The sequence below is a fragment of the Equus quagga genome, chromosome 6 (genome assembly GCF_021613505.1).
Source record: "Equus quagga isolate Etosha38 chromosome 6, UCLA_HA_Equagga_1.0, whole genome shotgun sequence".
Lineage (NCBI taxonomy): Eukaryota > Metazoa > Chordata > Mammalia > Perissodactyla > Equidae > Equus > Equus quagga.
The window spans coordinates 101,205,432-101,337,378 of NC_060272.1; the positions used below are offsets into that span (position 1 = coordinate 101,205,432).

Here is a 131,947-nt window from a genome sequence, read left to right on the forward strand (position 1 = left end):
CACATGACCATTTTGTATATGAATATCTGGTTACATGTGGATATTTTCATACCTAGAGTTTTGCCATTTAATCCGAGCTCGGCATCAATTTAATTGGAATTTTTCAAGGGCTGGTATCTTTTTTATGGAAATGTTCCAAAGTACTTTTTAAGGAAGTTTCAAAACCATAAATAAGCTTAGAATTGACTGGGAGTTTGGTATCAACCCAAAGCCATCAGTTGCAGGCATACTATGAATATTTTTCTTACATATAGAGCTATAAAAAAGATACAGTAGACTAAAATAGAGAGCAAATAAACCATATAAAGAGTTCTATAGTATATGCTGTTTATATACATATATATGAATTTACACAGAGAGACATGTTTATATATAGTATCTAAACAGACATATAGCACTTTCTTAAGAGGCTTGGACTTTTCTATCACATTAAGGTGTAACCAGGACTTTTTAATATCCAAGGAGATCCATTGAAAGAGTTCATTATATTATATTTTGACAGATGTTGAAATTATGATTTTTAAAGTCTCTATGACCTTAACTTTTCCTCATACCAAACTAGAGTTGCCAAAATGACTAGCTACCTGCCCTTGGCCTCTCTTTTTGTCTGGAAGCACTCAATCTCAAGACATCTCATTTAGTCTAGTTTCTCCTGCACAAAGGGATCACAGCAAGTGCAATATGAATAGACATGCAATTCTAAACCAGATGGGATTACAGACTCCAGAATATAGGCATGTGCTTCTAGATCAGAATCTGGATTTGAAGTGGGGTAAAGAAATCTTGACCTTCAAATCTTCGGATTCCTATTTGGATCACTGATTTAAAAGAGATTAAAATCTTTAACAAAAATGACTTAATGTTCTTGGCCCAAAATACAACCTGGTTCTTTTGTTTAGTAGTAGCTGTGAACTCCAATTTTCTCATTCTATGAAGTGAAGTAACTGGGTGGACAAAACCTCTAGTCCTTAAATATTTCAAAAAAAAAAAAAATGCCCTGCTGAACAAGCTTTTGGGATGTAGAAATAGTGATGAGGCCACAAATAAAGAATTAAAGAATTCTCTTTTCACTCCTTGGTATTTAGGTGAATCAGAAACAAGCAACCAAGAGTCCCTCATATGTAATTGCTCTAGAAACACTTACCTTTTTATTGAGCGCCGCATTGGCTATTTCCCCCTCAGCCAACATGCATTTGGTGTGAGAATAAATCATTTGCCCTTAAACTTCCTTGAGTCATGAATTTCTATAAGAATCGGATTAAAGCTCTGAGCCCTCTCCCCAGAAAAACATGTACACACATGCATAGCTGCAATATAACTTTAAAGAGTTCGTGTCCCCTGGTTCCGTATTGATTGATAGTGAGAAAGGGGAACATGTTTGTTCATAATCAACACTGTTGTAATAGGCACTTTACATTTTGAGACCATTTCTCTGTGATTCTCAGGAAGGCCAAGTCTCAGCACCAGAGTTTGAACCAAGATTTTGTTATTTTCGTCCCTTAGATTAGATTTTGCTAGTTTGATGGATTTACATCCTGACATTTTGATGATTTTGAGTATAGAGCACACTCTCAAGGCCGGGAGGCTCTCTGAGGTAGTCTGTAGATGAATCCAAGAAGGAGGTGAAACCAAGTTCTCTGACCACAGAGCAGGACATCACAGCACCTCCAGGGCCTCATTCTGGACCAGATTGAAACTGGGGGAAAAAAATTATGAGCATGAGTGTTTCTATTCATCATGATTTCTTGAGAGAAGAGAACAGGACCTGGGAAACAAAGTACTTAACAGTCCTGACCTTGTGACTACCTGGTTCTTTTGTTGTGCGTGAAAATGAAGCTCTTCACATCTTTTGTGAAGTGTGTGAACTGTCTAAGCCAAATTTAAATGACTTTAAACACAAACTGTGTAACTTTCATGAGCCATTTCTTTCCTGTGCACATACATGTGTGTTATGTTTCAATCCATTTCTTTCCATTTCTAATTCTCTGCACACCGATGTGGCATCGATTCTGTGGCCTTGTCCAGTCAGCTTGTGTTCAGCTCATTTATTGCACCATGTCCCTGATGGAGGGGACATTAATTACCTGTCTCTGTGAATTAAGCAGCTCATGAGCGGCAAGTTATTGAGGAGCGTAAATAAAGTCATAGCGAGCTCAAGGAAGTAATGGCTTTGGTTTAATCATCTGCATCTGAGGTGCCAATTTTTATATACTACTCTATGTAATGATTTGTTCTAAATTGCCTGGCCCTTTTGAAAAAGAGTGAAGGATGTTTTATGAAAATGACCATGGAAATTTCCTGATTAACCAACATACTTTATATTTATAGTTAGACACTCCCTCCTTGACGGATTTGAATGAGCAGCTGGAAAGCTTGGGTATAATTGTCATGGCTGGTTGGTGTATTGTTCTAAGCCAAAAGGTGTATTAGCATCAGAATGCAGCACTTTACAGAAGTGGATTTTTTTTAAGTCTAAGCTTCCAGGTATAGGATATTATTTAGCACTTTGAAAGTTCCCCCTTTAAAATATACATGTAAGAATAATCAAATGGGAAAAACGTACTTGTAAAAACACAAAATGTGTTTCTTCTGAATGTTTCAAATGTTGTCTACAGGATGGTTTCTATAGATAATATTATGGTAGATAACTGGATAGTACATCGATTCCACTTTCTGAGGCTCTTCAGTCTAATCTTCCTGAATGTTTGGGCTGCTTAACTTCTTTAATGATAATAAATATTATCCAGTCATCCATCACGCTATCTCTCTAGGCTGCACCATTCAATGTGTTGGGCAACACTGTATTATCAAACACACATAAACATATATGTAACCGTATTTAACCCAGCGTAGTTGTAGCATGTGGTTGTGTTAATGAACGTTACAGGACAGCTTTATAATTACTTACAAATCTGTAACATTCAATAAAGAAGCACATGTTGCAAGGATTAATTATGTTCCCAATTCCATGTTATTTAGCATCCTCGTGAAATGGGCACTTTTGTTCCTGATCTGCTCGGTGTTTTCACACTCCTGCAGAACACTGTAAAATATTTGTATAAGCTGATGTCCATCCTCTAACCAGCCTGTGAGCTGTGGTGGGCAAGTTGTGAATTTGGGAAAGACGAACTGGCATGTTATGCAAAAGACTATATGACAAATGAACTTAAAATAATATTTTAAACTCCAGTTGAATTAGCTGTTTGTTTACATCTGCTGACCCCATGTGGAAGCAGTGTACAGTATTTTATAAATATGTTCATTTAGTAACTCTAATATGTTTGTTTCTAGATAAAGTGATGTTAGTGTGTAGGTGGTTATATACTTGTTCTAGATGTTGCATTATAACTCACTATTCTTTAACAATAGCAATGTGACTTAACTGAAGTAATCTTTCTCCGAATCCAGTCTTAATTTCGTGGCAACAAAATGCATGCACTGCTTTATGCGTTTCTTTTGACTTTTTAAAGGCACTTGACATTGTCCTATTGCCTGCTGTGACACTTAAACCAGTTAGGAACTCACTCACCTTGATGGACTTCTTATACTGTTTGGGAATTATGTTCAGTTTTTTTAAAAATTAAAAACAAAAAAGTAACCAAGGTTTTTTTTTTACTTCTTTTTAAGCTCTGAACAAATAACATGAAGTAAAGTATTAACCACAGGGCATGTAGCTATGGGACCCAGAGATGGCTAGCCAACACCACTTGGGTTTACCAAGGTCTAGGTGTTGGTGCATCTGTGATATATGAAACACACGTTTCTGATTCTTTAGGGCCAATGGATACAAATTGCTAAACCAGAGACGAGAGTGAGAAGTCCATTTGTGACAGTACAGAAATGCACAGATTATTATGAATGAGTGGTCCAATGATATGACATGTGACCACCCTCCTACCTTGTGGCTTACGAGTGAGTCTGGCCTGGGGGAGGGCAAGAGATGGGTGACTGGGTGTCTGATTGAGCACTGGGTGACTCTGAAGGGTTTGCCCTTTAAAGAAATCACCATTTCATTATTAGAAGCCATTCAACAACTGAAAAGAGAGGAGCCAATTTGCACAGTCTTTTAAATGACTGCTCCTCAAATGAGTGGAGAAAACGTTTCTCTCAGCCTGCAATGGCCTAAGCTGTCTCTTCCTTTTACAAGTCAAACCTTCTTTGTCAGATTGGAGTCAACCAAAGGAGGGGTGGTTCTGATTTAAGGAAAACACGATTTTTTTCTTTTCTTTTTTAATTCATTTGAGAAGGTAGTGGTGTTACCTCTTCTCTGATGAATTCCTTGCACTGCTCACTGCTAGTGAAATCAAGACACAACAATTTCTACACAGCATCTGAGAGAGGATTCAGTGGTCAAGTAATCCAGAGGGCAATAAGAGTGAGGTGAATTTTCCCTCCCCTGACTTAGTCTACTGGCTTCCTTAACCCTTCAAGCCATTGCCTATTTGCACAATGTTTGTGTGCTGGAAAGTGAAAAGGATATGTATGACCAGAAGACCATAGGCTTTCTGAAGAGCGTCAATGCTAACCTTGACCCAGGCCTTCCTCTAGAACAGGCAGGCCACTGAGAGCCGTGGGACACAGAGAGAAGTTCAGCCTCAGGCCTGGATGTGCATGTGGCCTTCTTCACCCCCTTGACTTTCTTCCTTTCTCTTAGCCCAGCACAAGATGCTTTTTTGCCAGGCCAACAGACCCTGGCTCCCAATACCTCAGTACCCCATGGACCCTGGCCCAGTAAGCTGAAACAGTGGTTACTTGGAAAAAGCCCTAATCTTCCCACTAACTTAGCCTCCTCCCCTTAACTCTACCCCATGCTCCTGACTTGGCTGGTATTTGCATCAGATTCATCCAATTCTTTGCCTGTCTGAATCCCAAAAGAGTCCCCCACATCAGACCCAGCCATCTGCATCCAGATTGTGGGGTTGTAAACTCAAATTTGTGGAGGGGCGGGATCCAGAACACAAACGTGTCAGTTGGACTGGTGAAAGACGACAGGAAGAGGCAAGGTTTGTAGGGCATGAGAGAACACACATCCCGCTACTAAGACATTCACATTCAGATTTGCAAACACTGTCCTAGCCAAACAGATGTGTCTGCCAGCAGCAGTCAGTCCCAACAGCAACAGTTGGGGACCTGATTTAGAGCCAATCAGGATCATATTCTTGATTCCGACTTAGTGATTGTATACAAGAAATACACTGAAAACTGAGGGAGGGGGAAAGGAACTCACCCTATTCAGGGTTATTGCTGTTCTCTCGAATGATATATGCATGTGTATTTGCTAGCCGCATCATTCTGGACCCAAACGCAGGATCTTTGTGAGGGTGATTCACAAGAAGAGTACCATAGCATTGTATCAAGGCTTATCTGCTTTCTGTCACTACAGCGTCTGACTTGAGTTTATATTGCTGCTCCTGCTGTGCAAAACAGTGTGTGCAGTGTACTGTACTCAGCCATTTCATAATATAGAACTTAGACTCTCATTTGTAAACATTCTAACCATAGTTTATAATGGGGGAAATTATTCAAATATCATTTTTAAATGAATTCCTATACATAACAACAATTTTGAAATTGGGTTCGTTAAATATGTATACATCTTTTTCTTCTTTGTGTATGGATAGACACTGGTTTGCATATCTATTGACATTATAAATATATATAAATCCTTAGAGGAATTGTTCTTTTTTAAAGGTCTATTATTGGATTCATGATGCACTTCGAGCTTGTTTGTTTAGATATATAATTCGAAGCAGAAGCTGGCAGATACCACGGGAAAAACTTTCTGAAATTTCTGTAACAAATGTTTTGCAATAAAAAAAAAAAAAAACACCTCAGTAGTTCAAAACATGACTTGGACTTCCTGGTGCATTTATTTGCTGCCATTTGATCTCCACTATCCTTGTGCCAAGGACTGTTGGGGTACACAGAGATAAGTGCCTAGGGCCCCATAAATTACTTGTAGGGTAGAGGTTGCAAACTGGTGGCCTAGAGGTCATATTTAGTGAGCAGAGAAGGGGTGTTGGTGGCCAGCACAGTGTTTTTAAAAATTTAAAACATTTAAAAATGGATAGATTTCACATCTAATTCCATATTTCTGGCTTCTTTTGAAAAATCTGAAGATTTGGTAATATAAGACTTATTTTCTCTTTCCCACATGACAATAATCACCTGAATCATCGCATCTTGGCTGCCCCTTTAGAAGGAGTGTGTGCTCTCCAATACACCACAGTCCCCACCACTCCCTTTTGTCTCTTACATATGGCTCCCTTCACTCATTAACATTACCTAGAAGGCCCCTATATGCACTGGAGTGTTGGACCCATACATTAAAGGATGTAAAAACAGCAGTGGCAGCTCTAGAATTTCTAAGTACAAAAGGCTTAAGAGTAGCGATTTGGCTGGATGAGAGAGACATAGGGAACTTGTCTTCACACTAAAGGTATAGTTTCCATGATCCATCTTAAAGTATATTATTGTGATTTTTAATTGGATTGGCTTTGAGAGAGCTGAGAGATGGGTGAAAGGGGCTCAAGCCCACCACAGTTAAATAACTCTGGTTGCACTCCTGCCAAAAAGAATAAGCAATGGTCCTTGACCTTACAAATATTTTAATTTCAAATAGCAGTGGGAAGAGAAATTACAAAATAAATAAATATGCAATCCTTTATTCAAAAAAATATTTGCCGAGCACCAACTGTGTGCCCAGTGGTGTGCCAAGGTAAATAAAGTAGGCAAAATCTCTGCCTCCATGGAGTTTTAAATCTATCTGTAATGAAATGCAATCATATACAGTCTTGTAATTGCCATTTAGTTGCCTAAGGAATAGAGCATGAAAATTAAGTCTAGAGACTCAGAGGAGTCACAATGCTCTGTGGCTCAGGGCAAGGAAGTCTCTGTGGAAGAGGCTACTCTGGCATGTGCCCTGAAGAACAGAGAGGGCTTAGCTAGTCAGACAAGGAGAAGACACTCCAGGTAAAGGGAACATTAATTTGATAAGCACTCAAATGTTACAGTGGTTCATCCTGATTAAAACTTCCAGGCAGCCCAGCTTCATGGGTTGCATCTCTAGCATGGGCCCCAGTCTTGAGAATGAGGCTTTGCTCCAATTAGCACCTTTATCTTTACCTTTCCCATTGGCTCTGTCTAGTCAATTTTTTGAAAATGGAATGACTGGCATAGTTTTCTGCTAGCAGCTTGTCCATGTTCATCAATATGCACATTTATGTAACACAGAGTATTCAACCACATGCCTTCCAATTTCCTGGAAAATCAGATCAACCATCATTTGCTGCCAAAATCTCAGATTTAAACCAACATAGGGCTTCCTTGAAGGAAGTATGGATGGAGATAAAAGAAGACTAAATTCTCTAGAAATAATTTATCACTACTTACTTGTTTACATTACCCTATTCTTTAAAAGTGAGAAAATGGCTTACCATATAAAGGCCTGGGTTACCACACCCGTCTCAGTGGAAAGTTCTCAGTAATTATTTCTTTCCTACCCTTCCTCATCTCTGGTTATTAACTGGCCTCTGCCCAAACATTCAGTACACTACTTTCTTATAGTTTGAGCCATTTCCTGGAAGCCTTGGGCTTTATCACAGTCATTATCTGAGAATATATCATCAGGATAGACACTAAGATATAACATAGTCACCCTAGCAAGGCCTTCACTCAAAGTCATGAACTGTTGCCTCAGTATTCTTTGTCTCAAGCATTTGAAAAATTTAAAAATATTTTAATTAAAAAAAGCACCCATTTTTTTTTTTTAAGACTGGTGTATTACTTTGCTAGGGCTGCCTTAACAAAATACCACAAACTGAGGGGCTTAAACAACTGAAATTTATTGTCTCACCGTTGTGGAGGCTGGAATCTGAGATCAAGGTGTTGGCAGGGTTGGTTTCTTCTGAGGGCTGTGAGAAAGAATCTGTTCCATGCCTCTCTCTGGCTTTTGGTGATTTTCTGGAAATCTTTGACATTCCTTGGCTTATAGAAGCATCGCTCCAATCTCTGCCTTCATCTTCCCATGATGTTCTCCCTGTGTGCTCTCCGTATCCAAAGTTCCTGTTTTTGTAAGGACACCAGTATGGAGCCACCCTACTCTGGTATGACTTCATCTTAACGAACTATATCTGCAATGACCCTGTTCCCAAATAAGATCATATTCTGAGGTACAAGGAGCTAGGATTTCAACACAGGAATTTTAGGAGGACAAAATTCAACCCCTAACATGGGGTGAATTTGTGAGTAGGAGTCTGGTGGTCATTTATCCTTTTAATATCTTTTAATGTAAAGAAATTAGAATTCAAGATTCAATTGGAAACAAATATCTGTTGATCAATAGGAAAAAAATATATAAACTGTGCCAAACTGTAGAGCCATTGAAAATAATTGTCTTTGTATATTACATGGAAAGATGTCATTGGTTTATTATTAAGACTTTTTAAAAGCAAATACAGAGTAGCATATATAGTCTAATCTCAATTTTTGTAAAAACTAAACCAGGTATATAGATATGGATATATTTGTATATGAATAATAAAAAGACTGGAAGAATACCACAAAAAGGGAGAGAAAGGAGTAAATGTTTTGCAACAGAAATTTTTCTTTTCAAAAATTCAAACGTTGTTTAAGAATAATCTAAAATGGCCTAAGTAAAGTTGGTTCAAGTATCAATAGATGTCAACCAAGAGGGTTTTCTTTGCCTCCCTTCTGTTCAGAGACCTGTTCTAGGCATCATCACAATGATCACAAGTCCTGTAAAGTCAAGTCGTTTCTCCCAGGGAATGATAAAGTTGGAAGAAAAGAAAAGAAAAGCGGTCGAAGTGGCTTAACTACTAATGTGGTGAAGTTGTAATTTTAGGCATAAATACAATCGATGCCTTTTGAACAGTGACTTTGTTCCTCTGGAAGAACTGAAAATTTTATTAAAAAGGCAGGACTGTCATGACTAAAAAGATAATTACATGTTGAAGTTATTTAATTAGAGCTGTTGAAAAAATGAGGCTGAGCAGCCCAAGTTTAGCTCATCAACACTACAAGTATTCAAGTAGAAGCAAAATGGCCGCCAGGAAGGCAATGTGTGGATTTCCCACTTTAGATAGGAAATTGTATTATATAATCTACTCTGAGACTCTACATAGAACAGACTAGACATGTTCTTAGAATTAAAAGGAAAGAATGAACATCTGTGGCCCAAGAGGGCTAAAGGAATAGACAGGACTGAAGAAGATGGGAGGTGAGAGTCAGGCATTTCCAAGGCTGGAGTCCCTGGTTAAACAACAGTGTAGCCATGAGAATAATGAAGATATGCTTGGGGAACAGTACGAAACCAACTGATCAGGGCAGAGGGCTTACATTGGAGATTTGTGGGAAAGTACAACAATCCCTTATATTCACTTAATCTTCTCAACACATCTATGAAATCGGTGTAATTATTCGTGGGTCCCAGATGGGGAAAAGATGCTTCATCGTTTTATACATAAACGCCAGGTTTATATTTGCACTTTATTCTGTGATAAGAAGAAAGTGACTGAAGAATTTTGGGCAAAAATGTGACATGTAAAACTATGGCATGGCAGAAGATGGGGAGGTGCAGTGGAATTAATTGCAGGATTCCAGGCAAAAGGTGATAAAACCCCATGGATGAAAAGACGCTTTGGAGAAATTTCACAACTCAACCCAATTCAAGAACTATTTCATGGATACTCACTATTTGAAAAACACTTGACCAAGTACAAGCACATTCTATTTGAAATGTCACCTTCTTACTTAATTCCCTGGTGAACAACTAATAATCCTTCATAGAGGACTATTTTTTAGTGTATGTTGAGCATCCTTTGTGATGCCTCCTTGCTAGCAGGCATTTTGTACAATATGGAAGAGCTGTACCCTTTGCCTACAGTCACAATTTTGCCTACATCTTTGGCGAAGGGTGACATTGACCCAAAAGTGCCAATAGGAGCTTCTTCCTTGGGAATTTGGAATAGAAGTAGGGGAGGGGGCAATCTCTGGATAGTGAAACCATAATTGACAGATTCAGGAATTGTTGACAGTCATGTTCCTATGTATGGCTGTGTTGCAGAGGAAGTCAATCTGCTGAGGAAGAAAGAAAAAGGGAATATAGACATAGTGACAGGAGCAGATATAGGAAATGGAAAAATTCTAGACTCTGCCTGGGACATGACTACAGTCCTACCTTTGGGATCTAAAAACATATTAGTATCCTTAAAAGACATTCCCCCTGTAGTAGGCTAAATAATGGCCTCTCAAAGATGTCCACATGCTAATCCCCAGAGCTATGAGTTTCACCTTATACGGCAAAAGAGACTTTGCAGATGTGATTAAGCCAAGGATCTGGAGATGGGGAGATGTTCTTGGATTATCTAGGCAGGCCTGATGTAATCCCAAGTGTCCTTACAAGAGTGAGGCAGGAGGGTCAGCATCAGAGACTATGCTGTGTGGCAACAGAAGCAGAGGCTAAAGAGACACGCTCTGAAGATGAAGGAGGGGGCCACAAGCCAAGAAATGCAGGAGGCTTCTAGAAGCTGGAAAAGACAAGGAATAGATTCCTCCCCTAGAGTCTCCAGAAGGTACCAAACCTGCTGGCATTGTGATTTTAGCTCCTCAAAACTTACTTTTTACTTCTGATCTCCAGAACAATAAGAGAATAAATTTGTGTTGTTTTAAGCCATTGGGTTTGGGGTGATTTATTACAGCAGCAATAGGGAACTAATACACCTCCCCCACACACATCTTTTTTTTAAATCAAGTTGATATCTTTTATGTGCAACCACAAGAATCTAAGTGCCATACCTTCTTAATACTAAGATGCCATTGACTGTAAGACACACTGCCAAATTAATACCAGATTTGGGGTGGGAGAGAAACATGCCACATTCATCAAAAAACACATCCTGGCTTCAGAACACACACACAAAAAAAAGTGTGCTTAGAATTAATGAAATAAGGCAATATCTTCTTCAAGTCACAACTCGACCATCTCTGCCTCTGTGCAGCATTCTCTAACTCACCACAATAAACTCTCCTTTCTGGACCATGCCTCAAGCCTTGCCTGTTTCCTCTATCATAGCAATTGTCACCCTATGTGATACTGGTAAGTTTACTTGTTTGTCTTCCCAGCTACACATGAGCACCTTGGCACAGTTCCTGGTGCCTAGCTTGGCACCTTCACATGGAATGAAGGAGGAAATACATGAATAGACAGTTCCTGACCTCAGCGAGCTCCCAGTCTAGTAGAAATAGATATGTCACTATATAAATCAGAGTTTTCAAAGCACCATAAATAAATTATAGAACAAAGAGTGCTAGAGTACAGAGTGTGCTTTTTATTTGCTTTTTATTTTTTGTGAGAAAGATTGTCACTGAGTTAACATCTGTTGCCAATCTTCCTCTATTTTATATGGGATGCTGCCACAGTGTGGCTTGACAAGCCACGCTAGGACTGAACCTGGGATCCAAACCTGTGAACCCCAGGCCACCAAAGCAGAGCATGCAAACTTAACCACTATGCAACTAGGCCAGCCCTCAGACTGTGATTTTTAAATATGTGTTCAAATTTGCAATAACTGGAGCACAGGGTTGAAGAAAAGTTGGGGAGGGCTTCTCAGAAGAGATGACATTTGAGCTCAAATAGCTCAACCTTGAAGGATGAGTAGAATTTCAAAGGCACAAAAGAGGGAGGAGGGGAAGGATTCTAGGCAAAAAGTATAGCATGACCAAGAAAAGTCACAACAGCATGAAGATACAACAGAGCACTGGAAAACAGGTAAGTAATTCATAGCAACTAGAGCATACGCCAACGTGTCACAAGTGGAAAGAGTTGAGCCCAGAAAATTTGATCTAGGTGAGAGCTGAAAATGACCCCAAAGGGGATATGATAGTGGAAGTCAAAATGGGAAGTAGATGGGACTTGCCAGTGGGTTAAAAGGGCCATGGAATGGGCTAACTATAGCAGGAAGAATCAATTAGGGCACACAAAACAGAGCATAGGAACAAGTCAATGGAAACAGGAAAGTTGAAGATGTTGATTCTCAACTGTGGAACCTAGAAATATTCTGGTGGGATGCGATCGTATATTGCAATTGCAATCCAATCAACGTTTATTGAATACATGAATGAACACACAAATGAATTACAAAACAAATGAGTGACAAATTGAATGAATGAACAAATGAATGATGGTTCTTTGCCCAAGCAGTGACAAGTACAAATAAGGTTGAGGTAGAAGATAGATGGGGCCTTTTACACCTGTTGGATCTGGGCCAAAAAGTGTTTTAGAGACCATGAGCATAGATGCTTCACCCACCAAGGTATTTTTCCCCAATTGTGATGTACCCGAATATGCCCTTAGTCAGCTCCCAATCTAACAGAAGCATATAACATCCAACAGATGTCCCCTAAGAGATATTTAGAACTTGGCAAGAAAGTCAGTGCGGTCATGGAAAGATGCTACTTATAGGGAGCTCCATTGTAGGCCCCTGGGTCACTGGACGCTTATGAAGAGCTGACAGCAAGAGAAGGTGGCAGAAGGGATATTGGAGGCAGACGACAGCATCCCACACAACCCAGAGCCACTCACAACTGGGAGCAGAGGCAGCCTCAGGACCCACCAGACCATTGCATCCAGCACCCAGATGCCGGAAGCCTTTCAAAAATTACTGAAATGGCATTGTTCTTAGTTACAATTATTTTACAACCTCCCCACACATCCCTATCATTCTCAATGTTTAATTTAAAGGATCTTTTTGTCTTGTCTTACTTATTTGGTAAGCACAGCAATGCTTCATCAGATAGAGTGCTTTCTCTGTTTCAGAAAGAAAACTGAGCCCTCTTTTTGTGTCAGCTCTGCCAAAGGGACTCACATTTTTTTAAGCAGGGTTGGAGGGGCCAGGTGGCAAAAGAAGTGGGTGGAGGGATGGAATTTGTTGACATAGGTATTCCTCAATGGTATTTTTTTCCCAGGGTTCAAATGTAATCCACACAAAAGAACCTACTGGTCTCGCCCATGTCACTGACTTCTCGAGACTGCTGGGGCTGCTCCTAAATTATGCTGCCTTCTTAGGGATTTCAACCAGACTTGTCTCTGCTATTCGGGTCTTTGAGGCTGACAGCAAAAGCTCCCTAGTGGCTCTATTTCATTCAAGCAGTTTTATTGGGCCATTAGCTCAGTCTGCGGCAGCAGAAAACCAGGTCAGTTCTGTAAAGTATACAGACATTCCAAAAATTTCAATAGCTGCTTTTTTCTCTAATTTGTTCTCTCAGTTTCTCTATCTGTTATGTGGGGTTTAGAGTTTGGACAGATGAGTGGCTCTTCAATTTCTTTAGTTATAATCATTTAGCTTCTACTGGAAGCCAGGTACACTTTCTAGGGGAAAAAAAGCTTGGATTTGGGAGACCGTTTAAAGGGGTTCATGGAATCCCTGAAACCCATCCTCAGTCACTAAAGGAAGACTCTCTGAACCCCAGGTTAAGAACCAAATGTCTCTCCAGCCCTAAAGCTCTGAGACTCCACGCAGGCTGGCAAAGCATAAAGCTCCCACAGTCATTTTGAAACATCTGTCTGCAGAAGAAATCAGGCTGACAGCTGGATGAGGCATGATGTAAGCAGCAGGCGCTCACCAGTCCTCCTCCACAGCTGCTGAACAAATGCACTGAAGTCGAGACAGGAAGATCTTGAATTAAGTCAACCCATCCGCCATGAAGGCAATGCAGTCTGTGTATGCAAACAGTCTGAATTTGTATGATTATTTCCTCTTGTCCTGCTCATGCTCCTTTGTCCCCTCCGGAAGTTCGGTCTAAAGGCTTGATCAGATGCAGGTTAAACACATTTGGCAAGAACACTTTACAAGTATCTTACCTACTTTTGCATCATATGAGGAGCCACAGAATGCTAGGTATTTCCACCAGGAATAGTGGGGCTCACTTTGATCACCAGATCTCTCCGGTGTAAAGATACATTTACAATTCGTAAGCAACCTGTGGGGTGATACGTAGGTAGCAGGCGAATGTGCTGTTCCCTCAACAACATTACACCTAATGGTTTTCGTATCCATTGATACAGCCCTTGACTGAATCAATTATTACATTGGGAATTGCAAAATGCATCCTCCATCCCTTCCAGAATTACTCAATCCAAAGGGTCATTCTTACTTTCGCCTTCAAGTGAGGTGAGAATTAGGTTTGATCAGTCTGCCACTGCCATGAGTTCTTGTCACACAGTGTCACTGTTGAAGACCGGCCCTCCACAGTCCAAATCATTCTGGCCCACCTTGAGATCATACTGCTTTGATGTGGATTCCTGACAGCTGCTGCATCTGCTGGGGAGGCCAATACCTGTCCAGCAGTGCTAAGCACAGCGATGGGTGCCCTCTCCTTAAGATCCCAGTTCATTCTCTGGTTCACATACACAGACTCATCTCAGTACATCAGCCTGCCCCAGGAGTGCTACCTCACAATTGATTCCAGGATCTTTCACCTCATGGAACCCAGGAGAGAATTAACTCCATTCCTTTCCCAAGACCCACATTAGGGAGCAGGTGGTTATTCCTTTATGACTCTGAAGAGTGGGTCTGATGATGCTTGCTTTTCCCACGTACTCTTCTAAAGGAAGTCACGCTCATGACTCAAAGATAAAGTGTCCTTCCAAGAGTGTCTCCCCAAGTGATCCTAAAGTATTTACATCCCTTCTTCTAGGAGTGTTACTTTCAATGATTCCAAAGTTAGTTGGCACCTCTAGACAGAGAAAAACAGATTTAATCTCTGATGGAGCCTCCTATATGCTCTCTATCCATAAAGTACCTGTGATTGATCTTATATTTACATAATGTACTTATATTCATATGCTTTTATACCGATGAATGTACTTTCTTCATAAGGTTATTTATGCAGCTTGTGACTATACGTTAAGCCAGTCAATCAATTAGTTAACCTTTCCCCAAACCTTGTAATTTTTAGCCAGACTAGAGGACAGAACTGAAAAGCATATGGTACATAAAGGAGTACTTCGAGGCAACTCTAAAGGGTGAATAGTTCTGGTTAAACTCGGTGTACTGAACTTGTCCACACGGACTACAGATATCGCTATCCTCATGAGGCTACCACTCCTTAGGCATCTGTTATTATAAGACACTTTATATACATTATGTCTAATCTTCAAGACAGTTCTGCAAGGTAGATTTCATTACCTCCAACCTTTGGATAAGAAAATTGAGGCTCAGTATAGTTCAAAGCTATTTCCAAGATCACACACCTAGTAAGTGCTGTAGCCCAAATTCACACCCAGACCTCTCAGACTCCCCCGCCTCTCAGAGTGTATGCAAATCACGCGTTTGGAGTTCCGTAGCTCTTGCAGCTCTGGGCTGCCAGAGAGTAGCTCTTCACTGAAACTCATTTGATGAAACAAACTAACCAATGAATCCTGACGTCTTCTCAGATCTATGCCTACCATATTTGCCTGTAGAAACTATTGGAAAATAATGTTTAATTCTAGTCAGGGTCTACTTTATCTTTTCCAAATATTTTTGTGCCTAGAAAATAGTTTTAAAAACCTAAATAAGGCACTTTTTGTGGTCATTTTAAAGTCAATAAGTAAAACACGAGAGGGAGGATTGGGAATCATAAATATCCATTTCCTGAGCTTGCTGTTAAGCTAAGTTGAAATGCTTAAATGTTTCCCACTTCCGCATCACAAAAGAATGGCCACAACATCCCATTACTTACTATTTTGACGACACGTAATCCATCTCATCTAGCTCACCTGTTGGAGAACAAATGGCCTCACTAAGCAAGCCAGAAGATGATAAATGGGGAGTGAAGTCTTTGCTGGCTGTGGTTCATCCATTATGTCTCCCAGGAAGTGGGACCCAGGGGAGCAGGTATGAATGAGGAGGCATTCCATGTACCCACCAGGAAGGAAAAGGCCACCAACATGGCGTCTCCAGTCCGGCTCAGCTTCAGGATAGAGAATCACCAAATCGCTTCCCCTCCTATTCAGCATCTAAGTGCTGGCACCTCACTCCCCTGAGGCAGCCCTCCCTGTCACCAAGAGGCACCCTAAAAAGACAAGGATTTCATGTTGTGTCTTTCAGTTCTCTACTTGCCCACTTTTAGAAAACAGCAGAAGGCCGATATTTATTGCGTGTTGGCTATAAGCCAGCCAGTTTGATATATGTTTTCTCTCTGAACAGCTACAGCAGCCCTATAAAGTGGGCATTATTAGCCCCTTTTACAGAGAGATTATATCTCTTGCTCAAGGACATACAAATATCAGGTGACAGAGTTGAGAAATAATCCCAGGTCTGTGTGGCTGGAAAGTCTGATAACTCTTGATCCTCCTTCCAAGTAGGTCTCCCCTCTTAGGAGAGGACACATGTCAACAGGATAGGCACCAAACACTGTGTTAGACCTCTAGAGATTTTGAGCTGAAAAGAACCTTACTGAGCTATCTACTGTCAAGGCTCTTTGCCTCTCTGATCTGCTGTGATGACATACTCCCTGGGCTAAGCCATTCTGTGCTAGCAGTAGTCCCACTCAAGAAAGCACATCAGAACTCAAATGAGTAGAGTGGCCTTATGATAGGAGATAATGCAAAATCTACCTTAATTTTTTATTAAGCAAATATTTACAAACTCTGCAATTTTATCTTTAATTACTGCTATATGTATTATTATCTATTATGCTGTCACAATACTGGGTTGAGAATCCTGATTTAGTCCAACCAACAGCCAAGGAAAGTAAAGCCCAGTGAAGATAAGCGATTTGCCCAGGTCACATCACATCTAAGTGTGTCTTCTGGACCAGGTCTTGCTTCCTACCACTACACCGTAACATCCAACTATCAGGCCTGGACAAGGAGCAAGTCTTGTTCTTAGTACTTCCTGGCTCCAGTCTCTGTGCCCTCTCCTCCTCCTGAAGAACTTCATGCTATGTTTTCGCTTCTAAGGCTGCATCCTCCATGGGCAGAGACTCCCTTTCTCCCCAGCCCACTCCACACCCAGTGCCTCTCTTAACTAGCTATCTCAGAGAAAAAGGAATTCAGCTCACGCTCAGATAAAGAGGGCTGGGCACCAGGCTAGCTGTGCCGCAGAAGAGTGATTCTCAAATAGTTTGATCTCGGGATGCTTTCCACTCTTCAAAATTACTGACGACTTCAAAGAAAGACCTCCAAAGCAAACAAACAAGCAAAAACATTAGAAGAATGGCATTGTTTTATGTTTGCAAACCTCTTTAGTGTCTGGCTTAATAGGAGACAGCTGGATGATTCTTAAACCTGCTTCTGCATTTGATTCATTGTGAAATCCCATGTCATGTGGCCTCTGGAAAACTCCACCATGCATTCATGAGAGAATGAGAGTAAAAGAGGCAAATGCTGTGCTAGTATCACTATGAAAATAGATCTGAATTTTCAGATTCATTGCAAGGGTCTCCAGGACCCCCAGGTGTCCCAGGATCATACATCGAAAATCACCGTATGGAGCAATGAACTTGGAGTTAGAGGAGCTCCAATCCTGGTGACCACTTACCAGCTACGTGACCTTGGGCACGAATTCACGCGTAAGACAGAGCCTGGCACAGACTGTAAACATTTTTTTAAAAAGCTTTTTTAAAGCTTCTCCCAAAGATGTTTATATAAAAGGAGATAATGCCTAGGGATAGTGCCTGAATATGAAAGAATGACTCTCTCATGGTGGGCTACCGAGCAGGTGAGGAAGTAGAGATGGAAAGTAAATTCTGAAAACTTTTGGTGGTGGTGGATATTGTTGTCTCATCCTTTCTCGACATCCCTGGATTCACGTCATGCACGTGCTCTCTTTATGGGGAAATTCCATCTGTGGTTACAGGTGTTCTGCTTAGTCCAGCAACGTCTACTATAGCTGAGCCTTTCAATGCGCACTGACTCGTCTGAATCCGCTCCGCCTATGGTGTTGAACAGGAAGCCTTCTGAGAGGTTGCCATGTAGAAAGGAGTCCTTTTGACTGAGTGACCTATTTGAACCTGCTGTAGGGTCTCTCTTTCTCCTCATCCCGCCTGGGAGAGCCTTCCCCCTCCCACCCCCATGCCAAAGGCATGGATGGGGTCTGGGACTCATTCCAATCTATTTTCTCACTAGATAATGAGCAGGAATTCTTAATTAGACTTAGTTCTTTGGGAATTGTTGCTGTGAGTGTTACACATAATAGAGTGTGGACTGCATTCAGAATTGTGAAAATCGTTTTTGACTGCCTCGTGCACTCTACTATTCCTACTTAGCCATCTTTCCCGGCCATGTAGGACCAAGAATGAGTACTAAGGCCATATTCCTGCCACTGAGGCAGCAGGGTTTTAAGGACTTTCTGACTGTAATTTTAATTGAAACACCCTGCCTAACCCCTACATAAAACAAAGACCTGAGGAAGGATGCTGGGCCCCTAGCAGCCTTGACTTGCAAGTCCTCCAAGTTCCAATTTGAATATATTTGGAAACACAGGACTGAAATGTTTGGAGGGAAGAAAGGGTGTCAGGGAGAGAAATACAAATACCATTGTCTGGCCCTAAACTAGGCATTACCAATCTGATAATCAGGCAGGTAACACAGAGGCCCTGTTAGGTGCAGACCGTGGTTGGCAGGAGAGCACACACTCCACCTAAAGGGAGCAGCTCCACCAGGTAACCGCTACCTACCATTGCTGTACAGTGAGCCCAGTGGTGCCAAATCTTCTGATCTTTCAAGAGAATCAAGAAATCTGGATTTTTTTTTAATGCAAAATCCCCCAATACCTAAATGTTTACACATTTTTGAATAACGCATTTTTTCGTATTTTTCTATAAAAATTCAACAAAAAAATTTTCTATAACAATTCCAACAAAAACATCTGGGGGCTCCCAGTTTGTGTCCTGTGACCCAATAGCTCACTTCAGGTGGCGGAAGACTGTTTCTCCCAAGCCGAAAGCCTGTGGCTCCTGCCTAGCGCTGCCTAGGGCTCAGTCTTTCTTTGTTTTTCTCTTCTACGATGATGAAAATTTGCACTTTGCACTGTCACAGAACATGTGGCACTGTAACTGATATTTCACACTTGCAAGGAGCTGGTTTCGTGTACTTTTGACAGATCCGACATGTTTACACAAGAGTATTCTTCCATCTGGAAAAATTGCAGAGATCACCAAATAATTATGGCCTTGGGGTTCTCTCTTACTCCAACTACCACGCTGCCCCCTCCCTGGTCCCCCTGGGTGCATTGTTACTCAGCATGGTCAATACTTTTTTCTTGGTATCCTTTGGCAAGAATGAGTTAAAGTGGAAATATCAATCAATCAATCAATCGTAAATCCTAGGGAAAAGTTGAAAGGTAAGGCAGAACACTAAGCAGAAAAAGACACTATAAAAACACTTCAATTTACAAAGCACAGCTCTGTTCCTGCCACAGAAAGCGCATAGAAAAAAGACTTTTGTTCTTGTTTTAATACTGTTACTCTCTATTTATGTAGTTATACATAAGGTACAGTACCGTTTTATAGATTTTAAGTTTACATAAATGATGTTACTGTATTCATTCTGCAATCTGGTTTTTATTTAATATTATGTTTTTGATATCAATGTTGTTATATATTGATCTAATTCATTCCTTTTCATTACTGTATAGTATTCTATCACTTAAATATAGCACAATTTAATTTAGCTGTTCTTTTTTTGATGAACACTTAGGGTTTTTTTAATTCCCACTTTTTTTTTTCTGAGGAAGATTAGCCCTGAGCTAACATCTGCTGCCAATCTTCCTCTTTTTGCTGAGGAAGACTGGCCCTGAGCTAACATCCGTGCCCACCTTCCTCTACCTTCTATGTGGGACATGTACCACCACATGGCTTGCCAAGTGGTGCCATGGCCACACCTGGGATCTGAACCAGTGAACCCCGGGCCACCAAACTGGAACGTGTGCATTTAACTGCTGCGCCACCCGGCAGGCCCCTAATTCCCACTATTATGAGTGATATTGTACGCCTTCAAGATTAAGAGTTTCTCTAGAAAGAGAATTGCTGGGCTATGGCAAACACACTTTTATCTTTTCTAGATTTGGCAAATTGCCTTTCAAAGTGGTTTCAACAATAGATATTTCCACCAACAGTGTATGAGAAGTTCTTCTAAAAGGGTCTTATTTTTCCCTGTGTGATCCTGAAGACTGTTAAGATCTGGTTAGTGCATGAACACAGTTAAAAATACGCCCTTTGAGGAATGCAGAACATCTCTATATGCTACTCAGGAGTGATCTTCAAGACAGATTGTTAAGTACAAAAAAAGCAAGGAGGGAAAAAGGTATGTATGGTACAAGATCATTTATCTAAGAAGCAGGGAAATACAGGTAGATATATGCATACTTGTTTATATTTTTTAAATAGAATAATACATTACACTTTTTTTTATTAAAGTTACCTCTAGATAGACGAAGAAATAGGTAGAAGGAACAGGGAAAGGGCTGGACTTCTTTGAATATACTTACTTTTGTAGATTTAACTTTGGAAGTATTTAATATTTTGCATAATTATAACAAAGTTAATTTAATACAAAAACAATCCTAAAAGTCAGAAGCAAAATAAAGCAAACAAACCTGTGTGTCCAGTTGGTGGCAAAACCACACAAAGATGAACTATTTCAAATCACTTTATGATATAGAACTGCCAAAAGAATTTTTTTAACTATTTTTAGTAATTATATTATTGGTTGTGGTTGTTGGTACTGTTATTTTGAGACTGGTGTGTGTGTATGTGGAATAAAGCAATTTAATAGTTACAATGTATCATTGGAAATCACAATTTTTAACATGGGAGAGAACAGATACAGACATAAGGCTGATAAACTTAAATTAAAATGCTGTAGAACTGAATTTAAGTTCAAAGTTTCCTTTCGAATGCTTGATGTATTTTATCTTTAAAAAAAATAAATAAAAATTCTGTAGCTCTGTCTCCTAAAAACTCTTAGAGGGGCTGGCCCAGTGGCACAGCAGTTAAGTGTGCACGTTCCGCTTCAGTGGCCCAGAGTTCGCAGGTTTGGATCCTGGGTGCGGACATGGCACCGCTCGGCATGGCATGCTGTGGTAGGCGTTCCACATATAAAGCAGAGGAAGATGGGCATGGATGTTAGCTCAAGGTCAGTCTTCCTCAGCAAAAAGAGGAGGATTGGCAGCAGATGTTAGCTCAGGGCTAATCTTCCTCAAAAAAAAAAAGAAAAAACACTTAGAAACAATGACCAAACTAGTATCAAAGAGCTCCTCTGGCACCTGGATAATGGTGTCTAAATCTCATTTTCCACTAAAAGGAACCATGTCAACTTAGAGAGAGGGCTGGTGCTAGGTCAGAAGCCAAAAAAGTACAAGATGAACATGGAACATCTTGCCATACTTGAAAGCAAGGAAGCTGCCAAAGATTACTAGGATCATACAAAGTCTTAGAAACCAACCTGTTCTTCAAAAATGGGAAGATTTGGCCATCAATGAAGATAAAAACTGCAGTAGATTGAAAACACAGCCAAAGGGTTTATATCTATATATTCATAGTGAATATGAAGTTTTTTAAACATCATCATTAATTACTTTTGGAGGATGCTAGAGAACCAACTCATTATCTTGAAAACTAATAAATAGAAGGACAGAATCAAGCATTTATTCTGCTTTCCAAGGGAACTGTATGTCAAGGCAATGAACCAGTTGACATGAGAAAGTTTCTCTTCATAGATGTGTTTCAGTAAATAAATAAAGAATGATAAAATCAGAATACTACTAGTTTGTGACCCAAATGAATGAATGTATCCAGACAATGAATATCAATGGCTGCTCCCAATCGTAAAGGAGAGATAACGAGACAAAAATACACCAACTCAGAAGTCTGAGGAAAAAAACAGAAGAAGAATGTAACCAAACCTCTAACACTAACTACCAATTTGTGTGTACCACAAAGGACAGAGAAACACATTAAATGGTACAAGGTGTGATTCAGAGTCAGGAGTACTTCAGGTACCAGGCTGCTCTTGGAGAGATGCTGCTGTCGAACTACTAAACCTCTAAAGTCCTACAGATGGCTGAATAACGCATTCATTTTCAGTGAAGCTGAACCATGGAACTGCTCAGGATGCTCCACCTCTTCTTGACTTCCACAATCACAGCCTTAAACTAAACCCCATTAACCGAAGTTCCTGATCGTGTCTAGTCTTCCCTAAGAAGGCCCTGGTACACACATACTTTCCACCATGTTCCATGACCACCCACTAAATTTGGATAATACCATGAGCCTGTCTTAAATGGGAGACAGAGAAGAAGAGACGAAGTCTAAAGGGGTTTGATGCCTTCAAGATGAAAGATGCTCTGAAATGTCCATTTCCATCATTTCCAAATATTGGACAACATTCAGACCACTAGAAAACATAAATTATAATTCATGGAACTTTATTCTGTATATAAAAATGGAAGCTTAGAGAACATCTCCAGAAACTGTTACCAGGCAGAGGGCTGTGATTTTTCTACAGGGAGGGGATTTCTGATATATTGTGAACATAGCATTAAAGAGATGGAACGATTTCTTAAAAGAAGGACTAAAAAAAGCAGAACAGCTCCCCTGCTTTTCATGGTGTCTCAATCTTTTCCATATTTAGAGAGCAAGAGTCAAAAATATCAAAACTCCTGGGAAATTCTCAGTAAAAGAAGTTATTTTTGCCCAGCATAATTTAGTTCCATTTGTGGCCTTATCGTGCAAGGCTCAGGGTCCCTTAGGCTTGAAAGAGAGAGAGACTGGAAGCAAGGATGATCCATGATTGTCGATCAATGGTCCAAAGATTGCTTTATCATTTGGCCTTTTTCTAGCATATTCACATGAAGTTAAGGAAAGGAGATCAAAAAGAACATGCACATGGTCTTAAATAACGAACAATCCTTAGATGAAGAATACTAGGCTGTGATTTCACCATCTTCTAGTACATCAGTGATGATAGAGAGAGATTGTACATCATCTATGACCACATAGCAAAGGAAGCAAATTTATCATAAGCAATACCAGGCAATGGGCGGGACATTGATTTTAATTGCTCTTAATTTACACTGCAATCCAGACAAAACGCAAGACTATAGAGAAAGTAATGATTTTTTTAAACCAGAAATCCTGAGAGCATGGTGTCCACGAGGACAGAGAACGGGGTTCGGCTTGAGCCATTCTCAAAAGCTAAAAGGAGACACTTTTCCCTCTTCCCAAATAGCTATCTATATGTACTCTCCTGCAGTGTCGGCCCGTGTTAAAATCTTGGACCTAGAGCAAGATTTGCAGTTACTGTGAGTGCAGGATTCCAAATATCGCTAAGAAAGGAGTTCAGTGCAGTATAGCTGAAGCAACCAGATTTTTTATAAGGTAAAATATTTGCTCTAGGTGTTTTGTGTACGCTATTTTTAGTCCATTAGTAATGGCTGATTTAAAAGTCAGCACCAGCCAAACTGGAATGAACCTTGGGAATAAAAATTACCCCTAAATGACATATCTGCTTGCTATGGACTAAATTGTGTCCACACACGCGCGCGCACACACACACACACACGCACACACAAAATTCATGTGTTCAAGCCCTAACCTCTAGTGTGACTGTATTTGGAAATAGGGCTTTGTGGAGGTAACTAAGGTTAAATGAGGTCATAAAGGTGAGGCCCTAATCTCATAGGACTGTGGCGTTATGAGAAAAGGAGATCTCTCTCTCTCTCCACACACATACACTGAAGAGAGGCCACGTGAAGACAGCAAGAAGGTGGCCTGTGTGCAAGCCAGGAAGAGGGCTCTCACCAGCAACCGAACTGGCCAACCCTTGAGCGGGGACTTCCAGCCTCCAGAGCTGTGAGAAATGCATTTCTGCTCTTTAAGCCACCCAGTCTATGGTATTTTCTGATGGCAGCCTGAGCAGACCAATACATTGCTACTTTTAAAATTGCCGCACAGACGCTACAGACAAAATCCATCACGTTTGATGATCTCAGGTTTCTAAATCTAGTATACAATCATACAATTCAGGAATCTTTGAGTTTAACAGAATTCCAAAAAATGTCTGGTCCTGGGATATCTTGCGTCATGTCACTGGTGATGTATGTCTGGGGTCCTGTGTTGAGGACTCTGGCTATGGTTGAGCTCAATGGGAAAAGACAGCTTAGCTCAATTAGGGCTGCTACCGCCACCTCTGGGATCTTGGAGTATGTTGCAGGGAGGGACAGGAGGGAGAGGATGTGGCATGTACCACAGATTGTCACTCCTGCTCAGGTCCAATATCCCATTTGGAGGCAAAAGACCCAGATTGACCTCTAAACTCTTCCACTAGCTAGTCTGGGCCAATAACATTGGAAAGCAAAAATAAGTCACCTAAAATATATGAGCCTGAGTTTATTCATCAGCAGTCAAGTCAGAATAGTAATTAATGATACCTGCTGGAGCTCTCAGAGAGGCCAGCTGACAAGATCAAACAAGATAATGTTTATGCAAAGGCTTTGTAAACCTAAAACACTACACAAATATCAGTTTAATTTAATTAATTAAAAGAAATAATAAATCATCTCATATAGATGGCTACTTATCTTTCACCCAAGTGTAACCTCTCCTGGCTGCCATCCACACCTGGGCATTTCAACATGATTAGGAAATAAAATCAGATGAAGAACCACTTTCAAGCATTGTGGGGTTTTTTTTTAAGGGGAGAATATTTTGGAAAGTTTCCGTTTATTAATTATATGCATTTACGTATTCCCTCTTATCTCCCAAGCGTTTGCAGCAGCATACAAATCGTATAAAAGTACATACAATAATTAAAAATAGAAGCAAAGGGAAAGGGCACAAAACTGTCAGACAAGATGGAAATTTTGGATCTGAGCTTCCTGGCAACCAAGGAAAAAACAAAACAACACAGTTATATAATTTTCATTTTCAGGAAGGAAAAATAGTTTTACTTAAGAATTGTAATCAAAAGAAACTTCATCGTGCTGAAGATTGCCAATGTGTTTCCATCAAGTCTTCCATTTGCCCCTGTAAATGTGGACCCAGCAGACAAAGACTCTCAAGAGAACTCTAAATATGAGAGTCAGCGTTCCTGAGAGTGAGGATGTACCGTGACTCTGACACGACATCAATTCCAGAAGCTTAGGGCTGTGCTCATGAGGCAGCATGTAGCCCTGTTAAGAACGTGGAACTGAGAATCTAAACCTGCTTTGTCTCCCCATCTGTTGGCTGTGTGGCCATGGACAAATATTTTAATTCTCTGAGTCCTGGTTCTCTCTCCTATGAGAAGGAATAATGATATCTACTTTGGAGAACAGGGATAAGGAAAAAACACAACCTATTTGGCAGACACTTCATCTGTAGAGAACTAATATCATGTTTGTTATTATGTACCCTCACGTTTTACTGTCTGTGAACATATCTAACACAGGAATGCCCAGAGTGTATTCAGCGCATGCTCATCTCACACGTTCCCTCCTGGAGACTTAACATGTCCACGGGCTTAGTGCAGGCCTGAGAAGTCCTGCAAATAAAATGCTCTGTTTAGTTTGTTTTAACTCAGTATTTCTACGCTCACTTACTACAGACTCCACTTTTTTGGCATGAGCTCTATTCCATGATCCACCCTTTGGGAACATTAAACTAATGCAATGTTCTCAGTTGGGGGTGATTTTGCCCCCCAGGGGACACATGGTAATATCTGAACACACTACTGGTTGTCACAGCCGGGGTCGGGCAGGAGTCTGGATGCTTCTGTCATTTAGTGGGTAGAGGCCAGGGATGGGGCTCAACATCCTACAATCCATAGGACAGCCTCCTACTCCACAACAAGGAAGTGCCTGACTCAAAATGCCAATAATGCCAAGGTTAAGAAACCCTAAACTAACCCCTTCTTAAAATATTTGTATTTCCAACCTGCATATTGTTACAGGGTTAACAGGCCCAGAGATATATTATCTTCTGTGAGCCATAATATCTTTTTCTCTCTCCAATCCTATTAGTTGACCTAATTTGTATATCTACAGTTTTCCAGGACTTCACGAACAATCCATGGGGCCCAGCCCTCAGCTTTGCCACTCTGATTAAATCTCCTATCAGGGATGTGCATTCTAGGCCACCGTCATAATCACACAGCTGTACTGCGTGTCAGCACCGTCCCCACCAACTTCCCTGCTCCTCTCAGGACTGCCCATCCCTGAATCTTCTCCGAAACAGTAAGTCCTTCTTGAAGTGCAGTGGCCAGATCCACATCCAAAATGCCAGACACCAGGGACCCTTGCTGTGAGCTGGATGCCCCCTAAAAGAGGCCACCAATACACATCCCAGGCCACAATCAAGAGGCAGAAAATGTCACCTCATAATTATGGTTTGGGGAAAGTTTTTCTACACGTAATGCATACAAATGTCAGCTACAATGTGCCCAAAATACAACTTTCTCTCCTTTTCTGTGATTAAACTTAAGTTCCCTTTTCAGCTCCCATTTTGCTCAATTGCAAAATTAAATCTTGGTAAATTCAGAATCCCTGTAGATTCTTATCCTCAAGGCTCCCAAGATGTCAGGGGAAAGGGTCACGGGGTCCCCCGTGTCATCATCTACCATGCTGGTATCCCGGAGGGGTCCCCACCCTCACTGTCCTCTGCCATGTTGTTCTGGTCCCTCCTCATGTCCACCGTCTTCCTATGCCTCATCCATGCCACTCACAGAAGCACGGGATCCTGTCTGCCGTTCTCACACTACCCTGGGTTTCAAGAAACTCAGAGAGTTTGTCTGAGCGCCTTCATATTCCACACCATGCTGGGCACTTTCTTGGGCTTACCCCAGGAAAGAGAGGCACACATCCCTTCTGGTCTCAGTTTCCCAATCTGACCTGGGGCACCATCGTTCCTCACCCAGCCTTGGCGCAGGGACATGCAGGGCTCAGGAATCCTTCCCAAAGGCCCACTTCTCCCCAGCGTTTCCCCTCCCCGCTCCGACTTCCTCTCTAGGATAGCTACGCCCCGACTTTGCCTGTTTTCATTCTTTTTCCTACTCATCATACATCCTCTATGCCCTGAGTTCCCTTAGGAGCCGTGCTTTTGAAACTCCAAAACTTAAGCTTTTGAACCTCAAAAGCTTTTCTTTTTGCCTCGAATTACCATCTCTACCAGGAGTTTTCAACAGTCTGTTTAGAGTCTCAGTTTTCTCTCTGCATTTTTGCCGAGTCATTCATTCACCGAGAGAATAAAAGCAGAGTATCTTTAGCCTGAATTCAGGGAAGGACTAGGGGTACAAGAAAATGAGGACAAACACTTTGTTAAATCTCAAAATAGAATTATCCCACAATCATGAGCCCCCTGCCACTTGTGGATCCACTTCAGTGGCCCGTCCACGGCTTCTTGTAGCCAATCTTGCCAGGGTTTACAGCTTCACTCCCTGGAAGAGCTGGGTGTAGGAATAACAGACTTCAACTCACTTGCCAAATTCAATTGAATGGTGGTGGCCGCCTGGAGCAGTGTTGAAAAGGTTTTTTGAGGCCTCAGCTGGGCTTGTTGAGCAAAAGTGGATTAGTCACACCTGCCATGGGTGAGGGAGGAGAGATGTGATAGCATACGTGCCTAGAACCAGCATCGCCAGCTTATTGTTATCGGCAAACTTGGAGAGTCATCTAGAACCTCCCTTTTCTAGATCATAGAAGTAAATACTGTTAGAGGGCTTGAAGGAAAGCCTGTGAAAAGTGGGAACCCCAAGAATAAAGGATACCTGGCTAAAAAGTAGGATCATCCCAGGACCAACACTCCAAGCGGCACCCCCCCCGCCCCCGGAGCCGGGAATGGGACATGGGCAGGTCATAGGGTCCCCAGCATACTGTCCCTCTCTTCTCCCCAGCTCTCAGGTCTGCCCCCAGGGAAGGGTGGCAGAGCTTATGGGGTTCTACTCCCTGGAGTAAGCACAGAAACTCTGCAGAAATTAACTATTTATTCCCTGGGCAATGGGAGCCACTGATGGTTTTTGAGTGGAGAAATGACAAGATAAGAGATGGCCTTGAGCAAAATGGATCCAGCAGCCACACATAGAATGCACTGGAGGGGACATTTGAGGCAAGGAGCTTCTTGGAGAGCTGCTTCAGTAGCCCCGGAGAGAAGTCTTCCTGAATGGGAATGAGGGCAAAGATAATACAGAGAGAAGCGAAAAGGACAGCGGGCCACCCTTACCTGAATGCCAGCCAAGTGGCAGGCCCTACCACAGCCTGAGGGTCACGGACTTTCTTGACAATATCTGGTGCCTGCAGCCTCTGCCTTCACTTTTAGTGGGGCAAGGGATTTGTAAAAGTCAGAGTGCCTAGAAACAGGATGCTCCCAGCCTGGCCTGATTCAGGGGGCCCTAAAAGGAAAAGGAATACACGCAGCCCCTGCAGGGTCTGGGGCAGCAGGCACTGGGCATGCCCACTTCCAGGTGCCTGCATGGCTGAGGGAAACTTCTGGTCTCAGGGTGGTTCTAGGCCATCCTGAGAAAGGTCAGGCTGCCCTGGGGATGTGGCCATAGCTCTGTCCCTCTGGGCATTTCTCCAGCGCTCCGAATAATTCCTCCAAGGCACGAGTCAGCCCCTCCCACTGAAAGAGACTCAACTAGAAAGACAAAAACAAAGCCAGCACGGCAGAGAGGAGACTGCCAGGGAGGAACACACTCTGGGCGGGGGCTGCTTCTGACCCATGAAGGCAGGCAGCTTGAGGATAACTCGCGGGCAGATGGTAGGTCCTGGTGCGGGAGCAGAGAAAGGATGGAATAGTGAGAGCCACTCAGCAGGGTTTCCTCCCTTCGGAAGATGAGAGCAATCCTGTTCTTCTCACTTAAGGTTTGGGGGTCTCTAAATCTAATTCCCCTCCCCCTCCCCATCTCCCCCACACTGACTTGCCTTTTTTCTCTCTGTTTCTGTCTCATCTATCCTCCCCAATCTGCCTTTCTTGCTCCCTCCCTCCTCTCCCTTTTTCTCACCCCTCTACCTAAACCTGATCACAACAGAGTGTACTTTTGGGTCTACGCGAAAGAACCCCAAGCAGAAAATTTATGAGCCCCAATCCCAATGTGACCAGGGAAGATGGCTGAGCTAGGCAGAGTCACCTCCTTCACATATTCCTAACACCCCACTCACCAATCAGGAGAAGATTTGGGTTCTGTGGCCTTGGCTAATCCCCTTCAGCGTAGCTCTGCCAGTTTCCCTTCCTGAGGTCACAGGGGTGAGGGGACGGGCGGGTCAGCCTCCATGCAGGCTGCAGTGTTCATTCAGCAACTCAGGCTGCCCTGGCACAGAAGGACACCTGTGAGGGGGTCACTAGCCACACGAGGCAGCAGGAGAGGTGCCTGAGGGCACAGCCCAGGCTGCAGAGCACAGAGAGGCTGGGTGCCCAGGAAAGCTGAGAGGAGACGATGGGAAAGAGCTGCACAGGCCAGAGAAGAGAAAGCAGAGAAAGCACACCCCAGGTGGGAAGGGAAGAGTGAAGGACTCCAACCCAAACGGAACAAGGCCATTGTGGGGGCAGCGAGTGAGCAGGCCAGCCTGAAAGGAACAGAGACTTCGTGCTGGGGACGCTAAGAGAGAAAGCTCGAAAGCCAAGTTGGACCCATTGGTAGAGGGCCTTGAATGCCAAGTCAAGAGTTTGGAATTTATCCATTCATAACAGAGAGACTTGGGAAGTTGTTGAGTGAGGGAGGAACATTAATCAAAAAGGTGTGTAAGATATCAAATAGGACCTTTCTTGTTGCTGCAGATTTGGCCCTCAGGCCCAAAGCTGAAAACACAGCAGCTAAATAACACAGATTATAAAGAACACGGTGGGGCGGCGGGGGGGGGGGGAATGGGGCCAAATGCCACACTTCCCCATGTCTTGGAAGCCCTTGTGGTTCCACTATCATCACCCTGACCTCAAGCACTGGAAGGACTTCTGCTGGGGCGGGTGGGAATCGGGAGAGATTGGGGGGGTACAGTGGCTTCTCCTCCTCCGTGCACAGGGACGAGCCTTCTTCCCCTTCCCACCCCCCACCCCCCACGGGTGTGAGGGAGGGATTCCCACAGAGAGTCACCCACAGAGACTGAGGCCTTGAAAGAAGGAGAGGCGGGCAGTCCATTCCCTGCTTAGGCGGCAGGGTGCTACTCTCCCTCTGAGCCAGAAAAAGGAAATCAGAGTGACAGCAGGTGGCAAAAGCAGGCAACTGTGGGGCACCTGCACCGCCACCATTTGGTACACAACATTCTGTGAGCTGCTCATGGGTCATGAGGACACCTCGAAAAGTAGCTGTGCTTAAAGACACAGAAGGTCGCATATTGTGTGGTTCCATTTATATGAAATACCCAGAATAGGCAAATTCATAGTCAGAAAGCAGATTTGTGGTTGTCAGCGGCTGGAAGGAGGAGGGAAATAGGGAGTAACTACTTGATGGATATGCGGCTTCCTTTTGGGGTGATAAAAATGTTCTGGAACCAGATAGTAGTGATGGTACAACACTGTGAATATAATAAATACCACCAAATTATATACTTCAAAATGATTGAATTCGTAAATTTCACATTAAGTGTATTTGACTGCAACAATTTTCTTGAAGAAATAGCAGCTGGGCTTCAGCTGTCTTGTCAGTCATCCTCCCAGGGGCTGCCTGCGAGGAGCCAAGATTCAGAAGCAAGAAGTCATAGAGTGTACACTTCCAGTATGTGAGGCCGGTGGGACAGTGGTCTTCCGACTGGGGTCTGATCTCCCTTGCCAGAGAACTAGACCATGCTGAATCTTCTGAGGGACTCATGCATGTGGTCATCACAGTTCCCAAATCATCTGATCACCCCAGTCATCAGTACTGTTCCCAAATATTTCAGAGCACCTGCTCCGCGCACATGGTAAGATGGTACTTCCTGGCCTATTTTCGGTTGGGTGGGGTCACGCGACTAGTTCTAGCCAATGAAACGCAAGTATAAGTCACTGCTGGCTGCACCATTTCAGTCCTGATGCAAGATCTTCTGCAAGCTCCTGTCGCCCGGTAGAGTCTGACAATGTTGGAGTTAGGGGTTGTGTCATCAGCCTGAGTCCCTGAGTGATCTGGTGAACAGAGCTGCTGATCTGCCGTGGACATGTAGCACGAAAGAAAAGGAAGCCTTTACTGATCGAAGTTATTTAAATTTGGGGGTGGTTTGTTATCATATCATAACCTAGCCCATCCTGGAAGCTCAGCATTTGGACTCTTGACCCACAGACAGCCTCAGTGGCACCTTAGTGTTGGCCAGAGACACTAGCAGACAAGAAGACAACACTCTCTCAGAAGCTAGTTATGAAAAGAGAGATTTGTCCCTTTCCCTTTTCCTCTTCCTCCCTCCAACACACAGGAGCTGCCGGGCTCGGGGATCAGGAAGTGAAAGAGTGCACCATGCCTTCCTCCCCAGGTCCCTGTCCTTGAGGGGAGGAGAAGAGATGAGAATTAAATCAGAGATGAGACTAAAATTCTAACTTGACTGGACTAAGTTGTAATAAATTGGAATGACCAGGATGCAGTGAGAGCTCCCGAAGTGATAGGAAAGGGAGAGGCTACAGAACTTGACAGAAAGCAGTGATCGGGGCCCCGGGACCAGTCAGGGTCCCAGCAGGAAGCAGATGGCACCCTCAAATGCAGGTCCTTTAGGAGAGTTTAATAGGACAGGACAGTTTTCAAAGTGGTGGGCAGGGTAAGGCCAGCAGCAGTAGAGAGCTGCTAGCAATCCGAGCTCTGAAAGGGAGCAAGTAGCTGTAGCGGTAGGGAGGGCCGCCTGACCACCTGACAGGGGCTGTGGTCTCTGCAAGGGAAACACAGCCACTGCCGATCCTCTGCCCTTCTGGGAGGCAGCCTAGGAGATAAATACCCCGACCTCATCTTCCTCCTGCCTCTGGTTTCCTACCAGTACTTCCTAAGTGGCTGAACCCAACAGGAAGCTAGGGGCAAAGGAGCCCTTCGATACTTCCATGAAGGTCCGTCTCCCAGGGCTCAGAGTGATGGAGAAGGATGGAGGATTAATCAAGAGGGACAAATGGAGGGTATCCAGAAGCTCCCTCTCCTGAGTGAGACTGCTCCATAAATTGGTTCTAAGTGTTTGAAGAAGATTATTTTTTTGTGGGTGATATTCCAGATGGGGCAGGATGAAGGGGAAATAAGCGGACCACTTAAGAAACAACTGTGGTAGTTCTTGTCAGAGAATGAGTAGAAAGATAGAAAGAAAGGAGGATGGAATTATATCTAGGAGACTAAAGGAGAGAGGACGGTAAAGAGGAAGAAGTAACCTGGGCACAAGTAGCTAAGGAGAAGAAAGCCTAGGAGTTTTCCTGAGTGTCCCTGGTGACCATCCAGGAGATTCCTCTAGAACAGAAGTGAGGATGAAGGCTGCATCAGTTAGCATCCCAGCAGGAAATAGATGGACACTCAAAAGAATTTAATGAACGGACTAGATAAGGTGTGGACAGGATTAAGGCAGCGAGAAACACCTAGAGATGATGAGGCACCCGGTGACTGACGGTCACAGGAAGCTGTTTCCATCCCTCTGCCTGAAGGGGCAAGAGAGGGAGTAATGACACTGGAGACACAGAGGAACCCCTTCCACCAGGAGCTGGGTGAGGCTGAGGCTGCGATGGAGGGTGAGACGTAGCCAACATCTCATCTCACAGCCCTTGCATCTTCCACTCTCCTGCTGTGCCTCCCATTGGGTGAACCTACCAGAAACCCGAGGGCAAGGGAGCCCAGGAGGGGCAGAGAAGGGCAGAGAATGGATCTGTGGGGAGAGAGGGACAGATGGAGAAATCCCTAACTTGGAGGAAGGAGGAAGTAGATGAGCAAGGAGACAGGGAGGAAATGGCAGCTAAGGCGGCAGGCTATTTTCTGGGTAAAGAAGAAGAGGGAAGAGGTAAGAACAGCAGTGTCAAGCGGAGGTGCTTTCTAGGAAAAAGAGATCTGAGCATGCTTTAAACTGAGACCCAGTTCCCCTAAACCACACCACTGGCATCACGGAGACCAGTTAATCCTGCCTCACATTGTGTAGAAAAGTCACTGTCATTTCAGGTGCCCCGGAAGATACCAAGGATGAAGTGAGAGGGGCAACATGGTCACAGCTCAACAACATTGCACACTCCTATTGGCTCTAACTATCCATCTGTTGCACGAGAAGGATAATCTATTAAGAATAGGAAGGCTTCCAGGCTCAGCAACACGAAGCTACTGCATTGAATCCCTGGCTTTCTGGAGGCTGGCTGGATCGTGTTCAAATAATTTCTTTCCAGATTTGCTGTTGCCAGGAGAACAGCAAATAGTGGTGGTCCATCTAGGTGAAGCTACCTGTGCTTTTCATCCCTTCTTACTGGGCATTTCAGAGAACTCAGCCTCTGATTTTCCAGGAACAGCCAACTGTGGTCAACTGACACGCTGCATTCATTGTAAAGGGTTAGCTGCCCTCTGCTGCTTCGCTCCTCAGGATGAGTAAAAAGGAAGGATTCTCCTCCTTGCAGTTGGAACAGTACGCGGTGAGCATCTGAAAAGCCAGCAGAACCTGGATCGCTAATGGGTAGTTAACTAAAAGAGACAGCACAGGCTGCTGCCTTCAGGATGAAGGGAAAATGCTCAGAAAGGGGGAAAGTGATAAATGGTCTTAGAGGGTTAGATGAATTTTGACAGAAAAATGAGGAGTCAAGCTTCCAGAGTTCAACCTGCTCAATGGTTCATCACCAAAGTCAGGGCCACTGAGTACAGCTGTGCGGGTTGTGCACTGCACAGAACAACCCCTCACCCCTGCCTGCCCACCCTCACTGCTAAAGGGGCAGTGATAGTTGAAATCCAGCATCCTTTCCACTCACCAAGCCATGCAACCTAGCATGTAGGTGTGTCTACACAGAGGAAGGGGTGACTGTTTCTTCGCACGAAGATGCTATTCTCTTGCCAAGCCATGTTCCCTGGGAACTGCACCACCCAAAGGTGGAGGGGGGAGTCTATTTCTGATTCTCACAGAGATGCTATATATGCTTACAGCAACCCTTGCCAAATTCTTTCTAGTTGCTAATGATGCATTTACTCTTCGTGTCTGGCCTGAAAGAGCTTTGCATCATAATCAGAGCATGAGTGGGAGAAATTCAGAAAAGACAATAATAGTAACAAAACAACAACAATCCCTCATTTTGGTTTAGCCCTTAATATTTTAAAACGTACTTTCCTATGCAGGATCTCATTCAAGCCTCAGAACAACACCGGGATCCAATTAAATAAAAGTCTTCTGTCCCATTAACAATTATGGAGCTGAGACTGAGAGAGCCAGGACTGAAATCTCAGCTTTCTGATTTCAAATTCTCTGCTCTTTGCACAATATAAACCAAAAAAATCTACACATTTAGAAAAGCTTCTAGGTATCGAGTTGGACAGCCGGGACCTATTCGCCGGTCTCCTGGGTAACAACAGTGATTTTCCTCTGGGGATCTGCTGCCATTCTCAGTCTACATCCTTCAGTTCAGGGCGAGACACGCACCTCAGGCCTCCTGGCCATTCAGAGCACTGCCATCGTGATTGGTTCAGGAACGGGCTTGTGACCCAATCAGAGCTGATGAGAGGCAAGAAGAGATTTGCATAGGGGTTCTGGTGCAAGATGGTGGATTAGGAAGATACTGAACTCACCTCCTCCCACAGACACACCAAAGGCAGGTATATATGGAACAATTTCCTCTGGAAAAAACCTAAAAACTGGCAGAGTGACCCCTTCACATCAGGCTAAGAAGGGAGAAGCCACATCAAAGCATATAGGACAAAGCCGAGACGCAATCTCGCCATAAACCTGACACCTGCAGAGCGACCCACAATCAGGAGGGAGCTCAAAACCCAGAGCTTCAGCTTGAGGAGTGAAGGGTTGTACCCAACATCAGATACCACATCTTTTAAGACATTTGCATCACCTGAGACAGGAGAGAGGCCCACCTCTTTCCCATTGGTCTTGAGCAGGGTAGAAAGTGTCTGGAGTTGTCGGCTGCCATCTTGCCCTCCTGTGGAATGTGAGAATAAATAAAGCCAATGTGGTTAATAGGACAGCTAAGAAGTGACTAGAGGCAGGATCCTAATGACATCATTTGAGCCTGTAGATTGGGTCACACACCCAAGTACTTTTTATTTACTTAAACCAATATAGTCCTTTTATTATTTAGGCATCTTGCATTGCATCATCTGTCACTTATAACTAAAATATCTTGGCTAGTTCAGGTAGTTTCCTTCTCTTCTGTCTCATTAGCCCTACACGAATACAGGCAATGCAATTCACAGCACTGGGGACCAGCACAAGATTCAATCGCCAGAGACTGACCCACGGAAATTCCCTCAGTGCCATCTATGGCTACTCAGCAGCCTAGAAAAGTTGGAAACGTTCCCTTTGCCCTGATGCCCAGGTGTATAGCCTAGCCTGCTGGCAATTGTGAGGCAATTGTATGGTATAATGAGAAGTACATTTCACTTAGTGGAGATGGAGCTGTGTTCTAATTGGGCCTGGACACCTGCATCAGATAGACCCCTAAGCATGAAAGGATGGCTCCCAATGGTGATAGAGGCTACATGCAGGAAAGAGAAAGAGTCTTCTCCCCCAAGCATGGGACACAAGTCCCCTCCTTCAGTAGGGACTGGGCCACCATAGGTCATATACTCACTATTGGCTTAATAGCAGTTGCCAGGAGAATGCCATGCATTAATTGGCTTGGATTAACCAGGATCTACCCTGGAGCTGGAAATGGTGTCACATTGGGTATCCCTGAGTCACACTGGAGAAGGATAGATCCCAAAACTGGAATTATGTTGAGAGGAATAAACTAGGGCCTAGATGTTGGGTAAGATCAAGAATGTCATTATAGCAACTACTTGACCTTGTGACGCCGGACATTTCCCTCTAACTCTTTGAGTCTCAGTGTCCTCATTTGCAAATTGAAGAGGACAGAATCGAGGATATCAACACTCCCTTTCTACTCTAACTTGCTATGACTCTATTCAACTCCCAACACAAAACGGGAAACCCATGTAGATAGTACGGGGAGGAAGGGGAAATGGATGATGGTGATAATTGCTCATGTTCATTGATTTCAAAGTTACTTCACCTTAGGGGAGAGGTCTTCATAAGACACAGATATGTCCCACTTTAAGAAAACCCAAACTGAGCCAGCCCTGATGGCCTAGTGGTTAAATTTCAGCTCACTCCACTTTGGCAGCCTGAGTTCAGTTCCCAGATGTGGAACCACACCACCCGCCTGTCAGTAGCCATGCTGTGGCAGTGGCTCACATAGAAGAAGTAGAAGGACCTATAACCAGAAGATACAAGTATGTACTGGGGCTTTAGGGAGAGAGAAAAAAAGAGAGAGGAAGATTGGCAACAGGTGTTAGCTCAGACTGAATCTTTCCCAGCCAAGAAAAAAAACAAAAACAAAAAAAAGGAGATAAGTTGAGATTAAACACCATTAAAAAAAAAAGAGGAAGACGGAAAACCCAAACTCAGATCCACAAAACATATACACTTAGGTGGGACTACACACTCTACATTTCCTTTACAAAAGGATTTACAATAGTTCTCTTCTCTGTTTTCTATTTATTTCTAGATATTGAGATGCTAAGATGTCTTAAATTTGAAGAAATTGCTTTTGCAATCTTTTGGTGTTTCTTGGTTTTTTGTTTGAAGAATTCTGCAGTTTCTCCACACTTGAAAGGGCATTACATGCTGTCTTGTAGAATGAGGATGGGAAGGAACTAAGGAGACTTTCAAAGAAAGTGTGGAGAAAACGTTTAGCATGGTGCAGCCCAGTTCAGCATAAACTGGTTTAGCATCCTGTATGTTTTAGTAGCTTCCCTTATCCTTCCTGGTCTCTGTTAAGGACATTTATGTCCAAACAACAGCTTTCTCCTTTCCCTGTGATATTTCTTCTTTTTTGGAACGCTCTAAAGAAACAAGAATGAGGGAGCAGCAAAGCAGGAATATCCACTGGTTCCACAGCCAAAATTTCATCCAAAAATCCAGCAGCTTCTCAAAGCATGAGGACAAATCAGCCTTACTCAAATCTAACTCTCAGCACCTCCTTCTCCTATGACGAAATTCCACTCTCCTCTTGGTTCCCTCTTACGTCTGACCTTGAATACTCTCTACCTTGTCCCTCTCTTAATACCACTCGCTGGGCGTAAGCAGGCCCATTGTGCACCAGGAACTCTGTCAACACCTGTATTCATCCAGGACACTCCTTTCTTCCCTTCTGCCTCTAGACCCACCCCACAGACCCTGACCCCGGCCCAGCCCGCTTGGCTCAGAGGTAGCTAGACTGCTCAAAACCACATAGTATAGCAGGCAAGGTTCTTTTCAGCTCAGAACTCCTTCCCAAGCCATCTTCCCCACCTGGCATGCCAACTCCTTAAAGCTTAGGAAACTCCCAAAGAACAAACTAACAAGTTGTCTACTGCCTCTGAGCATAGAGAACTCTTCTTCCTCTAGCAAAGCAACCTAAGAGGAGAGAGTCAATCTGTATGACAATGAGAATAAAAGTAAGTTGCTGAAATGGAATGATTTACTAAAACAAACAAAAAATCTGATTTTAAACAGGTTCCCATCCCTTCACAGTTTTAGAGTTCATAAAACAATGATCCATGGGTTTAGTTCCCAAATGTGCTTTTTGGCACTCAGTGTTTTTAAAATTGAGAAATTCTGCATAAAAATTCTAACGTATGTCTTCTCCTAAAAAAAAAGTTCTGGGGGCCCTCCCGGTGGCCCAGTGGTTAAGTTCACACGCTCTATTTTGGCGCCCCAGGGTTTTGCCAGTTCAGATCCTGGGCACGGATCTAGCACTGCTGATCAAGCCATGCTGAGGCACCATCCCACATGCCACAACTAGAAGGACCGACAACTAAAAATATACAACTATGTACTGGGAGGCTTTGGGGAGAAGAAGGAAAAATGAAAAGTAAAAAAACAAATAAAAATAAAATCTTTAAAAGAAAAAGTTCTGGCAACATTAGGTGCAGACTTATTTGGCAACAATCAGCCAGAGCTGGGCCAGTGTCCTCCCTTGAGACAGGACACCTGCCTCACCCCACACCTACAGCTCTTTGCTGTCCTGTATCCTGCTACCTCCTCCAGCACTTACCTGCCTGACCCCACCTGGACTACCCCTCCCACCCACCTTGGGGCGTGTGAGGCTGCAAATCCTGGTTCACAAAGCACTGGCCACCCCTCCCCTCCCCCCCCCCAACTACAGCTTATTCTCATTTAGGCTCCACAACAATCCTGTGGAACAGGCAAGGTGAAGACTTTTACTCTCCTCGATTACAATCAAAACACAAACAAAAGATTTTTCCAAATTTCTTTATTAGAAAGTCATATTCTGTGGTATATAAAAAGTAAATTCTGGGTAATGATAACCTTCATAAACAAAGGCTGGGTTTAGCCTTTTTTTTCTTCTGGCCCTCGTCAGATCACACAACTACAGCACATTATGAATATCTGGGAAAACTTTTCAATCCTGATGCCGAGATGCACCCCAGACCACATAATTCAGACTCTCTAGGCCCCAGGCATCAACGATCTTTAAAATCTCCAGGAGATTACAGTGTGCCCCCGAGGGAGAGAGCCACTGACCAGGAGAACCATTGCCTTGGAGTCGCCCTAAAACCAACGGCTACCCAACCTCAGGGAAGGAAGGGAGGTGAGTTAAATGTTCCCCATCTTGACAATAGGAAAATAAAACTGTTACTGGATCTTTAAAGTCTAATGATTCCTGGGATATTTGGGTGAGGGAAGGTGTTGTTCTGCCTCAAAAAGGATTCTGAGCTTTAATAGGAACTAGCTGAATGAAAAGTCCTGCTCCTCACAGGTTCTAATGAAATCATACTCTCTTGTAAGATCGCCCATTGCCCACCCATCTCGCATGCAGACGAGCGGCCAGTCTTACTTCTGAAAGCGCCTCTAACAGGAGCTGTTTATAGGACTCCTTAGCAGAAGGTCACTGACATTTTTCTAGTATGATTTACTACAGAGGGATTTAACTAAAAGAGGTCAGAAGGGGCACCCAAAATGTTCCAAATATTCACCAGCCAAAAGGGCTTAAGTAAGAGGGACACCTTCAGATGCAGAAGATCCAACTTGGGCCTGAGCCAAGGGTGTGTCCATGTGGCCTTAGCCCGAGACTAAACGCAGGCACAGGAAGCCAGCTGTGGCAGCCTAGGGACATTTAAGGTGAGGCAGTGATTTAGTTCAAGGCATAACCTGTCCTGTTAAAAGCATTTTGAAGTCTTCCCCAGCTTCTGACTTTTGGAACTGCAATATTGCAAGAATCAGAGGCTAAATGTTGGAGGAAAGGAAACTATTCCTACCAACACCACTACCACAGCTCAGGAATACTTGGTGGTTCTTTGACCCGGGAGTAGAGATGAGCACTGTCTTGGGAACCAAGAATTTGTTCTCTATTTGTTCGATCATATCTCTAAATAACATCAAGGCTGCAAACCATTATTAATCACTAAAATATTTATTAAGCAACCTCTGGCTTAGGTCTGTGCAAGAAAACTAAAAAAATTTGATCTCTAATTCTAGTCGGTACTATTAATATATGCCAATTGATTGAAGGATTGATTGATTTATAGGAATTTATCAGAGAAAAGATAAAATACATATACAGTAGCCACCACCCTCCCATAGCCCTTATTAAAATGATTACTCTAAGTTTTCCTTTCTCTATTGTCACTTTGTCACCACCACTTACAGTTTATAAGCCCACTATAGGCTTATGGGACATTACCATCACTCTGGCTCAATATGAGGATCCTGTTTAATTTTGAGATATGCTTATCATATCAAATGATAGAGGAATAATTTTTATCATTTGCAGAGAGGCAAAACCAACTATTTGCACCACAGGACCCATAGGAGCCAGCACAGAAGCTTCAGGTATACACTGAGCAGTTGGAGGATGCCAGCTCCAGGCAAGGAGCTGTGGGAAAAGGCTGTGCTCCTGTCACCAGAGCTATGCGAAACCCGTTGACTCACTGTAATCTGACGCTCAACCCAACCTGAGCTGGGAATCAGTCGAGGCTAGTTAGGGTCGGGGAAGGAGTTTCAGGCCAGATGCCAGAGGACTGTTCTTTGATCTGTTATTCACTTGCAGAGGCTCATAGAGCATGGATGATGAAGGATGCACTGCAATATTTAGAACTCTTTTAGTTGCAGGTTACAGAATCTCAACAGAGAACGACCTAAGCAAATAGAGAATTTATTGACTTCAGGGATCTAAATGCTCAAAAGATGTTATCCAGAATCAGTTGCTTTCCAACCCTCAACTCTGATTTCCTTCATGTTGGCTTCATCTTCAGACAGGCCTTCTCCAGTGGAGGCAATAATAATTTCCAGAAGATCCTAGCTCACGTTCCACCGGCTTGGCATCCCCAGATAGTTCTAGCAAGAACCTAGGGCTGACTGCCATTGGCCTAGCCAGAATCATGTACCCATCTCTGAACCTATATCTGTGACCAGGGGAATGCAGGTCTCTCACTGGCCAGGCCTCTGTCACACGCCCACTCCATTCAAGGTGGGGAGGTCAGCCCTGCTCATACAACATGAACTAGTACATCGGAGGATGACCCCTCAAAATTCAGGCGTTTTCTAGAAGGTGAACAGAAGCTGGGTGTTAAAAGCAATAGCCCTAGGGCCGGCACCGTGGCCAAATAGTTAAGTTTGCACGCTCTGCTTTGGTGGCCCAGGGTTTCACCGGTTCAGATCCTGGACACAGACATGGCACCGCTCATCAGGCCATGCTGAGGGGGTGTCCCACATAACACAACCAGAAGGACCTACAACTAGAATACACAACTATGTACTGGAGGGATTTGGGGAGAAGAAGAAGAAGAAAAAAAAGAGGAAGGTTAGCAACAGATGTTAGCTCAGCTGTCAATCTTTAAAAGAAAAAAAAAAAGAACAATAGCCCTCCACCACACTGTTCTGGCCCTGTTTGTGGATCCTGGAGTGATAACACCTCTTCTGCTTTCATTGTCATTGAACTTCCCGTGTCTGCAACTTAACAGGCAATTCAATAAATAGTTTCAAAATGAATGAATGAATCTGGTTGAGGGTATAAACATGAACCATTTAAATACTCTACAGTATTTGGTGATATTCCTAAAGGGATGATACAAAAGCAGATTTGCAAAGATAAAGGAAGAGATCAGAGGAAGCTATCAGGGTAGAGGCAAGCCCTGAACTGGGTCTGAAGGATGAGTAGGTATAGAGAGGGGGCGGGGGATGGGTGCATTCCAGGCAGGGACACAACATGGGCGAAGGCGCTGAGATCAGACAAGCCCCATGCTTGCAGGGACAGACAGAAAACTTGCCAGGCTGAGCTTCATGTGGGGAAATAGTGGGACAGGAATGGGGAAGGGAGGGTGGGGCCAACTGCGAGTCTGGAATGGCCATCTGAAGAGCAGACGGTGGGTGGGGCGGGAAGGGGGAGTTGGCATTGAGGGAGAGAGGAAGAGTTCAGTTGGGGACAGGAAAAGTCAGATATGTCAGCAGGAAGCACGAACTAGGGGAGTGATGAGGACAGTGCTGCTTTGGAAAGATAAGCCTAGTGGACATGTGGAGGGTGGATGGATTGTCAGGGGTGAAGATGGAAGCAGAGGTGGTCCAGACGCTGTTGCCAGGTAATGGTGATGAGGAGCAGCACTGTACCCCTTCACACTGCCTGCTCCAGCCCAGCCTCAAAAGCACATTCCTCAACCCACCCCACTGCCGCCTTACTTTTCCCTCTCCTTTCTCTTTTCCTGCCTCTACTTCCTGAACACGTCAGATATTTGGTTATATTCATGAAACTTTTAAATGCACCAAGGGTCCACTGGGAGAAGGAACAGAGCACCATGAGAAAAGACCAGTCCTTGCTAAGAGATACACAGCAACTGATAGGGATGGCAGGGGCCCAGCCAGACCCAGAAGATACAGCTTATTGTCACAATTCCGCAAGCCGAGTGACTGAGTTTGAATCTCAGCTTCCCCATTTACTGGCTGTATGATCTTGGGCAAGTTCTCTCTCTTGGCCTCAGCATTTCTCATCTGTAAAATGGAGGAAATAATTACACTTCCCTTACAGGCTTATTATGGAATTGTGTTAATAATGTATGTAAAGTGCCTGACTTAATAGGTATCATTGTTGTTATTATTATTATTATTTGCATTTGGGAGCAATATAACCAACCCTGCTGGTGGAACTCACCTAGACTTCCTCTCAACGCTAAAAATTCTTCTGTGCAAGAGAGGCCTTTGGAGCTGGAATTACGTTCTTCTCCATGGGTCCTCAGGCTGAGCTGAGACTCACAAGCTCTAGCCTCTCCTGGAAGATGCCAACTCCTAGACGGACAGTGGACTTGCAGAAAACACAGTCCCTTAATCCCGGCTCCTGCAAGCAGTCACACATTAGTGGTTGTGATATCAACATATGGGGCCCCAACTAGCATTTTTTTAATGAAATAGAATAAAATAGAAAATAGCATTAATTGCAGAAGGTACAGGTAGATATTGTTTCATCGAAGCCTTTTATTTTAGTTACATAATTATATATGTATGTGTAAAATATATTTCTCACTGTGGGTCATGGTCAACCATCAAAAGAGTTTGGGAAACACTACCTTAAAGGACATGCAGGAGAAAACTACCTATTTCTTGAATTCTCAGACAGACACCAAACAGGTTGCATTCAGGTGAGTCATTGTTCTGTATTAAAGAAGAATCAGATGCTCAGATACGGGAACGGAGGACCAGATCTAACTAATGGCGCCTCATATTATTAGGAATTTATATTACTTCTCAGACACCCTTCTTCTGGTGTTCATTAACATAAGCACTTCCCAAGGTCTAACCTGGCCCTCTCTTCCTGCAGGTCTGTACATGACCTGTGTGGCTCTCTTCCTAGGGCTTTCTTTGGTTCCTCTATGTGGCTGAATCCTGAATTACTTCTTTAGCTCTTGGCTCCAGATGTGTAATTCCAAATGATGGCTGGAATTCTCTCCATAGATATCGCACGTATCCCTCAAGTCCAACCTGTCTGAAACTCAATACCTCATCTTCCCTTTATTAAAAGAAGAATAAAAAGCTCTTCTTCCTGCGTTCCTTCTTTGGGCCCCTGTCTTAGTCCATTCAAGCTGCTGTCACAAAATATCACAGATTGAGTAGCTTACAAACAATAAAGATATATTTCTCACAGTTCTGGAGGCTGGAAGTCCAAGATCATGGCACCAGCATGGTTGGCTGAGGGCCCTCTTCTGGATCAAAGACTTCTCGTTGTATCTTCACATGGCAGAAGGGGCTAGGGATCTCTCTGGAGCCTCTCTTACAAGCAAGGCACTGGTCTCACCCATGGGAGCTCCACCTCATGACTTAAGCCCCTCCCAAAGGTCCTACCTCCTAATACCATTATCTTTGGAAGTTAGGATTTCTCTATATGAATTGGGAGGGAGACACGTTCAGACCAGAGCAATCTTCTCCCCATAACCCAGATGAGAAAACTCAGTTATCATCAAGTCTTCTTTCTCCCTCCAGCATCAGCAAGTTCTATCATTTCTACCTCCACAATGCCCTATCCGTCCAACCTACTTTTCCCTCCCACTCATGCTGTTGTAGATGATTTGTGAAGTCTTCTTACCAGACTCTCTCTTTCCAGTCTGTTGTCAGTCAGTTTCAGTTTCCACTCTCTGGCCTTTCTCACGGATCCTTCCTGTGGTCATCAGCTACCTTATAAAATCATAGGTTGAATCATGTCATTCATTTGTATATTCTGATTCTTAAAAACATGCAGTAATTCCCCAAGAACAACCAAATAAAATATAAATATGTAAGCATGGGATTTAAGGCCCAAGCCAGGAATGAAAAATGATTTTATCTCAAATGCCAACTCCAAATGATTAGTGGTGGCTTCTTGGGGAATTGTGTTGAGAAGGATTCTGAGGCTTCATACAAAATTAGCAAGAAAGGTTAAAACGGGCACAAGTGGGAGATGTGGACATCCTGATTTAGGCTCAATCTATTATTTTGCTTCTTCCCACATACTCTAGCATCAACTGCTCGGCCACAAGAACTACTCTTTATTACCCAAATATACTACACGCTTCTATTAACAAAGACCATCAATTTTCATGATTCCTTTTGCTGTCTAGACTGACCTTGCCTCAACTTCCACCTATTAGAATCCTCATCTTGTTCCTGTGACACTCTGCCTTCACAGTTTATTACTTGTAGCTCCGTTAAACATGTATCAACTTCCTTTATACAGTAAGTATTACATATGTATATGCATACTATGTGTGTATATGGGCAGTATGTGTACGTATGTATATGTGTGTGTGTGTATTTCTGCTTCTCCCACTGGACAACAAACTCTTTGAAGTCAGTGAACACATTCTACTCATCTCCAAACTCCTAGATCCCATCCAGTAACTCAAACCTAGCAAGTATTCAAAGGAAGTTTATGGAATGAAGGAACTAATTAACCAATATTCTGATGGCACGTTGACTTAAAAAGAAAAAAGGCCGCAGGGAATCTTGAGAAACTAGAATCATCTCAGAAGTAAAGTTACTCTTGTAGGAATCTCCCAGTTGCCAGCTATGAGCAAGAGCCACGAGGCAGCAGCCCCCAAACTATGAGGTAGGTGATGGAGCTGCAAATTCAAGAGGAGACTCTCTTTCGTCGGTACAGCGGTATAGCACTCAACTCGTATAAATGACTCTGCAAGTACACAAGACAAGCTTTATGCCCCTTTCACCAATCACGTTTTAGAAAACATGACTTGTCCAGTACGATAGGCATACCCATGCTTAGGAGACTCAAATCCAGCGCTCACACTTCAGATTCCCAGCTCCGCTCCCACAAAGTTGTGCTCTTCCTGCTTCACTAGCGAGTTTTTGGTAAGTTTTTGTATAAAGAAAGGAATCCACTGCTATTAAAAATAACAAGAAGTCGGAAAACTGCTGCCTATCCAATAGGGGTCTTGCCTCAGATTCTCTAAGCAGCCCCCGCTAAACATTTATCCGTGTATCCCCGAACTGGAGACTCGAGCCGAAGACTAGACAATGGTTTTCAAAGATAAATTTGAAACCACTTTACCAAGCATTGGCAGCTTCTCATGTTGGTGATGCATATGAAGGCCAAAGACCCAAAGCCCTCATTATGAAATCTCAAGCCATATGGCAAATTGGGGAACACTATTTGTAATGTTGTGACAGCCTGAACAACTGGGAGAGAAGTCACAGGCACTGGGGACCTTTTCTTTTCCTTATAGGGAAACAGCTTTTGTTGTCCCTGTCCCTTGAATGCCTAGGAGAAAAAAAAAAAAGGAAATTGAGGAGTGACAGTGACCGACTTGTTAATTTCCAAAGTCAAAGCCAGAGCCCTGAGTTAGAGAAAAGACATCACAGGCATTCCATTTTTCCAAGAACTGTAATGCTTGGGATTTTTAATTTGGAGCAGTGAAAAGCAAACGATCTGCGCCAAAATCAGAGAGAACACAATGATTTCAACCATTTGGGGGTTATCTTCCCTATCTTTTCCCCTCTGTGTCTGTATGGTTCCCCAAACAAAGTGGGTTGGAAAAGTTCAAGCTCAGTTCACAGAAGAGAACATTCTGTACTCTGCACAACAGGCCGGGCTGCTCTCTGTAAAATAAAATCAACAGCATGATCTCAGCCACCGCGGCGGCAGGCACCGAGCCGCCAACCCACGGCCCCAGCCTTTGAATAGACCGGCTGTCAAAGGCGCCCTACGGACAGTACACGCCGAAGGTGCAGCGGCACGCGCATGCGCCACACACACACACACACACACACACACACACACACACACACACACACGAACGAAAGGCCACAGAAATGACTTTCTGTCCAATTGTGACTTCTTCTCCCCAGAGGGTCAAGGAAGTGTTTTGGCTATTTCTCTTTGGAAAGTAATCACAGCTGAAACATTTCCAAGGAAACAACCCCCTGCGTGTGCACTTCTGCTCCGGCATTGATGGGAGCTTTTCAATCTGTTTGGATGTTACTGTAATCAAATGACAGCCTTAACACTGACCGTGCCGCTGCCTCCCTCCTAAGGGAGGGGGGCGGGCAGGGGGAAGGAAAGAGAGTTGGTTATTGCACTCACTCCCCCACTCCCGAAGCTTTTCAATTTTCTTCTGGATCCACTCTTTTCTTCTTTTGTCTAGAATTTAGCGTGCAATTCAGTAAATATTTATTGAGTGCACATTTGAGTGCCAGGAACTGTCCATAGAATAACACCTGTAGCAAGGTTTTTCTAGTGAAGTGAAAACCTGGCCTTGATGCCAGGCAGAAGAAGAAAAGAAGGAAGCCTTGTGTGGCCACGAGGAAGGGAGGGAGGAAGGGAGGAGGGGAGGGGAGGGCGCTCTCCAGGGAGGGTTGCGAGACTGAGGTACTAGAAGGCCTTGAACACGGGCGGGTGTTCTTAAGGATGACAAAGCAGACATCTGGAATGGGGCTGTCGCCCCAGTGCTCTTTCCGTGCTGAATTCACGCCTATTTGCTAGAGGAAGAAATGACGAAAAGAACGGACAGCTGCCCTACCGTTGTTTCACGAGGCAGAGACAGCAGGGGTGAGGGGCGGTGTGGAGGAACCGGAAGCGGAAAAGCACTGGCTTCCGTGCACCCAAGGGGCTCGGAATTCGGGTTTACTGTCTCCGTGACCTCGGGTGAGATGCTCAGACTCTGCCCATGAGTCTCCGTGCCCTCCGCTATTCACTGGAGAGAGGACTACGTCTTGCTAGAACTATTGACTATGGTAGAATTTAAGGAAATAATATATGCCTTTGCTTGGCATAGAGGAGATATAACCAATAACCGTTGTTGTTATTACTGTAAGTACTGTTCCAAGAAAGCTGTTAACTGGGGTGTCAGTTCCCAATGTGTCCTCTCAAATGTTGCCTTCCCACGTGTTTTCACCGTGTACTGACTTAGCACGTGTCTGTTGAGCACCTGCATGCAGCATTGAGCTCTGTGTGAGGCCCTGCACCAGGCAGTGGGGCAGCAAACGCCTCATCCTCAAGAAGCTCCTCACCTTTCCAGGGAGGGCGGTTTACATAGCCCTGAAGCTTCATGAGGGCCGCCTCACAGCCTACCTGCTTTCACGTTCAGGCTCGTTTCTTCCAGGTCCCAGACTATCTCTGTGGCTGTCACAAGCCATCCCACAGAGAAGAAAACTGCTGGGAAGCAGAGATTCGTGGAGAACAGCCCTGATGCAAGACATTTGTCGGCACTGCTCTTCCAGAATGTAAACACCCTTTCTCACTTCAGGACCGGAGCTCCTGCCAAGACTTTGAAAAACAAGTTACACAAGCACCTTGGGGTGGTTAGACATGTCACATCACGGTTGCGCTCCATGGGGAGGGGAAGGGGGGAGGTGGCCTCAAGGACTCAGTCAGGGACAATTGTAAACCTGTAAACACACAGTTCACTGGGCCAGGAGTCCAAGAAAACATAAGCCCTCGGGCCCCACACCAAGACCCAGTCTGTGGAAGGAGTCAGTCATTGAAGATAATCTCACAGACTTCTCTGCGACCATCACTGATACAATCCCAGGATTCAAGAGAAGAACCCCCCGCCATTAGAGCCAGGGCACAGGCCAAGGTGGGGCTTCCTTGGAACTGGTCACCATGACATCTTAAATTCTTTCTTCCCCATAGAGATCACCTCCCTGACTATACACACCTTACCAAGGGCCCTATTTTAAATTTGGGGCAGCAGACAGTCTGTCTCAAGAACCCTTTTCCCCCATTGCAGTCCTTTGCCAAGGGCTCCTGTCAACTGTGACCATTTGCATATGGAATTTCTCAGAAGGCCAGAGTGTGCATGGGGTAGGGAAAGCAAAATCCTAAGGATCTGAGGTAGGCCAAGCTAAAGAAATCCAGGGACTAGGCGAGCAGCCAAGGTCTCAGAGGGTGTAAATGAAGGGAAGTAGTTCCCAGAGAATTAAGCAAGAGTTCGTACCAACCCACACGCAGTTGGTGGGAGGAGAGCCTAAGAGAATGACGTTTGTTGACCATTCATTATGTGCCAAGGGCTTTCCATACATTCTCTTGTTTAATCCCCACAATAATCCTTCCTAGTAAGTAGTGATGTTCTCCCAGCCTCAAAGACCTTAAATAACCAGCCCAAGGTCATGCAGCCAAGTACCTGGTAAAGCTTCCACTTGAACCAGGTCTATCCAGCTGGAGAGCCCAGGTTCCTTGCATTATACTCTTCTGCCTCCCTGTATGCAATGATCTTATTGGAATACTACTGAAATCATCACGTACATTTATTTTGGTCTTTTAGAGGCTAAGTCTCAAGTTGAAGTCCTGACACCAAGTACCACTCTCTAGTCTCATATATTTTACCTTATCACAGTATGTGTAATCAATCAGCAGTAGTTCTCGAACATCCGTGAGGCATTGTGCTATGTTCTCTGGGGGACAGAAAGGTGAGTTATACCTGAGTGCTGCCTTCAGGGAACTTAGAGTCTGTCTGGATAGGATTGGTTGTGCTGCAGCAACACACATTTATTTACTTATGTTATTAATTGTTCAAATAATCTCTGAATCTAAATGGCATAACATAACAAAGGTTTACTTCTTGCTCATACCAAATGCCCATGTGAATCGCTGGGTCCTCATTCACAGACCCAGGCTGATGAACAATCCACCAGATGCCTCAAACACTGCCAGTTGCCATGTCAGAGGGAAAGACAGCATGATCCATCACTCTTCCTCTGAAAGCTTCTTTCCCAAAGGGGCTTATGTCAATTCTGTTCACATGTCATTAGCCAGAGTCAATTAGACAGCCACACATAGCTTCAAGGGGTTAGACAAGTACAAACTTACCACAAGTCTAGAAATGAGGAAAACACCTAAAATTTTGGTGAACAGACCTAATGATGACCACATTTTGGAAAGAGGATGACCTCAAGGCCTCATACCCCGAATTTCACAATAATATAAGGCTGAATGATTAAGTGCCATCAGAGTGGATCTGTTCAAGGCTTATGTCCTAAGGACATGAGAGAGAGCATTACGCCTGGACTGCAGACCTCCATGAAGTCTGCTGAGGAAGCAAAGACCCGCACTGAGCCTTGAAGACTGGGAAGGGTTAGGACGGACCTACGAAACCAGAACAGTTGCGTCTACCTTGGCCTCCAATAGGGTGATGGTAAACCACCGCCAACCATCCTCATGAATGACATAGATTATTCCAGGCCTGGAGAGACAACCCGAATGAGCACCTGAGGGCAAGAACATGCCCAGTGGGCTGGAGTGGAGAGGGCCCATCATGGCGGGGAAGAGTGCTAGAGTCAGGGAGAAATGGCAGATGACCAAAGCATGAGTTGACGAGGTAAGGAAGATCTTCAAACAGAAGAAAACTGTGATTAGAGTGGGGCTTTGGGGATTTTAACCTTGGCTATATTTTTTCATTTATTTCTTCTTCCATTTCACAATATTTTAAATATTTTGCAGAAGAGATGCAAAAGTGTATAGGGCTTGATTCCTACCCTCAAGTTGCTCCAGTCTTTAGTGGAAGGAGAAGAAATGTGGAGATTTTGTGACCCTTGCCTTTTAAAGGGGAGTGATCTCACAGAGATACTTTGTTTGATGAATAGGACCTAAAACTTCAAGGACACAAGTTAATGAAGGAGAAAGGGCTGAAAGGGCTGGATTGTGAGCTGGGATTGTGGCCGTGTTGAGGGATCCAAGGGTGAAAGGAGGTTAGAGGAGAGCAGAGAATGGAAGAGACAGAGGAGAGAAGGCAGCTGGCAAAAGGAGAACAGGCTTTTGGAATGATGGAGATTTTTAGTGGGGATTTTTATGAAGTTTGGCCACATGGTGTTCAGTGTAAGCCCTCCACTTTTCTCCCTTGTGAACATTTCAGTAAAAGCTACATTACTTAAAATGCTTTGGGAAGAGGCTTGAGAAGTCACAAAGGGCAACTGGGTAGCAATGAAGTGTTGATTGTGGCCTCAGAGGGAGTACAGGATATGAGCAGAGACTTGCCAAGAGAGGCCAGTGATGTTTGTGTTAAATAGACATGTGCAATCACATTTGTACAGGATGAAGTGGCAGGTCTGGGAGTGAGAGAGTTTGTCAAGAAAAGCTTCATAAAGCAGATTAAAGGTGATCCTGGTACCAAGTGTTGAAAGATCAGAAAATGTCCCTGGCCCACGTGGATTAATGGAAAGGGTTCCAGTCCGGGCATAAACAGCAGCAGGTGCAAAGACACTGGGGCATGGAACAGCCTGATTTATTTGCGTTACTCCAAGCAAACGCTGATGGACAGGATTATGAGGGATAAAGTCAGGAGGAGCAAGTGTAGTAATCCAACCCAGTAATCAGGGCTTGTGGCAATCAGGGCATGTGTTCACCTTCAGAATTATTTACTCAGCATTTACTGACTCTCAAATACTTTCTAGCTTTTATATTGTTACAAAAATATCTTGTTGTGATTTGGCAAAAACCTGAGAAACTCATGATTTTCTATTTTCTTACCTATTGGCAAAAAGAACGGTGGATCCAGAGATTAACTTTTCTAAGGATGTCCTGACTTATTTATATTCACTGCTCGCCTACAAGCCTGCCAATATTTACCTTGCTGCTAAGCACCACCTCTCCATGTGCAGGGGAGAGAATGTGCCAAAATCCTTCAGGTCTTGTGTCCCGGGAGGTGAAGGATTGCCTCAGACAGCAGCACACAGAAGCAGAAAGGTGGTGACTATTAAAACACACTTCTTGATTTACAGTCAACTGTCAGGTCGGAAAATTTGTCTCCGCTGATCAGAGCGGAAAGTACCCTGAGGGTGGGGTGAGAGTGTGTGCGTGTGCCCCAGTATATTTTAACTCTCCACCTGGGAAATCTCTAAATCAGCATTTATTTCAATAATCTCATATATTCATACAACACCTTTCTCCACCAATGCTTCCGAAGCAGTTTGTAAATTTTATAGAGTTGAGGAATAATCATTGTCGGAATAGAAGAAAATGGATGCTTATCAGCTTCTTAACGAGAACTTGGAACTAAGTGTCCTTTTATTAAGAAGTACAGGGATCCACAAATGTGTATTTAATTCAGAATGTGTGTGTACTTAAATGATATTATTCGAATTTTCTCCTAATAATCAATCCAATTCTACCCAGCCTCCCAGACCACCCTCTAGATTCAACTCTCCAGTTGATGCTAAATTTCGGTCCCGTGGAGCGAAGTACCGTCACCTTGCCCTGGATATTGCTCTTCCCTAAATACCCAGAAGAACAGAATTGGGTGGGAGATCTTGTGTCACCCTTGGGGGTTATACATTACTCATTTCTGGCCCATGCAGAGGCTGAGATGCATCTAGGAGGCCAGCGAGCACCTGTGAGGAAATTAAAGGGACTTCAAATCATTCGTCCATTCAGGAAATATTTACTGAGCAATTACTATGTTCTAGAAGCTCTGCTAGGGTGCTGGAGATACAGCTAAGAGCACAAGAGATGGGGCCCCTGAACTCCCAGAGCCAGCAGTCTAGCAGGGGGATGGTGACTAGTGAAAATCATCACACAGATCATTGTAGACTGAGAACCAAAGTGAGCACTACAAAGGACGGCTCTGAGAGCCTTCAGCTAGACTGGGAGTCAGGGAGGACCGCCTGAGAGGGTGAAGTTCAAGCTTTCATCTGAAGGATGAGTAGGTGTTAGCTCGATGTGTGTATGTGTGTGTGTGTGTGGGAGAGAGAGAGAGAGAGAGAGAGGGAGGGAGAGAGGGAGGGAGAGAAGAAAAAGAGAGGGAGAAAGAGAGTGTATGTGTATGTAAGAGAGAGAGAGACAACCTCAGTTTCCTCATTTGTAAAATGACTGTACTAACAGTATCTTGCCTAAGTTTGGGGTCCCCAGAAGCCAAACCTGAGATGAGGACTCATGTGAACGTGGTTTATCAAGAAGTGTCCCCAAACTGAGGAGTGGGACTAGGGAAGGGAAGGGGGCCAAGCAAGATTGAGAATCAAGCAAAATGCCTTGGAGGGGAGGACTGGGAACAAGACAGGTGACAGAGGGAGCTGGGGTGCTTGTCCCCTGCACTGGCTGGTCACCGGTAAAGTCTCAGGAACTTCTGCTCTCTGAGCTGGGAAGCAAAGTGGTTCCAGTAGCTCGAGGACTGTCCCCCACACAGAGCCGTGGTGCTGGCTGCTGGGAGCACAGCACACGCTGATAACAGTGTGCAGGAATATGGGAAAGGGATGCGAGGGGGCTTAGGCAGAGCTACACAGGATGTGGGCACAGGTTAAATGAAGCAATGCATACAACGGACATAGCACAGTGCCTGATGCATAGTAAGTGCTCAATAAATATTAGCTCTCATCGTCATTTGTATTTATTGACTGTGCATTGACGTGATCTGGGACAGGCTCGGCTTTACCCAGTTATCTCTGCCTACTCCAATCCTACAGGAACGCACTCTGCTACCCACCACTCCCCGCCAGGTCTCCTGAGACAAATGCACATATAAATATAGCAATATATATTTATATTTCCCAGGATTGTCACATTTTGCTGAGCTCATAACAGAACTGAACAAATAGCCCTGTCATCCTCTGTAATGCATTCTATCATTCACCAAGGTTTCATCTCTCCCCATCGTCCGGGGCTCCTGGAGCCCAGAAATTCCTGTGCCTGGCTGGTTCTTAAATGCGGTGTGTACTAACCTGGTGCAATTCTCAGGCCTTCATTTCCTGGGCAAGTTGATAGAATTTTTAGGCCAGAGGGACTTCCTCGATTTGCTCATCTTCCTGAGTGGTACCTTGAACAGTTGCTTGCTACTTCAAAAATCAGCATTTTAAATAAAAAAGAAGGAACTATGGATACAAGAACAACAAGAATGAATCTCAAAAACATGATCCTGGGTGAAAAAGCCTGACACAAAAGAAAAAATATGGTATGATTCCATTTATTGGAAATTCTAAAACAGGCAAACTTAATCTATAGTGACAGAAAGCAGGTCAGAGCTTGCCCGGGGCTGGGGCTAGGGTAACTAAAAAGGCCGAAAGGAACTTTGGCGAGTTGAAAGTTTTCCATGTCTTGGTTGGGGAGGTGGTTGCCTCCGTGTATACATTTGTCAAAACTCAAAGAACAGCATATTTAAATTGGGTGTGTTTTATTGCATGTAAATTAAACCTTAATAAAGTTTATTTTTAAATTAAATAGGCATTTTATTGTCTGACCAAGAGATCAAAAGTGGATCGGAGACTAATCACAGGGAACTCGTCTGGCCAGACACACAGAAGCCTTTGCATTGTTCCCAGCCCCACCCCCTATTCTTTCCTTTGGCAAGAAGTTGGTCTTTATTATTTGCGCTAATGGAGGGGAACAATGGCCTGGAGAAGCTAAAAAGAGAATCATCCACGAGTCATTTACATCTGGTGGCTCTGGAATGTGTTTTGTTGCCTATCTGGTATTTGAACAGAGATGTGCCTGCTTGACACCCTGAAAATACACTTCAGATGAAATAATGACGCTCCCTATAAAGACCTGAATGGTCGGAAGCTTGGGAAGCACTTCACTGCCCCCCACCCCATCTCCTTTCTCCCTTCTCTTCAGTCCCAAGCAGGAAATGCAGTGTTTCACTCGTCCCAAACCCTCCTTTGAGCAGGCTATCTGGGCTGCTGAAGCTCTGTCCTTGTGAGATTTGGTGCCCCTATGTAACATGTATTATAAATAGAGGAAATTGAAATACTCAAGCCATTGAAAAAAGTTTTCTTGCAAATTAAGTGCAATCATCTACTTGTAGATAATTGAGAACAGAGTCTACAAAAATTAGTTTCTGGTAGTTAGGATACAGTTTAGCTGGCTCGGCTCTAGGAAGCCTCTGCTGGCACTTCCCACACCCCCAAGCCCTGCCACTCCTGAGGCTGGGCTCAGTCACTGCCCCTGCTGTGTGCACCACCCCCCCAACCTCCAACACCCTGGACTTTGTCCTTCACAGCACTTACCACGCGGAGGGCAAATGCCTGTTTGCTAATCAGTGTCCTGGACCCAAGCGCAAGCTCTTTGAAAGCAGGGTCTGCTGAGGTCACCGTTGTATCCCCAGCTGCTAGAACCGTGCCAGGCCCATAGTAGGCACCTATTTTAGTTGTTGAGTTGTTATGATTCTGAACACATCACAACAGAGTTTATTTAAGGTTTTGAAAATCAACTGCACAAACAGGAAAACTCTGGCACTTCCACAGGGAACCCCACCCAGACCGAGCTCCAGCAGGAAATACCAAAAAGTAGCACAGAAATCACTGTGTACGTTTCAGGGCAAACTCTCGTGAGCTGATTACTGAGAGGCAGAGGACTGAGTCTGGAAAATCCAGGGCTTAGGAACTCTCAATAAGAATTCTCCTCCAAGGCAGGTGACAGTCTCCAAGTGGCGGTGGAGGGGAGGGAGGAGAAGCTCCCAGGAGAACACCTGGGGCTCTGGAGAGTCCTGAACTTGGAGCCAGTGGAGCAGGCATGGAGGCCTAGACTCTCAGGCTCTCCGTGAATGACAGTAATGGTACCTCTTTCTCGCAGAGGCGTTGTCAACTTCCATCTGTAAGTTCTTAAGGGTGATACCCACTTTAGCTGTCTATGTATCAGAAATGACAATAAAATACTCCAGGGACTTGAAAGTCACTAGAACAAGAAGAGGAAGAATGGGGAAATTCTAATAGTAATCATAAGTGACTCCTCATTATTCAAACACTAGCTTTCAAGATATGAATCATGCCAGTCCCTTCATTCTTTCTTTCCTACAGCCTCCTCAGTGGTCACCTTGGGTTCATTTACCCCACACGAGTGAGGAGAGAGCACAGAGAATGTAAGTTCATTCAGCGTTACTATACATTATCCACATTAAAATTGGGAAAGAAATAGTTGGCTAAAATGAGCATTTGAAGAGTATCTGATACTCTCCATAAATTCACCTTGGCAGGCACCTAGGTATCAATATACAGAGACCAAAATTTGTTGGTTGATTGATGGTGCCTCCTAACACTGAAATGCTTAGTTAAGAAGTGACCTCTTGAATTTAGATAAAGAATCATGCCAATACTGGGGGAAAAGTACACAAATTACAAAACATCAACAATCAGGTCAATTCCTAGTGAAAGTTCAGCTGGTGCATATCACGATATCACTAGTCATTCCTTCACTAAATCATTCCTTCAACAAAAGGGAAAGAACTTGGGAGCTGGCCCAGTGACATAGTGGTTACGTTCGGTGCACTCCACTTCAGTGGCCCGGGTTCGTGGGTTCGGATCACAGGCACAGACCTACACCATTCATCAAGCCATGCTATGGTGGTGTTTCCACATACAAAACAGAGGAAGATGGGCACAGGTATTAGCTCAGGGCCATTCTTCCTCAAGCAAAAAGAGGAAGATTGGCAACAAATGTTAGCTCAGGGCCAATCTTCCTCTCCAAAAAAGAAAAGGTGGGGGAGAAATCTTGGAGCCTGGTTTGAATCCTGGTTCTGCCTTTTACTATTGATATAACCTTAGTGAAATTGCATGTCCTTTCAAATTGTAAATGGCAGGTCACAATAATTCCTACCTTAGAAATTTTCCATGAGTACTAACTTAGTAGTTTTAACTATAAATAATAATAGTAGCGGTAACTGTGGCTCAGAGCCTAATATGTACCCCAGAAACCTAGAGCCCTTCTGCCTTCTCCTTCAGGGTGCCCCACCCACATGTGGCAACAGTTGGGGCAGAGCAGACAACTGTTCACACAGCACTTCCCGCTCTAAGAATGTTCTTTCCAGCTGTAGGCCTTATGTGGATGTCATTGCCCTCATGCTCACACGCCCTGTGTAGACTTTGAAGGGAATCTAATATAAAGCAAGCTTTGCAAAGTGCTGTCTTTCTAGTAAGATAATCACAGTCCCATTAGACTCAGCCATCTGACTGTTTTCGGAAGAAGAGAAAGAGCGTGTTTGAGGAAGAACTGGAAAACAAAAAACACGAAGGACCAAGGTAAATAGTTAAGAAACTCAATTGAAGCATTTCGAGTCAGACCTTTCTAGCACAGAGCTGTAGTGAGCACAAAACCTTCTCCAAATACGTCTCTGCCTAACCACGGTTCAAGCACGGTGTTTGTAAATAATGTGGGCCAACACATTCAGTCACTGTTGATCATGCCTTCCATGGGATAAGTGAGGTGAGAGCCCAAACAAGAGTCCTGTGGGGCCCTCTCCTGAAGGAATCTGTCTCGCAAATGCTCAATGACTCAAGTAGAGAGTTTTAGATATCAGTTCTAGTTTATCAAATTCCACAGCACTTTTCCTGTCCCGCTCTTAAGGAGCTATTTCTCCGGAGCCTGCGGCTGACCTCTCTCGCCAGAGATGACGAGCAATTGGGAAGGGTCAGCGGCTGGTCCACCCCTGTGCCCCTCACAGCACCCGACAAAGTGCCAAGCACTTTCTCTTTGGAGAAACACAGCCTGTTCTCTCTCTCTCTTTCTCTCTCTCTTTCTCTCTGCCACACCTGTAAATGCCTTTTTTTCTAAAGAGTGCAAAGCCAATCACAGTTGTTTCTATCATTCTTGCAGTAACTGATGAGGTAGGCAATGATTCCATTGGAACCCCTAGACCCCATCCTTTGCCGATTGTATAATACGTAGCTCTCCAGTAAATGAGGGCTGCCATATTTCCTGTCTCTTTAAACCTCACCACCTTCTCCTTCCCTCCAGATCTTCCTCTGGCCACCTACAAATCGTTGGCTATTTGTTCAGAGTATACATCCACAGAAGGAGCTAGGAGAGCCAAAGCAGCACAGCCTCTACCCTACGTACTATGCAGTGAAACGCAGGCTTTGAAGCAGGACGGTTGTGCTCCAGGTCATACAGCCAGAGACGTGGTCAGAAAAAGGACCCAGGTCCTGCACTTCTTGCCTTCCATAGACTATCTTTCCAAGGAAATTAAATCCCGACTTGGAAGAGAGGCTTGACTCGAAGAGCTAACCTTGAGGACAGCAGAAATACAGAAACAGTCCCTTCCTTACCTTTATTGACTTTGAATTTTAATTGGGGAAGAGTTGTTTTATTATATGTAGCAAATGTATGCGTACACACATGCTTCCTTGTGCATATATGTATTCACCTGTAGCATTGCATCCTAAAATGTAGGTGTGTATGTATGCATTATTGTGTGTTTTACATATATTATACAGAGCGTTATCAGACTCAGACATGGCCTCTTCAGCTATCGGGGTTGTCTCATGAAGAGTTTCATTTGCATGAGGGACCAAGGTGCCCTATGGGAAGGAATTCAGCCTAATGAAACTTGAGTCTTAAGCATCTGCTTGGCTGAAGAAGAGTCAGTTTGCACTAAACAAGGGTGCTGCCTGCAGGGCTACTACTGGGAACACTTCTGCCCTCTCTTCCTGCTCTCTGTTCCTAACGTTCCCCTCTCTCCCGGTGATGTTATCAGATGGAGGATGCTGGAAAACAAGGGCTGCAGCAAAGCAGCATAGCAGAGGGAAGGAGCAGCAACAGCGCTGAGAGCTAGGGCATAGAGAGATGCGGCACCCATAGAAAGAAAAGGGGATTTGCTCTGTGCAAACTGGTTAAGCACTGAACCAAAGAAACTCTACCTGCTTCTCTCTGTCCCTTTCAGCCAGATCAACCCCCCAACATCCAAACACTAGACCTCAGCTATTGGTATTTGAGGGGGTCCCTTCCTCACCCAAGTTTGGCACCAAATGAGAGAAAGCCACAGGAGTCAGGCAGATGGAGATGAAAAACTCATCCTTATTACTTGCTATGGATTGAATATTTGTGTGCTCCCAAAATTCATACATTGAAACCCTAACCCCAGTGTGACGATGTTTGGAGAGGGGGCCTCTGGGAGGTAATTAGATCATGAAGGTGAAGCCCTCATGATAGGATTAGTGCCCTTATAAGAAGAGACATGAGAGAGCTTGCTTCCTCTCTGTCTGCTCTCCACCACTCGAGGACAAAGGGAGAAGTTAGCCATCTGCAAATCAGAAAGAGAGCCCTCACCAGAACCCAACCATGCTGGACCCTGATCGCAGACTTCCCGGCCTCCAGAACTGTGAAATATAAATGTTTGTCATTTAAGCCACCCCATCCATGGTATTTTTCTAATAGCAGCCTAATCCGACTATGACATTACTCATCAAGTTTGGGTGGGAAGATGTGTCTTAGGTGTGCAGCAATAATGAGCTTTCTAGTACTGAATCCCAAAATTAGGCAGCCTTACCCACCCAGTCGCAGGCAGCACTGCATGATTACAAGGCCCCCAACAGATACATAGCCTGCCCTCTATAGAGGATACTGGAGCAGAGCAGAATGGGGCTCTTTGCTGACAGGTCAGTCCCAAGAGAGGCAGAGACTGGGCTACACAACTCAATTCCTTATCTCAAACTCACCACTCTGTTATGTCACCTATCCTTTCCTGGGAGGAATGAGTAGAAGGGTATGGAAAGGCCAGCATTGTTGCTGGAACAGAAGGCCCCTTCTCATGGAAAGAGCATCATGAGTGAGGAGTAAGCATTCCTCCAACATAAGCCAAGACACAGAGCAAGCTGCAGGTGACAGAGGAGATCCTCAAGAAAGGCTCCAAAAGTGATGCTCTTTCAGAGTCTTCTTTCCTAACTTTCTAGTCTCTCTATTTACAGCCCCTCAGGCTGCCCCTCTGTATTTTCAGTCATGGCACTCTTGTGTAAGGGATAGGAGTAACAATTAAACCCAGCTTTGTTTTCTTTTTTCACTTCAATGATTTGGTTGGAGTGGTACTTTCCACAAGATAGAGAATGGATGAGGAGGAGCAGCTCAGATTGGTGTGTTGGTTAAGGATGCTTCGGCCTGCTAACCTCTTCCCCACCTCCCCAAAAAAGGATGCAGAGCACAAGCAAAACATTCTAAAATCACAGCCCTATTTCATATCACTGCTGAAAGCTGGAAGGGAATCAAATGAGTCGACCCTAGAGCACATTTTTGGATTTACAAAGCTCAACAGTCCCCAGTAATATTCACTCATGCATTCATTCAACAAACATTTTCATTGATCACCTAATGGTAGGAGGCACTGTTCTAGGTGCTGGGGACAGAGGCACAATCCTAGCCCTAATGAGATTTATATCAATCCATTAGTCACACCAGAATTTATGAACAGCGCTTATGCACCCCGTTGTGCCAGACGCTCAGCAAATACCTGAGACTTGGCCCCTCCAACCTGCTGGAGGCAACAGTGGAAAGGGCTGACACCGGAGCACGAAAAAACCTGGCTCCCTTTGGGGAGAGATTTCTTCAGATTACCTGGGAGTGGCGGAGGGTTTGGAAAAACAAAACAAATGGCTGATTCGATTAATTAAAATTAAATGTCTCACGTGGAAGACAGCGCAACTTCTGAAGAAGAATTGGTGAGCATTACCCTTAGGTAGGTAAAACCATCCTAAAAAAATAATATGTCATGGTTTTAAAAATGTTAAAGGGGTGAGAATCTGAATCCCACCCTTGATGAAGGCATAACTGCTGACCTGACCCCGGCTCTTAGAGAGATGCATTTGTACATTTTTAGACACCATGGGAAGATTTCTTTCTGTTGTGTGTCTTCAGAGTATTACACATTTTGGTAAAATTTTAAAACAACACAGCAGGCTAAAGAATAAAGGCTGTCCCCTCCTTTAGTCTCAATATGACTGTGAATGATGGACAGACCCAAAAAGTTCAAGTCCAGAAACTCAAGTGCTACAATTTGTAGCTCCCTAATGAACAAAACTTTATTGGCCATTTACTCATTCATTCATTTTGTTAACTCAAAACCTAGCAAGGAGATAGGTATGTAGTAGCTGCTCAGTGAGGGTTTATTGAATGAATGGATGGATGAACGAATGAATGTCCAGAGATCAGTCCACAGTCCATCCAGCTTCCCACAAGCACAGAGTGACTTTGGGACAGCCCAGCAGTAACTATCGTGTTCATATCCCACTGGGGACTGGAAGCAGAGAAGTTCTTGTGTGCTGATCCCAAAGGAAAAAATTGAACAGAGAAACAGAATGGACTCATTCAGAAAGACCAGTGAACCCAAGAAATAGAGGACTAGAGAAAGGTGCAACCCCATCCCTCTAAGATCCATCCTCAGGCCAACAATGACCTCAGTTTAAACACAATTATTTACTGAGCTTTTACTATATTTCAGAAGCTGTGTAGGAGCTGTGGGTACCAAGATGAATAAGACCACTTGCTCTTATCCTTCCAGCTTACTTTCTCTAATAGTCCCACTGTTGACCCACTGGTTCCACCATCTTGTCTCTGACCAACTGCCCCTTTCTGCCTTCATTTCCCTGTCAATGAGTTTAGAGTTCCTAGTCCAACAGTCTGCTAATGACTCCCTTGCAAGTCCCTTCAGCTCCCTTACTCCTCTCCTGCTGCCCAGTCCTGGCAAATACTCACCTGTGGATGAAACCTACAGCCCACCTCTTCTGTGCCAGCTAAGCATTGCTGGAGAAAGTCACATGACTGTGCCAACTGTGTCATTATAAATACATGACCCAAAATCAACCCTTTCCCCATTTTCCATTTCAGTAAATGTCACCACCACCCATTCAGATACTCAAGCCAGAAATCACTCATGAAATTCCTTTCTCTCTCATGTCCCATGTCCAAACCATCAACAAGGTGTTAACACCATGTCCAACGTGAATCTGAAGCCCACCTCTTCTCTCCATCTCCATCTGCCATCATCTTGTCCAGGTCTCCATCCTCTCCCACCTGGACCACTGAAATTGCCTCTGAATTGGTCTCCCACTTTCACTCTGGTCTGCTCCTGGTTTATTCACCACTGAAAGAACCAGAGGGAACTATTAACTCCTACACTGGATCATGATTGCAGTAGACACTGCCTCCCCATGTACCCTCACCTTTACCGCTAACCTGTTCACTAACCCAATTTCCAAACTCCAGAACCTATCTTTTTTTACCAGAGGTTTCTTTCTGGTCATGAAGCTGCTTTGCCCACCCTTGCAGCAGGCTAGAAACGCCTGCCCATGCCCTACAAGACATTCCTTATCCCCCAACAGACTTCAAGCAATGGCTGGCAAGATTGGGTATATAAATTCCTCAGTTCTCTCACCCCTCAAGAGGAATAATTCGAGGGGCACATTCTATAGTGGCCTCCAGAGTTCCCCAGAGCAATTAAGCTTCAGTGGTCCACAGTGGTAATTTTGTTTAAAATGCAGCCTTTATTGGATATCTTCCCTTGTCTGTCTCAATTCCCCACTCCTTTACTGATGCTTCCTGGGGTCATCTCTTGAACAAACTACTTGCATCCTAATGCTTCACTCATGGTCTGCTTCTAGGAGAAGCCAGACTAAGACAATGTGACTCCCTGCCTGCAAAGTGACTCCCTGCCTACAATTTCACCAGGGGATACCATTGTCTTTAGGATAAATTCAAAAATTCTCCAGTCCTAGAAAGTCCTATATGAATCTCTTATATGCCTCTCCAATCTTCACAGTCATCATGCTCCCCCTTCCCCACAACACTGGTGCCCTATTGCCTCCCTTCTGTTCCTTGAATTTTCTAAGCCCTTCCCCGCCTTAGGGCCTTTGCACACTCTATTCTCTCAGCCTGGAATATCCCTTACCCAGCTCCTTGCGTGAACGCCTGGCCCTCCCCGTCCCAGTCTCAGTTGAGCTCCAGTGCCCTTCTTCAGACAGGTCTTCCTTCATTAATCCTTCCAAATTAGGGTTTCCTAGTTCTCTCCTGGCACCCTTTCTTTCTTTCATGGCACTTAGCACACGTATAACCCTGTTGGTTTGTTTGCTTGTCTACTGTCGGTCATCCCTCTAGATTGGAAGCTCCAAGAAAACAGAGCTTTTTAGCTTTCTTAATCAAGATGCAGCAGAGGGCCTAGCATATTAGAAGTCATCGATACCTTTTTTTATTTTTAAAGATTGAGCAAAGACATGCTCCTTGCCCTTAAGGGGCGCACAGTGTAGTGGAAGAAACTTGTATACAAATGGATACTTTCCATGAAGAGTTAGACGGCAGATAGCCGTGGGCAGAAGAGTGCAAGAGAGGGACACTTAAGCCCACGGTGGTGGACACCTTATTTTACTGACCCAATCGGCTCCAAGGTCCATGACGTACAAAAAGTAAACAAGTCCTGCTGGCTCAACGCTGTATCCTCAGGGCTGGGCATAGAGCACAGCGCACAGTAGGTGCTTAATAAATATCTATTGCTTGAATGGACCAATGAATAATTTGAATTTCTGAGTCAGAGTCAAAATGGTCAACTCCAAAGCTGGGTTTAAAATTTTAAAATATGTTCCAAAATTCAAAATCATTAAAATATCTAGCCATAGGGGATAATTTAAAAATTAATTTTTCTTAAAAAAAAAAAAAAGAGATCATAAATCTAGCCAGGAATTCTAAAAGTCAAAGCAAAAGACAGAACTGGTATACCAAAATCAATATTTGCTTTGAAATAATGACCAAATTGGAAAAACTATACACACACACATAATAAATCTTATTATCCCTCCCCCATAAATAAAATTCTGTTTCTAAAGTTGGTTTACGTATTTATTCAATCCACTTTAATGTGATTCATTATATCATTAAAAAACTGGTATATGATATATATTCTGATATATGAATCAGGAAATGGCTTGCAGGCATCGTTTTTCAGTAATGACGAGAACTAAATCTTAGAAAGGTTGTTGTAGTAGCCAGCCTGGAAGATGACACTCAGCGATCCCCACCTCTTGATATTCACGCCCTTGTATAATTCCCCGCCTTGAGTGTAGGTTAGATTTAGCATGACCAGTAAAAATCTGGGATTGAAGAGGTTCCCAAGATGTGGAACTTTCAGTGTTAAAGTGGGAAAGTCCTGGGCAACTGGGGATGAATTGGTCACCCTCACTGGATCTAGTGACTCATTTCTAAAGAATGGAGTACAGGGGCCGGTCCCATGGCCTAGTGGTTAAGTTCACACACTCCGCTTTGGTGGCCTGGGGTTTCTCGGGTTTGGATCCTGGGCGCAGACATGGCACTGCTGGTCAGGCCATGCTGAGGCAGCTCCCCACACAGCACAACCAGAAGGACTCACAACTAGACCATACAATTATGTACTGGGGGGCTTTGAGGAGAAAAAGAAGAAGAAGAAGAAGAAGAAAAAAAAAAAAGATTGGCAACAGATGTTAGCTCGGGTGCCAAATTTTAAAAAGAAAAAAAAAAGAATGGAGTGCAGCAGAAGAGATCAGTTGTCACTTCCAAGATTATGCTATAAAAAGACTGCAGCTTCCATATGATGCTCCCTCTCTCATGCTCTGTGTTGGTTCACTTGCTCTGGGAGAAGCTGGCTGCCATGTGGCGAGGCAGCCCTGCAGAGAGGCCCACAGGAGTGAATTTGGAAACAGATTTGAGGCCTGCCAACAGCCATGTGAATGAACCCAGAAGCAGACCCTCCCCCAGTCAGGCCTTCAGATGACTACAGCCCCAGACAACACCTTGATTGTAGCTTTGGGAGACACTCTGAACCACAAGCACCCTGCTATGCCACACCCAGATTTCTGATCCTCAGAAACTGTGAGATAATAAATATTTGCAGTTTTCAGCCACCAAATTTTTGGGGGAATTTGTTACACAGCATGGGTAATTAATACAGTTGTGATAGCATTGGAAATCCGGTCTAAGGAATAAATTATTTTTCAGTCTAGGATATAGAGTTTCCTTAAAATGAGTTTATCATGCAAACCGGAACTACTCTCCCCGCCCACATTTATTTAAGTCCCCAAAAGCATAGCATTCTGTTGTCCCACATCTCCACATCCCATTACAAATATTCAGACCAGATCCCTGACTTTGTGTAAGTGAAAAACCAACTTCTCAGTGAGAAGCTATTCCTTCCTTTTCTGCTCCTCTCCAACCTCAATTTGAGGTCAGAGCTGATGACTGTTATGGCCAAGATATCAACTGATTGCAATTTCACAGAATCGTATAATCAAAGAATCATAAGATTAGAAAGAGCTCATTGAGATTTCTTTGATTATAAAATTAATAAAGGTAAAAATTGTATGACCATTTGGAGAGGAAATCTTCAGCACCTTTTCCCTCCTCTACATAAGAAAGCTAACCATACGTGACAAGAGCCCACTGAGGTCCTTCTCTTTCACTTTTTGTTTTCTGTGAGGAAAATTGACCCTGAGCTAATATCTGTTGCCAATCCTCCTCTTTTTTTGCTTGAGGAAGATTAGCTCTGAGCTAACTTCCGTGCGAGTCTTCGTCTACTTTGTGCGTGGGATGCCTCCAGAGTATGGCTGATGAGTGGAGTAAGTCCATGCCTGGGATCCTAACCCTTGAACCCGGGCTGCCAAAGTGGAGCGTGTGGAACCCCAACAACTCAGCCTTGGGGCCGGCCCCTGAGGACTTTCATTTTTAATTTTGCATAATACAAATGTTCAATACAGAGAAGCAGGGAGAATAATACAACAAACCCATAACTCTCATATTCATTTCCCATCTTCAACAATTATCAACTCAAGGTCAATTTTATTTCACCTCTTGCCTCTTTTCTGTTACCATACACTAAACCCCTCCCTGACCCTTTGGGTTATTTCAAAATAAGTTCCAGACATCATGTAATTTCATTTGTAAATATTTTTGTACATATCTCTAAAAGATGAGAACTCTCTTTTTTTTTTTAAAGAATAATTCCTTAATTTCATCAAATATCCAGTCACTGTCCTATTTCCCCTGATTGTCTTTGTTTGTTTTACCGTTAGTTTGTTCAAATCAGGATTCAAACAAGGTCTACACATTGTATATGATGAATATGCCTCTTAAATCTGTTTTAACTTACGGCTTCTCCCTCCATCTGCCACCACGCCCGACCAACCACGCCCTGCACTGGTGCCACATTTTCTGACAATCTTTCCAAGCCTTAGCAAACACGCTATTTTCTTATTTCCACTAGTGATTCATCTTTCCTGATAAACAAATAACAGCATACTGGACGCCCTTCTGTAGGATACAACTTTAAGAAGCATGCTTGGACCTGGGTCCATTTTAAAGTATCAAAATTTATCAAGGAAAGAAGGTCTGATTACACATTGTACTGGAGGAGACAGAAGTCAATTTCACACTACAGTTGATCTAACACTTTTTTAAAACGTTGTAATTGGGGGATGTTTCATGAAAGTCAATAAATATTTTGCTCTGTTGACACTGCCCTTGCCATCATTTTTAAATAATAAATATGAAAAGAGCGTTTCAACATCAGGTGTTGCATCGTGGTGATAGTGGTCCTTCTTCCTAAACCTCCTTAAGATATTCTTGTTTTTTCTCTATGAAGTGGGATGAAACTAATAGCTTCACAGGAAACCTCTCACCGAGGCCTCTTTCCCAAGCTGAGGTGCATCTGAGGAGAGCTGGTGTGAAGTGAAAACACAGGGAGTAACAGATATCTGTGAATTTATTTGGGTCATCATGATGCTATTCACCAGAGGGGTTTGACAGGATTGCTGTGAAATCTCCTCCCAAGCCTGGCGTCATCGTCATCGCTTAGGACCCAGGAGGAAGTACAGCCTCAGGGTCTGTTTACTCTTCAAACCCGTCCCCTTGGGCTCGCCCTTCACCTCTGCCCTTAACACCTGACCAGACAGAGTTCTAAACTCTAAACTCGGAGGTGTGAGCCTCATTACTGCTTTTCCTATGGTGCATGCCTGGGATTTGTCCAGCTTTGGAACAGGCAAGAGTTCAAAGCAGATGGCACCTTTTCATGACTTGAGTCAATTAACAAGGGATTCCAAGCTGGCCTGGAAGGCCCGGCTGCCAGAAGGGCCCTGGAGCAACAGCTGGAAGAAAACTAATAAAAACAACTACAGAGCAATTTGTGAAAATGTCAAGGCTTGCACAAACACGCTGACCCTCGTAAACCTTGATGTGAACTTGGAGAGGTTGGCTCATCCTGCCTTTGGGATGGCAGAGGGGGACGGGGCTGCTGCCTTCTTGCCAATTCTCCCATCTTTCCAGATCTTCCTAACGCTTTGCTCCATTGCCCAGGCCTCTCCTGATGTAGCTCGCTCTAGCAGATCAAACGTCTGGGCCGTCCACTCTTTCCTTTAGGTAGACCCTCTCTCCACACAAAACTCCCTTCTGCAGTGAATGAAAGTGTTGTGTGTATCAGAGGTGGCTGGAGCCTGCAATTCTAACAGCCCGTTAAGAAAGCAGCAGCTTTAGGAAGAGGGATGGAGAAATAGCTCCTCAAGCCTATAAAGACATGCAGAACCTAAATAAGTAAATGTTAAGATTCCAGGCTCAACAATTCATCCTCTTTTCCTCTCCTCTCTCCCTTTAGATGGTTCGGGGTGTACTCACCACTGTTTATACAAAGGCGAATGCCTCTCTCTAGATAAATGGACTTTCTGTAAACTCAAAGCCGTATAAGCTACAAAAAGTTACAGAGGTGATTAATTGATCAAGACCACAGCTTAGCTTATATAGACACAGAGCAAAGAGCAGCCCAGACCACAGTTTTGTTACTCCTGTAGGTACTGAACCAAATGACTGTCAGGATCCTTAAACTCAATCAGACTAGGAAGATGAGGAAGAATTAACCTAAATTGGAAAAAGGAAAATACGAAAGATTTGCTTTTTCTTTTGTTGTATTCATTTGGAAATGAGTGGTTTTTAGTTTTATTTTTTTTAAGTGCTTTCATCAGGATAATGGTTCTCCCGGAGGGAGGTGGGACTCTGGGACAAGACGATTTTGGCCGAGACAGGGCATGAAAGGGGCTTCCGGGGTGCTCGCCGTGTTGCCCGCATTTCCAGCCCAACATGATGGTGACAGTAATGTTTGCTTTGTGATTAATCGATGAGTTGTATATTTCTATTTTGTAAGCTTTTCAGTATGTGAGTAATGTTTCACAATTATATATGTGTACTTTCTTCAAGATTAATAATAGTCAAATAATACACAGTCCCTAAAAAAGTTTAGCTAAAGTTTATTTTCAAGTATTTTCTTCTTTTGGGTGCCTCTAAGAACTCATCGTTTTTCAAAGGGTGTCCCTCAACCACCAGCTTCCAAGTTATCTTGGAAAGTTATAAAAGCAGAGTGGGGGATCTCACCCACCCCGCCGTGGGGGAGGCGCAAGAACAGAAGGGAGAGGGGTATCCCTGGAGCCCATTATCCAAGCCAGAAAACCAAGAACGATCTGTTGTGCCTCCCTCTCACACGCTGCCCACATCCAGACAGCCCTCGGATCCACTCGATGACCCAATACTGAATATGACCCAGCCTCTCCACCACTGCCTTGCCTCCCTGACCTCCTAATGTATCCCCTGGTTCCGTTTGTCCCTTCTGTTCACTCATCCTCCACACTGCTTCCAGGACAATATTTCTAAAACACAAATGTGACGATTTAATAAGAGACTGCCTCTGCTAAAGCCCTTGCACGCACAGACACATTGAGCCCAGCTCCTGGCTAGGTCTCTTGAGCTTCCTCTCCCCTGTGTACCCGGATGGCCCCCACACCTCCCATCAGCTCTCCAGTTCACAGAGGCACCATGTTCTTCCACACCTTCTTGCCTTTGCTAATTTTGTCTCCTCTGCCTAGAAGTCCTGCCCACTCCCCTCTTCTCCAAGCAAAGTCCTACTCAGACGTCACCTCATCTGCCTCCCTTTCCTGCTGCCCAGATCGTGTAAGCTCCTCCCCCTGCCATGCCGTCACCCCTAGATGATACATTCTGTCTCTCTTATGGAGAACTTCCCTCCCGGGTTATAAACGCCTAAAGAAAGGGACCCTGCTTGTTCCCCTTTGAATTCCTAAAGCCTTGCACAGTTTCTGACATACAGTGGGTGCTCCATAAATGTTTCCTCCATTGAATTTAATTGACTCTAACAAAAACCCAGTAAAGCCTACTATTTGGCTCCTTAGCCTTGGGCTCTCTTCCCTGAACTGTTCTCTTTTGGTTCCTTTCCAATCATAGTGAACACTTGATCATTTCTGGCCTACAAAGGTGCTGCTGCTAAGCCAGTCTTTCCTTCCCAAGCCTCGTCTCATTGGCCAAGCTACGGCCTGAGCAGCCAACACTGGTGCCAACAACTATAACCATTACACGCTTCTCTGGCCAACAGCGGTCAGCACTCAGGGGAAAGGCGAGCATGGTCAGTGGAAAGCATTGTCTTTGCCAGTTGATAGAGCCTTCTCTGGTCACCTGAAGCAGCAGCAGATAGAATTACCCTCACCTGGAGCAGAGATGGCTGGTAGGATACTTAGCGCCCTCCAAATCAAACCACCTTTTTTTCCAAATGCCTTTGCAACCTAGACTTCTGCCTCTCTTCCCTGGAACTTGCCTTCGTAGAGGTTGCTTTTGCAGCCTAAGATGGCAGGGAATCACCTCGGAATGCTTTGATTTCTATGGGCAATCGCACTGACTCAGTGGCTGGGTATAGCATTCATGCCACTCAAGGATGCCCACGACTGAAAACACATTCAGTGGGACAAGCACTGGGTCCACAAAGCATTATATAAGAACATTAAGATAATGGAGAGCATTTGGAGTTATAGCAAGTTCACATCAAAAAGGACATTAGGTAAATTTCAAAGTGTCATAGAATCAACTTAGAGATCAAAGAGTCCACACTCCCATTTTACAGGTAGGAAACTGAGGTCCAGAGATGGGGAGTGGCTTACCCAAATCACACAGCAGGTTGAAACTGAGCCTTGCTCTGTTCGAGGCTCTTTCCGGCTTCCACACTTAAGCTGGAGGACTTCCTGGCAAAAACAGAGTCCAGGGTTTCCCAACACCTCTGCCCAGTCCATCTCCCATCTGCTCAATCGCTTTTAAGGGAGCTGCATTTCTGATGCCATGGCCCATTTATTTGAAGTGCACATCTGACCCCTCAGCAGTTGCAAAGCCTGTTCCCTGTCTCATGCACTTGGAGTGGTTGGTTCCACGTAAGCCACGAATTCTAAACCTGCACCAGATCACCTGGGGCGCTTTTTAAACTATAGACTCCTGGTCCTCATATTAGTATTTTCCATTTTAGTAGGAAGGAGCTCAAGAATCTTTATTTTTTAACTCCTTCACTAATTCCACTGTAAGATTACATTTCAGGCCCACCCTGCCAGCTGCCCTTTCCAGATCCTTTCTAACCTGGAGATTCTGTGCTTTATGTCATAGGAATCCCTCACCTCTGATTCACTGGCAATCCATCATTCCTGATTTTTAAGACAAAAAGAAAGAAAGAAAACAATCATAAGTATGTGTTTGTTGTCCAAACTCACAGCAAGGAAACAGGCATCCAGAGAGAATGTGAAAGTCGCTCAAGGTCGACAACAGACTGTCTCCATCGGTAGCAGAGCCCGGGAGTTTGAACTCACTGACCACAAGGTGATGCTCTCCTGTAGAATAAGCAGAAAAAAGGAGACCTGTGACCCTGAATGACTCAGCCATTGCCCTGCAAGGTGAATGTCGATTAACGTCTGCACCATCTCTTCATCCATGACACGAGAGTGATAATGCTTGCCTCCATTTCAGGTGACAGAGATGCTTATAAAACACTGCAAGTATAAAAGCGTTAAGACAGACTGCTTTTTAAAAATAACTCAGACACTATATTCCCCCTTAAGTGGCTGTGTAGAGTAAAATTTCCATTCCAGCATGGTAATATGAACTATGAAAGCACTGACATCTTAAACCACTGTTCATATAACTTGGGCTGAATGGGTGGCCTCACTCTGTATGGCTGCTTCAATTTATAATTTATTGAAATCAGCCTAACACCATGATACAACTTTGTCAGGTCAGTAGATTCTATTAGTCCTCAGTCAAATCCAAAACCCACTTATAGACCTTGTAATATGGAAGTTGCCTCCTTGGAAAAGTCATAAACCTTTTCAACTACAAACACCAAACCCTAGGAGCTGGAAACTACAAGTCGGCTGAAGACCATTGCTTAGTGATCCAAAGAAGGTTCCTATTATCATTGCAGATACTTGGGAGAACCTCTATATTAGCCTTCTACGCCATCTCTGTCGCAACTCTCACTAATCTTTGAGCTTATGGGAAACACTTAGACCTGTTCAGCAGAATGTCTTAGATAGAATTGAAAGCTTAAGAAAGTCTTGAATAAAATTCAACTTAGATACATGAGATTTCAAGGGCTCCCATCTCCTGGGATTTAAGGTCCTGCAATGCTGAAATTGTTTTGCCATTTATTGTGTTCTTCCACTTCCATCCATCTAATGCTCACACTCAGAGCTCCCTCTGGTTTTCCCACTGGTCTGTGGGATGGGAAGCTGTCACTGCTCTTCACAGACATGCAGTGGGGAGCCACAGAGAAGACAAATAGGCAGAAATACAAGAGAGAGAGAGATCAGAAAAAAACAGAGCACTGGGACAGACCAGAGAGCGCAAAGTGGACACACAGTGAAACAATAAAGTCATGTGTGGAAACCAGAGAAGCAAATACAAAAACAGAGAAGGGAGAAGAGGAAGATGAAGAGAGGGGAGAATCAGATATCTGCCTTTCAAGGAATCCGTATGTCAGGTAGATGGCAAATATGAGAAACAGTGCTCCATTCCAGATTGTTTTGAGTTGAGGCAGTAGGAATAGAGGTAAGGGGTGACAGTCTCGCTGGCTGTGAGGAAGAGGAAAGTCATGTTGGCCATTGTGCTGACTGTCCCAACACACCCTGGGCCAAGGAAGCCGCAGCTGTCCAGGCCCAGGTGAGGTCAGGCTGTCCTGACATAGTAGAATCAACGCAGGAGCACGGCTGCACATGAGACATCTGACATTCTGGTTTCCAAGTCCACAGGGAGTACGCACCACAGCGTGACCCAGGCCAGTCTTGCGGGAGGAGAAAGAATTCCCAGTGGGCAAAACACATGAGGGTCTTTCCACTGGAAACTTGAGGGGATCCCACTTCTGACTAATCTCCTATCTGGACTCCAGATGGTAGCCTTCTGGGCTGATGTGCAGAGCAAGGTCCTCAGGGTGGTAAAATCATACCACATGCTCTGGCTCTCTGCAGAGCTCACGTCTCCGGGAGAGGTCGGGGTGGGAGGAGCCACGGGTGTCCGCTTGTCTGAGGCAGCTCAGGCTACCATAACAAAATGCAACTGGCTGGGTGGCTTAAACACAGGCATTTATCCCTCACACTTCTGGAAGCTGGGACATTCAAGATCAAGGTGTCCTGCCTCTAATTTGACTCCTGGTGAGAGCTCTCTTCCTCGTTCACAGATGGCTGCCTTCTTGCTGTGTCCTGACATGGCAGAGAGACAGAGATTGTCTCTCTCATTTCTCTTCTTATAAGGGCACTAATCTCATTCACGGGGCTCCACCCTCATGACCTAATTACCTCCCAAAGGCCCCACCTCCAACCACCATCACACTGGGGATCAAGGCTTCAAAATATGAGCGTAGGTGGGACATAAACATTCAGTTCATGACACCACTGTAATGCTTTTCTCTTTTTTTATTATGAAAAATTTCAAATCACAGAAAAGAATAACATAAACCATAGTACCCACCATTGAAATTTAACAAATGTTAATACCTTACCATATTAGCTTTGAATCTTTACTCTGAATGTTATGTCCACACTTGGAAATTTATCTGGATCCTTCCCTGATCTTGTTTCCTGAGAAGCACCACAATCATGAAATCTGCATTTATCCTTTAATTCTATCTTTTTATATTTTTACTACATAGATATGTATCCAGAGACAATATTTGGCATTGTTTGGGGTGTTTTTAAAATTTTCATTAAAAATAGTACATAGGATCCTGCAATTTGTTTTGATAAATTTCAACATTATGCTTGTGAGATTCATTTGTGTTGCTCCAGGTAGGTCTAAGTTATTCATTTAATTGTTGTATGCTTTCCCTGACATGAATAGCCCTCAAGTTATTTATTCATTCTTCTTTTAACAGACTTTTGGTTTTTATTTTTTGCTGTCAGAACACTGTAATGAAATCCTTGAGAGAGTTTTTCTAGGATATATGCCTGGTGATAGGGTACATATATCTTCAACTTTTATGGATATGACCAAATTGTTCCTATCGTGGTTCTCCCAATTTCCATTCACCAACAATATGGGAGGTTTCCTTTTTCTCCACACTCTCACTAATATTGTTGACTTTTCATTTTCACTAATCTGATGGGTAAGAGATAATATCTCATTTTAATTTTAATTTGCATTTCTATGATAACCAGTCAGATTGAGCATCTTATGTGAATGGCCTGTTTATATTCTTTCCTTGTTTCTCCTTTGCTTTGGTTAATAGGTTGTTTCTCAGCTATTTGCAGGAGTTCGTCACATTTTGTGGATGCTAATCCTTCGTTTACTGTGTGTAATGCAAAGTCTTCTCCCCAGATGTGCTTTGTATTTTCACTCTGCTTTTGGTGTCTTTTGTCACTTAGACTAAGTTTTTTTCTTTTTCTCAATATAGCTAAATTTGTCAACTTTTCACTTATGGTTGCAATTTTTTGTTTTTGTTTAGGAAATTCCTTCTTGTCTTGAGTGATGTTCTCCTCTAATTCTTTTTAAAGTTTTCTTTTCATATTTAGAGCTTTAGTTATTCGCAAATGTATTTTTTAGTATGATAGGAAATAGAGCTATACTTTAATATTTTTTTACATAAGATATCCAAATGCCACAGCAACATTGAACAGTCCATCATTCTCCCTATTGATTTGTAAGACCTCTTTTATCATTTACATTATGTTTTCACATATGTTTGAGTGTCTTTATGGGCTCTCTATTCTGTTCTATTGGTCTTTTTTGCTTTATCACTCCATCAGTATCACACTGTTTTGATTAAATGCTATATAAGTCTTGGTGTCTGCTAGGACAGAAATACCCCCTGCCTCCTTCTTTAACTTTTCAAAATTCTCTTGACTTACTCTTGGGCTCTTCATCTTCCAAATTAATTTCTGGAACAGCCCATCAACTTCTACAAAATGCCTGTTTGAGATTGCATTAGTTAGGAGTTGATCAGAAACACAGACCCACTATCAGTGATATAGAATAGGGATTTATTGCAGGGCTTAAACCTTACACATTTGTAGGAGATAGCTAAGCATTCTAGGTGAGGCTGTTGGTTCTGTGTCTGATGCTGGACCTGAAGTTAGCAAAGCCAGCAGTGTGGAAAGATGAATAGAGAAGAGCAGAGACAATTACCAGCCCACAAGGATAAACGCATGTCTTTCTCTCATTGCCCTAACCTCAATGATAGGGATGACCTACAGGATAAACTGGCACCCTTCACCACAGATCTGTCACAAAGAGCTGGTCCCACTGCTACTACATGAGTTGCAATAGCTCTTGGCCCAAAACTGACCTTCAGACCATAAAAAATGACTTCTGCTTCGCCTCCACCTTCCCATCTTCACACAAACTTTTCTTATGGCTCATCCTAACCCAGGACTATTCCATGAAGGAAGTCTGGGTAACAAAGTTCCTGCTTAGCTGAGTTGACACTTTTCAAAGCTACCTCAGGGATTTTATTTGGAACGGCAAAAATTTATAGATTAATTTAGATTGATATCTTTAAAGTGTTGTCATTGCACCTATGAAACCAGTTTATAAAAGACCCTCTTTTTATTCAGATCTCCCTTTACGTCCCTTGAAATGTTTTGTAAATTTCTCCAGTACAGTCTTACATATATTTTGAAACTTAAGTACCTTACAATTTTTGTTTGATATTTTGAATGGAATCTTTTAAAATTGCATATTTTAATTGATTGCTAACGATTTACAGAAAGGTTTTGATTTCTGTAAGTCTGTTGAACTGTAGCTGCTACCATTCTGAACTATTATTAGTTCTAATTATTTGTGTGTTTGAATCTTTCTGTTTAGACAATTCTATCAACTACAAATGTCGAAAAATTTTCCCTCTTCCTTCCCAGTCCTATGCCTTTTGTTTCTTTTTCTTGTCTTGCTGCATTATCTAGAACTTCCTCCACAGTCTTGACTAGGAATGGTGAAGGGGGCGTTCTTGTCTTGTTTCTGACTTTAATGGAAATACTTCTAGAACTTCACTGTTAAGTATCATGTTTCTTATAGATTTTTGGAATGTACTGGATATTAGTGTAAAAACTTTTCCTTCTAGTCCTAATTTAAGTATTTTTAAATGAACAAATTTTAAATTCTAACCAATGTTTTCTCTTCATCTAACAGGATAGTTACGTATTTTTCCTCCTTATTCTGATTGTGGTAGCCATCACAGGGTTCACTCTGGGTGACCCACTGCTTAATGATCCCTTTGTGTGGTGGAATCGTCCTCCCCTGAGGTTTCCAGTTAAAGAAAGAGTTTACATACTGTTGGTAAGTAAACACATCATTACAGTTGAAATCATTGCAGCAAAGCTCCAAAGATTGATTTTTTTTTCTCTTTATTTATTTACTCTTGAACTCATAAGGATATGTATCCCAAATTAGGAGTATGCAGCAATGTGGCAGTAGTGAAGGTAGGCGCTACACGTAAAGCCATTGAATAAATACTATACTATACACCAAATCTTCCCGGGGTGACAATTTTACCCTTAAATTTGGGTGAGAATAAAAACCATATTATAAAAAATTATATTAAAATAAATATAGATATATAGCATTAATACAAAATTCATGCGAGTTTTTATAATAAAACACCAGTCTTCAAAGGAATGATAAGAAATTGCTATTTTTCTTGGAGTCAAGCCCTTAGAATCTCAGAGTTCATGCTTCTGGACTATTAGGATATTTTGGTAGAAAAGTTGGAAAAGAATTATCATCATAAGTGAATGAAGGAAAAAGGTTAAAAGGTAGAATAACATTTCCATTCTCTACTCATTTGTTCATCTCAGCTTCCTGTTTTCCTACTTCATAACCAAGGAGGCTGGGACTCAAGGTAAGAGTTAGCAGTTATGATATTGCTTAAAGCCTGAGAGTTTCATCTTCTTTACTTCAAACATTTCTAGTTTATCTAAAAAAACAAGAAAAACAAAACTGCGCAAAGCAATAAGTATATCCCGTAGTTGAATATTCTGCCCAGAAGTATACGAACTAACAATTATTCCCTTCCTTTCCTTCACACTAAAAAATTATATGCCCTGCCCCAAGTCTTTGACCATCATGTTTTCCAAAGTATGAAACACGTGACTGACAATGAAACAGAATATTTGAAATTAAGACGGTCCTAGTAAATATGTGACGTATGTTCACTGGAATCGTGCACTGAAAAGGGCTGGTGACTGAAGAGTAGAAACAGTGTATAACCTTCTGCAAAATGACAAGGCAGGAGAATGAAGTCTCAAATGAGATCATCTTGTCTCTACAGCTGGCATACACTGGATGATCAATAAAGGGTGGCTAGAATTCTCCCCCATGTTGTTCCCCGCACTAGGCTTCTCTCTTGGTCTCCCATCACCTCCTCCACCATTGTGTGCTCCCAGGGTTGTCAGCCTTCTCTCATACAACAAGGGTTCCTACCCACAGGGGGCCTTAAAGTTATCCATTCATTCATTCATCCATTCTTCATTCTTTTATGTTTTCTTTTACATATTAGCAACTTTTCACCATAACAGCTCTTGAAAATTTATACCACTTAATGGTGATTTCTTTTTTGGGGTATAACAACTTTTTTACTCAAAAACTCACTAACTAAATAATGAACAAGAAGTAATATTTCTTTACCAGGGTTTCAAGCAAAGATCCACTCATCAATTTCCTTGACACAATAGTTTTATTGTAGGGAATATTATTTGGAACAAATTTATGTTGTGAGCCATGTTTGCGTAAATCCCAAAACATTTTGTTTTGTGTACAAAACAATGAGAGAACTGAGGTGGTAGCAGTGTTTATGACTCTGACCTGTCACGTGCATGCACTATTTTCATATATTTCAAATCACTCTTATGTTTAACTTTTACTTGGCCCTAGAAGATATTTTTCTGTGCTATAATTTTATATGAATTTTATATATTCATAAAATATATGAATTTTATGACAACCAATACCCTCACCAAGATCTGTTTCCACCGTGTAGGGGTGAGGTAGGAAAATTGTCTGTTAGAGCTCAGGGAGGGTTTCTAATCTGACGCTCTGGGTTGAGAGGCCAGAGATCCAGTTTGTTGACTTCTCTGCTCTTGCTTTTAGAACTGCTTAGGGGAAATATCAGGAACTTACCTATTGGCACCGCAACTAATTCGTGGTTTCCCAGGCCACTCCATACACTGCAAGTACATAGATCAAGTTGGTGTAAACTTTGTGGAGAACAATTTGCCAACACACAGCAGCCCTGGCATTTTCCTCTGTGTTCTCAGCTCCATTTTTGCCCTTCCATGCTCCGCCCTCCAGGACCAACTAGATAATTTGCAGGGCCCGTGCAAAATAAAAACATAAGACCCTTTAATCAAGTATTCAGAATTTCAAGAGTGTGACAATATGGGGCTTCTTTAAGGATGGGGTCCTGTGTGACTGCACAGGTCGAATGTCCATGAAGCTGGCCCTGCTGTTCTGTATCAGAGGGAGCTGGACGCTACAAACTACTTTCCAGACTTCTTTGCCATCTCGTTTCTGACTAAGTTCAGTCAATGAGAGGCACTGGTGGGAGGGAAGGGCAAGTGGAAGGTAGGAAGGAAGAAGGCATTTGTATCCCTGTCTGCTTCTGGCAATGTCTCCTGCAGCAGTGGAATATCCTTTGGTGGTTCCAGGGGCTGCAGTGCTGGGTGACTGTGGTTCCAGCATCCTGCTGTGACTCTAGGAGCGGCATCAGCGGTTTCAACGGCAAGTGTAGTCATTATCACTGTCAGCAGTGAGCATGACCAGGGCTCTGGCACGCCACCTCCTCCTGTTTGCTCCTACAATCCTAGAGTTGGTGTAGGCTGCCTGCAGACACTAACCCAGGGCTATCTCACCTTCTCCTTTTTGCTCCTTCAGCCCTTCCAACAATAGTAATCATTCCTTAAGTAAGTCCCCTGATTGAAACAATTAGCATGGTTTCTACTTTCCTGATGGGACACTGGTTGACAAAGTAGCTGAATTCTTAAAATTATGCCTACCCAGAAGGCTGGCCCTGTGGCCAAGTGGTTAAGTTCGCAAGCTCTGCTTCGGCGGCCCAGGGTTTCGCTGGTTTGGATCCTGGGCAAGGACATGACTCCACTCATCAGGCCATGCTGAGGCGACGTCCCACATAGCACAACCAGATGGACCTACAACTAGAATATACAACTATGTACTGGGGGGCTTTGAGAAAAAGAAGAAAAAAAAGAAGATTGGCAACAGATGTTAGCTCAGGTGCCAATCTTTAAAAAAAAAATATTATGCCTACCCATTGACCCAGCTAATCAACTTCTAAGGATTTATACTAAGGATATAATCATGGAGTGGGAAAAAAATCTGGCCATATACTGTTTACTACAGCCTTGTCTGTAATAGCAGGACACTGGAAATAAGCTAATGCCTAAATACCCAATGATGTATCCATTAACAATAATGAGGTAGGAAACACAGATACTAACGGAACAGAATGTAATATAAAAACCCAGACACGGACTCAAATATATATGGAAATGTAGTATACAACTGGTATTTCAAATCAATACATAGCAATGATGTTACAAAAAAGAGAGTTAGAGACCAATATCGCTCATGAACATAACATAAAAATTCTTTTTTTTTTTTTTTGGTAAGAAAGATTGGCCCTGAGCTAACATGTGTGCCAATCTTCCTTTATTTTATAAAGGGGACACTGACACAGTGTGGCTTGATGAGCCGTGTGTAGGTCCACACCCTGGATCCAAACCTGTGAACCCCAGGCTTCTGAAGCAAAGAATGTGAACTGAACCACTACACCACCAGGCCAGGCCCTAAACATTCTTAATGAGGTATTAGCAAACAGAATAAAGCAAGATATAAAAAGGATAATAAATTGTGACCAAGTTAGGTTTATTCCAGAAATGCAAGGTTGACTGAACATTCAAAGTTAAATTAATATAATTCACCAAAGAATAAAAGAAAAAAAACCGTATGATCATCTTCATAGATATAGAAAAAGCACTCATCAAAATTCATGATAAAGGGCCATTCCGGTGGTGTAGTGGTTAAGTTTGCGCACTCCACTTCGGCAGGCTAGGGTTCACAGGTTCGGATCCTGGGCATGGACCTACACACCATTCATCAAGCCATGCTGTGGTGGCATCCCACATACAAAATAGAGGAAGATTGGCACAGATGTTAGCTCAGGGACAATCTTCTTCAAGCGAAAAAAGATTAAAAACTCTCAACATACTAGGAATAGAAGGGTACTTTCTCAATCTGATAAAGGGCACCTACAACCTACTTCTAACATCATAGTTAATGGTGACAGTTTCCTAGGCAGCTCCATACTGCAGAGTAGTTCAAATTGGCATAAATTTTGTGGAGAGCAATTTGGCAATACATAGCCAGCTGGGCATTTACCTGTTGGTTCTCAGGTAAGATCCAGAACAAGGCAAAGATCACCACTTCCCCAACGTCAGCCAATATTGTACTAGAGGTTTTAGCAAGTACAATGAGGTAAGAAAAGAAATAAAAGGCATAAAGCTCAGAAAAGAAGAAGAAAAACTGTCTTTATTCAGAGACGACATGATTGTATATGTAAAAAAGTAAAATCAATACATGGAGTTGGGACGACTGGATATCATTTGGAAAAAATTAAATTGGGTACGCACTTCACAAATTATACCAGAAAAAAATTTTTAAATAGATCAACGAAATCACAAAAGCACCAGAGGAAGCCATGGGACAATTATTATTTTTTCATTACTATTATTTTTAGTGAGGAAGATTGTCCCTGAGATAACATCTGTTGCCAATCTTCCTCTTTTTGCTTGAGGAAGATTGCCCCTGAGCTAACATCTGTGCCAAACTTCCTCTATTTTGTATGTGGGATGCTGCCACAGCATGGCTTGATGAGTGATGTGTAGGTCCGAACCTGGGATCCAAACCCATGAACCCTGGGCCGCCAAAGTGGAGCATGCAAACTTAACCGCTACACCACCAGGCCAATCCCAGGACAATTATTTTATAATATGAATGCGGAAGGCCTTTCTAATTATGAAATTATATCTAGAAGTATAAAACACTGATATATATAACAACAATAACAAAAACCTTCTGCATGGCAAAAACACAGTCAGCAAATTTAAAAAGTAGATGACAAATTGGGAAAAATATTTGTGATTCATGTCATAGACAAATGGCTAATATCCTAATATAGAAAGACTCTATAGGTAAAAAGCCTACAGCCTATAATGAGAGAATGAAAATTAAAAGTACCCTGAAACATTGGGCCAGCCCGGTGGTGCAGTGGTTAAGTGCACATGTTCCGCTTTAGAGGCCCAGGGTTCGCTGGTTTGGATTCCAGGTGCGGACATGGCACCACTTGGCAAGCCATTCTGTGGTAGGCATCTCACACATAAAGCAGAGGAAGATGAGCACAGATGTTAGCTCAGGGCCAGTCTTCCTCAGCAAAAAGAGGAGGGTTGGCAGCAGATGTTAGCTCAGGGCTAATCTTCCTCAAAAAAAAAAGGTACCCTGAAATATCATTTTTATCAATCAGATTGGCAGTGGTCAAACACATTTTTAACCTACTCATTGATGAGGATATAGAGAAACAAGTACTTGTATAAATTATGCATAGGAATATATAAACCAGTACAAACTGTGGGGAAAACAATATGACATCTATCAGAATTACAAATGCATGTATCTTTTCACCCAGTAAGACATCTCAAGAACTTTATCCTGCAGGTGTATTGCCCCAATGTGAAAGAAGGTTGTTGAGGGTAGTAGTTTTTGAAATTCCAAAAGACCCAAAATAACCTAAATGCTGAGGAGCAAAGGACTTGTTAAATTAAGCTATATTTATGTTGGAATTCTATGACAGCCCTCAAACAGGAGGAAGCTGTATACACATTGATCTGTAGTGATCCTCAAGACACGTTATTAAGTTAATAAAGTAAGGTGCAGAACACTGTTAAGATATTAACCATTTGTGTAAAAATGTGGGCAAGATGTATGCATTTGCTTGGAGACACATAAAATATCTCTGGAAGGATTTACTAAAAAAAAAAAAAGGGTAATATTTAGTTGCTTCTGGAAAGGGTAACTAGATAACTGAAGGACAGGGTTGGGAAAGAAATTTTTCATTACATATACTTTTATAACTTTTGAATTGAACTATGTGAATATTTACTTATTCAAAAGATACATTTTTTAAAATAATAATGTAGAAGAATGTAAAACAATGTGAAATACATTTGTAGAAAATTGTCAACTGAAAAAGAGATTATAAAAAAATATGCACAGCCTGATCTCACTTTTCTTTTTAAAAAAGGCATAGATATGCATAAGAAGGACAAAAGATGTGCATGAAATATTACCCATGGTTACCTCTGGGTTTGTGGGATATGATTGATTTTTATTTCTTTTCTTTTTGTTTATCTGTGTTTTGAAACTTTTCTACAATGAAACTATATTTGTTTTGTCACAAGAAATAAAAGTTATTAAGAAAGCCCCATAAATGGCTGGTTTCCCGTCTCAGCGAGGCAGCTGTTGCTATTTAACAATCCTATTAGTCATATTGAGTCAACTCATTCTTCCCACAGACAGAAGCTGCCACGTGCTAGGCACAGTGCAAGGAGACATAAATAGGGCGACTTCTTCTGATGACAGGCATTCCAAACCCTTGCCACTCTCCCCACAGCCTATGTCACATTTCCCATCATCTCCCTTGCATAAACTACCTTGATTCTACTTCACAAAGAACACAGACACCACCAGGCATGAACTCCCCGGGGCCTTTCTCTTTCCACCTCCAAACTTCTCCACGTCTTCAGCCAGGCTCACATTCTCCTTTCTGCCTCAAAGGAAGACGTGACTTTCCTTTCATTTCCTGGGCTCTTTAGCCTGTTCCCTTCTGTACCTCGTTTTATTAATGATCTCCTCCTTCATATATTTTTAATTTCTGCCTAACCACTAGCTCTTTCTCCTCAACTGAAACATATTCAACTGTTTGCAATCTAGAAAAAATGTTCCAATCATCTTTGCTTCCCTCAATATACACTACATCTGCTTTTCCCCTTAATCTCCCAACTTCTTGCAAAATCATGCCATAGTCTCTGATGATACGTGTTTACCTATAGTTCACACATCAGCTCATTTGAGTTTGATTAATCTGCCACTAATTTACTGAAACTTTTCTTCCTAAATGTGTCTGTTAGGAATGTGTTTGGCTGCAAGTAACAGAACATCCAACCGGCAATGGCTTAACCACAAACTGTATTATTTCTCCTCATAAACAAGCCCAGAAGTAGGTCACTGCTGGCAATTCAGCATGTAACCCATGATGGGGTTGTGGGTTGGTATCTCAGACATCCTCTTCATCTTCTTCTCATGGTCATTACAGATCTAAACATCAGAGCCGTACACAACTGTGTGAGGGGACTTGAATGGCTCAATGAACAGAATTTCTCCTCATGTGATTGCCTCTCAGCAAACTTGCCCTTACACCCCATTGGTCAGATAGCCTCACTTTTTCTGAGATCAAGGGATCTCTGCTAGAAAGAAGGACGGGGAAGGGATAGCTTTTGTGTAGGAAACAAAGTGTCTGACCCACCAAACTCCCCATCACCTCTAATTTTTAAATCTGGTCCTCATCCTATTTGACCACTGTTGGCAACTCCTTTTCTCCTGAACCTCTCTTCCTCTAGCTCTTGAGACGCATCTGTCCTCCTACTTCTGTTTTCCTCTTCTGCATATACAATAATTTTCTCTTTTCTCTTGACATTTGCTCCCTGGACAATCTCATCCACTATCATAACCCCAAACCCCAATAATTGACTTCTCTAAAACCCAAGACTCTATTAAGATCCAGTCTTATCTTTCCAAATGCCCATTGGCCACTAAATAGACCAGTTAAGCTCGTTATGTTGCAAATACCATAACAAGTGGCTTTATAAAATAGACTACCTACTGGCTCCTGTAACATGAAAATCCACAGGGTGTATAAGCTTTAGGGTCAGTTCGATTCATCAACTCACTGTCATCAAGGACCCAATTCCTTTTCGACTCTCTGATCTGACTCTGTTTGTCCAGCTCACCCTAAGGCTGGCTTCCTCATGGTGACAGAATGCCTGGAGGTCCTTCAGACTCTGCAATTGTATATTACTACCTTACCCAAAAGGAAAGAGTCAAAAGGAGCTTCTTTTCTAGAAGCCCTCAGGGAAGTCTCCAGGCTCATTGATCCAAGTTGGATCATGTACCCATTCTTAAAGTACCAGAAGATTACATTTTTTCCAGTAAGCTTAGGCTTAAAGTAAAATGCCCAAGGTCTATATCCTGAGATAGAGTTCAGATTCCCCCAAAACACATGGACCGCCCAAAGAGGCATAGGTGCCCAAACAGAAATCAAGGCCAGCCCCTAAGAGAAGGGAGAATTGTCATTACACCAGCACCTACAGTGTCCACATAATGTCCCTCAGGTTTATCAAACTTAAAATGTCCAAACCAAGCTTATTACTCCCGTCCCTGCCCCCATCCTCAAATTTGCTCCTCCAGTATTTTTTCCTTAGTGGCACCAGTCCCCACATTCATAAACCTGAAGCTTACTCTGGCTTCCTCCTGATATTCAGCCAGTTACTAGGGCCTGGTAATGCTGCTTTCTGGCCATCTCTCCCATTATTCCCCATCCCCAGTCTCACTGCCATAGCCTGTGTTCAGGACCTCATCATCTTTTATGAGGGTTTTTGTAATCACCTCTCAATTAGTTTCTCTGCAGGTTCTCTCTGCCTCAGTTTATCCTCTATATGTCCCCTACAGTGATCTTTCTATGTGAGGCCCTTCTTGACAAGTTCATAGTTTCTGCCCCTCCCAGAGGTAGAGCTAGATGACTACTGGTGCCCTAAATAGATTCTGCACTATCTTACGCTCACGTCTATGCTCATACTGTTTGCCAAGTGTGGGATGCCTTCCTTCTCCTTCTCATCTCCTAATCATCCTCACGACCCAGCTCAAACATGACTTCTACTATGAAGCCTTTACTTATCTACCCCCAAGGAGAGCTAATCGCTGATTCCCTGGAATCCCAGAGGTGTTTGCACAACCTTTTTTGTTTGCACATACCATACTGTGTTGAAATTATTTGGACATATGTCTTCTTCCACCATACTGTGAACACTTTGGGAAAGTATACCATAGTCATTAATTTGCTGTACACCAAATATGTCTACTTAGATGTAATATTACACCACTTCACATAAAATTTAGAAAACTTGTAACAGTATAGGTTCACTTACCCTCCCCCATCTTGAATGTTATAATTATCATATGTAGTATATGTAGTACACGTACTTTATTATGAACAGCACAAGACAATGTTATAATTTTCACCTTAAACAGTTAATATGCATTTTAAAGAAATTTTTTAGAAAGTCTTTCAGATTTACCCACATATTTACCATATATGATGCTCTTCATTCCTTCCTAAAGATCTGAGTCTCCATCAGGTTTCATTTTCTTTCATCCTGAAGAGTTTTCTTTAGCATTTCTTATAGTGCAAACCTGCTGGTGACAAATTATCTTGGTTTTCTTTTTCTGAAATTATTTTTATTTTGCCTTCATTCTTTTTTATTTTTGTCCCCAAAGCTCTAGTGCATGGTTGTATATTGTAGTTGTAAGTCCTTCTAGTTCTTCTATGTGAGCCACCACCACAGCATGGCTACCAACAGACAGGTGGTGTAGTTCTGTGACTGGAAAACAAACTCGGGCCCTGAAGCAGTGAGAGTGCTGAACTTCAACCACTAGGCCATCAGGGAGAGCTCTTGCCTTCATTCTTGAAGGATATTTTCAGTAGATACAGAAATCTGATTTGACAGGAGTTTTTTCTTTCAGCACTTTAAAGATGTCATCCATTGTCTTCTGGTCTCTATTGCTTCTGATGAGAAGTCAGTAGTATTCAAATCATTATTCCTTTAGACATGATATGACTTTTCTTCCTGGCAGCTTTTATGATTTTCTCTTTGTCTTTAGGTTTCAGGAGTTTGACTATGATAATGCTTTGGTATACTTTTTTTTTGTATTAATCTTGCTTGGTGTTCACTGATCTTTTTGAATCTATCAATTTACATCTCAATATTATTTTTTCTAATATTTTGCCTGACCACTCTGTTTCTCTTCTCCTAGGACTCCAATTACACATGTGTTAGATATTCTGATATTGTCCCACCAGTTGCTCAGGCTCTTTTTTCCCCAAAATTGTTGCTCTCTGCTCTTCTATTGGGTAATTTCTATTGATATCATTTAGTTTACTGACTCTTTCCTTTGTCATTTCCATCTGCTGTTAAGTCTATCCAGTGAATACTTTATTTCAGATGTTTTTAAATTCTAGAAATTTCCATTTGATTTTTTTTGTTTCTAATTCTCTGCTGAGGCTTCCTATCCATTCATTACAAGTATATTCTTCTTTCTACCCATGAGCTTGCTTACAATAGCTGTTTTAAAGTTCATATCTATAATATCGAACATCTGAGTCATCTAGAGGCTGATCTCCATTGACTGTCTTTTCTAATGTGAATGGGCCATGTTTTTATTTTTCTTCAAATGTCAAGTAAGTTTAAAATAGATCCTGGATATTGTGGATAACACACTGAGAGACTGTGGATTCTGTTATATTCCTCCAAAGAGTACTGATTTTTTAGTTTAAGTAGACAATTAAGTTGGCAGAATTCGAACTGCAAAATTCCATTTCCCCTACATTGAGCAGCTGTTCAAATTTCAGTTTGCTCATGTAGTCTTACCTGGGCTGCCTGAAGCCTGCTGCAGGCACTTGATTCAGTGATCAGACAGAGATTAGGGCAGGGTTTATACCCAGAACTTGGGACTTCTTCTCTCTAGCTCTCTCTTTTCTGGAACTTCTTACCTTACTTTCCAGCTTACTTGTGAGTGACCCAAAACTTACCCTCTGGCTCTGCAGGCCAATAAGACTGTTGGCTTTCTATCAATATTTTAATCATTTTAAGCGGTATGAATTAGGACCTACCTTCAGACTAAAAGCCATTAATACACAGGAAATTCTGCTCTTGTCATTCCCATCTTCCAAATGCCAACTTCCTTCCACTATGCCTGCTTTTTTTCACTCTCCAGGAACTTCAGGTAATTGTTTTCTGTATTCTATCCAAAGTTTATAGTTGTTACCTGTAAAAGGGTTGGTCCAACAAGAGCTTACCCGAAAAATGGACACGGACCCAAAAAATGTTTTTAGCTCTTTGCCTTCTGGGCACTGGAAGGATTGTGCTTCCTGTTCCCTTTATGGTATGGATGGGAGGGTGACATATGAGATGTAAGCATAAACTATGACTTGAATGTTCCCAGTGGTGGCTGTTCCATCAACCTGGGTCTGAATTAATAGCCAATGCTTGTTTAAAATGTAGTATGAGCACAACCAGAAGGACTCACAACTAGAATATACAACTATGTGTTGGGGGACATCAGGGAGAAGAAGAAGAAAAAAAAGAAGATTGGCAACAGATGTTAGCCCAGGTGTCAATCTTTGAAATAAATAACAAAATGTATTGTGAGCAAGAAACAAAGCTACTGCACCATGCTACCTCTATTCTATAAATATGCTCAACATCTTCATAAAGAGCCAAAATACTCTAGTGCACACCAAATACATGGCCACATGCTTGCCCATCATCCTCACCTGTTCTTAAGCAGTAGCGTCTGGAATAGGGGCAGGAAGCTGTGTGACACACTCCGCCCCCACACACATACTCAGGTGACCTCTGGAGATGTCACAATGTGCTTCTCCACATTCTCTGCTGCAGCCACAGCAGAAAGAACTCACTTTTAGCTTACTCGTATACAGCGGCACGATAACGGAGTGCTTAAGAACACGAGCTCTGGGCCAGAGTCCTGAGTTCAAATCCTAGCTTTGCCACCGTGTAAGCTTGGATTTGTCATTTACCCTCTCTGTATCTTAATTTCCTCATCTATAAACCAAGAGGGCTAAGACAACACAGAGTATAGTTTGGAATGTGTGGCACATAGCAACGACTCCAAAAAATTATAGCTATTTATCCCTTGTTTACTCAACATTCAACAAAATTTACTGAGAGCTTATAATCCATCTGCCCGGCACTGTTCTAGGCATTAAGGATACATCAGTGAACACAGCAGCTGGTATTTACTAAGAGACAGGCAATAAACAACAAATATACTAAATAAGCAAACTATGTAGCATGTCAGAATATGATAAGTGTCATGGAAGAGGAAAATGTAGAAAAGGGAAACTGAGGGAGATGTGATTACAAATGGGACAGCCAGGGCAGACCTCTCTTAGAAGGGGACATGAGCAAAGGCTTGGGGAAGGTGGGGGAGTGAGTCACGCAGAAATCTTGGAGAAGAGCATTCCAGGGAGAACGCTTTAAAGTGGGAGTGTGGCTGGCAAGTCCCCAGATGAGCAAGGTGGGCAGCGTGGCCGGAGTGGAGGGAGGAACAGGGTGCAGTAAGAGAGAGGTCAGAAGTCACCTTCCGGGCGGACAGTGTGTGCCTTGTCCCCGTTGTGCGGACTTGAGCAGTTACTCTGAGTGAGATGGGAGTCACTGCAGAGTCTTGAGCAGAGGAGCAAGGTGACCTGACAGGTGTTTTAAGAAGAGCACGCTAGCAGTTATGTTGAGAAAAGAAGTCAGGGCCAGGACAGAAGCAAGAGACCAGCTAGAAGGCCACTTCAGTTACCAACGCAGAAGAAGGTGGTAGGAGAGAAGGCAGCAAGAAGTGCCAAATTCTGGATGTATTTGGAAAATACAGCTAACAAGAGTTCCTCATGAATTAGCTGTGGGGTATAAATTAATGAGAGGAATCAAGGATAACTTGGTTCTGGTTCTTGGCTTGAGCAAACAAAAGCACAGGAATGCCTTTAAGATGAGGAAGCCTTTGAACTGAGCTGTTTTGGGGGGTAAATGATCAGCAGTTCGACTCTAATATGTTAAGTTTGAGATGCCTGTTAGATATTCAAGTGGAGATGATGGCTAGATGATTGGATAATCAAGAGAGAGGTCTGGACTGAAGATAAAAATTTGAGAGTCAGTGGTGTGTAGAAGGTGGTAAAGCCTTGAGGCTGGATTAAGTCACAAACAAAGTGAGTACAGACGTAGAAAAGGCCAAAGACAGGGCCCTGGGGCACCCCAGCCTTCAGAGAGCCAGGAGAAGAACTGAAACCAGCAAAGGAAACTAAGAAGGAATTAAACTCTCTTCCCTGAAACAACTGCTTGGCTTCTAGGCTACCATATTTTTCTATTTTCCTCTTACTTTGTTGCCCACTCCTTAGTCTTCTTTGCTTTGACGTTAATAAAGTGGAATAACGGTCCAACAGATTTGGTAGGATAGAGGGCATTTGTGACCTTAATAAGAGCGGTTTTGGTGGAGCAATGGGGGTGAAAGTCTGATTGGCATGAGACCAAGAGAGAACAGGAGGTGCAGACCTACAGGCAAGTTTGAGATGTTGGCAGCCAAGGAAAATTGGCAAGTTATGGGGCTAAGGGAATGCCACACACATCCATATAGACATAAGGACGGGCGAGCGCACATCATGTTTTGTGTTGAAGTGAATCACTTGAGAGAGAGGAACAATTGATAAGCAGGAGATGACGGGATAATTTCAGGAGCAGTCAGTAAATAGTCAAGAGGGGAAGGGACTCTCGTGCCAAGTGGAAGGATTTACCTTAGATAGGAGTAGGGACACTACATCCATGTGATTGGAGGGGAGGCAGAGCCGGGCAGAGAGGCAGGTAGGATGGAAGCCCTGGTGCTGGGAAGATGAGGCAGTTCTTGTGAAACTGCTTTTATTTTCTCAGTGAAATAAGAAGCAAGGTTTACAACTCAGAGTGAGGAAGGGGAGAGGTGTTGGATATTTGGGGACAGAAGGTGCAATGTAGTCATTTCGGAGTGTGGGAAAGTAAACCAACTAGGGAAACGCAGAGAGACGGTGTTGAGAGGCCACCTGAGATTTATGATGATAAATTTAGTGACGACAGTTCGCTCTGTTGTTTTTGTCCAGCGTGTTAAGCTGGGCAGAATCAGGGTTTTGCCAGGTAGGTGGTCCCAGGAACAAGGAAGGGAAGGGTGTATGTAAAGGAATCGTAGAGCGATAGACCATGAAATCTAAGCTGGGTAGGAGGGATGTGACAATCTAGGGGCCATGACGAACAGTGAAAAAAGTAGACTAGAGTCAAAATAGGGTCCAAGAATTGTTCAAATTGTTCAAACAGAGTAGATAAGATGGAAAGAAAGAGGTGTTGGTCAGGCAACAGGAGGCTTGAAATGAAAAGTTCAGAGGTGGTGCTGTTATTTGGTACCCACATGAGAGGCGGGTGGAGGGGAAGATGGTTGCCATTTAGGTACTAGGGTTTCAGATGGGTCATTATTCTACGAGGACGCTAAATTCACCAAAAATGTTCACAGGAGTCAGGTAGGGTTTAGGGACTGTGAGTCGGGGGCTTGAATCTCCACGGAACAAGGGAGTGTGCACAAGAGATGCTGCAGAACACAGCAACAATCAGGGGATAGTCTAGCCTGCCAGCAGGTACTTGAGAGCAGCTGAGGGTGGGGGTAGTTAAGGCTGGGGGCAGGAGGGGAGACACAGCCTTACCTGAGTAATAATTCTCCAGCAGTGGGTGGACCCGTTCCATTCTGAATTCCACTATCTAGTATCTCAATAAGCTTCCTTCCCTCCTTTGGCAGCTGAGAAGCTGTCCAGGGTGAGGGATTTATTCAGGGTCAAGGGGTCAGAAGGAAACCAGGGAACAGTCGGGACGTTCATTCCCTCTTCTCGGCTACCAAAATACCATGGCAGTGTTTTGGATATTTAAAAGAACATTTTAAATGCCCTTGTTTGTTTCGGCAACATTTGTGCTGCCGAAGGACAGGGAGCTGGTAACCATGGCAGTGGAGCAGAGGCTGGTAGTGAAGAGGTGGTTTTTAAATGGAGTGAACTTCAGGCAGGGCGGCACCCAGAGCTCAACCCTCCGGGCCTCCGCCGGGTTCTTTGTTCATTCAGCTTACTTAGGGAGAGAGGCTGAATTCTTCCCTGCTGGGAAGCAAGCTTTGAAAGGGAAGGTTTTGCCAGACTCCATAAGGCGAGGGTGTGTCCCCGGGAGCAGGTTTCCGGGCTCTGCCTGAAAACCTTGGTCAACAGGGAACTTTGGGGGCCCTGTCATGAACAGGACAGCCTGTGATGGCCAATAAGCCAGCTCTGCAGCATCCTGGATGCCGAGTTCTTACACACTGTCAGCTCTCTCACTACCCCTCCCTGGACAGGTGGCCACTCATAGGGGTGGTTCAGAGCCCTGGCCAAAAAGGCAGCCAGGCAGGTTCCCCACAGGATGAGATCAGGTGCCAAGAGGGGAGAGGAAGAGAGAGGGAGGGAGACTGTCACCTCTCCCACATTCCTGGATGGGGAGCCCCAAGAGCCTTTCTTTCCAGGACAAAGAAGCGCCCCAAGTGGACACAGGGCAAGGCCCCCGCAGGGCAAACCCGGGCCACAGCTCTCTTCCAGGGAAGTCTCATGACTGCAGTGTTTTGCTGCAGGTTTCCCAGCTGCTTGGGGCGGGAGGCAGTAGGGTGGTGGGGGAGAGAAGGACGGAGAGGGAAGAGGAGGAGGGAAGTAAACAGGAGACCACAGAGAGAGCCAGTTCCCTGCGTTCAGAGAACACCAGCCGCCTCCGGTCCCCGGTGGGTGGCTGTACGTGTGGAAATGAAACTGGGAGGGGAAGGGAGAGAGGGAAGAGTCAGCAGGCACTTCTCGGCTGTTATCCACCCACCTCGCCTTGCCCGACCCTCTAGCCCACTCCCCTGGGTGGGGGGGGGGGGGGGTACGGTTCACGAAGCGCCCACCTCCAAGTACGCGTAGCTGGTTCAGCTGTCGGTGAATCAGACACTGTCTCAGCAGCTTGTCACCCGCTCTCAGGAGGGGCACAGGGGGTGGCCTTGGGACTTGGGAGAGGGGAGGTTAGGTAAGTGGAAGATCCAGTGCTGGCCTGGGCGTGGGTGACGCCTGGGGCTAGGAAGGAGGGGTGTCTACCTCCCAGCACCTACGCACATCTTGACCCGGTCCCCAGGACACGGGGTAGCGGGGGTGGGACGAGGACTTGCGGGTATAGCTGAAGCGGGAATCGGAAGCAGGGGGTGGAGGGGGGGGGGGGGGGGGGGGGACTGCGGCGGGAAACGCTGGGGTGCAGCGCTGGCAGGGCCGCGGGTTCGGCTGCCGCCCGCCGCCTGCCCGCCCGCCCGCGCGGGGTTATCCGAGGTAACCGCGCGCGCGGGGGAGGAGGGAGGCGGCGGGGGCCGCGGGCCGGGGTGTCTGGCGCTCGTTGGACAAAGAGATGATGAAACGTGAGGGCTATATTTACCAAGGGGGTGGAGACCGGGCGGGGGGGTGGTGGTGGTAAAAAGGACAAACTGTTCCACAACAACCACAGGAAACACAGCCCATCTGACTCACCGGGAGGGCCACACCGACCCCCTCGCAGGCTTAGCCCGGAGGCCGGCGCGGGGCTGGAGGGTGCGGATGCTCCCCAGACAGACCCAACCTGGGCGCTACGGCTGGAGGAAGGGTTGATTTGTATAAATAAAGGCATCTTAGATGCAAGGGATGCGTGTGTGCGTGCGCGCCTCTCTGTGTGTGTGTGACTTTTGTGGGGCAGGGGAGAGCGCGGAATGACAGGAATGTTTCCTAACCCCGTGGCCCGACCATCGCGGGAGAGATGTGCCTGCAAACTCTGAGCACGATTCCTGCAAAGTCATCTCCTCCCGCACAGCCCGGCCGGCCCGCCCCGCCCGCGGACAGCAGCTCAGCCTCCTCCGCTCTCCTCCCCCCCGGCCCTCCCCACCAGCCCTGCTCGTGGCGCTCAGAGTTGGGGTGCGGTGCTGGTTATGTTTAGAAACTGATGTCATCCCGACACCCTACTCCGCAGTGTTCCCGGGGGAAGGGGGACCGCAGGGCAGGTTTTCCTCTTCCTCGCGGGTGTGGGGGATGAGGAAGGTGCTTCCCCCCCGGCCCCAAACACATACACACACACCCCTATCTTACCCTGGAGTAAAATAAAAGAAAAAAAAAAAGAAAAATGCAACCCCGCTAGAGTTACGAAACAGGGTGGAGGGGGCGGAACGTGCACGCCGAGGGCGCAAACCCAAGGCCGGGAAGGGCCAACAACACGCCCCTGCCTCCTCCCGCCCTTTCCGCCCCCCACCTGGGTGTGGGGGCTAATTTCAAGGTTAGCTCACGTGGGCGCGGGCGCCCGGAGCTCCTTGCACGATTTTGGGGCGGGTTCCTCATCCCCCAATCTAGGGCAGTTTGTTCAACTGCAGTAAAGGGAGCTTGATGTTCCAGCAGGGAAGGGATTTCTGAGAACTGGGGCTGTCCTCAGATGAACTCGCCTCCTCCGGCTGCTGCGGCGGCGGCCGCCTGCGGAAGACTTTTTAAAAGGGCGATGCCAGGCCGGGGCGCCGCGCGCCAGTGGCTGCGCCGGCCGCCAGTCTGCGGCCCGAGCTGAGCGCCCGCCCCCGAGCGCGGGTGATTCACCCGGCGCCGCGCGGGCCTTCTCGGAGCGCTGGGGGCTGCGAGCTAAACTTATCCTCCTGCATATGCATGAACGGGTGGCCTTTCTGCTCCGCAAAGGAGAGGCCTGGAGTTTTGCGGAAGGCTGCTAAGTGGAGCGAGAGCAAAGTAGGGCGTCGTGCAAGTTTTCGCGCGGCACGCAGACCCCCCCTCCCTCTTTCTGGTGCTAAGTGTCGTTAAGGCCACAGGCATCTCACCAGAGGAGGCTTTACCTAATTGTACTTCAAATCCAGGGACACCGCCATTGTGGGAAGCCGGCTCCCTTCAGCCCCGCCTTCCCGTCCTCAAACTCGCCACCTCCCTCTAATTCCCTGGCTTTTACTAAAATGAACTCTACCTTCCCCCAGTCCTGTCCTGTGTGCCTTGGTGGGGTCGCTGAAGCTGAGGGGCCTGGGGCCTGAAAGAAGTCTGGATCCAGCCCAGAGTGAGGTCTGACACGTGATCTCCTACCCCCAGTGGGCCATCTGTTCTCCTTCCTTTCCGCCTGGAGGCTGGCAGCTCTGCCCAGCACCGTCCACGCCTCCCAGCAGGAAACAGCGAGAAAAGCCGGAGTTGGCGGAACCCGCTACCTACAGAGTGCGATTTTAACCTAACCCTCCCGGGCCTTGGGCAGGGATGAGATTGGGCAGTCTGTCCTCTAGATTAAGCTCCAGGTGGTTAGCTCCACCCGGCTCGTGGGGGACACTCTGCCCTGCGCTCAGTTTGAATTAAAATCTCCAGGGGAGGGGCCTGGAAAGACCTCACTTTGGGCTAGGGTGGAAAATTTGTACAGGAGAAAGGATGGGATTCTCCGAGCCTCCCCCCCCACCCAGGCCACTTCCTACAAACTAGCTTGAAGAAAGAAAAACGGAGATCATGAAGTTAAGGAAGAAAGGATTTAAGAGATTTGGGGCGAGTTTATATTTGTGCCTGCTATCCCATTAAATATTAAGGTATTCTGACCTTCACTGCCATAAAGAGCTGTGTTTGTAGATGCACAGCAGAGGAGGTGGTGTTTAAAGAACCCAGTGTGCTCAGTTTTTTTCCCTAGGATTTTTTTGGTTTTTGGATCCCTCGAGTATTTGGAGTCTGGAAAGGACTATGGAGATGTATTCATCTAATCCCATTAATTCACAGATATGGAAGTAGCTCTAAGAGGTTGCCTAAGGTCACACAGCTCACGTCAGGCCCAGGAGGCCAGTTCCATGCCTCACGCTGGCCTGAACACATGCTGAAGCCATCAGCTCACTGTAGGCGCTGAGGTGATAATGATAGTAATTACTTTAGGATGCACGGAAAATAACTTATATGTTCTAGCTGCAGACCCATAAGCCATTGTTCTTGAGAACTTGGATGATAAAACCAAGGCTTAGGCAGAACTTAGGGAGGAAAATGCATACTTATGAACCAGGAGCTCAGTTACGGTCTTTCACTTCTCATGCTCCTCCCAGCTGGTTTGTGTGGATTTGAAATGTGCATTTACAAAGACTAACTTGGGAGAAAACAGATCTCTTATACTTATGTAGCATAATATATACTTTACTGGTAAATTATTCATTGTAATTAGGAATGATTCATATTAATTTGGGATAATTTATTTTGCCAGAATTTTAATTAGGACAACCACATGCTGGCAGAACAGCATAAGCTGGTTTTAATCATAAAACTATTATAATACACAACACAGCAAGGAAACCCTGTTGTTGAAAATATAAGAAGAAAATCTTGACGTAGGAATTATTATTGTGATATGTTGTTTTATATATATATATATATATATATATATTTGTTTTTAACATTTAAGCCTCACTGAGGACAGATCATTTTTTCATTTCTGTATTCCCCCATGCCTAGCTCATTGACAGAAAAATAAATATCTGGAGAGTGAATGAGTGGAAAAAGAGAAAAAGGAGAAGGCATTCTACAATTGTAGAATTGCTGGGTTTAAAAAGATATTCTAAATCAAGTCAAGCAGCAGTTATGTTTGTAAATGTGGGAGAGAAATTCATGTGGATGAAATCTGTTTCATTTTATTACTTTCTTTGATAACTCTGAAATGAATGAAATGGGAGAGTTCAAGGTTTATGTCCAGTCCTAACAAAATTAAAGGGAATTAAGGAGGGCAAGAAGTAGGAGAGGGGAAAGTTAGATCTTTAAAAAAACCTATGATGATTGACTTATTCAAGTTCCTGAATTACAAACTTCAAGGAAAGATAGAGACTTTCCTTCTTTTCTGGAATAACCCCAAAGTTAACTCTAGGACCACCAAGATGCCCAGTGCAATGCCAGTTACGATGCGAAAGCCTGAGAGACTGTAGAGGCTGTGCTCATAGGGACCCCGGAGACATCCCACTGGTATTTGTGCTGGACCTTAAAGAAGCAAGCAAAGGCGCAGTTTCTAAGTGATCACGTATCCTTGGGGACAGTTTGTCCCAGAAAAATCATGAAGTAGGCAAACTCCCCTGGGCTTCAGTGAATTCTTTTCTAAAATTAAGGGGATTGGAATACAAGAACTCGAAGAGGGCTTCACTTTTCCTACTATGATGTACCTACCTTACCATGATGGTGATGTGATGATATTCTTGGTTGACTAGCACTCCCTTTCTCTATTTCCCTTTCTTGTGTAGTCATTTACTCCAATATCTTCCTGTACCACTTCAAAAGCAAAATCAAAATAAACTATACTAGCCTTCAAACTGGGAGGGTTAATTTTGGACCCTTCCTTTAGAGACCAGGAACTTGGTGTAACTTTCCCAAACCTTGACAAAGGCTAACAGCCAGTGAGGGCCCTGGTTGGACCTCACTGGATCTGCATCACATAGAAGCAGGCACTTCTCACACCCAGTTAGGAAAATAAATGTATTTTTAATGAGTTGTGCTGACAGTACACCTCCTGCAAGAGACACTGGAACTAGATTCTTTTCTCAGCTATCAAGATGGAAAACAACCCCATCCTTCATCCAGAGGGAGAATCAAACTGCGTTAATCAGACTCCAAGACCCCTACTAACTGTTGATCAAGTAACGCCACAATATTCAATGGCTTAGGATCTCTGGCTGGTTCCAGTTCTTAAGAGTCTGTTTAGCACTGTTAATATTCCACAAAACCAAAGAGCTCAGTTGTCATAAAGCCCAAAGAGCTAGGAATCAGGAGATTTATGGTTTCAATTGAGTTCTGTCACTATCCACCTGATAAGGGGGAGAAGTCATTTCTCTGGGTCTCAGTCTCCACATTTGTAAAGCAAGGGAAGAGAAACACATGCCAATAACCAGGCAAGGATCTGTGGAAAGAAAATGAGCTAAGAATGTTTCATTTCGTTTTTTAAGTTACACAAATGAAGGATTTTGTCCCCACTTATTTGAAGGTGGGTTACAATAGCTTCAAAAGAAAAACTAAAGTAACCTAGAATAAATTGCACTGGGGAAAGAGGAATTAAGAAGTATCACAAAACCAAAGATGAGGTGTTCCAGTGTAAGAATAGCCAGACAGTAGAAAGACTATGCTCTAAAACAGAACTTTTGTCGGCTCTGCATTTTTAAGATGAATTAGTCATAGTTAATGTATAAGATGGAAAAATTATTTAAAATCTTTCCCAAAGTATGCTGCGCCCCAAAACTGAAAAAACGAATTGATGCTTTCTCATTTGTGTTTATTCTTGGGCAACTGACTTGACATATTTAGTTGCTTTTTTTTTAATTATAGACTCACATGGCATTTATTCATCACCCCTGCCCTCCCATACATATCTCAATTTTACTACCGGCAACATAAAATACAAGGATGTGTCCAGTTTCACTACAGCTCCTCGCGTTTACAAGTGTCGAGCGCTTGCTTTCGGAACGCCCTTCTGATTGGCTGAGCCAATGTCAGTGACATCAACCAACTTACTTTTGATTGGAAGGCCGGTTGCTGGGACTGTAGCGTTTGCAGGAAGTCACTTAACTCTTTGCAAGCTGGAAAACCGAACCTGAAGTTCTCTTTTGTCATAAGAACGGGCACAACTGACTAGGGAAGGTGTGTCCCGCAGCTCCGCAGGCTGGAACGTGAGCGGGGAGGCCTGGACCGGCTACCGGACCCAGAGGCCCTCTTGAAGATGAGCGGCTGCTCCTTTCCAGCCTCCCGGCTGTTACCCTTTTAAATGTCAGCATTCGAGGCTGTAGGGGTAGCACGAGGCAGCGAAACGGAACAGTCGGATTGGCCGCACGCCTCAGTTCTAGACGCACCTCTCCACCGAAAGGCCCTTCTGACTGGCAGGGGGAGAAAGTAAACAGAGTTGAATCACCCTCCCCACCGGCCAATTGGAGGGGGTTTGGGTTGTGACGTGATGGGATTCTGCGAAATTGTTACTGAGCAAGAGAATGCCGGAACGGTGCGGACCGGCAAGAGAAGGGGCTCCGAAGCCGTCCGCGGACTGGGGGAAAAGTATCTCTTAGACCTGGCACCTGGTCTGGCCCTTGCCACCTGCGTCGGGGTGATCGGGTGAATGTCCTGGGGCTTTGGCTCGACGGAGAGGCGGCCGAGGGCGTGTACCTCTCTTGCAGTTTCCTCTCCCAGCGCCTCGGGGGCGTTTTCAGTCGAATAAACTTGCGACCGCCACGTGTGGCATCTTTCCAAGGGAGCCGGCGCGGAGCAGCCGGCGCGCCCGTCGGGGGGATCGCGCCCGGCGCGGGGTACGGGCGGCGGCAAGAGGCGGCAGCGCGGCGGAGCCCGGGGCCGTGGATGCTGCGTGCGGAGGCGCTGCCGGTTACGTAAAGATGAGGGGCTGAGGTCGCCTCGGCGCTCCTGCGAGTCGGAAGCGCCCCGCGCCCCCGCCCCCTTGGCCGCCGCGCCGCGCCGCGCCTCGCCGCGCTCGTCGTCCGAGGCCAGGGCAGGGCGAGCCGAACCTCCGCAGCCACCGCCAAGTTTGGCCGCGCCGCCGGGGCTGCCGTCGCCCGCACCATGTCCGCGGCCGCCTACATGGACTTCGTGGCTGCCCAGTGTCTGGTTTCCATTTCGAACCGCGCTGCGGTGCCGGAGCATGGGGGCGCTCCGGACGCCGAGCGACTGCGACTACCTGAGCGCGAGGTGACCAAGGAGCACGGTGACCCGGGGGACACCTGGAAGGATTACTGCACGCTGGTCACCATCGCCAAGAGCTTGTTGGACCTGAACAAGTACCGACCCATCCAGACCCCCTCGGTGTGCAGCGACAGTCTGGAGAGTCCGGATGAGGATATGGGATCCGACAGCGACGTGACCACCGAATCTGGGTCGAGTCCTTCCCACAGCCCGGAGGAGAGACAGGATCCTGGCAGCGCGCCCAGCCCACTCTCCCTCCTCCACCCTGGAGTGTCTGCGAAGGGGAAACACGCCTCCGAAAAGAGGCACAAGTGCCCCTACAGTGGCTGTGGGAAAGTCTATGGAAAATCCTCCCATCTCAAAGCCCATTACAGAGTGCATACAGGTTAGCGGCGTCTCCCTCTCCCAGCGAGCTCGGGGGTTAGTTCACCTTTGGCCGGGCAGCGATCCTGGGCGTTAAGGACACCACACTCGGCCTCAAGGGTGCAAACATTTTGGATAAGATGCTGTTTAACTCTTTAAATAATTGAACGGTGTAGAGACGGCAAGCTCACTCTCTTCTTAATTGTCCTCGGCCTCTAGAAGCCACGGAGAGCGTTAAACTGGCGGGCAGAGTGAGTGCGGAGGGCCAGCCCCTGTGCGTGGCTCCGCGGGGAGCGGTGCAGCCCTTCCCCGGTCCCGCCCCGCCCCCAGGACTCCCGCACCCAGCGACGGTGGGGCCACCGCACCTGGGCAGACGCAGGCGGGGGGGAAGTCAAATGGCGTATCTTTTATTTGATTCTCTTGTGGGGTTGCAGCGAAGTGGCCAAAACCTGGGGGCAAGCGGCACCCTTGACATGGAACCTTTCGGGGATGACTAAGGACTCATTTAGCCGTATGCTTGCTACTTTTCAGGGCTTGCCAAGGTGGTTTTAAATTTGGCCAGGAGTCCCCAGAGAGGTTTAAAATAACACTGCTTCAGGCAGCAGAGGAGTTTGATCAAGTGGTGGTTGGTGGGTTAACTTCACGACTAGTTAGCTTTTTTAATAAGAGAGATTTCAGAGAGGATTTTTTTTTTCCACGTGACTTAGGTCGCACCCTCTACCTCTGAACAGAGCGGTTACCGAGGAGGTGTGGTCCTTGCCCGCTGTCAAGGCTCAGCAATGGTCGGCCGCGTGGAAGGGTCTCTCCCAGGGAGAGCAAGAGGCAGGGCTGGCCAAATGAATGTGGCTAGGAAGACATCTGCAGTATAAAACGGGCTTTGGGGACTGACAGGGACCTTGGTCAGCCAATTCTGTTGGTTCTGTTTAACATACTCAGAAAAAGTTGGAAAGCCTTCACATTGGGCCATGCTGTCTCACCATCTTTAGCAAGGTTCTTTTGCAAGTGCTCTTCCGATAAGGAAGCATGGGGCGTGGTCCTCTCAGGAAACCCCTTTTCCTTCTGTCCTATGACACCATGTTTAAGATGTGGTTGTCCGAGTTACTTGGAAAAGGATTGTCGTTTTTTGGTGTAATTGTTGTAATTTTAAGATGAGGCCCTGGGCCTGTGGTTTTAAAATGATAATTGGTTGGTTTGATTTGGTTTGGTCTTTTCAAAGAATGGCCACGTAACTGCATCTCATGTTTTATTTTCTTTGGAAAGTGCTTCTTGTGGAGGTGGCTGCTTGGCACAGGAGTAAAACCGAAGGTCCTCCGTGGTTAATGTAAAATCAGGTTCTGTTTGGGGCTGTCATCTAGGTTGCCATAAAATAGCACATTTTAAAGTTGGTATCTGTAAGGTTGAATGGGGGATGTGACCTTTAGCGTGGCTCCCGGGGGTGAAGTAGGGGTATATTAACCGAGGGTGTTACTCCCCGGCAGCTGTTGGGCGGGCCTGGCCGCGTCAGCCATGTTCCCGGACTACAGTTGCTCCCATCGACACCCACTGCCACCTTGAGCAAAGGCACTTTCTCCTTCAGGGAGCTGCCCAGTCGTACCGTTGGGGAGGCCTGCAGTGCCTCTGTGTGAGCTACCTGAGTCTGTTCAACTCAGAAAAAAAAAGATTCCCAGCGTTCTGGACCATTCGGCTGAGTGATTTTCTAAGGCATTTATAGAAATGGCTGCTCATGTGTGCGTGCATGCGTGGTGCTCTTCAATTCTCCATAAGGCGAGTCGGCTCAGCTGTTTCAGGAGAACCTCTTACACAGTTAAGAGTGGAAAACGAAGTGAAATGTTAATCCCGTTTGAAATGCTACAGTCAGTCTTTTGAAATTAGCGATATGGTGATTGCAGGTGTCTTATTTATGGCTTGGGGCTCTGTCACGCTAGGACATGGTTGAGCAAAAACCTCGGCCTCTGTGACTATAGTCGGAAGCGTCCTCCTGCTGGAGAAGGTATGTGCAAAGGGGACATTAAATAAGAGACTGGTAGGAGGTCTCATGGATTTGGAAATTTCAGATACAGCTTGGTGTTAGATTGTCTTTGAGGTGGGGTAAGGAGCTTTTCTTTTTGCTGGTATTCACTCCAGAAGGTGGACAAGAGATAGTGTTGGAATGTCTGCATTCTGTGAAGATTTTAAGAGCTAAAATTCCAGCCACACCCCCCTGCTCAATGCAGCCGGACAAGAATCCCGCCTGCAGCTTGCTCACCTCTTCCTACTGCCTCAAACAGCTGCTACTTCTGTAGAACCCGTGGCTGTAGAAGTTGAGAGTTGTTTAAACAAAATTGCATTTAATTCAGTGCAGGTATATATATAGTGTCCTAAGAGAAAAGACCCTTCTGAGGCACTGAGCTGGGTTCTCATTTGTCCTACTGTTCCCCAGTTGTGACACCTTAAGCAAGCTACTTGAATTCAGAGTTTGCAAACTAGAGCTGCTGCTGAATTTGCTTGGCAAATTTGTTTGGCTTGCCCAACACAGGGTTCATAAAAATTTAATTAGTTATCAACATGTAAAAATCAGAGGATTTCGACACAAATCCAGATTTCTGGCTTCTCTGGAAAAATCGAATGATCTGGCAATACTAGGCCTGAATTCCTGCCTAGGGACAATTGGCTTGAACTGGTTATTCTTTATATGGGGCAGTGTCCCTTATTTTAATCATTTACTTTGGCTCTGTTGGCATTCAAGTTTGCAACCCCTTCTTGCTTTGAGCTCATCTTCTTAATCCACAAGATAGGGTACTATGACACCTCATAGGTTCTTGTCCAAAGACAAGATAACATAAAGCACCTAATAGAATTCCACACATAGTAGGCCATCAAGAAGTTCTGGATCTTACAATTTGTGTCAGTAGACAGGGTGTCCTCAGACCCAGGAAACATAGAATAAACTTATTTTTAAGCAGTACATTAGTTTACATTTTCCGATACTATGCACGATGTGTTTTTCTTCAGCCTCTAGATCAGATAATCTTCTCAGGTGAAGCAGTGGATTCATGGTTAATGTGAAAAAACAGAGAACAAATACACTCTTTTCCGTTTCCAGACATTTTGGATACTTCAGGTGTATTTATTGTAATTAGATGAACAGTTAGACCCATTGGAGTACTTTGTCTGAAAACATATCGAGCATATTATTTGAAACTACAACTAATTTTCAGTGTATCTAAGTTTCCTGACCCTGCCCTCACCCTGCACGTAGACTATATGTATATTGGGGGGGAACAACTACATCTAAATTCCAGATTGGAAGTCATTGGAACTGGCTGACGGAGAGTCGTGTTAGGTTGACATCCCAGTGATGGAAACCTTAGGCCTTATATTCCTGCCAGGTGCAATTTCACTCTCTTTTTGGAGGGTTTTAAGTCAGCTGTCCTCAAGTGGTGACGGTGGGTTGAGCTTGATGACACTGGTTACAGGATTCTGGAAATCAGAAAGCCCTAAATCCTGTCTGTCACACCTCAGTTTATAGAAAAAAAATTAAAAATCATAGTTTGGTTGTTTTTTTATTTTAATAGGGCAGGAGGAATTTCATGTAAAACAAGGAAAGACAAGAGCCACAACATCCCAAGAGTGACTGCTTCTGTTTTTCTTGCCCTGTTGGTACATTTCCCTGGGGTACTGAGATTGTCTGGTGAAAGGGACCCAGATAGCCCGGCCCCCACAGTGGAAGTTATCCTCCAATACGGGAAAGCGATTTTCCAGCCTCTCTGGAAATGTCCGTCACCAGCCAACCTTAACTGGGGAGGGATGTTCCGTAGCTAGACTAAAGTTTTAAAATTTTTCTTATGCAGGGACCAGGCCTGCTCCGTGCCTCTTGCGTTCTCCTCCCATAATTACTGCAAAGAGCTTTGGAGGCAACTGTTTGGTTCAGGAGAGTTTAGTTTCATCAGAGGTGTGAGAAGGACCCATGTCCATTATCCAGGAAGCAGGGGTTCAGGGACAGGGCAAGGTCTGGCTTTGGCAGCAGGCCCCAGACTAGGGGCCTCCGCTCAGAAGTGGCCTCGGCAGCTGGTTAATTAGCCCTTGCCCAGTCTTTACCACTTCCTCTTCCCTTCGTGAGGAGAAGGGAGGCTCTGTGCCTTGATCCTTAAGGAGACATTCTCTCTGCCTAGTCTTCTTTCCAGAGGGTTCCCACTGTGATGTGGAATGGTGTTTCATAACCTGACACGCTTCATCCGAGATGCATTTACAACTAAGCTTGAGTGGGGCTTGCACAGATCATTGTTTTTTTCCCCATTTTCTCTCCTCTCAGGAGACTATAGCTGGTTTTTTTTCCCATAACTGTCCTTCCCCCCATGTCATTTTAGTACCACAGATATACTGTAGAGCTGTCTGTGCACTGTGCCCCTTTAGAAGGCCACACGCCATTGTAATAGCTAAGACTTTTTTCATCTGTCAAAGATCCAATTTTTGCCCCTTGGGGGCAATACCACCCCCCACCCCCTCACCCCCCAGTGAGGCTGTCTAGACACAGTCTCATGTATCCTGTCAGGAAAAAATAACAATCAACATTCAGGAAGAGAGCAGAGGGCTGCAAATGGTCTCTAGCTGTAGAGGGTGGTAGGTTCATAAGGATTGTAGGGATGTCCTATAGGGTTTGCTTCCGGGTTTCAGACAAGGGGCTAAAACTCCCTTGATTCCAGGGAAATATGACCCTAGTGCCCTAGCCTGATGCTGGAATCTCACCCTGGGGCCTGAGGCCTGTCCAGAGACCCAACAGCTCTTTATTCCTGTCCCAGCAAAGACAAAGTGGGGTTACCTTAGAAAAGCTTCTACTGCTGTCACGATGACTATTTCACAACAGAAAATACAAGTGGAGTAGAATTTCAGAGTAAAAACATTGTTTGCTTTGATTTTCCTCTCAAATCTTCTGTGAATGGTAACAAGAGAGAGGGGAGGGGTGCAAGTGGGGGAGGGAGATACCAGAGTAAACACAGGGCTGTTTTGATGGTAACACCCCATTACCCTCAGAGGCAAAGATTTAACCTGAGGGAAATGAATTCTTGGACTCTGAACAGAAGGGTCAGATTTACATTCCTGTCTCAATTATTGACGCTTATCCTAAGAACTAGTCATTCTGCAACGTCTGTGGGAAATTCCCAGATTGGACTTCCCAGAGAGAAATATCATATGACATATTGGGAAAGTGGCTGACAATGGTCTTCCTTAATAAGTTCATTCAGAAGAAAAGTGGGCAGACAATTTCCTGATATTCACTCTTTCTGGAACCCCTAAAACAACCTGATGTGCCCTGGTTAGAGCTGGTTTTCTAGCCCATCAATCTGATTTCTGAATGCCTTGTGATCATTAGCATTCTTGATTTAAAAAAAAAAACAGCTTTATCATTTTCATTAGTCTTGACTTCCAAATTTTCTGGGTTTTTTCCCCTCCTCTTAGCTGTTCTCAGACTTGGAGAAAAAGCATGCAGCATTCCAGGCCTGTGCTGCTGGAGTCCTCCCCCACATCCGACCCTCCCACCTTTTCCTAATGTTTCTCCAGCAAGCCCTGCGCCCACTGAAGAGAGTAAATTAGTGCCTAGTAATTGGTACAAAGGCACTTTCTGTTTCTATGCAACACACGCAAAGAGGAGGGGCCAAAGGAAAAAAAAAACCCACAGATGGTTAAAAAGGGAAAGAAATGGGATCCTTAGCAGTGGTCTTTGAGCAATCCTGTCTCTTGCTCCGCCCCACTTTTTGTTGGAAAGTTAGTCACAGGCCTAGGCCTAACTCAGAGCACTTGGTGGCAGCAGTTGTTAGTACCCAAAGAATAGAATTTAGAGGTTGGAAGTGACCTTGAGAGGTCATCACATCCATCATTTTGTCTGTAAAAAATCCGTATGCCCACCCTCTCAGATAGATGGGGATTGTTCCATTTAAGCATTGGGGGCGGCTTGGAGGGTTTGGAAAGGCCCCCAGGGCTCAAAAGCTGGCTCTCTGCCTTGAGGAGCATGTGACTTTGGGCATCTTGTACAATCTCCCAGAGCCTCCCGTTTCCTCAGTAGCACAGTGAAGGCACTGGGTCCTCTGAAGATGAAGTGTGGAGATCTTCCTTCATTGTGATTTCTTTGCACTTCTTTGGTTTGAATTTTTTCCCCCCGGGTCTCCTGAGGGTTTCAATCTGTGGTTAACATTTTTTTTACCTTGATTTAAAGAGCTGCTTCGAATTAACCAAGCAAAAGGGCAGAGGCGCAGTCAGCCCCAGGGACCTCTGCCCTTTCATGATGGGAGTAGCTCTCCCTGAACAGCCCAAGGCGGGGCGCCTGGGAGGTTTCCTCCTCATCCCTTCCTGGAGCCCTCCTGAAACTTTAATACCTTTTTGGTGCATTAAGGCCAAGAGTAAGCATTTGTCTTATCCCGGCCTCAAGCAGTCTCCTCAGCAAATAATAGGACTAACGTTATTATTCATAGAGAATGCCTTTCCCACTAAGGGAGTGAGGTGCATCCATTTTTTATGCATAGGATCCTGGGAGGCATTCGTTTCCATTTGTGCTTAAAGCCCACGTGTATGATGGTGTACCCGCAAGCTTCCCTTTTCATCTCGGTTTATCATGAAGTCTGTGAGCCTTTGGAGTCCTGGCATGGGAATCGAACATCTGGATCTGAAATCTAAAGGTTCTAGAGCTGCAAGACCCAGTTAGCCACCAGGGACCCCTGGCCTTTGAAATTTTTTTTTTAAACAAAATTGAGAATGATCACAAATTTGACAGGAGAATGGAATTCACCCCTGATCGAACCTTTTAAAAAAGTGAGGACATTCTTTAAATAGATTTAAATAAAGAGATGGAGCTTAAGCCTTACAAAATTAATGGCAAGGATTTAAAACGCAGGCAGCAGTATTTTGTCTTAAACAAGGTTCGGACATTTTCCCAAGGCGATTCTCCATCGTTTTGGAAGTGAGCGCCTCTCGGAGGACCTGAGTTGAACCAAAATGAGGATCAGTGGGGCAGGCAACAGACAAAAGCACAGAAATCCTGCCTGAGAGTTATGGACATCTCAGAACTGGAAGAAATCTGATAGATCCTCCTTGTTCAAAAAGATAGAAGGGGAAAAAATGTTTCACCATCTCTCCCGTCCAGGGAGCCAACTTTGACAAGACAGAGGCTGTCAGAAAAGTGTAAAGCCAATGATGAGGGGACCAGCCCACTCTCAGGAGCCTGAATGGGGCTGGGGGGCAGGAGGGTCCTCTAGGAGAGGCCTTTACAGTCAGTAGGGAGGCTATTGGATGAGTGGTTAGAGCGCTACCTTTTGCTTCTTCAGACTTGTGTTTGAATCTCACCCCTCTAATTATGAGAACTCTGAGATCAGTTTTCCCATCTGTCAAATGGAGTTCAGTAATTATATACTCATGGAGTAGTTATGAGACTTAATTCAGATGGGGTATTTAAAGCATTTTGTACAGTGTCCCCATATCCTGAGTCTTATAATTAAAAAGAAATAATTTACATGTGTTGCCCAGAAGCCCTTGAGGTTCCTAGAATTTTTGTTTACAATTCCAGATTAATCCAGCAGCAGTTCATTCATTTAAATAATATTTATTTATTGAGTGACTGTTACATGCAAAGAGCTGTGCTAGATGTTGACAGCAGGCATTGTAAATAACAGTAATAATAGTAAGAACAATAGTAAATTATTAATGTTAGTGGTAATGATAGCAATAATAATGGTAACATCCAGCATTTATTATATGCCAGGTTCCAAGCCAAATGATTTACATACATTGTCACATATAAACTCACAGAAGTCCTATAAGATAGGAAGGGACTCTTATTTTCGTTTTATAAGAGGAATTAGACTTGGAGTTTGTTAACTTAGTCCAAGGTTACTCTGGAATTTTCCCAGTATGTTTCCAGGTGCTTGGAGTTGCGCATGAATGCTTGTTGACCTGGACCCGTTGGGTTTCTGCCAGAGGGGAAGAGACCCTGGCTATTGCATGGCTCTCTTGGATTTGGCCCCAAAGCCACCAGTCTTTAGCTCTCTACTCTTGTGCTGTGACTCTGGCTTGTGGTGGGTTTTTATGAACCTTGGTTAGGAATATCTGCAGAAATCTTGGACTCTGACCAAACCTATCCTGTATTTTCTAATAGTTATCCAGAACCTGCTTCCTTCCGATTGAAAAAGACCCCAGCTCTGGGTCCACATCTGTGTGAGTCAAGACTCTTGGTTGTGAGCGACAGAATCCAAACTTGGACTGGCTTAATGAAAACTAGAACTTTACTAATTCAAATTGGCAACACACCTGGGGTCACTGTAGTTTCAGGTCTCTCTCGATACAGGTACTCAGTGTCTGCCTCTCTCCCAGCTCAGCTTGGCTTGTCCTTTGCTTTGGCTTCATTCATGGGCAGGCTGTCTCTGAATGGTGGCAAGATGGCTGCCAGCAGTTCCAAACTCCCATCCTGCCAAGCCAGCAAGCCCTGTGGAAAGACCGTTCCCCTTTCCCAGTGATTCCAGTGAAAGTCCCAGGCCTCGAGCTTCATGACTGAGTTAGAATTGTGTGCTTGTCCGTGGACTCAGTCACCGAGGCACAGCTGGGTCACATCCAGCCTCTGGGTCTCGGGGTGTGGGGTCACCCCCATGCGATTACATAGACTTAGAGTGGGGAAGGGGTGGTTTCCAAAAGGCAATTCAAGGTGTTTTATGTATTATCCAAAAGAGTGAATGGATGCCACACAGGCAAAACCAACAGTCACTCTATCTGCCCATTTAGAATGACAAACAGGATGTTCTAAAGAGCAGAGTTTGACAAAATGAAAGATGGATCAATATAGCAACATTTTTTTCTCGATCTTTTTCTCCCCGTGAAGAGAAAGAGCTGTGAGCTATCTCTGGAGTTCAACCTAAAAGATAGGCCACAAGGGCATGGACTAAATGATCTTGGTAGAAGATCGATTATTTCAACTTGTTTTTCTTGTGCTCAAGCACATACCCCTAGGCCCTTCTCAGTGGAGGTTCTGGAAGCCAGGACTGAAAGCCTCGCGTGGAACAAGAATAGCAAGAGCAGTGTGATCAGCAGTCCCGCTCACTTGGTCTTCATCCCAGTTGCCTGTCTATTTAGATGCCCAGAGAAATGAGTTGGGGTTATGAATGTTTGTCACCCCATGTGCTAAATGATCAAGGCCTCATCTTTACAAAGACGAACTTTTTATATGGCAGTTCCCATTGGGACTCAGAAGTCTATTCAGTGTGAGTGATGCCCAACAAAAACACCATAATAAATCATTAGAGGCAAAAATTAGATCTTAAAAATAACCTGCAAAAACACATTAAAGTGACTTAAATCGCTATGCGGCCATAATTCTACAGTAGTTTTATACCATTGCCAATTTAATGAAAATAAGCAGAATGACATCCAAACAGCTGGCTCTCCCTCTTTCATGATGTAAATCATACCCATGGCCAGCCACAAGTGCTTGTCTGGGGAGCATGATCCCACTGAAGTGAGGTCCCCGTGTGAAAGAAACATGGGCTGTGCCCTTCCAACTTGAGTCATTTGTTCTCGACATCCTGCCTGCTCCCAAATGTCGAAGAGCTGCCCAGAAATGCCTGGGGGAGTCAGGCAGGGGGGTACTTTGGTTTGGACAGCTCAGCCCTGCCATTCCTCGTGGTCTTTGATAACAAACACCAGGCCATGTGAATTAGTGGCTTACTCTGTTAGAGCTTGCAAAACTATTAGATGGTGGCCCATGTGGCATGTGTGAGTAGGATCTATGGCCGTCACAGCCTTACAGTGTACAGAGGTTGAGACCAGAGAGAAAAAGCTGGAAACACATGCTGGAATAGCCGCTAGTCACTCTGAGTCATTACGAGAACCACAACCTGGCTGTAGAGTAGCCACTTACTAAGCAGACAACAGTCTCGACTCCTGTATTTTCCTTTTACCCATCGTCTTTCCTGAGCCAAAGGCTTTAGCTCTCTGGATAGCAGCTGCCCCCAGGCTGGAAGCTGTGGATGCTACATAGAATTTCACCTAAGTGCACGAATGGAGAGGTTATCCTTGTGTTTGCTAAGGACGCCAAAAGTCTCGGTGGCCCTTGTAAAGCAACTGTGTGCATTGAGTAGGAATCTCCTGGTCACAAACCTGGGGTGTGCAAAGTGGTAACTGTCCATAAGCAGAGCTGAGTCCTCGATCTCCCTCGCCACTCCGTCCACTGCCCCACACATACCCATTTCTGCTGTGAGTAGAAAAACTTCATCTTGGCCATTTAGGGTCTCTAAGTCTCTTCTGTATTCAATTGTATTTTCCTTTGGGTAAATGTTTGCAAAATCAGAGTTCTCTCTCCCTCTCCCTTTGCCTTTCTTTCTCCTGGGAGTGATCTGTTGTTTGGTGGGCAAGAGACTCCCCTCTTCTTTTGGCATCACAGGGGGCTGTCTATGGAGCATGCCCTCCTTGACCTTGGTGGTCTCCGCTGCTTGGGTCTTGGTCCTCACCTGCTGGCAGCCTCTGCAGTAGAGCGCCTCTGCACCCTGCACCGTGGATCCGGGAGGTAGAACCTTGTGCTCTGTGACTCAGCTCTCCTGTGGCATTCTCCTGACCACGTGGTCTTGGGCTCAGGAACACACAGTCCCTGTCCCCACCTTACGTTTGGAAATGTGCAAACTGTGAGGCGTGCCCTGAGACCCTTCTCCCAGGCGCGCAGCCAACTCCTCAGGTGCCTTGGCGTGTGTGGGGGACTTCCCTAGAGGGCTCACGCAGGCCCTAAGCATGCCGGGGACCAGGCAACCGTGGCTGCTCCTTGGGGACTGCCCAAGCCCGTTTCTAAAAGGAGAGTGTGGAGTGCTGGGCCCGTCTGAGAGACCTGTCTGTCTACTCTGTAAACACAGCCCCTCCGGTCTCTCTCTCTACAGCTCAGGTCGAAGCTCTAGCAAATCAAGGGAGTTGCAGGACTTTGGGGTCTGCTTTACATTTTTCAAATTCTATTTTGAAACTTAAAGCTCAGCAGCAACTTACTTGTTTTCAATCGTCTCTGCCCTGCCGGAGGCAGTGCATATGGAAAGAAGGGCCTGGGAGTAAGAATTAGGAAAACCCACCCTCAAAGGCTCTCTGTACCTTCACTCGGGGCCTTGCTCTTCTTTCACATCTAATCTTGTTTTCTGCTCGAAACTGAAGGAATTTGGAAAACGGTTCCAATCGGAGGGTGTCCTTGGGCAAGTCGTCTCTGAGTCGGGCTTCGTGTGAAACGGGACAGGTGTGAATTAGATGGTCATAAAAATCACCCCAAATGCAAGGCTTCAAAGAATCTATGTTCTCAGGATAGTTTTGCCATCAGACATTTATATCCAGTTCAACGTTTAGTGCCTAGGAGGTTATTTATTTATTGTTTCTTTTTCCCACAAATAACTGGACAGAGGCAGCACAGTCTGGGATGGCAGGACGAATGCGGGCATGGGAATCAGCTAATCTGGGCCTGGACCTCGCTGTGTGGATGTGGGGAGGTCCCTTCACCTCTCTGTTGCTTCAGAGTTGCTAAGGTGGAGCTGTATAACGGAGACATGAAGACATGTCTCTTGCCGGGTTGAGAACCTAAAGAATCAAGAATCTGATGTCTGCTGTCCTTATTTCTGAGGTCCTGGCACATGTGCTGTCTCACAGATCGGTCGAGGGCGGGGATGTGCAAGCAGTATTCGGACAGGCTTGCTGCCTAGACACCAGCTTCCAGTGAGGAAGTGCTGCGTGACAGATGGTAGAGACACACCCACTTCCCAGTTCAGACCCTAAAATATGGGACAAGCTGCTTTCCACAGATAAACACAGGGACCAGGAAGTACGATCTCACATCCATACTCTATAGTGACTTTGTTATATCAACAAATAAAATATGAAAGGAAACCAAATCACAAGAAGGATTCAGAGAGAGAGGCCAGAAGAAAATGGTAATGTGATAGGTTGGCATTTAGGCAAGTTTATTCTTCCAAAGCGTATCAAGCGTTTTTATTCCTTCAGAACATCATATGTAGCGATGTTTCTGGCAAATGAGGCTTTTGATTTCTTGATATTTGAGTCCAATATTAATCAGCATGATTTGTGCGGGGAAATGTAGGATTGTCTGTACCCAGAGATGGCCTGCATGCCTCTTCTGTCCAATACATGGGTGGGTCTGCACTTGAGGATAATGGGAATAAAACACAATAAAGCAGTGGCTCACATTTGGTACTTGCAAGTCAATGTTGCTTTCCCATGGGGACTGAGGACCCACGACAATGGACAGTGAGGTGCCAGGGGTCGGGGCAGGTCTGGGTGGACACGTGCCCTACCAGCCTCGTCCATGAGGAACACTGCATCGGACTTTACTTGCCCGTCTTTGCACATCTGCGCACTCTCTCTCCCCCTGCTTCCTAACGACACTCCTTAGGGGAGCAGCCCTGCCACTACTGTCTGTGTAACTCCGCATGTGAAGGGAGATTCCTGTCCCTTCATTTAGGGGCATTTTCCTTTCACATATGGAAAAAGTAGGAGAGGAGAAGCTGGAGGAGGAGAGAGAAAACAGATGTAGTTTGTTCCAAAAGTTTCTCACTTTCTAACAATCTGAGAAGGAATGGTTCTTCTTTTACTTTGGTCTTGGGCACTGGAGTGTTCCCGTAATTTCTCACTAGAGTGTGACTCCTCTTCCCCATCCCCCAGTGGAATGTATTCTTGATCAACCCATTTGTGGAAAAATTTAAACTCAAATGCGTCATTGTTTCCTTTGTTTACAGTAAGATTTTTTTTAATATGAAAAAACTTTTTTATGACTTCTCTCATTATAAAAGAAATTTGTACTTGCTGTTTAAAAAAATCAGAAAATGGGGAAATTACAGAAAAAATTAGAAGTTGCTCTTTATCTGCTCACCTATCAATAGCTACTATTCACATTTTCTATCTATTCTCCCAGGATTTTTTCTCTCCATAGATGTTCACGCACATACACAGCAGATCGTAGGCTGCTCTTTTCACTTAGCATTGGACGGCTAACATCTTTCCCTTTCATTATGTAACAATCTAGTACCGTTTTAACAAGTGCATATTATTCCACTATATTGGATACTCTATAACTCTTAGACCAGTTAGTTCTTTATTGTTAGACATTTGAATTGTTACCAAGTTTTAGCCTTATAAACAAGGCTGGTATCCCTGTATATTTCTGTGTTCCTATCTAATTACTACCAAAAATAATTCCTAGAAGAACATATTGCCAAATGGCCTTGGACCAATTATAAATCCCACTCATGCATTAGAGGGCCTGTTTTCTCGTGCCTCCACCAATGATAGGTGGGAACATATGTTTTAATGTTTTCACCAGCCTCATATATATTTTGTTGATGTCTTAATGGGCATGTTTTCATTACTTGTGAGACTGAATATATTTTCATAGATTTATTTATTGGCCATTACTATTTCTTATTTTGTAAGTTGCTTATTTGCATCCTTGCCCAGTTGTATTAAATTGGGCTATTCATTTTGATTTGTGTCCTTTTTATATTACAGATTTTAACCTTTTGTCATATGCCACAGTTTCCTTTATTAGTTCACTGTTTTGCTTCTTGTTTTTTTTTACTTATGTATATTTTTGCCATGAAGAAGTTTAACATTTTTATGTATTTCAAAATTATCCTTCAAGTAAGATTCTGCCTTTGGTTTCATGTTTAGAAAGTCTGTCTCCATTCCAGGATTCTAAAAATATTCACCTATATTTTCTTTTACCTTAAGGTTTTATTTTTTTTACGTTTATGTGTTTTAGCCCATTGGGAATTTATTTAGGTGAAAGGTAAACGTGGGGATCTAGATTTAATTTTTAATTTTTTTTTTAGCAGATGTATGTGCCGTTTATTGAATCCTTTCCTTCACTGATTTGAAGTACCCCATCCCTATAGAGTCTTGGGTTTATTTTCAGACTCAACTCTGCTCCACTGATTTCTCTTTTCCTGTGCTGGTATCACACTATCTTATTATTGCGGCTTTAATCATACATTTTAATAACTGCTATCGCAAGTGCTCACTTATTATTGTTCCGTTGCAAAATTTTCTTGGCAAGTTGAGCATATTTATTCTTCCGAATGAACTTTAGAATAATTTTGTCAAGTTCAAGAAAAAAGAATTTCTACGGTGTGTGTTAATTTCGTAGAGGAATTCGGACAGAATTACCATATTCACGCCACTGAGTCTTACCCTCCAAGAACATGGGAAACATTCCGTTTATTCATTTCTGTTCTATCAGGGTTTTATGATTGTCTTCATGCAGGTCCTGAACTTTTTAGGCTTATCCTGACTGGCTGTGGCTGGTGTATAAGAAAACCATTGCTCTTTTGCATACCTACACCCGTGAATGCATTTCTAGTTTATGTTAATTTGTCAGTTATTTATTGTAGCCTTTCCAAATAGAAAATTGTGTCGACTACAAATAATTCTTATTTCACCTCCTCCTTCCCAGGGTTTACGTCCTATTTTGTCATCTAATTGCGCTCACTAGCATTTCCTGAACACTATTGAATAGCTGTAGTGACGGGGTGGGTGTCCCTTCATGCCTTGAGCTTGGCATTGGTGGGAATGCTACCTTTCTATTACTATTGACCTTGCTGGGGAAGGGTTTCAGATCTATATTTTTTATCCTGTTAAGGAACTATTCTTCTATTTTCCTAAAAGCTTTATGAGGTTTGGATGTTGAATTTGATCAAATACTATTTGGCATTTGACAAGGCAAGATGTGTGTGGGGGTGTGGGGGCATATTAGCCTGTTAAAGTGGGGAATAATATCAATATCAATATGATTTTCTAATATCAGATTATCTTGTTATCTCTGGGATCCTAGTTGCTTTTTTACAATTAAAAAACACTGTTTTTCCTCAAGAAGCAGCCTTGATTTTGTGTGTCTGCAAGAAGCTATGATTCTTAATTGGCATTTTTAGAGTTCATTTCTGAAAAGGGGGCCTAATTCCCTTAGGTTTGTTTTACTAGATTGGGTTACTTTTGCTAGAAGCAATGGAAGCTTCAGAGTTTGCATTTTTAAACTTCTTGCCTCAATTAAGGTTAGCCCATTTTAGGCCCTCTGGTGGGACTGTGGAAGGGGAGGTACGAAGAACCAGGTGGGAAAGGGGGACTGTGGAGAGCACAGAGCTGCCTCACCCCAGGCAGGACCTCAGTGGCGGCCTGTCTGAGTTCAGGGGAGCCTGGACAGGCTGGGGTCTATCCAGTTAGCAAGCCCCACACTTGCCTGGAGCTCGTCCTCTTTTTCCCTCTCTATGGAGAACTCACCACCGTTTGTTTGAAGACCTTGCCGAGAAGAATAAGCTTCTCTTGGCATCGTCAACTAACCCCCAGGTGGCGTGGAGGCTCCTTCTGATAAACAGGGAGCCGTCTGTGCTAAGTAAGCAGGGGCACAGCCTGCAGGCCCCACTCCACTTCTTTTGAACCTGCTGGAGGCCCAGGAGACTTCTGCAGGCCTGACCTGTCTCCACAGAGAAAGCCTGTGCACTTTTGGTGCCGTGTTCAGTGACCATTTTGATCAAGTTTATTTTATTCTCGGAGCTGAGTCTCTGTCAGCAAGAGGTGCTTAGCTTGTTGCTGGAAGGGGAGGGGAGTGGTTTATAAATAATGAGAACACGGAGAAACTTGTGCTGTTAACAGCTCTGCTCCAGTAAAGCGGAGTTTATTGTGTCACTGCCTCTGGGTGTGTTTTCCTGCGAAGGCCAGAAATAAAGCACTAGTACATGTCTGTTCTTTTTTTTTTTCTCTGCAGGAGGATGATAACTCTCTCATTAATACTAAAGACAAGTTTAAATGTTCTTTCATTGATAGTTGCTTTGCCACATGAATTTGTTCAGTCTGCACATAACCATTCTTTTTTTGGGCCTTAGCCCTGAGCTGATAGAAAGCGCCTGCTGATGTCCCCCTGGCTGCAGGATGAAGGGTGAGCCACAGCCTCTCTAAGGTCTCTCTTTCCCTCGGCAGAACATCTCTGGGCCCACTCAGCCTTAAATTCTGTTCCTTCTCTACATACGATTTCCCCATTCCATGCTTTCTTAGAGGCAAAGTATGTATCATTCTCTAGTTGGTACTATGTGTCTATCGTTAACCAACATGCCGAAAGGTATCCCATAACAGGTTGTATGCGAACTCACCGCTGAGTTAAAGAGGTGGATGATTTCAAAGGGCTGCAAATTCTAAGTCCCCAAGAAGAATCTAGGTCCCCCTGCACACATACTGCTTGGCTGGTACAGTGTTTTATAAAGTGTGGAATTTGAATGTCTTCAAGTGGGAAAGCCTCTCCACTTGGCCATGATTTCTACCTCAACCCATGAGCTAACACACCTGGCATTTCACCCGTTTGTATCACATGTCTGGCTCCTGAAGACATCTGGATTTACACACTGTGGTGTACACCACGTAGAAGTTCACATCTTCACATTGAGATCAGGGGTCGGCCAACTTTCCACAAAGGACCAGATGGTAAATATTTTAGGCTTTGTGGGCCGTACGATCTCTGTCGTAACTACTCGACACTGTTGTAGTGAAGAAGCAGCCATCAGATGATACATAAACGAGTGAGCATGGCTCTGTTCCAGTAAAACTTTGTACGTGGACATAAAATTTGAATTTCATATAATTTTCTTCTGTCACAAAATATTCTTCTGCTTTTGTTTTTTTTCCAACCATTTGGTAAAAACCAAATACGAGCATGGTGTTTATACCATTCTTAGCTCATGCACTTTACAAAAATGGACGGCAGGTCAGATTTGGCCTGTAGGCTATAGTTTGCTAACCCCTAATTTAGATCATTGACTAAAAGCTCCTACTGCTTTTCCAAGGGATCCAAGAAGAATAAAATGATTCTGGAGCTTTTACGCTAGCAATTCACTTCCAAGTAGATCTTTTTTTAAATGCTTGGAAACTGTAAGCTTGAATTATACAAGTTATATGAGTCTAACAAAGGCTGCCGTTGGCTCTGATTTGCTCTGGGCTCTGTGGGTGGCCCTCTCTTCTCTCTGAAACACCCCGGGATAAGGATGCTAGGTCAGTGACAGCATCCGCATTAGAAGCAATGAGAACAATCACAGGATGGCAACTATGGGGGGCCGAGAAGAGAGGGTAGCCATAAGCCAGATTGAAAGTGAATTCAATGGGAATGGACCCTGATTACACTTGATATATATGTAAATCGTAAGCATAAATACTTAAGAGTTCTTCTGTGCATACAGCTGATTCAGGCTTCCTGACATTTTTCCACTATCACCTCCATTAAGCCATTTTATTTCTTCCCCAGTCCTAGCACACAGCAGAGTGGTCTTCTGATGCGTTTTCCCCACGGTGGACACAGATCTATTCAAATAAAGTAACCTCATCTCATGACTCACTTGAAAGAAACATGTGCCAGTGAGTAAGCTAAACCACATTACCACTCCTCCAAGAAAACCACCTCTGTCAGTTTTTGTCCTAACAAGCATTGAGAGAACACTGAGCTTTTCCTTTTCATTGCTTTCCTTACCACCAGATCATAGGGCAGTGGAGAGAGGGCTCCTGTAAAGAGAGCAGAGACGGTCTTTTGGTTTGCTTTTTACATTTCACTGTATGAATTCTGACCCTTCTATATTTTAACATAACATGTTTAAAAGAAGATTGTCCCCATAGACACTTCATTGGGGTTACAGAGGACTTCACTGCAGTCTAATTCTGGAAAGCCCAGAAATCATCTCCAGTGTTCTGGGAACTTCTGAGCCGACTTTGGTCATGTGAGCGACCTGGAGGATTAACAGACTCAGCAGACACACACACAGAGTTTAGGCATTTACTAAATGCTTGCACACAAAAGTCAGACATGACGTTGTCCTTGCCCCGGGAGGTTGAGACCTTGTTGGGTTGTGACAACCTGCATTTCTTCTTTTGCTCAGCATTCTGCTGAACTGGGTAAAAATGCTGTTTGATCCCACAGAAGTTGCAAACATGTAGCTTTCAACTCTGTGTCATTGAGTTTTTCAGAGGCTTCAGTGTGAGGCTCTCTTTCTTCCTTTTTGGCCCTACTGGAGACTGAGCATCCTCATGCCTCATTAGCCCTAGAGCCCATCCCCTCGGGGAGGGCTCGCATCCATTGGTTTGCTATTGCCCTTTGCTGCTGTGGCTTTTCAGCCCAGAGCTCGGTGAAGGTTTGTACCTAGACCCATGTGTAGCAAATTTGCCTGTGCAGATTTGTTTTGCCCACCTTGGGTTTCCCACAAGAACAAGTGGGCTGGACGATCACTGCTCTGCTTAGAGAACAGCAATAAAACCTTAGCCTGTACTGATTGTCACGAAGGTGGTCGAGGTCTGGTTTTGCTGTTATTATTTCTACGTCTCTGGCACAGGTGAGAACCAGTTGGGGGAGAGAATGGATAATTTTTGGATGACTCAGATGCCCCACGCTGGACAGCTCCACGCTATTGAGCCTCTCTCTGCGTTCCAGGAAGGTGGGGACAGGAGTGAGAAAGTGTTCACTCCTCACGGCTACCAGAGGACTGTCTGGAGGGTTCTGTGGAAACCAGGAGTCTGTGTGCCCTGAGTCTATGAAGCAGCTGCTTTTGGCTGTGCTTGGAAAGGGGTCAGGAGTAGGCAGGCAGGCGCTCAGAGCCAGGAGGTGGCAGTCACTCACAAAAGGGACAAGCAAGACTCTCATCGTAACCAGCTCCTTCTGCCTTTCTACTTATGTGTGTTTCCCCACCCCCAAAATGGACACAGGCCCTCCCCTGCCATTCCAGGGGTCAGGAGGCCCCTCATGCTGGCCTGATCACATCTGGAGGGTGAGGCCAGCTGCATTTTAAGTGGGACACGGAGACAATAACATCAATTCAAGGAAAGCAATCGGAGTGGGGAGGGATGTGGAAACACTGTCAAGTCCTGATGACCCATGAGAGGCAGGACAGCTGAGCGGCCAAGAACATGGGCCCTGGAGTCCAGTATATGGTGTCAGTTCATGGCTCTCCTTTCTAGTTGTGTGACTCTGAGCGAGTACTCTGGCCCTCCCAGCCTCTGTTTCCTCATCAGTAAAATGGGCCACTTTGTGGGGTATCCTGTGAGAATTCAATGAGATGATGTCTGGAAAGCCCTTAGCTCTGTGCCTGCACCTGTGTTATTATTTTAGAATAATGTCAATTCTTCTTTCATGAGAGATATGGAAGAAATTGGGATTGTTTCATCTGGAGGAGAGAAGATTAGAGAAAGACATGATAGCTGCCTTCAGATGTTTAAAGGACTATTATGTGGCAGAGGGAACAAACTTATTTTTAGTATTAAGACAACATGACTTAAAATATGGCCTTCGCAGGAAGGCTGGTTTCAAGAACAGGCAGGCTTTCTTGTCAGATAGGAGGCCTCCTGTCACCAGACTTGCTGAGACACAGGCCCGGCGGCCCCAGCACTCAGGAGCTCGAGGGAGGTGCCAGCTCCAGGTGGGAAGTTGATCAGATGCCAGGAAATTTAGCAAAGGCCTAAGTTTTTGGATTCCTCTGAGAGAACTCAGGAAGCCAGCAACTGCGTAGAATAAAACCAGAAAAAATAATTTCCAAGACTCTTGAGGATCCAATTGGGTACAAAATAGCAAGCTCGTTTGCTTAGAGAAGATAATTCTCAGCAATTTCCTCATCATATTCGTCTGCCAGGGCTGCCATGACAAAGTACCACACTCTGGGCGTCTCAAACAACACAAGTACATTTCTCAAGGTTCTGGAGGCCAGGAGTCAAAGATTAAGTCTTGGTGCAGTTGGTTTCTTCTGAGGCCTCTCTCCTTGGCTTGTAGGTGGCCATCTTCTCCCAGCAACCTCACATGACATTTCCTCTGTGCCTCTGGGTCCTCATCTCCTCTTCTTATAAGGACACCAGTCATTGGAGGAGGGCCCAGCCTAATGACCTCGTTTAACCTTAATTACCTCTTTAGAGGCCCCATGGCCAAATCCAGTCACACTCTGAGGTACTAGGGGTTAGGACTTCAGCATATATATGGGGGCGGGGGGTGGGGTGGACGACGGGAATAATTCAGCCCATAAACTCATCTGCAAAGGATTTATCCCTTGAGGCATAGAGATGGGTGACCATGAGCAGCGTTCAGAGTTTCGGTTCCGTGTTCTTTAAACCGTGTCCTGTCTGATTCCCTCCTGCCAGGTGAGCGGCCCTTCCCCTGCACGTGGCCAGACTGCCTTAAAAAGTTCTCGCGCTCGGACGAGCTGACCCGCCACTACCGGACCCACACCGGGGAGAAGCAGTTCCGCTGTCCGCTCTGCGAGAAGCGCTTCATGCGCAGCGACCACCTCACCAAGCACGCCCGGCGCCACACCGAGTTCCACCCCAGCATGATCAAGCGGTCAAAAAAGGCGCTGGCCCACCCTTTGTGAGGTGCTACCCGCCGGGGCCAGGGAGGGATGGACCCCCACAGACAAAACTACTCCCAGCCAACAGACAGACACGGAAACGACGCCCAGAAGAGGCCCCCTGCCAGCACAGGAAGCCACTGTTCTTTGGTCAATATTCTAATTTTCCTCTCCCTGCATTGTTTTTCAAAAGCACGTGGTAGCCTAGGATCGGTCAACACTTGGTCCCCTTGCAGAGGCAACTCTGAACCGTCTCTGACTGTTGGAAGGAAGGCAAATGCTTCTTTTTTTTTTCCTCCTTTACTTTTTTGGGGGAGGGTGGGTGGGGGGGGGGGGGGGGTAAGGCCAAGACTGGGGTAGAATTTTCCAGATTCAACACTGGTGTACATATGTCTGACTGGGTGCGTTGACCTGTGGCCTCACACAGTGATTCTGGGCCCTTTCTGCTTGCTGTCTCTCAGAATTGTTTTTCTTACCTTTTAATGTAATGACGAGTGTGCTTCCGTTTCTTTAGCAAAACCACTCTCTTGAATCACGTTAACTTTTGAGATTAAAAAACGCCATAGCACAGCTGTCTTTATGCAAGCAAGAGCACATTTACTCCAGCATGATCTGTCATCTAAAGACTTGAGAACAAAAAAGTCACTTAGAGTCAATGGGTAAGCAGTCTGAATTTATACTAATCAAGACAAACCTTTGAAAGGTTACAGTAAGTACAGAACTTTTAAACCTTGCTTTGTATGAATTGTCCTTTTTGAACATAAGCTGCACTTCTACTTTCTAATGCAGAGGATGAGTAAGGTAAATACATGCTTTAAGGATAGAAACAGACATTCTATGTGGAACCACGTTATAATCTGCTTAGTTTACCGTATATACGTTTCCCTGTGAAATCACGGCAGAGATGCGAGGGCAGAATATATATGACAGATGCTGAAGGAGGAGGAGGATAGTATATATTTTTTTAGTTTCGAAAGAACAGACAGAATTTTAACTCTATTAACTTTTCCAAATTTTCCGATCCTTTTAGTTAGCATCATCTATTGTACCATAATGCCACGAAGAGAGAGGGCGTTGACTCTGTTGGGTTTTTTTTGAATGGGTGCATAACTGTGACTAGCTCTGGAAATGTCTATTTTTCGGGGAAAAGGTTGGTTGGTCTCCTTCCCGTGTTTCCTACAGAACTCCCACTAACAGGTGCAAGAGTGATGTAAAAGGAAAAGCGAGCCGAAATACGAAAAGAAAAATATGTCCCTAGGAGTAATGAGTGCCAAGGGAAAATACCACGATAATTTCAGAGGAGACTCTGGAAAATCGTCCCTTTTGGAGCACGAAGGCACACGGAATGCATACAAAGGAAAGCACATCACTGTATCTTGTACAGCCGAAGCCTCACCACTATCTCTCTTGTATCCAGGTGTCTACAATGGCCGAAACCACTGCATCCATAATACGCCATGTACCTGAGAACTTAATTTTGGCCTTGACATGGTCAGAAAAAGGAACTGAGTTTTCATAGTTCAGAAGAAACCTCAAAAAAAGGGGAGTCAGCAGTGATCGTGGGGGAAATGTTTACATTTTTTTTTTCTTCAGAAATAACACTTTCTGACAATTTTATCTGCTATTTAACACAGGGAGCTATGGTGCACTCTAGTTTATACATGTGCTATAAGATGTGTTGTGTGAACGGAGGGCACCCACGTAGTGAATTCGTTGTTCCACCTGACACAGGCTGGCTCCAGGGCAGAGCCATGTGGGCTCCTGCAGCAGGCACGGGTCATGGCCAACTCCGACTTCCAAGACTATAGCCATCACTAGCACGGTGTTTTTTTTTCCGTTTGTTTAATCAACGTAGGTGTATTAGTAGTTCTATAAAGAGAACTGCTTTTAACATTAGGGACTCTGGGAGCAGGCCGTGGGGTACAAAGGAAAGTGTTTTCTCGCGGGAAAACATGTCAGGAAAAAATAAAGAACACTTTCTACCTCTGTTTCAGATTTTTGAAACGCTTATTTTAAACCAAATTTTAATTTGTGTCCAAAATAAGTTTTAAGGACATCTGTTCTTCCATAGGATATAGGTGAGGCCGCCTATTTCCGACTGAACTCATGGAATGGTTCCACTTGTGACCCTCTGCGCGCTGCCTAAAGTGAGTGAGGAGTTTGGGGTTGCCTGGCAACCCGCAAACTTGTACAAACTCATCTTCCCCTCACAGAACGAAATGAAGGAAAACCAAGCAAAGTCAGTGAAAGACAATCCTTATTGTTTCAGGAGTAAATCTACGTGTGGCTCTTGTCCAGCACTTAGACGGATGTCAATGCAGCAACTTGTTTTAAAAAAAATGCACAATTTACTTCCCAAAAAAAGTTGCTACTTGCCTTTTCAAGTCGTTGAAGAACACACATTTGATATTCTCTTATATGTTATAGTAACGTAACGTATAAACTCAAGGCTTTTTATTCTTTGTGATAAATCCTGTTTTCAAATGTCACGGAACAGGAACCAGCATTCGAATTAGGTTTACTCTCTCAAGATATGGTTCAAATAGGACTACTAGAGTTCGTTGAACACTAAAACTATGAAACAATTACTTTTTATATTAAAAAGACCATGGATTTAACGTGTAAAAATCCAAATGCAGGATAGTAATTTTTGTTTACTTTTTTAACCAAACTGAATTTTTTGAAAGACTGTCGCAGGTGTTTAAAAAGAAAGAAAAGTTGTTTTATCTAATACTGTAAGTAGTTGTCATATTCTGGAAAATTTAATCATTTTAGAGTTAAGAGAACTCCTCTCCTTGGTTAGGGAAGAAGAAAGCCCTTCACCACTGTGGAATGATGCCCTGGCTTTACGGTCTGGCTCTACATCATGCTTCTTTTGAGAATTATATTTGGTAGTTAGAATTACAGACACTGATTAGCTGTCAGTTGCAGGTAGACCTAACTCAGTACTCATCACTCTGGACAGATTGAGACGTTCTTTCGCCACAGATGAATGATCTGTAACACTGTAAGATACTGATCTTTACAACTGTTTAATCAGTTTTATTTTTGTACAGTATTAGTGACCTAAGTTATTTTGCTGTCCCGTTTTTGTAAATCAAATGAAATTATAAAAGAGGATTCTGACAGTGGGTATTTTGTACATATGTATATATGTTGTCCAAATAAAAATAATAAATGATAAAGATCGAGTTGTTCCAGCCATTATGTGTTGTGAAGGGGGCGGATTTTGCCATAACGAAAGTGACGTCTTTATTGCCATAACGGAAGTGACGTCTTTAACCTGAGCTCGTGGGCTTTTAGGATGAGTGCAAAGGTGATTCCACCCCAGGCCTTTCAACAGGCGCAATATTTGTACAGATGTGTGTGTATTTGCTATTCACAGGCCTCTGAGGAAGTAGATGAAATGGAGGCCACTTGAAACTACTGTATTATGCTCAAGGGGAATGTTTATATTTTCAGATAAATCACTTAAAGAGGTTTATAAAGGTCATGACTATGCTGGGCTGTGCTAGGAACTGGGCAGAGAGTGCTAGAGACTCAGATTGTGCTCTTGAGATATGCTATTGGTAAGAACACACAAGTTGAGGTCTCAAAGGCAGGACAGTAGAACCATTAAGTCTAGTGAAGATGAACACCCAAGCTGTGTGTGTGTAATTCACATAGATATATACCAGCTAGGTCTTATTTATTAAACTCTTGTTGCATGCCAGTCATGCCAAGTGTTTGGGTCTTTTGTCTCATTTAATCCTTACAGCAGCTGTGTACAGTAGATACTGTTGTTACCCACAGACTTCAGCTGAGGAAACTGAGAATGGGATAGCTTTAAAGACAGACAATCTTTAAATCTGGATCTCCTAAAGATTTTTTTTTCTTAAGATTTTTTTTCCCTTTTTCTCCCCAAAGCCCCCCAGTACAGAGTTGTATATTTTAGTTGTGGGTCCTTCTAGTTGTGGCATGTGGGACACCGCCTCAACATGGCCTGATGAGCAGTGCCATGTCTGCGCCCAGGATCCGAACCGGCAAAACCCTGGGCCGCCAGAGCGGAGCGTGCGAACTTAACCACTCGGCCACAGGGCCGGCCCCTAAATCTGGATCTTCTAAATCCAGCCCTCCATTTTTCTGTGCCGGCCTGCCTCCGGACAGTGGGGGATTTACTGAGTGTCGTTTTCATTTGACCCCTTTTACGGAGCACCTGTTAGTGCCAGGCATTGTTGTCACTGAGGACACAAAGTGAAAAAAACAGACAAGCTCTCTGCATTCAAGGAGTTTATAGGTTGGTGGATGGAGACACATAAACAAATTATCCATATAATTTCAGATAGTGATTGATATGCATTATGATGAAAATAGAGTCAGATGACAGGGTGTTGGGAGAGGTTCCCTTAGATTAAGTCTCTCTGAGGGGACATGAGCTTTTGAGCTGGGACCTGGATGACACGGAGGAGCCAGGCCTGCAAAGATGCGGAGGGAGTGATGGCAGCCAGTGCAAGCGCTCGGCAGGAATGCCATCAGCATTTTGGAGGAGCCCAAGGAAGCTGGGGTGGCTGGAGTGTAAACAGGAGGAGAAGGGATGGGAATTGGGGCGGTTGGTGGATCACAGGGCCTCATTTTGCAGGTTACAACGTGGCGTTTGATTTTGATTCTAAGGGCAGGGGGATCTTTTGGAAGGGTGAAAGCAGAAGAATGCTATGAACAGATATGTTTCAGCAAGCTCTTTCTGGGTGCTGGGTGGGAAGTGGATTTTAGAGGGGTGGGGGCGGAAGCTGGGAGACTAGCAAGGAGACTGTTGTGTTTGTCCAGGCCAAAGGTGATGGTTATTCCGGCCAGGTCGTTAGCAGCGGCGGTGAGAAGAAGCGAATAGTTCCAAAAACTACATTGGAGGCAGAATCACTTGGACTTGGTGGTGTTAGGATGGCAGGGGTAAAGGATAAAATGGTCCAGTAATGACCCTCAGGTTGTGGCCTGAGCAACAGGTTGTTTTCCATTGTTAGTGCAGTTTGATGAGGTGGAGGAAGGGAGACTGTTGGCGCGAAGGGAAAGCCATGGACTCGTATGTGGACACGTTGAGGTTGATGTGCCTGTCAGCACATGGAAATGTCCAGAGAAGGATTGTATACATAAGTTTAGAGCTCAAAAACGTGGTCTGGACTGGCAGTTTGGAGTCACTGTCATGTGATAGTAATCGAAGCCACAGAAGTGGATGAGATCACCTGGGATAGAATAGAAAGGATTAGAGCCTAGAACAGATGGGGGGTGGGGGGAAGAGGGGCAGGGAAAGGGAGGAGGAGACAGAAAGCCAGCACAAGAAATACCAAGGAAACAAGCAAACGAAGTCTAGAAAATGGCAGGTCCTAGAATCCGCGGCAGTGGGGGAGCAGAGTAATCAGTCGTGTTGGGTGTCACCCGGGCGTGCAGTGAGACTAGTGCTGAAAGAGTCCACTGTATGTAGGAATCTGAGATTATTGGTGACTCATTAGTGACGTTACATTTGAATAGTGGAAACAGACATCTGGTTGGTAGGGGGAAGAGTAATCAGGAGGTGAAAAATCATAAATAGGAGGTATAATCAATTCCTGCACAGTTTGCAGAAAGTAAAAACAAAAAAACTCAAGCTTGATAATACACAGCAAAAGATGCGGGAAAAAAGGAGACATAAGAAAAACAGATAAAATGAAAAGGAAAATAGAACCCACATATCCCCTAAACCTCCTTATTTAAAGTGAGATTTTCAATTTGGATCAAAAAACGAAATCGTGTATGTGTGCACACCTGTGGGTTGTGTGTGTGTGTGTGCATTACACAGGAGGCTCACCTAAAATGAAATGACAAAGGTTAAACAAAGTGACTGGTAAAGATAAACAAGGCAGAAGTCAACAAAAATAAATCAGTAGTTGTCATATTGATACCAGAACAGAATAGAGTCTAAGGAAAAGATAACTGGGTAAAGGACGGGATTATTTTATATTGGCACATTCTATATTGAAGATAGAACAGTGCCTGGTAACAGTCCATCAAAATATATAAAGCAAAACTGCAAAACAAAGCAGGAGAATTTCATGAAAATCAGTCTTACCCAAAAAAGAGAGGATTTTAATAATATTGCGTATTTTCAAATATCCGTGGAACCTATACAAAATATATAGGGTACAATAACACTGTAACACATTATAGACTACATTTTCTGACCACTAGGCAATGAAGTGAGCAATTCATAACAAAATACTAGAAATTAAACCACTGTCAAATAATTCTTAGATTAAAGAGAAAATACAAGTTATAATCTGAGTTTAAGACAATATAAACTAGAGGAAACTATATATCAAAACATACCTGAAAGCTGTACTTAGAGAAAAGTTCGGAGCCTTCTGTGATTTTATTATTATCCATGAACAAGTGAAAATAAACCAGGCAATCAATTCAAGAAGCCAGAAAGCAGACAAAATCCAGCAAAAGCATGAGGAAAGAATAAAATTAAAGTGGAATTGACATATAACTAACTCCAAACGGTGGATCTTTGAAAAGACCAATAACATAGACACTTTTGACAAAGTCAAACAAAAAAAAGAGAAAATCTAAATGCATGACATTATGAATGAAAACAGAGATTGACTATAGAGATAATAAGCTAATAATTTTGGACATTTTGATTAAATGGCTCTTCTAAGGAAGGAACAATTTTTATGGATAGTACAGTTGTATAGACCAAAAGCTATAAAAGAAGTTAACAAATGTCAGAGAATTTCTGCACCCAGCAAATTTATAGACAAAATCTTCCAAACCTTTAAGAAACCAATATCTCCTTTAGAATTTAAACTGTTAGAATGTAGACTATAGAAAATGATGGGAAACATCTCAATTCACTGTAGAAAGCTCATTTAAACATGGCTTACAGGAATAGTCCTGGTTTGTAAAAGTAAAGTAGTGTAGGGGAGTTTGCCCCACCAGGAATTATAGCCTATTTTGAAGATGTAAGAATTTGTAAGGATTTAATATATTTTATAAGAGTGGCACTCCAAATCGATGGGGAAGTCATGAATTATCCATTGTCTTTAGCCAACTGATTATATGGAAAAGAATTAAGCTACAGCATATTATGTACAAAATAAATCTTTTGTCGATTAAAGATTTAAATAAAATGATTAAAGTACTTAAAGAAAATGTAGGTAAAGATTCATAAATCATGACCTGGGGAAGAACTCAGATGCACAAATCTAAAAGTAGAAACCAATAACAGAAAGATTAATAGATTTAACTAATAATGTGAAACTATTATAAATGAAAAATTAGCCTAAACACAATTAAAAGGTATGGATATGAAGAAACGTACTTCAAAAGGATTAGTGTCTTTAATATAAAACTTCTCACAAGTCAATATGAAAAAATGAATACATTTAGAAAAGTCTGGCAAGTGGTATGAATTGACACTACAAAATGACAAAAAATAGTCAATAAACATTACGAAAATGTTCATCATGCTTTCAACCAGAAACACAACATAAAATAACCAGGTACAGTAATTTGCCTATACAATTGGTAAAGATTAAAAAAAAATAAAGCACCGGGGCCAACCCGGTGGTGCGGTGGTTAAGTTTGCATGTTCCAATTTGGCAGCCCAGGGTTTGCTGGTTCGGATCCTGGGTGTGGACCTACACACCGCTTTGTAACAAGCCATGTTATGGCAGGCATTCCACATATAAAATAGAGGACGATGGGCACAGATGTTAGCTCAGGGCCAGTCTTCCTCAGCAAAAACAGGAGGATTGGTAGCAGATGTTAGCTCAGGACTAATCTTCCTCAAAAAAATAAAATAAAATAAAGCACCCACTCCCCCAAGAATTGGGGGAGATAGGCATATTGCTAGTGGGAATCCAGACTGGCACACATTTTCGAGAAGACAATTGGGCCATAAGAATTAAAAAACTATAAAAAATGTCCTTAAGACTTTAAGAAGAGATTTTGGGAAGGGAGATGGATGCAAAGCATTCTATTGTCCCTCCTCTACTTCACTCCAGCCAACTCAGGCTCCCATCATCTCCCACCTCTACTCTTGATTAGCCTCCTAACTAATCTAATTTCCTCATTTTCCTCTTTTAATTTCATCTTCCACTTTGAGTGTCAGTGATCCCAAATATACATATATGTCCATATCCTTCCTTTTGCAAGGACCTCTCATGTTTAGGTCAATCTTCTTAATATGGCTGGCAAGGTTCTCCACGTTCTGACCCCTGCCAAACTCTCTCGCACACCTTCCCCCCCTCCCTCATTTTGCTGTCCATTCATTAAACCCATCTGTTTGTAACTTTTAGAGATATGTTATTTCTGTTCATATTATTCTTTCAATTTAAAACTCAGTCCTGTCCTCTGCGTCCCCCATCACTCACTCTGGTGAGTGTACCTTCCCTCGGAAGCTTTCTATGACTTTCTGAGCTGGGTTAGGTAGCCCTCCCTTTGGTCCCATATGTTATCTGTTTACTCCACATTATGTTTGTGAGATTCATTCAGGTTGTTGTAAGTGGTCATAGTTCATTCTCATTTCTGTACTCAATTATAAGAATATACCACAATTGTTGTTGAATAATTTCTCCAGATTTTGGCAAATATGAGTAATGCTTCTATTAGCATTCTTGTGCCTGTATTTTGGTGAACACATGTATGAATTTCTGTTGGGTCTATATCCAGGACTGGAACTGCTCAGTTATAGGAGGAGGTAGGCAGAGTACTAAAAATGACCTCCAAGATTCCATGTCCTAAAATAGGGAGATTACCCAGGTGGGCTTTAGGATGGGGAGATATCTAGGTTGGCTTAATCTAGTTGCACCAGCCACTTTAAAAGCAAGAGAGTTTCTCTAACCAGGAGCAGAAGAGGAAGTCAGAGAGATTTGAAGCATAAGGGGTGCTTGCTGCCTCGTTGCTGGCTTCTTGATACAGGGGTCCAGATGTGAGGACTGGAGAGTGGCTTCCAGGAGCTGAGGGTGGCCCTCTGTTGACAGCCAGCAAGGAAACAGGACCTCAGTCCTACAACCTTAGGGACCTGAATTTTGCCAACAATCTGAATGAGCAAGGTTGTGGATTTCTCCCCTGAGCCTCTAGATGAGGACTCAATCTTCCTAACACACTGACTTCAGTCTTGCAATACCCTGAGCAGGTAATCCAGCCACATGGAGTTGGACTTCTGACCTACAGAACTGTGAGCTAATAGTGATTTTGTTTTAAGTTTGTGGTAATTTGTTATACAGCAATAGAAAACGAATGCATAGAGTTTGCATGTACTCATTTCAGTGGATGCTGCCAACAGTTTTTCAAAGTACAATTTATATTTTCATCAGCAGCGTATGAGAGTTTCAGTTGCTCTATAAAATCAACACATGTCGCTTTTAGTGTAGTCAAAATATAAAGTATCTAGTAGCAGCTTGCCTGATCAAATGTCTAAGTATTAATCATTAATGAAATAAAGTTAAAAGTAAAATGTAGCATTCAATTTCTCATTGAAAAACAAAGAAATTTTTAATAAATTATAATATCCATTTCTAAAAAAACTATAAAAATTGATCATATCTTTGACAAACCAATTGTACATCCAAGGAATTACCATGAATGTCTGCAAAGATTTAGTTGCAAAAATGTACATGATGGTATTCTTTATAATAGTGGAAATTTGAAAACAATCTCAATATTTAGTTCTAATGGACAGTTTAAATAACAATGGAATATTATGCATCCATTACAAATGATGTAGAACAGCTTTTCACCAAGGATATTTTGTAGGACATTAATTTTCCAAGTGTTCCATTAGAGAAGGATCCCATGATTAAATAAGATTGGGATGGGCAGGCAAAGTGAATGGGCTTTCTCTACTGAGCTCGTTACAAGTCTTTGCTCTAATCTAATAGGCACTGCTAACTTCTCGGGGGCTGACACAGTGCAGAATCGCGCAAATCTGATTATGGTTGTTTTCCTTTTGAGGGGGACTTTTTCAACTTAGATTTGGGGAAATGACATAGAAACATGTTCATGACATATTTTGTGCAAAAAGGGGTATGAACAGCATAGTCCCACTTTAAAACATGTAGAGAAAAGGCTAGAAGGATTTAAAGGATATTACTACACAAAAATGTTAACCATGATTACCTTGGTGGAAAATTTTTAATTTATATTCCTTATCTATATTTTTCTCAAGTTTCTACAATGTCAATATGGATAACATTTGTAAAAAGGAAAAAAAGGAAATGCCAGAAGTCAGTCTAAATACCGTCTCTTAGAACAGCAACATTAAACCCCTCGCTCCTGAGGGGGGTTAACTTGCTCTATGGCCTTAATTAAATTAGATTTGTTAATTTTTTCTGGACTGCCTATCCTACCACGACAGGTCAACCTGGGACTCCCACCCTCCAGTCGGTTTGGGATGACTTGGCATGGCCACTGGAGTCTTAGCAGAGCAATGAATTCTTGAGTTCTCTCATCTATGCTCTAGTGGAGGCTGCCTCCATCCACTCTGCCATCAAAGCTCTTGCTTCTTGAGTTTCATCTCTTCCGAATGCCACTTCTGCTCCTCCAGTCTTCACTATCAACCCAGTTCTTCCCAGGTCAGAAAACCACAATGAAGGTTTTCTGAATATACCAAGCCACGTTCAAACCCTAGCTAGGAACCAGGGCTAGGCAAGGCATTTAATGTCTCTGAGTCTGTTTCCCCATCTATGAAAAGAAAAGTGTGTATGTATTTATAATATCCCATAGTATTGTGGTGAGGATTAAATCAATGAGATTTAAGCATAGTACCTGCTCTATAGTACTAGGTTTCAACAAATATTTGTTTCATCCATCTCTCACCCCACAGTTAATATGGCCTTCAATTAATAAGAGGAGTTACAACCCCTTTTCTCCCTCCTGAGTGGGTCCAGTTTACTTACTTCAACCTTTGTTTATGGAAAGAGCCTGAAGTTGGGGAGGAGGAGGAGGAGGTTGGCGTTGGTGTTGGCAAACTGCAGCTCCTGGTCAAATCGGACCCACAGCCTCTTTTTGCAGAGTCAGCAAGCTACGAAAGGTTGCTGTGTTTTTAAACAGTTGAAGAAACCAAAAGAATTTTATACCAGACATATGAAAATTACATGAAATTCAAATTTCAGTGTTCATAAATAAAGTTTTATTGGAACACAGCCACTCATGCATTTACATATTGTCTCTGGCTGCCATCACACAGCAACAGAGCTGAGTGTTTGTGACAGAGACTAGACAGCCTGCAAAGCTGAACATATTTACTATCTGGCCCTTTACAGAAAAAGTTTGCCAACCTCTGCTTTAGGCTGTTTCTTATCCAAGTATCTCTTGAAGGCAAGCTTGAAGTATGAGAGGAGTTGCTCATTGGATTGCAGTTTTAAAAGTTAATTAAACAAAATAAATGTCTTTTGAAGGCTTAATTTTTCAAGTTTCCATTTCCACCCTTTTACTTCAACCCCAATGAAGTCTAATAGGTTTGATTTCGCAAGCCTGGCACAGTTAAAGCTGTATGTTTCTTTCTAGATAACTCTGTCTATCTGTTGGTTAGGAGCCACCTGGTTAGTGGTCAAGACTATCTTTTAGGATTAACCTTTTAGGTTATATATCTATTTTTTTGGTTGTTTCTTAAAGATTTTATTTTTATTTTTTATTCTTTTATTTTTCCTCCTTCTTCCCAAAGCCCCCAGTACATAGTTGTATATTCTTTTAGTTGTGGGTCCTTCTAGTTGTGGCATGTGGGACACCGCCTCAGCATGGCCTGATGAGCGGTGCCATGTCCGTGCCCAGGATCCAAACCAGCCAAACCCTGGGCTGAAGCAGAGCTCGCAAACTTAACCACTCAGCCATGGGGCCTCTATATCTATTTTAAAATAACTATCATTTCAGATTTGTTTTTATCATAGGTTCTAGCTGATATTTAATCAGCAATGCCTTAGAACACTTCCTTGTCGTTGGCCTCCCTTGTTAGTTAATGATTTCTAAACAAGCATCTGAGAAGATGCTGCTGTAAAGAGACCCCGTTCCTCCCTCTGTAATGTGAGGATTCCTGGGCAGAGGGACCACTTTCACCTTCGAGTTTCTTTACAGGAGAGACGTTCAGACACTAATGCTAAGTATTCTGCTTTATACTACAAAAGGCAGTCCCCGAACAGGCACAGTGGAGTCTCCTGGGTAGAGCCTCCGCAGAAAGACATTTTTTTTCTCCTTTCCTCTCCGATAATGGGTGTTTTGGTGGAGACTGCAACCCGGCCAGCTTTGGCTGCGTGGGTTATGGTTACACTGGACCTAAATAATTGGAGGGCGTGTCTAGCACACCATCCATTCAGTTATAGTTTTTCTGTAAAAGTAAAAATGTTTATTAAACGCAATTAACACTAAATAAAGCCGTACACACGGGAGCAGGATTTAAAGGGCCACAGCCCTTTGAATGATGACGATCACGCCAAACCTAACTCGATGTGGCTTATTCTGAGAGATCATTATGTTGTTCTCAGGCGCTCTCAGGCAGAAAATTCACACCCCCTGGAGACACAGCAGCAGGTTGTCTTCTGATGTCAGCTGTAAATAACCATATTTACTCAGTTTTAAAGTAGCTTGCTTTCTGTTAATCCTAGGAAAAACCTGAGGGTCTTATTATGTCTTCTTTGCATTTTTACTAGCTGCCAACCATCAAATGCTTGCAGAAGTTCCTCATTTTCCTAAAGCAGCAGGATACCAGTCCTAATTAACTCCCCTTGGTCCCTCTGGTCTCTATGGGGTCTCTCTCTAGCTGCTCTGGGAGATTTTAGACCCCTGCCTAGGCCAGACTCTTCACTCTTTTGCATATGTAAATACACATTTGATAAACCAAAACAGTTCTAAAATAGGGGTTTCCCATGGAGGAAGTGCCAAGTTATTTATAGTTTCTCCAAGCTTTTATTATTTTCTAGGAGGCATTCAGTAATTTCATTGTGTAGTGTTTATGCTGTCCAGGAGTCAGCTAACTTGCCCCATTTTCAAGGGAGCTACAGATAAGTGCATTTTAAGTGACTCGTATCTCTATCTTTCTGAGTCGAGATCAGCATTGATGTACAATCTGTTGTTCCTAAGTACCTCTGATAATGACTAAAAATATGGGTTTTTTTTCTATAGAAATCAAAGCCACTTTTTAAAAGCCTGCAATTACCTTCTATGTTTCTGTGCTGGTCTTAGGCAATCAGCTTTGGGCAACCTAAAAAATAATTTTCTGTTATCACCAACCGTGGAAATGCCAATTGGCCTCCAAGGAATTTACCTAAATGAGTCAACCTTTATGTGTGTTTCAGTTATGTTTATTTTTATCATCAAGGCTTATCATTTGTATTTTTTCCTCTTCAGAATCCTATGAAGGAATGCCTCGACGTTTAAATATTTACTTTTTAAGTGTCCTCCAATTTAAATATCTGAGATTTTGTAGGTACTCCAAAAGGCATTTCAAAATGAGGCTGCCTGAAGTTTACTTTCGAAACTGGCATTTATTTAATTTTCCCGGTACTTTTGTCCCTCCCGCCAAAATACTATTTAAAATCTTAAAGATGATAAAGTATACAGGAACACAATTGAAAAGCTCCATGTATTTGGGTGAAGTATACTAACTAGAAAACGTTGCTCATTTAAAAGTTGGAATAAGCCTCGCTTCTTCTTGAGATCAGGGAGCAGTGGGTGCAGGCAAAAGTGGGGGTAGGAGGCTGAGTCAACTGTAGAGTTTTTCTTGAGAAAATGAAGCACTTAAGCGAAATGAGGTATAAAGGTCAAAGGATTCCATGTATTTATTCAGATGACGCAACGCTGATATTAATCAGGAAAGGTTGAATCTGTTTTTAAAGCAAAGATTTGGCCACTCATTCCTCTGGGTTCCTGTAGCACACACATTTGTTCCTCTCGTCTTTTCCACTCAGATCTTGGTTCGTTGGCTTAGTGTAATACATCTGCACCCCGTGCTTTGGGGACTCCCATACCCTGTCTCTCCCACATACTCAGACTGGCCCCACCCATGTTGGGAAAGAGAAGTGTTTTCGTCTGCTGCATTTGCTAAGTTGGACAGTGCGAATCTGGAACTGCAAAAGGCCATCTTTCCTGGCTACATGAAACAAACTGTGTGCTTAAGAGAAAAAGAGGCAGCGTACAGAGGGAAAAGAGCTGAGATAGGGACCCAGAGTGAGCCCTGAGGATATGCGAAACCTTGGAGAGAGCTGTGCCTGAATCCTGCTTCCACCCCTGTCCGTCCCAGTTACCCGTGTAAGTGGATTTCCTATTTTGCCTAAGCTAGTTTGAGTTTGGCTTCTATAACTTTGCCAACCTAAATAAAGAAGTAAACAAACAAGCTCAAATTACCAGAAATTGAGTTTATTTGGTATTAGCAGAGGAATTGCAATCTGGGAAACACATGCTGTAGCAAACTACAGGCTTGTCCATGGAGGGTTTGGGGCGGGCTGTATTTATGGGCAGGGAATACAAAGCGGGGGGAAGTCCAGCCAGAGTCCAAGCAGTAAGTTCCCTGGCTTGAGGATGGGGAGAGACTCTTGGTGGACGTTCACTGGTCAGGAGATAAGTC

At 43.9% G+C, this 131,947-nt stretch overlaps 2 protein-coding genes and 1 long non-coding RNA gene across 10 annotated transcripts in view; 2 read left to right on the top strand and 1 right to left on the bottom strand.

The window, feature by feature from the left end:
• The window catches only part of TRPM3 (transient receptor potential cation channel subfamily M member 3), a 273,663-nt gene extending 270,352 nt beyond the window's left edge, over window positions 1–3,311 (top strand). Inside the window, exon 27 of the mRNA XM_046663892.1 lies at window positions 1–3,311. This exon is cut by the window's left edge and continues 2,522 nt beyond it. The gene's annotated coding sequence lies outside the window, so the exon portion shown is untranslated.
• A 37,536-nt stretch (window positions 3,312–40,847) lies between these two features.
• Window positions 40,848–90,261, bottom strand: LOC124240959 (uncharacterized). Of its 8 annotated transcripts, XR_006889064.1 has the most exons (13): window positions 89,917–90,261; window positions 83,484–83,586; window positions 69,285–69,401; window positions 60,707–60,832; window positions 52,713–52,862; window positions 48,636–51,389; window positions 48,391–48,458; window positions 47,134–47,328; window positions 45,115–45,324; window positions 44,820–44,947; window positions 43,657–43,745; window positions 42,232–42,414; window positions 40,848–42,071 (listed from the first exon to the last, which is right to left on the bottom strand). It is a non-coding gene; the product is annotated as an uncharacterized LOC124240959 (long non-coding RNA). The 8 variants fall into 8 exon arrangements; XR_006889063.1 differs by having other exon boundaries at window positions 47,134–48,458; XR_006889062.1 differs by having other exon boundaries at window positions 48,391–51,389.
• A 5,474-nt stretch (window positions 90,262–95,735) lies between these two features.
• Window positions 95,736–120,566, top strand: KLF9 (KLF transcription factor 9). The gene is made up of 2 exons (XM_046664316.1): window positions 95,736–97,061; window positions 117,173–120,566. The coding sequence occupies exons 1-2, from the start codon at window positions 96,557–96,559 to the stop codon at window positions 117,400–117,402; spliced, it is 735 nt and encodes a 244-aa protein (XP_046520272.1). The 5' UTR covers window positions 95,736–96,556; the 3' UTR covers window positions 117,403–120,566.
• Window positions 120,567–131,947: the final 11,381 nt, after the last annotated feature.

What these genes read in the sequence shown, in the direction of transcription:
- KLF9 (XM_046664316.1), top strand. Translation starts at nt 96,557, where the DNA reads ATGTCCGCGGCCGCCTACATGGACTTCGTGGCTGCCCAGTGTCTGGTT. An exon ending in CCATTACAGAGTGCATACAG is followed by an intron (nt 97,062 to 117,172) that starts GTTAGCGGCGTC and finishes CCCTCCTGCCAG; the next exon opens with GTGAGCGGCCCTTCCCCTGC.